Here is a 117301-nt window from a genome sequence, read left to right as displayed (position 1 = left end):
ACATATGACTTAGCTATGAAGTATGACATAACTGTCCAGATGGTTTAGTTTGATGTGCCCATCCACGTTACCAAAAAATTATTACCAAAAAAAAACAAACAAAAAAAAAACAGTCATTCTGTTTTAAGAAAATAGATTTGCATTTTGAGAATGCTATATTGTACTACAGCATAAATAAATAAAAATATTTTTTGTTGCTTTGATAGAAGTGGTAATTATTCAGGTTAAATATAAAATATGGTTATCACATCATATTTTAACAATGGATCATTATTTTGCTGAACTCCATGGGCCCCTATTTTCCCCAGAAAGCTCTCCCCCTTTACCCTCCTTACAGGGGGCCTTGCCTGTAAGAGCTGCTACTCTTATCGTGCATTTAAAGCCATGAAGGAGGAAGCACCTGAAAAGCCAATTAGCCGTTGAAAGATTCCTTTATTCACAGTTCACACAGCTCTGATTATTGCCTTTCCGTCTAACATTTTGGCTTTAGTAGGACACCCATATTGCCCCCTTTCATTTGGTTGTCCATGTGTCACAGTGACTGGCAGCAGGACACACACTGGACTCAGTGCTGACACAGGAGCTGGCAATGAGTTTTAACACGCTGTTCACTTGGAACTATGATCAAAAAGAGGAATTTTAAAGAGTGGGGACATAGAAGTAAATCAGAGTGTCTGAGACAGTGAGACAGGACACAGGCTGAGCAGTGGGTCCTGGGCATGTTGGCAACTCTGCAAACAGGTTTTAGACCTCTTACATGCTCAAGTACACAGAAAAATCATAGACTGTAAAACATATTGGATGAAGTCTGAGTGAGGTCAGCCATTTGGTTACTGAAGGTTTTTTTTGGAGCTAATCCACAACAGCTGTGATACTAAAAATCCTGTCTAAAACTAACTTTGAGTCAACCTAATAACAGACAAAGAGGGAGAGCTGAGAGGGGCCCTGACAAACAGTGACACTGCGCTGGCTCTCAGTCACATTCAGCAATGATCATGCCCTGATTATGCAAAACTTGCATCCTTTTAATAACCTGTACAGACGAGTTATATGCCCATAAAGACATGAGCTGATACAACAACAATCGTTCCTTTAAACAGACTGTAAACATGTTTATTTCTGCTGTAATAAGAATCTGCATTTTACCATGGAGATGTATGAAACTTCTGGTGTTTCTGCTTCTCAAATGGACATTTAAGGAACTGCATTTTTGTTATGCTCTCTATTGGCTCTGTTTTCCAACCACAGAGAATTCTACTTAAAGCCCGAAACACACTGGCGCCAGACTGTCGTGTTGCATTACATGACACGCCTCATTTGCTGTCCCTAATACACACCAACAGCAGCGCATCAACAGTCAAACTTCCCACCACCACTGCATGGCCAGGTGCTTGACACCAGAGTCCAAAGCCTGCTCAGGGCCCCCTCCATACCTCACAAGGTAAAATTTGAATAAACATTGGAGCAGTGGTATCAAACCAGCACCCGAGGCCTTATTCTACCCAACAGATGGCGCTATTATCTTTTTCTGTGCTCTCAAACAGAGCTGCTACTCAGTAGCCAAGATGGACAGCTGCTGCCCAGGAAAAAACTCTGACAGCCACAGCCAGTCATGTCAGGAACAGAGCTGCGTGAAGTGCGACGTGGAATTGTCTCACCGCCGTTGCTTTATTCATAGAATGGTTGGTGCCAGTGGGTTCAGGTTTAAGAAAACTCCAGATTATCCAAGAAACCTTTGCGAAGACTATCAGTTTAAACGTATGTGCCATTTTGTTGTCTAACCTAAAATCCTGATGTAGTTAAATGAATAATTACTTTTATTAAAAACCTGTTAACACTAGCAATTTATTGTATGATACTTCTTTATCTAACTTCAATGTCCTTGATTGTCAAAAAAGAGAAAATTATGCATGTATTCTGAATTTTTTTTAAAAAAACATCCTTTTTTAATACCATGGTTAAGTTTAAAAATGGAGACTAGTGAATATACTACACAAGGGCAAAGCCATATCTTTTTCTCAGGGTGGCTCGACTGTGATGTGGATGTACGCCATGGTGGCATCAAATATAAACACACATCCACACAAACTAATGACCTTTTTCAATCTCCCTTTAAAACACTCATTTAAAGTGTCTAAATATGTTATATTCTAGGGCTGAAGGATTTGATAAAGTATCTAATTCAATCATTTTGACTAATAATGCAAATTTGATTTAAACTGTTGTATTGAAGGATACAATCATTTTCAAGTAGTTCTCATTTCAATTAAAAAAAAAATAAACAAAAACAAGATGAGTAAGATTTTCTTGTAAGTTATTATAAAAGAAAATGACACCTGAATGCTTGCATGAAGTTTTGAGTACAACATGCAGCAACATTTGTATGAAGCAGATATTTTGGCTCTAATTTCCAAAAAAAAAAAAAAAAAAAACACTGCAACTTAAGTGATTTGAAAATTACAAAAGGACAAATTAAGATTTAATCAAAATTTCTCTGCAATTAATTGCTCAGCTGTATTCCTGTGTTTATTTTGACTGACCGGCAAAACTTTAAATAATCAATTCTAAGCATATGCACTTGTCTTATTTCTTGTGAAAATATAAAATTACTCTTATTTCAAGCCATATTCAGCAGGCAAGTCCAGACAAAAATCACAAAGAAAGCTTGAACTGTGTTCTAAAATAGGTTAGGAAAAAATCCTGTGCCGCAAGAAAATGTTATTAGTGAATTCCTGGAAATGAGATTTTAAAATCAAAATAAGTTATCACTGGGCTGTCAAATAATACACTTTTTAAATTGCAATGAATCTCAGAAGGGTTGCACAGTGGCAATGGGGTGGATGCTGCTGCATCACAGGAAAAGTTCAAAGCAGAAAGTTCCTAGTTTGTTTCGAGGTCAGGGCCTTTCTGTGTGGAGTTTACTTGTTCTCCCCGTGCATGCATGGATACTTCAGCTTCTTCCCACAGACTAAACCATGCTAGTTTGTTAAACTGGCTGTAGGTGTGAGTGAGAGAGCTGCTGGTTGTTGGTTTCTACATGTCAGCCCTATGACTGACCCATGACCAGTCCAGGATGTACCCTGCATCTCTCCCAATGACAGATGGGATAGACTGCGGCCCCCATGACCCTGAACAGGATAAGCAGTGTAGAAGATGGATGGCTGAAATCATCTCAGAATGTCTCTAGTTAGTTGAGATTAGGCCCCCATTTTGTCACATTTTGAAATTCCACTATTTTGCATGTTACTACCTGTTTGGATATGGACAAACAGGAAGTGTTGGTGGAGTGGTGGAGTTATTGACATCACTGTGGCTGCAGGAAGATGTTGCAATATCTTAACCAAAGCATGCTGAAAGAAAGGAACAAAAAGCATGCAATCAATGTCATAAAAAGAAATGAATGCATCAAGTATGGACGTTAATAACTGTGATTAATGCTGACAGCCCTAGTCATTGCAACTTTGTTTAAGAAACTCCACAAGTACAGTTTGCTTTGCAGCTATTTTCAGTTATTAAACTTCATGCACGCCTTATTTTTGGTTTTATATCTTGAATTAATTTTGTTTGGACTTATCTGTTGGATGCGGCTTGTACTTTAACTAGTGTAGCTGCTTTTGGCAAGAATTTAATCAAATACTCTTGCCCAGATTTGAGTGTTTGCGGGTGTACCAGCTGAAGTACATGTGACATTGAAAGGCAAAGAAAACCACTAAAAGTCTTTTGAACCACAGCCATAGCAGACAATTTTCACACAAGTCCCAACTCTGAAAAGGTGAAAAGCCAATCATGAAATAAAATGAGACAAAATTCCTAAATTGTAGTCTTTGACCCAAGCCTTCTGTCTAACTATCTATCATGATTAGTCTCAGGCACAGTGATATCAATTTGGATCCTCTTGTTTACAGCAGAAGCTACAATTTTATTTTTTATGCTTTTTTCTTTCCAGTTCTCTTAAAATTTTGATTGGGAGCAAACTAAGGAAAACCCAAAGAGGGTTAGTGTTCAGCACCTGAACCCTTAGGTTAGAGCAAGGGGGATAAAACTAAAAATAAAACAACAAAAAATGAGTAAAAACTCAACAAGGAGATTTGCAGCCGGATGGAAAACTGAAAAAAGTATTTTATTAAAGAGAAAACAAAAACACATCAAACTAACATTAAAAATAAATCAAATCTGGACTAAAACTGAAAGAAAAAATAGTCAAAATGAAATGTTGAAAGAAAATAAATGAAAAACCTTAACTCTGATAACGCTGGTTGCAGTTTTTGCTTGTTGTTCTGCAGACAGCTGTCACAGTATTACACACTCTGCCTCTACCTCTGAAAGAGGATGTAACTAGAAAATCACATGCAACTTTGCATTTAATGTCATCCAAAGAGTCTTTTGTAGCAGCCGGTGACTACCTCCCTTTAAAGATTTATACTCCTACATGAAGAAATCGCACTGTAATTTCACTTTCTCTGATTATCCTTTATTCAAGCAGAGAGCTCCCATTTGAAATTCACTCTCGCACTGTTCTTAAAGCTGACTCCTATTTCTGAGAGAGATCCAAAGCAAAGTAACAATGAAGCCCTATGTTATGGATGACAATTCATGCAGCACTTTCTCAGCTTTAAAGTCTCTGATGGAATGCTTCTTTTGTTTGCAATCGATCGAGAGAGAAAGGCATCCACAGAGTAATTGTAGCCTCATTTGATCTCAAATAAACCATGCTGTCCTCCACAACGGAGAGAGAGCGAGCAGATCAAGCATACGCTGGAAACACCTTCATTACACCAAACACACATTCAAACACACCAACTTTCCTGGTCTTATGACTGCGTGAGCACAAACATTTGCACCCTACTTCCAAATTATATCAGTTCTCCTGGTCTGTCTTTTTCTCCAATCTTCTTCTGTCTTTTCTTTAATCACACACAGCAAACTCACACACATTCATTCATGCACACACATGGAAAAACACACACGCATTCACTTTACGTGTCTATCTTAGATTGAGCCTGGGATTGATTCTAGTCACACTAGAGGGAGGCGAAATGAGCAGTCACTCTGAATAGGCAAAGGCGTCAAATAATACAGATATGAACATTGGAGGAATAATTGAAGAAAGTGTTTTATATGTAAAAGATGGAGCAGGACGGAGGAGTGGAATTGAATCTCAGAGAAAATGAGGAGCGGGTTGTGTCCCAAGGAGACGACTCACAATGCCTCAGCCTTGTTTGAAGAAAATCGAGGATAATTAGAGTGGTCAGTGGCTTCCACAGGGCACAACACCGCTCAGCCTCACCCCTCCTTTATCTGTCCTTTATTCTCTCCATTGGTTAGCCTCTTTTTCCAAGCATCTCATACTCAGTTGTCAGTCTGTGTTCATATACTGTACCCCTCCGTTCCTGTTTTCTCTTCACTCTCTCTCTTTCTTTGTTCTGTCTTTCATCCCATCCATTGCTTTTCTATTTGCTCTCTCTGTGCCTTGTTTTTTTATCTTTCCCTGCCTCCCTCCATCCCTCCCCCAGCAGGCACAGAGCTACATCAGTGGAGTTGATCAGATATTCCAGGCACATATGGACAGCACTGACGGGCATAAATCATGAGTATTTTGAAGTGGCCATGCAGGGTTCTTCAGCCTGCTTGTAGCGGGCGAGAAAAGCTCTGTGGAACTAGTCACCAAATCCCTGTTTTCTACCTACCCAATCTCTTCTCCCACTTTTCTACACAGTCTCAACCTCTGCCTCTACTTGCTTTCCCAATCACTCTCTCATTCTCAGTGCCTTTCATCTTGAGCCAACTCCCGAACTCAATATGTGTTAAAACCAATGCATCTTCCGAACCCTCCTCACTGAGAGGTGACTGCTTTTCAAAGAACTGCCACACCACCACTCCATAGCAAAGTTGTGAGCGTCTCTGTGGACTGATCCTCTCGCCTTATCCCTTTTTTTCACATTACATCCTGGCTAGCTTGTCGGCATGACAACAACATGTCTCTATGGCAACGGAATAGCCAAGAGCTTTTTCCAGGGTGTTTGGACGTGGAGCGTTGCTTCAAGCTTTCCCAGGGTCCCTCGGTGGCAGGACAGCAGATGACAATCAATATTTCTCTCTGGGTTGGAATGGATTAAACTCTGCTCTTCTCTCTCTCACAGACAAGGCTACCCATTAGGGGGGACAAAGGGGAGAGCTTTCTGGGGCCCAACTAAACAGGGTCAAACAGGTCAAAATCGTGGTCCATTGTAAGGTAAAGCTAAGACGTTATGTAATCTTAAACCTGAATGATAACCACTCTTATCAAAGCATGAATTTTGTTAGTATAATATAGCATTTTTAAAAATGTGAATCAGTGTTAATTTCGTCGACTAAAACTATGACTAAAACTATCCGTCCATAGCCTTTTTTTCCATGACAAAAACTGGACTAAAACTAACAAAAATAGATCTGTGATGACTAAAACTGACAAAAACTAAGTTTAGTTTTTATCAAGATGACTAAAACTGGACTAAAATGTAATGTAGTTTTCGTAGGACATTCGAAATCCGTGATATTCCTCCACTGTGGGTAAATCTTTCAAGAAACAATGAAGCTGTATCTATTCTGCCTCTTAGCAGTAGAAAGCAAGGACCCCAGGCTTTATGATTTCGTATCTAATTTAGTCAAGAAAATAAATGCTTGGACTAAAAGTAAAGACTAAGATGTGAGGACATTTAATGGACTAAAACTAGACTAAAATGTTTTGGGTTTTTATCAACTAAAACTAGACTAAAACTAAAAAGGATAGAAGTGACTAAAATGTGAGTAAAACTAAAATGCATTTCTTTCAACTCTAAAACTAAGACAAAAATTAAAAATAGCTGCCAAAATTAACACTGATGTGAACCCCTTGTTCTAAAACTGAATTACCTTTTAATTGGTAATGTTAACAATGTGGATAAGCACACTGAACTAAATAAATAGGACACTAAAGTCAGACTTCATGGCTACAAAGGCAACTTTATTGGAAAAAATTGAGTAAATGTGAAAAGGGACAAAAAATGGACTAAAAGTGGCAAAAAATTCATTACTAGTGGCAAAAAATGTGAACAGGAAGAGTAGAAAGCCGAAAAAAATACATGGGTGGCAAAAATGAAGTGGCAAAAGGGGCACAAGTGGCAAAAAAGAGCAAGAAATGGGTTGATATGGCAAAAAAAAAAAAAAAATTTCAACAACAAGCAAACAAAAGGAAAAGGTGGAAAAATGGGTTAAAAGTGGCAAAAAAGGGCAAGAAAATTGTCTCAGTATTGCAAAGTTCTCAAAAAGCTCCAAAAAGGGGGTACAAGTGGCAAAAAGAAGCGTCAAAAATGAGAAATAAATGGACAAAATAAGGCAGAAAGTGGCAATAATTAATCTGGTACCCAGATGGATGTGAGAGACAAAATCCATCTGGTAAACCTAACATAGACAGCGTTTGGGAAAGGGCAGAGTCTTTGGAAAAAAAAAACTCAGAGGGTGACTGGATGAACGTTCTGTATGTCACATCTTTACAGGCCAATCAGAGCAACAAAATGTGACGTAGCCACTGCCAGGGTGCACCCCTACTAAGGGGTAAACTCCATAGAGAGCTGCATAACGTGAACCATGGCAACTGTAGAGAAGTCAGTACATGACTTTTGTCATTTTTGAAAAGAAAACAAATCACTGCTTTTCTTTGTTCTTCTTTTAACAAAGAAATGTCTTCAAGTTCTGATAGAATTGGCGTTTTAGCAGCATCCACGCTAATTTCTTCCGCCATAATTGCACCTGCCTCTTGTTGCTGCTTGCTTATGTCATGACTCTGCCACTCCCGAAAGCACTGCCCCTCAACGCTGCTTGGTCCTGTCACTTTCTAACCCAAAATGGGTCAGATGGGAGCTTTGCAAGATGGATTCGCCAGTGAGAAACACAGAAACAGGCATATCCATCTGCTTTCAAGGTTAGGCAAAAATTGGTTGAAAGTGGCAAAAAAAAAAAAAAAAAATAATGAATTGGCTTCATATGCATCAAAGCTCTCATAAGTGGCAAAAATTTGCCTGTATCTGGTAACTGAGAAAAAAAATGTGGCTAAAAAAGAAAGCAAAATGGGGAAAGGGGGTTAATAAGTGGCAAAAATGGGTTTTAAGAAGCAAAAATTGTCTTGTAGAAGTGGCAAAAAAATGTCAAAACAGTGGCAAAAAATGAGTGGTGGAAATGGTGAAAACAGGTTAAAAAGTGGCACAATGGATTTAAATTGACAAAAAGAAGTGGCAAGAATGTATCACAGGTGGTGAAAAAGAGCCTGACTTGCTTTTCAGCTACAAAATGAATTAACTGTTAGCCAGGATGCTAGCAACTGGCGGCCCATTGTCTGGGTTTTTGAGGGGCCCAGCCAATTCTATGGGCAGCCCTGATCACAGACAACATCTACTGAATCTGTTTGGTCTCATGCTGCAGTAAATCATATTGAGTATCAGCTTGGAAAAAAAAACAGACATAAACTTCTCAATAAATCCAAACCTTTCATTGCTTTGTTTTCCAATTCCAATCATCTGTGAGTGTCCTCATACCTAAGATTGTTTCTGATTCCTAATATATGGTGTGGAAATACTGCACAGAAATGAAAATCATTACAAAATCAATTGACATGCTCAGTAATCACAGAGGAGATCCCTGAAGCTTCCCGTGAGCATTTGTCTCCCTGTGTGTGGCCACAAACCGACAGGCAGTACAAATAAATCTCCACACTTCGCTCCGTCCTTGCTCTCTCTCTCTCTTTTTCTCCCCCCCTCCCTTCGCCTCTCCCCAGATGACTTGTCCTCTGTCTCCCTCTCTCGCTCCGAGTCCCTGGATATTGATTGGGACCCTACTGGAGGGAGCAGGGATAAGATAAATAAGGAGTCAGTGCCCGTGAATGGCTCTCTCACTCAAGCTTACATGACGGAAAGGATAATCGTCTGCCAAACCTGAGAAAGTGTCAGGGTGTTTCTGCATACAAAACTATCCATACACATACATCTGCTTTTTTCTACAAGCCTCAACAAGGATCCATAGTCCAAGCCCTAAATGTGCCTCTGAACACATCGTTTCATCTGATATTTGATGATTTTAGTTTGAATATGTTTGGGTATAAACAGTGGGACTTGCTGTCCTCATCATTTCAATGAACTGCCCATGGTTGTACGATCAAAGCAGCTGTACAACACCTCATCATCTAAACTGTGGTAAAATGAGCTGCAGCTGCAAACATTACAGGTACTTAACGGAAGCCTGGTGTCACCTCAACTGTGCAGCAGAAACAGCAACATTTAAGCAGGTGCCTGTCTGTTTTCAGTCTGCTCAGGATAATTATCTGAGTAGTGCACAGGCCATCAAGTTCTTCTACATGGACCATAACACACCACTTCACATAAGACTGCAATCAATCAAGTGAGATTTCACTTGAACCCAATAAAGAAGAGAACTGATTGATCGTCACACAGCACCATGTACAGCAAAACGCTGCTATCTCCACACAAATACAGCACACAGGCATGCGTAAAGTCATCTGTAAACACAAGCACACACAGTGGGGTAAATAACTGCCGGTATCTCTTGCAGCGTCGGGAGCAGTGGCGCGAGGCTTCCCCTCAGATTTTGAAAGCCCTATCTGTATCAGGAACAGCAAACCGAAAAAGCAATTTGCTTTGTCACACAGAGACATGCTTGACTACACTGAATAATTGCACTGCAGCTCTGGAAAGAGCTGTTTTCCTTTTATCTAATGAAGGCCTTTAGGGGAGGGAGCCCAGCTGTGTGTGTGCTTGTGTGTGCATAGGTGAGATATGCATTATGAGTGCCACGGGATGAACTGCATGTATGTCTCAACACATATAGGTGTGCAAGTGAAAGATAAGCCATTGAGGCACAAAGAAGATTTTCATTGCTCTGTCCTTATCTGATCCAGTCCTGCTAGTGTCCCTTTGCAGCATCCCTCCATACTGTTCTCCTGCAACATATTGATTCATCAAATCTGCATGTTGCCTCTCTGCTCTGTCCAGTTTCAAGTTTAAGGCAGTCCCCTGATTCAATAATGCAGAAGCAGACTGGTGAATAAAAGCCCTCATGCCTGGCCTCAGACACTAACTCCTGAGAAGAAGTGCTGAGACCACACTTTGCTGCCCGCCGGCCGGCCGGCCTCTGTGGAGCTTGGCAGCGTGCTGAGGAAGCTGGAGGGACAACTTCAGTCTCCAACCCCCACATAACTTACAGTCCAAAAAGCGCAAGAGGCCCTAGTGAGGATTTGGAGTGTGATGTTAAAGACAGACAGTTTAAAGGAGAAAGCGAGCTCCTCCTTCTCATTATTTCTGTGTAAGAGAAACATTCAGAAAAATGAGAGGGCATGTTTGAGAGAGGATATGAGAAAAGTGGGTACAGAGACAGAGACTCTGTAAAAAACAAAGCATCTTCTCTGATGACTGCTTGTGTGTTCACAAAAAGGTTTGTGATTTGCCATAATGACTCGAAAGCATTTGTTCCACTGTGGAACTGTAATTAAGCCATCAGCCACTGTTTGGAGTCCTTAACTTCATAATGAGGCTGAATGTGCGCAGTTCGTGCTCTGTGGATAAGCTGCTGTAATCACTTCTATCTGCTTAATTATGTAAAACCATTCTTTTATCCGACTAGTGTCTCACTCTTTATCTCTTCCACTCTCCCTCTCGGTCTCTGTCGTAGTTTCATCTTTTGAATGTAGCTGGAACCATGAAAGCATTGGGACAGTAATATCTCCCAGCAACCACAGACAGCAATGCTGGGAATTGTCAGTCCAAATGGCTGCTGGAAGATAAAGTATAGCCAGAACTGAGAGTAACAATGGCTGCTATATGAGGGAAGAGGTGTGTTAGCTGTAGCTAGAATTTGAATAAGCACAAAGCTCTCACCTCTCTGAGGGGCTTTTTGTTACATTTCTCCACGCTCTCTTCAGTGTTGGTCAAAAGGACTGTACAGCTGAGATTGATGGACATTGCATGACATGTATTTTTTTTTTCTCTGCTTCTTTCAAGTTCATTTGATATTTCAAGATGACAGCTTCACTTGCATTATTCCCAAGTAACAAAGACTTTGTCATTATGATTACTTCAGTTCAAGTGTGACAGAAGTAAAGAATCTTTGGACATAAAGTACCCACATGTACCTAATAGAGGCACCTGCATATATATATATATATATATATATATATAGATGAACATAAAAGCTCTACTCTTTCAATACTTCAGGCATCAAGTGCATCACATGACACTGCACACACAAACACGTTTTTGATCACACATACACTCACTGTTAATAGTGTGGCAGTAAAGAGTGAAATCTTGTGATGCCCGGGAACTTTACACCAAAGACAGGCTGCAATGGAGGAGAAAAAAAAGCCCTAAATGCATGAAAAACATGAAGCTGCTGCTGTTTCAATGGAGCAGAAAAAACAGAGGAGAAAAATGTCAACAACAAATAGCTGCTGGTTTCTTTTGCTGCAGGCGACATGGACTTTGGTTCCCTCATGTTTCTATCCTCGCGCTTTATGCATCATCTTTTCATCCAATTAAACACAAATGCAGTCTGCAGAGGACAACTCAGGGAGCATCTTTGAGCTGCTTGTTCTGGGTGAAACAGACATAGGAGGAAAACAGAGGGAGGATCACTATTGGAAAGAAGAAGAGGGGGAAAGGGGAGGCAGAGACAAAGCACAGGGACCTTGTGATTGTTTATGTTTGTGCTTGGTGGCTTCACTTAAAAGATAGACCTCTTGGCAGTCCAGCTCTGTGTTCCTGCCAGTCTGCGTCTCCCCTCATTTCTTCATGTTTCTGGGAGTCTGCGGAGGGCAGCGTTCCACCATTGTTTTGTTTTTGATTCAGCGACAGGAGCAGTCTGCCGTGCACTTCTTCCAGATTATGATTGATGATGTTTGCTGAATTATGGCGAGGCACAGACATGGCCCCCTTCTCAGAAACCCCAACTGATCCTGGGTTGTCCTTGCCCTGGTTGCCTTGGTTACAAGCAGGTAGTAAAGCGAGGCAGCCTGAGAGAGGGTGTGAAAAGCCATCTTTGATTCCATCTTCAGGCAGCTATAGAGGATTTCACACCTTTCCATTCACTCAACCACTGAGTATTTCTATGGCAACAGAGCACTCTAGCCTTCTGACCTGGTGGCTGTGGGAGCTTTGTCACTAACTCATCCTGTATTATTCCACATGTCCAAACGAAAACTGGTAATGAAAGGAGATTAGGTGATCTTTTTTGTCTGTTTGGACCGGAAAAGCTTTTGAAAATGGACAGTTAATTGTAGGAACATTATTTGATAAACCCGCCATAATCTAAGATTTACCGTAACACCCCTCTGCAAGATTCTGCCTGAAACCTGGAATTCTGTAACATCTAAATCGACAACGACTTTCCATTAGTGATGCTGACAGACAAACTCAGCAGGTGGGTGAGTGGGAGCCGTGGTAGTCCATTTGCCTTTACAAAGATGTAGTAGCACCTTCAGGGACGACAGAATGGGGTGTTTCATGATGTTTACATGGCACAAGATAATTAGACATTCATCAGGACTAGTAGTGTGAGAGGATGCTGTAGTGATGTTTGCACAAGCTTTCATGTTGACTAAGATTTCTGTGATATGTTTGCAGGAGTGTCTGGGTTAACACTTCTCCATCTGTGTGTTGATTCACATGTTGATGTGGTGGTGAAGAGTGTTTGTATCTGATAGACTGCCTCTTCAAACTCTCAAGACTGAGAGTTTCACTGCTGTGTCCGCTGTGCTATCCTATGCAGATTCCAAATTGTGGATACTTACGGGAAACATACGCTCTTTCGGTTCTATTGCATAATAACTCAGTAGCAGTGGCAGCAGCAGCAGTAACATTATGAAGATCAATAACAACCACAAGCTTTGTTATGGGACAGACTTCAATGTTTGCATGATGGATAGAGCAAGCAACATCACAAAATCCAATTAGACTGTCTGTGTATGTCTGTGTGATGATCTACAGTGTGCTCACTCATTCTGCATCTCTAATATTCAACATAACAATGAACAAATCTCTAAGCACCTCTTACTCCAACTCTCTTCTCTCGTGGTGTGTGAATACATTTTTCTTTAGTTTTTGAATTATTTGAAAAGCAGCTCTTCCTGGAAATTTAAAATCTATAAAATGATACAACATTGGCCCGACAGGAATAGTCCAATCACAATTTCTGGCAAGCAGACTGCCTGTAGGCAATCTGAAAGAACCACTCTCTTTCTCTCCCTCTCACACACACTCACAGAGGAGGACAGAGATGCTGGTGATTGTTAAATACTTTCTTCAGGCCATTTCAGAACGTAGATATGATGCATTGCCTCTCATATTATAGCAACACACTTAAGCCTGACAGACACACTAAAAGAGTTTGAAAACCCTTACTGATACTAAAAATCTTAGACGCTACACATGACGATTTAACCCTTGTAGTGTGTAGTATAGACAAGATGACCAACGTGGCACCCCATATACTAAAGCTGAAGTCGGACTACATGATTTCTTGTCCATTACGGAGGTCACAATGTAAAATCAAACAATCACAGAATACACATGGGTATTCATTCAGTCATTGCAAATGATGTGGTGACGTTATAAGGAAAGGAGGCTGGGCTGAGTAATTGTTCTCAACTGGTGGGTCAGGACCCAAAAGTGGGTCACAGAGACCTTATCAGAGGTTTGCAAATGTGCTCCAGGAAAGAAAAACTGCTCCAAAAACTCCATGAAAACCCTTTTAAAACATTCCTGTTTTGTCCTGTCTCCATGATTTGTCACAGTTTCCCCTGAATTAGTTCTTTGCTATTTTTCAATAAATCCAATTGGTTGAAAAATATCTATGGCACTGCGCCATAGTCTAATATTTATAATACTTGCTGCCATAGTCTAATTTGCCCCACAGCATTACATTTTCATAAAGACGATATCCATCGGCCTGCTTGACTGTGAACCCCGTGAGCCGTGCCTGGTACACAGCGAACAACTCCAGTGTGTGGCATGAACGAATGCACACAGGATTGCAGAAATGAAGCTTTGAAACAATTCAGAATGAACACAGACCTTTCTCTTCACTTAATATAAACATAGCATTTGCATATCAGCGTTGCTTGCATGTATGTTGGCGCTCCCATCCTCCCTCTGTTGCGTGCAACTTGGTACAGCCAGTAAATAAATGTATAATCTGATATGTATTCCGGTTATACTCTAAGGGTCATGCAAGCATATAATTAAGAAGACTGAGCTTCAATCATTCAGACATATGACTACAGGAAATATCACATTAATTCATAATTACTGGACATAAAACATGTTAAAAACTCTTTGCACCTGCAAATCTTGTTCATAGAGGCAGCGAAAAAGGAAAGCAACAGGTAAAAGATTTCCACTTCTAGCTGAGGTAAACTGTCACAGATTTTGGATTACCTAGACAATGGATAATTTATAATACCTTCAGGAGTTAGAATACAGCAGCTGTAAACCTCTCTGTTTCTGTGATTTTATTCATTCCTGGGTTACATTAACAAGGCAGAGGATCAGAGTGTTTAGATTGACAGATTATGGCTCTGTAGAATGTGAACTTAACACAGGGATTAAATTTGTGTATTTGTTACATTGATGTTAGAATAAATTTTTGTTTTATTTGGGCTAACAAATATACAATTACAACTTCAGCATAAATTGTGGAAAAAGTAAACAAGAATACAAGATGATCTCTGCTAATCTCTGGTGGAGAGTAGTTTAAGTTAAAATAAAAGGTGGTCATGTGACCTGCTACAGTTTGGACGTTTTTCTAAATTAAACATTAATAAAGTTTTATTCTAAACATCATATTAAAAATCCACAAAAGACAATGTTAAACAACATAATCCTTCCAATGTCTTTTTAAGGAAGGAAAATCTGTACCATTAAAAACCTTCAGTAAAAAAATGGCAATCGGAATCGGTCAGAAAAATTCTAATCAGCACACCTTTGCTTTGCCTACTACAAGAGCACACAGTTGTTTAAACAGAACAAAGACTTTGCCTCTTAATTTTGCATTTAACTTGAAAATGTCTCATTTTTGTCATGGGGGAGCATGCCCCCAGACCTCTAAGACAGTTTGGGGTCATCCCACCATAGTCTCCTAAAATCGTGTGGCAAACTCTACTTCATTTTACTTTGTTTACATTTGTGACTGCTGTGCGACACTATACGAGTCAAAAAGAAAGATATTTTTTTAGGCCTATGGTTCCCGAAACCCTACAACTGTTGGGTTAGGCTGTAATTGTGCTAAAAATCTCTGACCTCAGCTTAACAGAATTTGTTCACCAACAATCAGACTCTCACAACTTAAAATCTTTCAAAGTCCAATACAACTTTTGAGGAAACAAGCTAAATGAGGCTAGCTGATAGTTACCTGTTACATCAACTGCAGCAGCAATCGTGATCCAACTCCCCTATGCCAGTTTGATTGTGGTATATTTTACAGTACACATTGTACAAACATTTGTGTTGCTGCCACAAATAAAGAAGTTGCTCGTCCATTTCTGACATCCATCTAACTTTATGCTTCATGTTTACTGTTGTTGCTGCAGCTGTGCTTGTTGTGCTTCCTCCTTTGATCAGCTTTTCTGGTCCACATCTCAGCCCTACTTATTCCTGCTTGGCTGTTGCTCACCCCACACAACAGGGTATCTAGAATTATTTCAGGTTTACATACTGATAGAACATTTTAATATGTTTAATATTTATAATCTCAAGTCAGAGTGTCTCTGATCATCTGCCAAGCAGGTCGGAGAGGGAAAGATCTCTCTTAATGCGCCACACACAAAAGCGAAATCTGGCAAGAATCATAATCGGGCCTTTGCTGACTTTAGTTGGAAGGGGGGAATCCAATTTAAAACTGGCATGATTATCATGGAGTGCAAGCCAGGTTTTAAAAACACAGAATAGAAATTCAAGATTAGATAAAAAGCATAAAATACAATCAAACACTCATGATTCAACTCAAAAATAACATCTGAGGGAAACCACATGGAGATTTCAAAGAAGCAAAGAAAATTCTTCATTTGAAGAACTTAAAACAAACAGGTGATGATAATGCCACATATGCCTAACGGTGCATTCTCATGTAAGGTGACAGGGAGGGAAAGATACTGCCTTCCTGGCAGGACACGCAAAGCCCTAAGGGTTTATTTTCTCTTCCTTTTGGCCTCTTTGAAAGACCCTGGGATAAAAACAGAAAAAGTATCCCGCAATCTTTGACAAATGGGTTATGCTTTGTTTGCATTTACCTCAGGAACATCCCCCCAGCTCCCTCGGTGCCCCAGGTCTCTAAATGTGACAGGGTCTAGAGATGGAGGAGAGCCACTGAGAAGGAAGGGGTGTGTTAGTGCAGCAAGTCTCCTCAGCACGACCATTAAACACACTGGCACTCTGACCCCATGAAGTGACTCAACATCACTTTTACTCACCCTGGCAGCCTAGGGCTTCTCTGTTGTTTTCAGCGTCATGCTCTTACTGTATGTATCCAAGCAGAGGCACGATCATGCCTGTACAGTAAGAAAGAAGAGCTGCAGCAAAAACAAGAAGTGATCCCCGTGTTTCTTTCCATCTTCTTTCTCATACACCTCCCCTCCTCCACCGCCTCTCAGCAACTCAATTCACCTCCGTGGGTTTTTTTCCTGCTGAGAAAATGGAGGGGTGTGCACCATGGCACTGAGGGCAGCAGCAGGGGTGGAGAAAGTCAAGCCTTTGCTGAACCTTACAAGGGCAGAGGCTGGAAAACACACGCCATTACACTGTCTGCTACAAAATGCTTTCTGAATCTGTTATGGACTAAGCACAGTTGTAGATGTTAAAAGCCATGAGAAGTTGTTCTGCTGACCTTTAAAAATGGGATGTAAACACATAAGTGAGGTAAAACGATTCAATAAACTCCTTTCTGCAATAAAACAATAATGGATTTAATTTAGGCAGCTCCTGTTGATGAACACAGCTAAGTCTCTAACACACCACTTTTTTAGCTTTATTTTATAGAGATAACCTGCAACCAAACACAGCTACCTGATCAATGATTTGATTGTATATGTTTTTAAAATAAGACATATACAGTCGACGACCACGTTATTAGGTACACCTGTTTAATTGCTTGTTAACACAAATAGCTGATCAGCCGATCACATAGCAGCAACTCAATCATTCAGGCATGTGGACGTGGTTGAGATGACCTGCTGAAGTTTAAACTGAGCATCAGAATGGAGGAGAAAGGGGATTTAAGTGACTTTAAACCAGACAGGCTGGTCTAAGTATTTCAGAAACAACTCCTCTACTGGGATTTTAATACACAACCATCTCTAGGGTTTACAGAGAATGGTCTGAAAAAGGGAAAATATCCAGTGAGCGGCAGTTGTGTGGACAAAAATGTCTTGTTGATGTCAGAGGTCAAAGGAGTATGAGCAGACTGGTTCAAGGTGATAGAAAGGCAACAGTAACTCAAATAACCACTTGTTACAATCAAGTTATGCAGAATCTCTGAGCGCACAACACGTTGAACCTTGAAGCAGACAGACTACAGCAGCAGAAGACCACACAAGGTGCCGCTCATGTCTGCTACGAACAGGAAACTAAGGCTACAAGTCAAACAGGATCACCAAAATTGGACAAAAGAAGACTGGAAAATGTTGCCTGATCTCATGAGTCTCGATTTTAGCTGTAACATTCAGATGGTAAGATCAGAATTTGGGGTTAACAACATGAAAGCATGGATCTATCCTGCCTTGTATCAAACATTCCAGCTCCTGTTGGTGGTGTAATGGTGTGGGGGATATTTTCTTTGCACACTTTAGGCCCCTTAGAACAAACTGAGTATCATTTAAGTACCACAGCCTGCCTAAATAATGAAGATGACCATTTCATTCCCTTTACAACCACAGTGTACCCATCTTCTGATGATTACTTCCATCAGAATAATGCACCATGTCACAAAGCTCATGCCATCTCAAACTGGTTTCTTGAGCATGACAATGAGTTCACTGCACTCCAACGGCCTCCACAATCAGATCTCAATCCAATAGAGCACCTTTGGGATGTGGTGGAATGGGAGATTCTCATTATGGATGTGCAGCCGGCAAATCTGCAGCAACTGTGTGATTCTATCATGACAAAATGGACCAAAATCTCTGAGGAATGTTTCCAAAACCTTGTTGAAACTATGCCACGAAGGATTAAGGCAGCTCTGAAGGCAAAAGGGGGTCCAATCCAGTACTAGCAAAGTGTACCTAATAAAGTGGCCAGTGAGTGTAGACATGAGTTTGACTCAAAGATTTAAATAACAACCCAAAAAAGGTAAGATAAGATGATAAATAAATAACCCCAATTAAACTAAAAAATAAAACTCTGATGTTAAAGACAACCATTACTGAGCTACTATAAAGAATCTAAGAAACCGATTAGAGCTAACTGATCCTTTAATGCTTTAATCACATCTTAACACTGATTCTTTTATTGTTTTACTCTCTTTAATCATTTATTCATCAGCCTGCTTTTTCAGTATTCATCTAAGATATGGCTTTCATATTTTATCTCTCATGTATGATTGGTTGTGTTGTGGTAATTATTGTTGTCTTCTATGCAAAGCTGGTCCAAACCAGTTGCCCCTGGTGGGTTTAATAAAGTTGTTTGAATTAAATTGAATTGAGCTGTCACTATAGAGTGAATTTTGTTTGCTTTGGCTGTGTATACTGCTCTGTGCCTAATCTCTTTGAATTCATTCAGTATAACTGAGTGTGAGGGCTTAATATGCTCTTCCCAGAAACAGTTTTTTCTGTTTTTTATTTGTAGTTTCAGCTTTTTTTGACACTGCTAGGTCATTAAAGGTTCTCACAACCAATGGCATGTTTTGCATTTACCTTTGAAAAGTGTTTTTTTTTTCTTCAAGCTAAGCTTTTACTGAGCTCTGAGGATAAAATGAGAAGCAGAGCATGTATTATTTTCATACTACACTCAGGATCATCAGAAGCTTCAAAAACAGCCTGTCATGTAAACAGATGAGTCACTGGGCAACTCTTTCCAATCACTGTCGCACAGTTCATGTGGACACACAATTAAAGATGAAAGCCTACTGATACTGTGAGCTTTCTCATTCATAACCACACCTGCTTTGAAAAATACTGATTAGAATGCCAAGCCATCATTTAATTATCTCTGTTAGCTAACGACATTCATTATCCTCATTGTAAGCGGGCAAGAACAATCTTTATCATTTCCCTAAACCCCAGAGAATCCCTCTGATTTGGCATCTCTTAATGGGACCTGCGTCAGCGCTGAATTGATGATATTCATGTATGGCTCAGAGTCACTCTTGGTCTTTTATAAAGCACACAGTTATTATTCAGAGGCATTATCAATGCTAAATGTCAGCTCTTTCTGGAGGTATCAGTCATTGTAGTGGAAAGATGTTTCACTGTCTGCAAGCAATTCTGCTATCTATCTATCTATCTATCTATCTATCTATCTATCTATCTATCTATCTATCTGTCTGTCTGTCTGTCTGTCTGTCTATCTATCTATCTATCTATCTATCTATTTTGTCTTCAGTTTTTTGAGAAAAATTTTGTCAGTGCAAGCAGGGCTCTCTCTCTCTCTCTCTCTCTCTCTGGCTCTCTCACACACACAGGCGCGTGCGTTAGCAGACGCACGCGCGCACGGCCAAGCTTGGCTGCGTCAAAGAGTGGTACTTCTTTGACTGGGCTTCTTGCACACAGACGTGCTGCTCCTAGCGTCGGCACCTCGCAAGCACAGCAGTCACCTTCCAACCTCTGCGCCTCTCCTCCGCTCTCCTCGCTCGGTCGCAGATATTTTACAGGAGGAAGAAGGACCCCTGACTGTCCACTTCTTCCGGTTAAAGCAATCTGAGGACTTTCACCCCCACATTGACGGATCGGCACATTTCGCCTTTGCCACCTAAAGAAGAGTCTATGCTCCACAGAAAAGCCGCGACTGGTCGCTTTGCAGAGCCAGAGGGGGCTGCCGTGCGTCCCGGTGATGAGGTTGGTGGCGCACAACCGACGAAGCGTTAAAGGAATCCCGCTGTATCTGAAGAAACCGCCCCAGTAAGGGACAAGAACAGGGGGAGAGCTGCGGGACTGGTGTCGCCTGGGACGCTACCATTTCAACTGGGATGCATCTCTTCAGTGCCATGTTCTTACTTGTGATGTTAGCTGTCATGCCCAGTGAGGTAAGGACTCCGGCACTATCGCTTGTACGCAATGAATAAGCATTGTTTAAAAGTTGTTAAAGCGGTGCAGGGAGCCTGTTCTCAGGAATGGACTATTTCTAAAGACTCAAAGCCGTAATAAGAGCTTTAACACAGTTTGAAAATAGGGAAACTGAAATGTACAGCGGGTGTGAGGAGTTATGCATGTTGCATCATTAAATAGAAAAACTGCCATTGTGCTGTCTTCTTGCAGGATGTAACGTAGCAAACTGAAGAGAAGGGGGCAGAAAAGGGAGAAAGTTCTTGCAAGATAGGACACAAAGAAGAACTGGTTGATGGTAAATTTGCGGCGGTATTCTAAAAATAAACTTGGAGAAATTGGCACAAACATGTTGTTGTAATTCTAGGAAGACTAGAAAGTCCTGTTTTCTGTTGACTGTACAGATATGTGGGGGTTTTGCTGTCTTCTCTCTGACAGAAAGGTCCAGGAGCCTCCAGAGACATCTGATCTCACTGAGAAAAAAAACAAAGCAAGAAATGACAGAAAAGGCACTGACAGATTGTTTACTGCTGTGGCTGTGAATACACACCATGCGTAATGAGCAGTGGATCCAAATCCGCGCCAACAAATGGTTGTAGATCCTTGAAATGTGTGACTCGTGTGTGTGAGAGAGTGTGTGTCGTGCTGTAGTGCATAACACTCGAGGTAAGCCATGTCCCTTTGGTCAAAATGACGAGCTCTGATGTGACAGTTGTAAATTGAAGTGAAGGACGGTAAATTATTTGACCCAGAAAAGCTTCTAGTCAAAGCAGGAGCATTTGAACTTCGAGGGTTGATCTGGTCAGTAGCAGGCAGTGCCGAGAAGGAGCAAGGAAAATATAAAGACAGCTTGGAAAGTATCAAGTCTGCTGGTAAAGACGACAGATTCCGCCTGTTATTTTAGATTTATTCTACAGCCAGTGGTCTGGATGCTACCCAGCGGCTTAGGGCACCTTTACATCTATGCAGAATTCAGCACCATGGACAGCGCCTTCGGTTAAAGCAGCAGTCTGAGTCAATTTAGCACCAGAGACAGCGCCTTACACATGTTGACATGTTGGAGCTCAGTGTCACTGTTTGGGTAAGGCCACCAGACAGACCAAAGGGCCTCACGTGACAATGACAGAACTTTGAATAAAATCTGTAAAATGCCAAAAAAAAAAAAAGGGGGGGGGGGGGGGGGTCAGCATAAAAGTAAAAGCTAAGTTTTACTGCTCCAAATTTGTAATGATGAATGGAAAATGAAGTGTCTGCTATGGCTAATAAAGCTACTATCTTACATATTTCTGTTGAATTATATGAATACAGTTAAGCATCAGTATGATAAAAATGTGCAAAGATGAATGATAATCATTCTATCCAGTAAACATGATTATGCTGTTTCTACAGGCAGGGCAGTGTAGTTGACCTTTAACAGGAGCAGAAGCAGTATGTTTTCATTCAACAGGAGAGGCACTGATGATGAACAGGCGGTGCTACACACCTGTGTGTTGGGGGTCAAAGTATAACATGTACAGCACAGATGGTGTGAGAGAAAAACCAAGAGTTTATATGGAGTGCAAGATGCAGACTTCCCTGGGCTATAATTTAACAGTCAAATTAAACACATCAGCCACTGAAACTGTCATGGAGAAGTGTCATTTTTCTCCTCAGCCTTCTTTGAGTTAATTTGTTAAACCTTCATTAAAAGAAAACTTCTACTGAATTCAACTAAAACTAAGCTGACGTTAAAATCTAAAGCACTTCTGCAGTGAACTGAACATGTCAGTACCACAGATGCAGAAATATTGGTGTTCTCGACTTGAAGATATGAAAAGAAATAGATGTCATTGTTAAACACTTGCAAATGTGACACTGAAAATGCAGCCGATGACTTTTTATCACATCTCAGCCTCGTCTTCACCGGGTTCATGCTGTAATTGCCCTTGGGGGACAATTTGTTATAAGTGTTTACATTAAAAATTTAGATGGCTGAAAGAAAATATGACACCAACCAGCTCTCTAAGACTGCACAGCAAACATAAAGAATTGATGACTTCTCACGCATCTACTGCAACGAGGCTAACATTCACTACGAGTGTGGTTATAATATCACATTTTTCAGACGCCGTCTCAGCTCAGGCCTGAATGAAATATTTAGAGGGCTTTAATGAGACAGATGCACTTGTTCTCACTGCATGTGTTTGTTAAGTACCCATAAAGCCCATGGGTCCCTGGTGTTAGAGATACAAATGGGCACCTGCTTGACCTTGGTGCAGATGTCTTATGTTGTGCTCATCAAGCCAAGCATGGCAGAACACACTGACAGCCACACACATCTGTATGTGCGCTGCACACAAATGCTGCACAAGAGACAGTCTTTACTTTTAACATTCACAAGATTGCCAGAGAGTTTGATTTCAGCAGATCAGAGCCTAAAGATGTTTCAAACCTCTGTCAATTCATTTTTTTAAAGTGGTTTAATTACATAAACATTGTCTAGAATAGAAAACGCTGATCGCACATTAAGTTGTGGCAACTCATCTTCCCTTAAGTAGCAGACATACTTGAGGGATGTGTGGTACCAGTCATTATGTAAAGTGCAAACCTTATTTAATGTATTTTTAAACATAAACATTGTTATAGAAAACAGTGATTTGTGCATAAGTTAGCTTTTTTAGATTATCTAAGATATCATTTGATATTTGGTATTGCACACAAAGACATCACAGACATTTCGAGTGCAAATAAGCTTGATGATATGTGAACCACGCACATGGAAACAAGTAGTATGGGACAATTCTGTGGCGTTATAGCTGGTGCCCTTAGTTTACTATATCTGCTTAATAATTTTGAAACATACAAGTAGCAAGTAGACAACAAGGGTGAATTATGATGTTTTTTGAATTGCAGGAACAGAAATTTTGATGCATGTTTCATAGAAATGGAAGATGTATCATTTTCTGTATAAAGGTGAGGGCTTTAAAGCAGTGGTTCTCAGCTGGTTGGGCATCAGGACCCACCATGACCACCTCAAGAGAAATTGCAACCCAGATTTTTGAAAATGTCTTGCCACTCAAATTTGCTGAATAAACATTTTGGACCCTAAATAACAGAAAAAACAACAATACAGGACAAATCAAACATGTTTAATTGCACATCATTAGTTACAGACACACAAACATACATCTCATTTTGCTCCATTTATCAAAGATAGCATGTAAATTTGATACACTCTAGGATTTTTCTCGTTATCTTAGGTGGAAGAATCAGCTTTGTTGTCTTAAGAAAAGAGACAAGAGGAAAGCTTGAGACAAATACTGAAATTTAATTTCATCACAGGATGACCTGAAAAAACACATGCCTTTACCCAATGTCCACAATGTCCAGGGCTTCGTTTTGTAGAATATCTGCCTCATTTTTTTCCTAGTACACATTCACAACCCACTGAAAAGAGCTTGGTGACCCACTTTTGGCTCCCGACCCACTAGTTGAGATCCACTGCTTTAGAGTGACAAAATAAGTAAAATCTAAACAATGACAAACATGCATAAATATGGAGAAAATCTAAAATCACTGGTTGAAAATATTGCTTTTATAACAAAATGGAACTAAAATAGAATTTGGATGGTGGCAACAATATGAATATACTTCTAATACAAAAGAGAAGATATTTCCCCAATGGTTTAAGGAATGTTTAGCATTTAAAGTACCTGTAAAGTGAAATCCAAACTTTGTGTCTTAACACACGCACTAGATATGTTGGAATAAGGTTGCTGCAAACATGGGAAAACACTATACATGCTGTATTTTTGTTCATTGTGAGGTTAATCTATCATCCACATTGGTCTACGGGTCATTGAAAGTATCATAACAGAGAGATTTGTAGCAGAAAACAGTAAATATAATATATAATATAATATAAATTCAGATCATTCAAATAACATGCCCACACTATCCAAGAGCAGATTTACTGCCTCATTTTCATGGTTTTAAGGTTAATTTGATAAACTTAGAGATGTTTTTCATGACTTAAATTTGGTGGTTCATAACACAGTTGCCTCATACAACCAACCTAAAATAAATATATTTTTAATCACTTTACAGGGACTTTAATCATTCAGATTATCTGTCCTTAACTAAAAATAGTCCATATTGTAAATGTTGAATATTGAGTCAAAGAATGAGAAAAAAGTAAGTAACAGCAACTCAAACAAACAGATGATGGAGCCTAGTAATTCATCAGCCTTCGCTGCCATTCATTCTCCAAGGCTGTCCTGATACAGAGAAAACAAACCGGGGATCACTGGCTCCATAATCAGTTTGAATCACTTCAAATACATTTCAATTTGCAGAGGTGGTGGTTATTTAGAAGTGGTGGCAGGGAAATGATCACCTCTTGTATTCATTTGATTTATCACAGTGTTTTTAAAAGTTCTCTGAAGCAGACCTAGAGCTAAAGTAAGATTGTTTAAGGAGATAAAAGATTTCTTTTCTATCGTTTTCCCAAGGTTGTCAAGAATAACGCCTCTTTCTTGTTCTCGAAAGATTCACTGTCAGGTTTGGAGGCACATTATTTTTGCTTTGGTCCCACAGGTGCAGGAGAACACCAGGGGACTAGAGTTATTGGTTTAAGCTGTCTTGGCCCCTGGATGCCTAACACCATGCCGGCTGTGAGTGATGGGGAGTGGAATGAACACTTGCTTTGGTGTTTTTCTGCTCAAACAGCCCGTGCAGTGGGGGAGAAAACCTAATTGCTTGTCATTCTCATAGAGGAAGACAGAACCCTGTGTAAGCAATTGGCTGGATTTTTCAGTAATTTACTTGATCCATTCTCTCACTAGGGATCAAGATAAACACTCAGCCAGAACAGACTAACATTTAGGACCTTGTTAAGTTGTGTTTCCTTATTCTAGAATAGTGTGATGATTCAACCAGAAATGTACCCAGCTGGGGTCGATTTATAGCTTAAATGCAAAGTACTGTAAAAGTAAGCACTTGTAATTCACACTGCTGTTTAAAACATCATTTGGCACAACATTTAGTTTATTTACATTCAGCCAATTATACAGTAGTTTAGTGCTGTAATATAAATGTCACTGAGTTGAGATGGTTTTATTGATCTGAGTGAAAGTGTACAGAAGGCCGTCTGCTGCTGTACTGAGACGGCTTACACAGCTTTATGTCAGTATTAGTAACAAATCTGACATAGATACTAATAGTAATCACCATACTGAGTCCAAAACAACCAACATAAAGCTATGCAGAGCAGCCAGATAACCCAATGCTAATGTTATCTGCAGTGAGTCTATATGTCAGTTTGTCAAGGACAGACTCAGACTCAATCAGACTCATGCAGGACAAACAGCTTGTCCGGCTTATGTCCGATCAAGACACCTTTAAACAGTCTGCAGACCTGGCACTGACACTTTGGACAAAAAAAATCTCTTTCCTAGTGCCAGCTCAACAAGCAAAGCAGGTTTATCACAATAAAAGCCCTCCCAGACGTGAGTATAATCGCGCCAATTATGGTAAATTTCTGCCATTGTCGCCGTGCCAAAAGCCTGTATCACATCAATCTCAGAGAAAAAGGTTCAAGCTTTTCAAAAACCTTGTAAAAAATAATTCAAAAAGTTATTTTACTCAGCTATTATTTTCTGTGAGCCTACCTGAGAAAAGCTTTCATGAAGGTTGAGAATGAGACCGTGCAGGTGGCTGCCAGTCAGAAAGGAGCAGAGATGTGAGGCTGTGTTTTCAGATTTTCAGAGAGGATGGACAGTAGGAGGTGTAGACTGGACACAGTGTGCTCTGCCAAGCAGCAGGCTAACCTCCACCTAGAGAATTAAACAAATGAAAAGCTGCAGGAGCAGGGGCATAAATCTGCCAGAGAGACACAAAGACACACACTCAACTGGTAAAATCACCTTGCTGCGCTACAACAGGCTGTTCTAGTCTCATATTCGAGGAGTATTACGTTTTCATGTAATTATTCGAGCCCCATTTTCCAATAAACGATGATATGCAAGCTTAGTGTGATTATCATGTGTTTGCTGCTCTGTCACATAGGATAACCCACATCGCTGTGTTTCTGTGTTGCCTATCTGTCACTTACAATCACATCCTGCACTGTGTGGGAGAGTCCACCTCCGCGCACTCCCCATTAATATACAAAGGTGCTGCTTCACAATCAGCCACAGATAATGAGGTTGCATTATGTGTCGCTGCTGCTTGAAGAGATTGAATAGTATGTGCTTGTGTTATGACTGATTAGGCAAGAGCTGGAATCAGTGCAGGATAATGATACCACATTGTGTGACTCAGAAACTTAGCACCGTAAAGAGATTTGTTTCATAAAAGAGACGCTGCTCAAAGAAGGGGGCTGGAGCTCAGAGAGCTGTTGAGCCTTTGTGCTGTCCGCTGTTCACTCTCATCTTAATGTTTGATGTGCTTTCATGTAGCCCACAGCTTCATCATCACAGACTTGTGTTTGGGGGTGTTTGTATGGAAATATAGAATGTACAAAAACAGGTACATAGTGAGGACTAAATTCCCAAATAGACCATAAAACCATTTATTATTTTCTTTATTTTGTAGGAAAGGTTAAAGTTGATTAGTTTTAAGTTAATGCTGAAATGTTTCAGTTTGGAAGTTTGATCAAGTAAACTCTGCAAAATTCCCACCCAAGTGGATTATGTGTCCATGTAAAAGGAGTGGTTATCATGTGCCTTTTTAATGGATGGGGAGGTTTGTGTGCGTGGTTTGGTTTGTGATAAAGCTGTACCTGTTTCTGGGTCAGTTTTCTAAAAGTGGTTCCAAATGACTCACACAGGGGTGATATTAGCGTGTGATGATGGCGGTGAGCCTTTTTCACAGAGCCGTCCAGGGTGAAATGGGTGACTGATTTTACTACTGCAGTGCCTCAGATGAGGCGCGGAGGCAGGCAGCAGTCTGCGTGGTAATTGGTTAACAGATGGAACGCCGGGTAGAAAAAGCGTGTGAGGTCAGCAGCCTAACTGTCAGACTGGTGTCCCTGTCATGGTCTCCTCCCTTAGGAAGAGAGGGACTGTCACCATCCTCTTAACTTTATAGCTGGACTCATTTTTGGATATATGATACAGAAAAGGTGCTAACCTTCCTGATTTCTGATTAAGTAAAACACAAAACTGTGACCTTGATTATAAAGTGTATTATAAAACTAAATAATCGAACCCTGCATGCTATTATGTCATTGTACAAATGTTAAATACAACAAGCACATTTTAAATGTAGGGCTTTGAACATTCAAATGCAGTGGTTACATCAGCCCTGACTCTTGCTTGTATAAGAAAACAAATCCTTTTTTTAATCAATACCTGTTTTGGCACCATGAAAAACAGGAATCACTGGCAAAGAAAACTGAGAAATAACTCTAAAATCATTTTATGATGGCTACACATTATTAAGCATTAGTGTGGCATTACTTAATAATGTATCTTTAAAATGAAGCATTTACTAATCAATACACAACTTTAAACACAATTAAAAATGTTTTATTGATGTTTACGAACAATAAACAATTGAGTAAATACTCAGAAGCATTGTTAAATAGGATTTCTAATCCTTGAACCCTGCTGGATCACCATCGACCCCATGCATTGTTTACAATATCTTAGGAATCACAAGCCAGATCTCTGTTGAGTAAATTGTGATCAGTAGCCTTCCTTTATTGCTGATCTACAGACGACTCCTGGCATTTAGATCCCCTCCAGAACATTTTTAGGCCCAAAGTTCAGTGTTTATTTCGGAGCTTTGATACTACAAATCCACATCACTAAACCATGGTATAGGACTATTGATTACATGGCAGTGTTGCCATCAGTCCTGCATCCCAACACCAGAAGTAAAGACAACAACTTTCTGTTAGCCAATCATGTTACTCAAATGTCTTCCTCTATTGTTTTCATGGCAGTAGCGACCAATCAGGGCCAGCCAAAGATCAACAAAAGACAAGATAGTTATCTGTCAGATGGAAAGGAAAGAAAAAAAATCATCCTCTATGGCCCAAATAATAAAATGAGGAAATCTGTGTTCCTAGATTAGGATTCATGCACATTTTAAACTGGTTTTATAGAGAAAACTGATAGTGATAGTTTCTGTCGTGTTTTTTAGCATGTGGTTATTTACTAAATGAAAAACAAGGAATGAATACAGGGGTGAAAAAGCTGGTTTATTGTGTGATTTGTTCTATGAGGTTCAATTTACGTTCTGTTCTTTTCCTTGGTTTTTCTGGTCATATTATTTTGAGATATTCATTTGACAATGTTGCAGCACACATTATGATAGTCTAGGTTATCCTGAAAAAATAGATGTCTATAACTTGATTGTTCACAAAAGGTTTGAGATTTACAAGCATTTTTTATATCAAAAATAGGTGGACCAAAATTAGCAAAAACTGGCTTGGCATTCCAAGGGTTAACAAATTGTAGTGTAATTGTAAACACAGCTGTAAATGTGTTATCAACGCTTCCTGAAGCATTAGTAAATCATAGTTAAGCAGTTTAGTAAGTGCTAGGGTAAAAGAAATACAAAAGATTAATAAAGCTGTATAGAAGATGAGTTATCTAATGCTTTTAAAAGATTTATTAATGTGAAAATTGTATAGTTATTCTAAGGGGTTACCATCACTTTTTCAGAATTACAGAGGAAATGAAAATAAACGCCTACACATGGACCAAATTGCATAAATATGTTGGGAGCATCCAAAAATTGCTGCTTTTTGTGCAGTTCAGTCAGTATGAAGGAGTTCACTCCACATTTTTCCTCTTCTACACATCAGTGTTATGAAATAGGAGTATACTTTAATTCAGGTGCTATTCAAAAATGTAAATGGTCGAGATAATAGGGATTTGAAATATGTGGTATGAAAAAAAGATATAGGGATGCCCACTATTATCAGCATATCAGATTCTGCCACTGCAGGTGGCTATTATATGAGGAGTCTTTTTCAGCAGAATGCATGAATGTACTATTTGTTCTTTGCAGATGAAGTCACGCAGCAGCAAAGAACACCCCGTGGGGGGCAAAAAGTAATTTATTAAAATTAAACTCTGGTCTTACCTGTGTTTCCTCAGCTGGAGTTTGTCTCAACAAACTCTAGCCGTGCTCGTTGTGACAGGAAATCTTTCTCTCATTTGGCTCACTTCAGCAGAGCTAGTTGTTTGGCTCACAAACAGCTCCTCGTTTGGTACGTTTAGCTTTTTTAAATGTTGATTAAGTAACGACAAAGGATGGAGGAAAGGAGAATGGCACTCAAATGGGAGCTAGCTCCCACAACTAACATAAAAGAGCTGTTTCATAGCACAGGCTGGTTCGTGAACAGCTCATTGTCACTTAGCGACCTACCCCACAAGGTTTAGGTTGATAGTATATCTCTGTGTCAACCGAAAGTATGTTTGTGACAAAACAAGGATTTTTTTAATATGTTAAAAGGGCTCAGCTAGCCTCTTGCCTCAGTACAAGACTCTTCTAGTCTAGATGTCTAGGCTGAAGTACAATTTGTGATATTGCTCACCTTTAAAAAAAAAAATCACTTTTTGTAAAGTGTAGGGATTGTATTTGATGTATCTTGAATTTTTCTGTAGATAATTGCAGTGTAGAGATCCATTCAGGACTAACTTTACTCTGTTTCCGTTCATTCCTAATGGCTGCCCCCCAATTCCTGACCCACAATGGGCATTTGTGATCATGCGATCATAAACAACTTAGTGCTTCATCTTAAAAGGTGAAGTAGTGGAGTTTTAATGGGACTGTGGCTCAGTAGGTAGAGTCAGTTATCTGGATCCCCAGCTCCTGCTGTCACATGTTGATGTGCCTTTGGGCAAGACACTTAACCCCAATGTGCTGCTGCATCAGTGGCTGTGAATGTGTATGAATAGGGTTAGCTTATACTGTTGGTACGCTTCATAGCATCCTTGGACAAAACTACAGATAGTTTAATTCTTTGCACCTGAGAAGAGATTGTTTTTTGTTATTTAATGCATTTGGCCTTTATTTTGTCAGGGAACAGCTTTGCATTTGGAGATTAGATTAGGGGAGTTTTTGAAAGTATGAGCACCAAAAAAAAAAGGGCATGTTTTTATTTCACGTCCTACAGAGCTCATTATTTATCAGCGGGTTGAAACAGTGCTGATTGTAGCTCTCAAAAAGGCAAACGAAGCTTGGGTTTAGTGTTGAAAATGCATTTTTCATATAATGCATGTGTCATCCAAACAAATTACTTCTTAGTTCCATCACTGAAGCTGTATTTATTTAAAAAGAATATACCAATCATTAATTGTAGTACACAACATTATATTTTTATTTAAGATTATATTTTATTATCTCACATCTATTCTTTTCTATTCTATTCTTTTCTATTCTATTCTATTCTATTCTAGGAACAAAAGGTAATCTCAGAAAAGAAGAAACTTGATTTTCTCTACTACAAAAAGCTGTGTATATATTGGTATTGATATTGGCTAAAAAGATTTTAGAAATGGGACATTATTCATCCCCTGGTTGAGGTATCAACATTATCACAAACATTGTCTGTTGAACTGCTCTTGAGAGGGGACTTCTGTTGACTCAACCCTGTGAATTAGATTTTTTTTTTTAAGGTCACCGAATATGTTGGCTTCAAACTCTAATAGTCAAAGTCAAATATGAAAGTCTGGTAACCTTGGTATTTGGTGAGTTTTTAAATGACCACTTATTCATTCAGATCCACAGACGGGCCACTACACGTGCTCGGGGGTAGTGTGGGCTCAAAATGACCTCTGTTACTGTTTTCTGTCTCATTGTAAACCCAGCGGCTGCCTGGCCTAAAATGAATATTAGCCTTCCCACGGTGTGAGCTGGCTGACTCCAGGGCAGCTCATAACCATCATTAGAAAGGTCTCTAAGGTCTTATGGGAGTTAGCACTGAATAAGGATCATTCTCGTTTAAACAGACATGGTTAACCTGGCAGCTAACCAGCAGCCAGCTGTACACACAAGGACTGAATCCTTTTTTCCTGGAGGATAGAAGTAGATTTAAATGTGTCCTTTTAGCACATACTGTCCCTCTTTGACCCTTATTCTCTCTTGCAGCAGATTTCCTATGAACCTATCATTGCACAACTTTTTTGCTCAAATATTCTGTGTGCTCAAACATCTATAGGATGTTATTTGTATTCTTGCTGTCAACAGTGAAAGGAAGGATCAGCTTGACTGGTGGGATGAATATCATCCCTATATCACATTCTCTCCCCCACTTTCTCTCTTTGCCTCAGTGTGAGTGTGCTTGAGGGTGCAGGACTCCCAGAGGTTTATGTCTGTGACTCTAAGCAAGAGTGACATTTCTCTGACAACACCCTGAACAGGCACTGACACGCACGCGCGCACGCAGCCTCTCTTTCACACACACATTGTTTTTGCCTCCCTTTCTGCCTCCCCTTTGCTCTCTAGTTCACAAACATGTCAGCCATGGGATCCACGACAGACAGGGAGCCAGACAAACACTGTGAATCGACACCACGAACACAGCTGTAACGGTTAAGCCTGTCAAGGGTTAAGGTTTGAGCGACAGATGCCAATTAGAGCATGGGCGTGTGTGACCATGCGGTCTGGACACACTGCCACCAGTAATAAGGGTAACAATACATGTAACCTTAGTAACTGCCACCATGGGACTCACCCAATCACTTTTTTTGCATCCATCTGCTCTTTTTTTGCATTGCAGTAGGCACCTTCTGACCAGTTTTCTGCACGACCTTGCTTTCCCCTGCTCGATGAATCTTTTATGAGGCTGGCAATGTGGGTTTCTGTGTAGAAGATTGGAATATAAATATGGCTGTTGCGCCTAGAGCTCCTCTTCCCGCTCTGATACAAAAGCTTTCATAAGACTGAGCAGATTGGGCAAGCTGCTACTTGAACAGTGCTCTTCACATCTCTTTCGCTTTTATCGGAAGACACACATCCCATATCAGAGGGTGTTATGCATTCCCAAGCACACATAAATTCTGCCTCTACCTGCCTCATCACATGGCTGGACACCACACCACTCCCCTGGGAAATCATTTTTCTCTAACAAAGGTTTGCTTTTATGTCAAACTCTAAGTGTAGGATTTTCATGCTTACTCTAAGAGAGTCAGTTAATTACAAACTGTGCTGATTCTTGTTACGGAGCTGAAGCTGTAGCAGCAATTGACATTGAGGGAGACGTGATCAAAAAGCGACAGAGTAAATCTTTGTTGAACTCCTCAGACTGCACTACGCCTCTCTCGTACAATCTCTTTCCCCCTTTATTTCTCCTTCTCTGCTTTGTTTCCTTCTGCTCCCATTTCACATGATACTCGCTAACTTTATTCCAGAGAACCCTCTCCTCACCGCCATGTGTGAGTGTGACAGCATCGCCTCCCATTTTAAAAGCTAACTCAATTGCAGAGCTTTCATTTTGGGGAATGAAGGATGAGAGCTATGCGGCGCAGCAGAGGCGGGTGGCAAGAGGAACCATTTAATCGATGTGTTTTCCGCGTGGCACTGTCACTGCCACTCAGTAGGGCCATTGATGAGGGAGACTCTCTCTCTGACTGCGCCAAGGCTTAAAGGCTCCAGTCAGGGAGGCGTGGGAGCCCAGCAGCCACCAGACACTGCTGCATATCAAGCAGGCTGGCAGAGCTGCTCCCTGCAGCCCCACGGTGAGCAGGGTAGAGAGGTCCTTTGATAGAGACACTACATGTAGCAGAGGAGAGATAACAAGATGCTCAGTGGAAGGAACAGCAGCTTACATTACATTATGTCGCCTGATTCAAAACCCCTGGGACTTTTCCAAGTCTAAAAAACACACAGAGACATCATAAGGTGTAGCACTTGATGTAAATACAACATCTCAAAGTAGGAATGATGACCAAAGGCCGGCATGAATTCATGTGCTGCTAATTGGGAGCTCTATGGATCATATGAAAGAGAAAGCTAAATGAAATATCTGGAGTATTGATGACATTCTTTGAAAGGAATGCGATCAGGCTTTGATGGATTACACAAAATTGGAGGAAAATGATGAAACACGCTGACTTTGGCATTAATTTTTCATAGATCAGAAGGCTCAAATGCAGATAAGTATATTAGTCGAAAAATAGCTTTTCTTAAAGCCAGCCAAGGCCGTCCAGGAGGGCAATGATTTCAATACCCATTATAATCTTTTGGTTATTTACTGATAAGAAGTAAAGCAAAAAATCACAACAGTTCTCTAAGATGTTTTTCACTATTTTTTTCTTTTAAATAGCCCTCAGATCCTTTTTAAAAAGATCCTTTTAACCCTTTAGTGTCTAAGGAATACTCTTAGCACTCGGTATGTAATTGAGCATTTAAATACTATAAAAGCTACTCTGAAGAGTCGAATTCTAAATATCACACAAAGTTTTGTGTCATACGATGTAGAGACTCTCATTTTGTGTTCACCTTAGCCAAGGCCAACAGTCCTTACAGCTACTTAAATATGTGAATGTGGAAGTTTAACAACCACAAATTGTATGTTTAGACATGTTTACAAAACTATAAAAATCAAGGTAGCACTTTATTTTAGTAGGCCCTAATTACCAAGTAATTTATAGTAATAAGTTGTAATAATCCAGTAATTTCTCAGGAATAAAGTAGTTAATACATTTTAATATGCTGCATTTCACAAGTAATAACATGGAAATATAGCAATATTAAGGAAGTATTTACAGAGTTTTTATCTTTTAATGATCAACTAATTCCTCTTAATATTGTAGAGATTTTCAGGTAATTAGGTGGGGTTTTTTTACCCTAACCCTCTAACCTTAACCATAACCTTACCCCCACCCCTACTATAACCCTAAAAATTACTTGAAAATTATTCATGAAGAACTCTTAATTTAGTAGGCCAAAATTAATACATCACCTGGGAATTATCAAGCAACCTATACAGAAAATTATCCTCTTGGAAATTACTTTGTCAAATAACTACTAAGCACTAGAGAACTGCCACGATATTACAAGGTTTAGGGTAAGAGTTAAAGCAGGGGTTCTCAACCTTTTCAGCCCAAAAACCCCCAAAATAGCAGTACCAGGGACCCATGACCCCTGTACATGAAGGTGAATGAGGCACTGTTGAACACAGCTGTGCACATTTAAGAATAGCCATGTGCAGAGTAACATTATAAATATTTTTCAAACATTACTTTGATTTCAGCACGAATCTCATTTAATTACCAAACATCAACTTCAAGAACTTTATATCAAAAAACAAATTTCATTTTACATTTAACTAATTGCATGCATATATTAAAAATATGGGTAAATTTTGAAGTCATTTTAAAATACCCTGGTTTTTGAAAATCATCTGGCTACCCCAGAGGGGTCCAGACTCCCATGTTAGGAACCACTGGGCTAGGAAATCCTGTCTTCCTGTTATGCCCAATGGCACCATAGCTGAAAAGGGTTAGGGTAACATCCCATCGATCAATAAATCAAACTTTGTTTGTAAAGTCATAACTGAAATTATCTCAAGAAACTTACAAAGAGGGCAGGTCTAGACCATATTCTCTGTTGTTGCCTTTTATAATAGACCAGTGTTAACCATTAATGTAATCATAAAGACTATACCTTATTATTATATAATCAAGACCAGTGTTTATTTACCATGAGCACAGCCCTCGCTGTATTCAGCCCTGTTACAGTGGTGACATAAACCTTCCTTTAGGGGGCAGGACTGTCCAGCGGAACAGACTCATGTTGACAGCCTCTGCCATAGAAAAGCAGGAAGAGGAGAGGGACAAGAAAAACAACAAAACACCAAATAAAAGACACATTTTATGGCAGTGTTGGCCATAAAGTTATCTCATATTTTGTAGGATATTGCTATAACATTGTTCATGGCAGCTATCTGTGAAAACTGGCAATTATACAGCTTTGATTGATAGAAAACAAACAAAACAATGCTAATTAGCATAAGCAGTTTGGATGGAAATGAACTAGAGAGAATTTTTACTAATAAATATACCTAGCAGTAGAGCTACTCTTAGATGCAGTTAAACTGTTTTAGGAATGATTATAGAAGTAAGAATGATGTTAAGAGATAAAACAATGATCACTGTAACACTAGCATTAGCAAAAATATCGACAGTGAAGAGAGAAATATGTAAAGGTGATAATAGCAATACAAATTGAACAGTTATTAAATTTATTTTAAGATTTGAGAAAATTATAGTAGTTAAAATAATAGTAATAATAATGTTAATGATATAGTATAATGTGTTTACCACCTTAAAATTACAAAATTGCCACAATATTGTTAGAGTTAAGGTTAGAGGGTTAAGAAATATCTTGCAACCTTCCCATGGTGCCCATCAACACCATAGTTGTATAGGGTTACCTAAGTACCAGAGAATTGCCACAATATCATGAGGAAGTACTTAATTATCAATGTACTATTACTAGGTAGATACTTCCTTAATATTACCATAATTCTGAGTTATTACTTTATAAAAAGCCGACCTTTAAGTTGGTAATTATCCCTTTATTCTTGAGAAATTACCATTTATAGATATTATCACTTATTACTATAATATTCCAAGGTAATTAGAGTCCACTAAAATCAAGTGCTATGAACTTGGACCGGCTCCAGTATTTTTCCATGCTACATCCTTTCATGGAGATAAATAAAAATCAGGTCTGTTCATTTTCTTTGAGCTTGCACTAAATATGTGACCTTATCAGACACCAGCATAGAATACACATATAAAACAGGTCCTCACTATTACACACACACACATGCACAGTACATGGATGCTGTGAACTGAAGATGCTGTAGTGATCAGGGTGGGTGAGCAGTGTCAGAGTACAAAGTGAGAGGATGTGGATGTTGAATTGGTGCCCAGTGGAGTACATGAAAGGGGCATCATGGCTGGAGAGTGAGTAAGAGACAGCGAGAGAGGACAACAGAAAGTGGAGTTGCCGGGAGAACAGAATAAAACTGAAGATTGCATGCAGGAGGGAGAAACAGACAGAGAGAGGATCTCCTGACTGTGCCTGCAGGGTGATTTTCTCTCTCATCCCTACCAAAAGAAGAATAATAATTAGGGGGCCACTGTTCTGTCACCATGATTCTTCCCCTTTACTGGCACTGACACTCCTTGCAGATTGTCTTTAATTAGCCCCACATTGCTTAATCAATATGGCCATGACCATGACAAAAGGAAGGCATGTGCATCCGGACGCTTTGACAAGAGAAGGCAGCAGGAAGAAAGGACAAAGTGATAACAGACAAGATGTGAGAGGAAAACGATACAGAGTGGCGTTTCTATGTGTGGGGAGGGAGTAACGTCATGCTCTGATAAAAACCTCCTCTCATGATGATTAGAGTCTTAACTTGTTTATCTAATAGTGAGTTCTTGAGCTTGTGAATGTGTAGCTTGATGAGAAAAGAAGCAGTGTGAAGCTGTTTCTATCAGTTTATGCTGTGCTATCTAATGTAGTGATCCCGGTTACATTTTTGAGCAGCAGAGCTGAGTGCTTCAGCCACACTAATGGTGATGTGATGAATAGGTATTCAGGAGAGGTCTCTCTCTTTAAGCCCTAATGCCTCAGGCTGCTGGCCCTCTCATACCCAGCTCTCATCTCTTACTCCTCTCAGTGAGAGTAACAGCATGCAGGGAGCTGCAGCAGAGATCTTCAGAGAAGAGCACTTCTCTCTCGTCAGGCACATTTTTCTGCCTGGCATGTTCTGGATCGATATCTGCTGCTGTCATGCTTAAATCTTTGCTGATCTTATCGAATCAGCGCTGAACACAATTTCTACATGTTAACAGTGAGATTCAGATTTCTACCTGTGAATATTAATAGTATCTGCTGTGGGAAACAAGTGTGTGGGTTTAATCCACGGATCCAGTAAAGTGCCTCTAAATGCATAAAGATGGTGTGGAAATTTAAAAAATCAGAGCACTGTAAATGCAAGTGCAGTTCCCCTTATACATTAGCCTTTGCTTATTTAAGATGTTTTGCAGAGGTGAACCCTTGCATGTGTGCTGTTAAAATTCAAATTACTGATTTAATCTGTAGTTACCGATTTAATCTGTCCCTAGAATGTGTTTCCCTCTGAAAATCACCATTAAACAGTATTTATGCCATCCTTTCCCCCATGTTCAGAGGTTGGATCTCATTTTGAATGCATCCCTGTCCATTTTACCCGAGGCAATCAGGGAATAGTCAACAATAATATGTCCCAGGGGGGACAAGGAGTGGAGTTACAGACTGCTATGTCTTAAAAACAGACTAGAAAATATTTATGTTAACGATTAGCAAAGGAAGCGCCTCCTTTAGGGAAAAATCATCTCCCATCTCCTTTATGTGCTGCATGGAATATTAATACAAGGGGTGGCCTTTCTGATATCATATCTCTCAGGCTGCACTCACAAATATCATCATTAAGCTCCATAGACCTGTGTCGTGCTCAGAGTAAGAAGTGCGCTTTCTACCGGTTTCCTGCAGAAAAGGCACACTATTTAGAGAAATCAGACACAGAATCTTTTCTGTTGGTAAAGGTGTTACATATGGTAGAGTTTGGTTTTATTGTGTGGTAACAGGATTGATGTAAAAAGCAAGAAAGGAACTGTAATGAAAATAAACGAAATAGAAAATTGGACTAGTCAGTGACAAAGGCAAAAGAGAAAATGTACACTATTCCAAAAAGAAAATGATATCTTAATTCAATCATTAAAGTTAAAAAATTTAATAATTTCCTGTGTAACCTACCTATTCAATTTTGAATTGAGCTGCAGTCACTACTGGCTATGAGCACATTACAAGAATGTTGTCATAGAAAACAAATGATTATTAGAAACTTAATTCAACCCATCTAGACAGATAAGATGCTCAGGGTCTTCTCCCTTTAAAGGGATACTGGTATTTTTAAACTTGGTTTGTATGACATGAGTGTTGCCCCTTTATACAAGATGCATTTGAGGACGCTAGACCACACAGTGCCCCAGACAGGTATAGCTAGTGTTAAGTAAAAATGGGCAAAAAAGCAATATTAGCTCAATTGTTTACTATATCCAAAATTTTTTAAGCATTTTATTTTTCAACCAAAAAGTCTTTGTGCTTGGCACTATTTTGCAATGGAAGCTTTGGCTTCTGGCTACGTGCCCTTCCACTTAATCGTATCTAAACAGCTTTTTGGGTCTACGGGCTTAGACAGAAAAAACACCCCACCAAATTAAGCACAAAATAGTTATTTCAGCCCAGTTCTCCACCTCAACAGCTTACACAATGTTATCAGAAGGTAAACATCATGCTGACTATAATTATAAGCCATTAGAGGAATAAAGCAACAGCCATAAATTTACCTGGATGACAAATTGTCATTCATCTCTTCTGGTTGGGGTCGTTTTCTGTAATTCATCTTCAGAGAGTTGGAGAAGGTCCATAAAACACCTGCATTCAGTAAGGCGGGGAACTCGGGATGGGGAGTGATGCAGGCGTCTGTGAGCCGCTATCCTCGATCAAAAATGTCCTGAAGAAGTGTTGTGAAGTCCCACTCATGACAGCAGCAGCTCTTTATGTTCATGGGCTCCTCTCACAGTTTTACACACCTACACCACCAGGTAACTTGCTCTCCAGTTTCCTCTGAAGTTTCTTTTCTATCACATCCCACTGAGTCTCCATTTATAGAAGTTGGTCCTCAGTGTACTCCGGCCAATAAAAGTATCCCTTCATAAAATTGCTCTTCTTTTTTTTTTTTTTTTTTTTTAAGATTTTTTGGGGCATTTCTGCCTTTATGTGGATAGGACAGCTGAAGAGAGACAGGAGATGGAGGGGGAGAGACTGGGAGAAGACGTGCACCAAGACCTGTGCAGGTACCAGATGTGCCAGGGCTGGCAAATCTCTCCAGGGACATGCACCTTCCTGTAACATCACAAACATTGTTGACTACGGTAACTTCTTGTTTCCTCTGACAAAGCCCACAGACCCAAACAACTGTTTGGATATGTTGAGCAGATTTGCTACAACGTTATGAAAAAAAATTAAAAATCCTGTGAGTGTCTTACCATTATTTTTGTCTATATGGACAAATTTAATTTTGACAACATGAGAGCAGACAAAGCCTCAAGACACCCTGAGATTTCTGGCACCATAAAGTATAGAAACATTGACCTAGACAACAATCCTTTGTTGTATTTATGTCTTAATAATAACTGATGTTATTGGCTCCCAGTAAAACATACACTTGTACTTTGGTGTCTTTTGATTAGGGACAGAGAGCATTAATTTCTATTAATATTGATACTCTTCACATCATATATAACTGTCTGCTAATTAACTTCAGTTCTGCCAACACAGATTTATAAACTGGATTAACGGTCACAAATTTTACACCTTTAAGACATGTTGATATTGGTCTCCAAAACATGCCTGTGAAGTTGCTGAAAAAAACACTCCAGTACTGGATTTTTGCATGTCTAAAAACCCTCTGTTTTAGCCCTGCTCAGAATGAGCTGTTTCTGTGTCTGTGGCTTTAAATATGAAGAAGCTATCTGACTCTGCCCCTCTCAGGAAATGGAGAGGGGCTCTACTGATCCTCCAACCAACCAGGGCCAACCATATGACATCATGAGGGGAAAATCTGGGAATGGCTTGTTTCAGCAGAGATTTTTTTTGGGGGGGGGGGTTGGACAGGCCAGGGGCACATATTTTTGTTAGAAAAGCCAGAAGAAGTGTATTTTTCATAATATGTCACCTTTTGTATTTTGAACTAAAGGGACTGGTTTGAAAATGAAACCTAGCGTTAATTAATGCAGGCATGGTAGTCATACGCCCATTGGTGAGCAGCTGACAGCCAGTTGATCCTAATTATAGCCTCTGAGCTCCCACAGTTAATCACACCTATTTCTTTCAACACAGCGGTGTATTTAAATATGACGCACATTTCACAAATCCCTGCTTGCACACTACTGCTGCTAGCAAAGCCTAACCTCCTCCACCCCAGCCTCCTCCTTTATAGCTTAATGCTTGTTGCACCCTCACATTTTGTTGTATTCAATACACATTGTCATAAATATATATGCGTATATAGGAGTTTCTGGCCATGCCCTCCAAGAAAAGTTAGTGAAGTTGAAAAGTTAGTGAATAACCCAGTGAGCATTTTCAGAGCAGAGCCTTCTCTGCAAAGTAAATCTATTTTGCAATAAAATGGTTAAACATATGAGGAGACTGATCCTGACTGAAATGACATCACATCGCAAGGCCTGTGAGACTCCAAAGCAGTATGGAAATGTGTGGGTATTTGAAAAATACAGAACCTTTTAATCTCCATCCCTACTTTTGAGCTCTACAACTGCATGCCTTTTGCCCAGTCATATCCCTCAGTAATGCTAACTGCTATGGAAAATAATCTGTTCACTATCAACGTTGTGCAAAGTGTCAGTCACATTCATTGACAGTGTCTTCCTTACACGTATCAAAAATGTGAACTGACTCAGTTTTTGGGATGCAGGGCTACTCAAAGCACATTCAATAAAATTTGACATTCAGGTGGAAAATGGACATGAGCATGTCCTGGCAGTCACTGTACATTTAATAACTGAGTGCCTTATGAACACTTCAATTGTTGCTTTGAGTTCCGGTCCGATGTAACACCTGTGGTGAAGCAGCAGGCTCTATGGCCACTCTTTACCATTAGACCTAACTCTCCTCCTCCCTCCCATCACCACCTTCCCACTCAGAATACTTCTCATCTCACACTTGGCTAACTCCACAGAATATTACCGCTTTATAATATTCAATGTACGGCCCTCTCATTTCTGCTCTGTATACTCATTTTCTCCAGTTTGTTGATATTTTCCTGTCTGATTGTTTGCTTAATCACTGAGCAGATCAGCGGAGCCTCATTTTTGACAATGCAGCTGAGACTCTGCAGATTATACGACTGGAATCTTCAGCAGGATGTTAAAGGAAGGTACAAAGGACACAAGTTAAAACAAGGCTCCTTATTAATACTAATAACACTTGGTGCTCTTTCCAGCAGCAAGACAAAACCCCGTTAATGCTCATAGTGACAAGCTAATTTGCTTTTCTACAAGTTCCGGCTAACCCTTTTTGCCCAGAATTCCATGTGGCTGTAAATGTAATATTGAGTTTGAGGCTGTTTTGGGATTTTCTCCAATGCACACTGAGCCTGTGTTATACTAATAATGTGGCCCTAATTAAATGTTACAGCTTCTCTGAGCACTAATGACCTGGAGACAGAGGATACAAATGGAGGCTGCAGTGTGAGCCCAGACAAAGACGCTGGACACGACACTGCAGGCTGCTTCTTCCCCTTCATTACTAATATGCACATACAGCTGATGGACATTGTTTGCTCTTGACCATGTTGAGAACAGTGTAAGGACATTGTTCCTTTCTTTCTCACAATTGGCTGCTGCAAACTCTCAGTCAACCAGACTGTAATTGGCAGGATCGCCCCAATCCTCTCTGGTCCTGTTAGTTTCGCTGTTGCAGACGTGGCAGAAAACAGACAAGATGTAAATTCATCACCTTAGGGAGTTTCAAATGTATCAACCTCCCTTTTCTCTTTCTTCTCTGCCTCGCTCTCTACCTCTCTTCCATATTACAGCCTTTTCTACAGCCCTTAAGTCTATCTCCTTTGTCATTCTTTGGCTTATTTCCCTCCTGTGTAACCTACCTCAGTGATTAGCCAATCATGGTGATATCTTCACTCTGCGACTGGGTGATATTTGTACACAATGAGTCAGACAGAGGCCAAATGTAGTGCTTGTCTCTTCAGTCGTCTAACAAGGTAAAAGGGGCAAAGCATGCAAGATCAGCTTGGAGCTCTTCTGCAGAAATAGATGAATACATGTTTAATGAAACAAAGCACTCTGCCAGCAGAGTAATAAAACAGTGAAATGGTTCTCAACAGCAGCAGTTCAGATGCAAAAAGGCTCCCATCATCAGCCGCAACGCTCTATATTTGGGTCTAAAACAGACTCGTAAACATTGGCATTCAAAAATAGATGTGTTTATGAGTTTTGCTGTTGTGCAATTTTGAAGAAAAATTAGCTTGCCAACCCTCAGCTGAAGACAACTTACCATCTGGATGAAAAACTCAATCATTCTGGGTGATAGAGACTGGGCCAGAGCCTCAAGTTCACTGAAGGGCGTATTGAATAGGGGGGCATTCTCAATTAGCTGGCTTTCTTTGAGCCCCAGATACCTTTCTGCTGGCCTGAAGACTCACAATTTGCTGTCAGTAATTACTCCATTTACAGGAATAGCTTTCCCTCTACACACAGAGAATGTTTGATTAGCAGGGCGGGAGAAAAGGTCGGTAGTGGCGGTGGCTTTCTGCTGCTGGAACCAGGGAAGGCTGTGCTCTGTGGGTCACTGCTAATCAGGTCATAGAGCCAGGAAATGATCATAGTAATTGTGTGCGTTTGAATTCGCATCTGTATGCATGTGCTAACGCGCAAGTGCCTCTGTGTGTGTGGGCAATTCAAATGGGCACATTCATCACAGGAAGTGCTGCACTGAAATGTATTCAGCTGGTAATGTTGGCATGAGTAGGTGCAGAACAGTGGATGGAGACATGCTGTGCTGCAGAATGCATGGCAGCTGATTGCATCGTCATTCTCCTCTATTGCTTTGATCAAGCCTTTCCTTTGAAAAGATTCACGAAAAATGTGTCGACGTGCATGCGCCTGATTGAGCTATCAGATATTCAACCATATACCATTCATACATACCAAATACCCTACAAATAATAATGTATAAGCCCCCATGGGTTGTTGAGATTGTAATCAAGGGAGCAATCAGGAGCAATCAGTCCTTCTATGAATACAATTTGAATGCATGTTCTGACAAAATATTCATGAGGCCCCTAAAGTAGACTGAACTGCAACTTTTCTGATGCAATGTGTGCTTAGTGGGAAAAAAGTACAGCAATGCAATTTTACCTCTTAAAGTTCAAGTATTGTGAGATGTCAGGGAAACACAACAATGCAAAATAACATAAGTGCAAAATTATTTGTGTCGGTATAATTTATTTGTCTGTTATGTGTTTCTTCAGTGTTGTGATGTGTTGAAAGGGATAAGGTGCAGGTTTAAAATAAGCCTTGTTATTTTTTTTTCCCTTTTAATTTTACATAAACCAAGCTTAAGTTATTATGATAATAAACTATTTCATTTTTGTGTAACAATACACTTAAAAATAAATCTTGTCTTCAGTTCAAATACCATTTCTGCACAGGATAAGGCAAGGCAAGTAAAAGCAGACCTACTCATACAGCCTTTTACAGTCTAATTGAGAGAAGTGTGGGTTATGAGGACTGCTATGAATCCTGGTCTCAGATGTGCAGTCTTGACTTGTGATCTATTATGAATGCATCGCCTTGTCTTCAGTGGGGGTTGATTAGACAGGCTCTATGAGCTATTCCGCAAAGACAAAGGATGGACTCACCACAGGGTATATTGAAGGTGTGTTACAGTCAATACAGCCAGGCAGACACTTACAACATTGATTTTCTTTCTCCCATGTTCCCCCTAGAAGGACAGATTCTTACCTGTTAACAGCCGTTATTGTACTTAAGCAGTATTGGGCTGAGCCTCAGGCAGGAATGCTGTTTAGGTCCTTACTTTTTGTTTCCTACTACAGTGACCGAGATACTGTACAGGACGTGCATGTCACAACTCTACTGAGCCTCTCACACAACACTTTGGCAACCACCATTAGCGGGTATTGTCGACATTTCACAGCTCAGTGGAGAGAAAGTGGAGCTCATGCAAGTGGGCACAAATATGGAGACGTATTGACACACACGCAAACAATACATGCATGCATATGTGAAGACATGCTCTCAAAAAGGGCACAATTTAAGCTTCACATGCATGCACTTAAAACACAAAGACAGACTACATCTCCAAGTAAGGTTATTTGGTTACCTATAGCAGATCATGTGGCTTTCTCTTGTGCTGATGCAAAGTAGGCATACAGGGTTATTGTCCTCAATGTAATATCTTTAAGCAATAAAATTTATCATGCCACAGTGTTTACAATATTGTCAGTTACCTTAATGGTCGACACAGTGCATAATGATTACACTTACACTATTTATACTGGCGAAATGAAATATTTATTGATACCCATTTCCATACCGTGGCAGGGGACTAGTATTGCCTGTGGACCTCTGATCATTTGTGAATTATCCCTTGACATCAGTGTTTGGTGTGGTGCATTCACACAGGATAGGTGAAGTCTGTAATGTACTACCAGAGGTCCATTGGTAAAACTAGTCCAGTGCAAATAGGGCATTAACTACCCAGCATTGGTCTAATTTCTTGATAAATGTTCCTGCAATTAAAAATATTGCAGGATAACACCTGCCCACTAATTAAATCGCACCAAATAAAAAAGGCAACTTTTGGTATCTAAATGTTTCCTGTGTTTTAGTGCAATTTTTAAAAAAAAAGGCACAAGCAACACTGCAGCTTTTTGTAGAGTTCTACCTCTCATACACATTCATCTAAAGAAATAGATGTCGTTTTTACATTTTGGTATCTTTCTATATTATTATTTTTTAATTAATAACTTACAAAAGATAGATTGATAGGGTACAGAACACTTGTTTTAAAAAGTGTTCTGCAAATAGTATTTAGTAGAGTGTCAAAATTAGGGCAGTGAAATTATTCAAATTTTGAATTATGTCAGAGATTTGAAGTTCTACTTTTACTTTTAAACATTTTTTGTTTTATTTTTTACTTTATATTGTCTAAGTCTGGTGTTAATTGCTGCTGGACATGGTAGTCATATGCTCAGCAAATCAGCTGATGGCCAGCTGGTCCTTATTAATTCCTCCCAGCTCCTACAGCCAATCACACCACTTTCTGACACAGCATTGTATTCAAATATGATGCACTTCTTACTAATCTCTGCTTGGATTTATTCTGATGCACCATGCTGCTGCTGGCAAAGCTTAATGTCCTCCACCCCAGCCTCCTCTTTAATAGAATAAAGCCTGTTACCACCTTCATATTCATATTCATGCTACTATGGATTAATTGCTTTTATTTTGTTGTATTTAATACACATTGTCATAAATGTATCTAGCTATGTGGGGAGTTTCTGGCAATGCACTCCCTGAAAAGTCAAAGCATGCTGCTTGACTAACTCAAGGAGCATCTTTTGAGCAGAGCCTTCTCAGCCATGTATAGCCGTATATCCATTTTTGAATAAAATGGTTAAAGGTATGACAAGAGTGTTCCTGAGTGAATGAAGGATTATCAACTTCCTGTCTGATGCAGTCCTGCTTTGGTTTTTAAATACATAAAGGGACTTTGAAGCGATCAAAGATTATGACATGAGTTTTGCCATGAAAAAGGAACTTGTACTGGATTGGGAAAGAAAAAAGGGAACAGTAAAAAGGGGAATGTTGGATAAAAAAATGACTTCTGACTTGTCCACTGAGCTGTCTCTGATTCTTCTAAAGTAAAATGAGACATTAAGAAGCAGTGTTGTACTAATTTCACATCACTGTGGCTGCATAGAGATGTTGCACAGGCTTATCCAAAGTGTACTGAAAGGGACAGACAAAGCAAGAGACTCATCATGATTAAAAAAAAGAATGAATGCATTTATTACTCACTGTTTGAATTGAACATCAAATGTGATTTCCTTACTGTATGCATGATGCATGTGTACTCTATGGTCCTCCTGTGGCCTCGGTTGCAACTATAAAATGTAAAAACCCAGATGAGTTTCCTTTATCAAAGCCCCACAGGAGCAGTTAATAGATTAAACACTTCATGTTGAAGGCACACCACAGTCTGCCTGCCTGAACCCTGGGGTACAGCCTATTTATGTCATTTTAATCGTTGCCATGGCAATAGGGTCATGCTTTGTTTAAGATGATTTTGATGTTGATATATTTAGAAGGCAGTGGGCCTCCATGTCCATCATCTAATTAATGAATTATGACTCAGAGAAATAGCCAGTATTCTTAGAACCAGATGACTGCAGCATCTTTCCAAGCTCAGGCGGGGGCCCGCTTTTGTGTGCGACTCGGCTGCCTCAGTCATAACAGCTCTGCATCATTATGAAGGAGGTCTGTGTAATTAGCTGAGGTGTAATTTGGTCCTGTATTTCAGCTGTGAATCCATAGCTCACTGTGTGGTTTTCACAGTGGAAAAATGGTGAGTGTGTGGTGCTGCCCACTCCCCCCGTATTGTTATCTCACCCGGAGCTTGTCCCTATGACCTCAGGGCTTTGTAACGCTCTGCTGCCATCCATGGATGTATGTGCACGAACGCTGCCATTTCTGCAGTTGGTGGGGATTTTCACCATTTGAACTGATTAAAAATGCCCTTTATAGTGAAAACCCAGAGGCTAGGAGTCGGGTCTACTTGTTTCAGAAATTTATGTTAAGCACAGGCTCTGTTTGCGTGTCAATGTGTGCATGTAGACTTTCAACAGTATTGTGTCTTCAGCTTTTTGGAGCATGTATGAGTGGAAACATGCAACAAGACATTAGTGAATGTGTAAAAGCTCAGAACACAAACAGGAGAAGCAGGCAGGCTTAAGGAACAACACATGTTAAGATGCCATTTCTCTCATTGCTAAAGGGCCAAGGGACAAGAGGGAGTAGGAGTGAGGGAAGTAAAAGGCTAAATAAGATTCATTGGGAAGGAGAACAAAAGAAAGCAACAGAGAATTAAAGATAATGACACAGCAGAGAAGCAGCAAAAAGGCTAGCCAACCATTAGAGTGGAAAATATATGGAAGGGCAGAGAAAATTAATCAAAAAGGATTAAATTAATACAGGTTAAATGGCCAACTTTCTCTCTGGCTAATATTTAATGAAAGCTTGTTCTGCCAACAGACTCTGTGATTAGACAGATGATTGGCAGAGCTGAGAATTCTTTGAGGTATGGCAGATTGTCCTCATCATGCCCGTTTTTCCTCATCCTTTATTTGGTCCATCACTTTACAAAAGATGCCATTTGACCCGGACCCTGTGAAATGAATTTTAAGTTAAAGGAGTCCTGGTGCACTCCACTTTACACAGCTAAAGCAATACATCAGTTATTAACAATGGTCTCAGATGCCTTGAAAAAGAAGGAAAGGTTGAAAACCTCTGAAGGGAAGATGAGGAGAGAGTTTCTGAAGGCAGCTCCTTTGGCTTCTGTTAGCCATTTCAGATTTATATTGATGAGGTTTAAACTTAATATATGAAAATTAAAAAACAATCAGACAGAGATTATAACTGACATAGTTCTTGAATAGTTCAGACAGCACATGTCTGCTGACTGTTGATAGAGGCAAAAGTAAATCTGATTATTACATGTGTTTATTGTGTTTATTTAACGATCACAATGAGATGAGCTGGGTTATTTTGAACTGACTAACAGGAGAGTCTCTGATAAGGGAGGTTAGGAACTTTCAAAATAAAAGCCTGACTGAACCACAAAACATTTGTTTTGGCAATAATTTTATTGACATGATTATTAGTGAAAAGACAGCTCAACTCATGAATGTTTTCTGGATTGTGAGAACATGCTGATATTATTAACTAAAAATACCTTAATACTGCAATAATAATAATAATAATAATAATAATAATAATAATAATAATAATAATAATAATAATAATAATAATAATAATAATAATAGGGGCTGTACGGCGGCGCAGGGGTTAGTGCTGTTGCCTCACAGCAAGAAGGTCCTTGGTTCGCTTCCCAGTGAGGGCCTTTCTGTGCAGAGTTTGCATGTTCTCCACGTGCATGCTTGGGTTCTCTCCGAGTACTCCAGTTTCCTCCCACGACCAAAAACATGCTTGTTAGGTTGATTGGTGACTCTAAATTGGCCGCAGGTGTGAATGTGAGCGTGCCTGGTTGTCTGTCTCTATGTCAGCCCTGCGATTGACTGGTGACCAATCCAGGGTGTACCCTGCCTTTCGCCCAGTGACAGCTGGGATAAGCTCCAGCACCCGTGACCCCAAATGGGATAAGCGGTATAGAAAATTGATGAATAATAATAATTATAATAATAAAAATAACCATCATACATCTTCCATTTTCTTTATAATCATCTACAGCATGTCTCTCTTGCTGTAGCTAGATAAGAGAATCAAAATATGTTAAAATGCATCAAAATGCTAGAAAATATATCTATTCCATTCATTTTTTCAATCTGAGGAAGATCCCCAAAGCCCACCATTAAATAGTCTCACCAAAAACCTTCTGATGCCCATACACAAAAGGACATGGACACAGTTAAAGACTGTTTAAGTTGCACAAAGACATTTTTATGGGCCAACAATCTTTTACTTTTTTCTGTTGAATTTTGTGAGATTGATCACTCAGTGAGCAAATAAGTACATAATCCCAGAGATTTGCCTATTTAGGGGTATTTCCTTTTCTTTATTCAGGCAATTATCATGATGTTTCATCAGATTGTGCATCAATTACTGCAGAATGGCTGCACATTATATAGACACCTTAGCAAATACCTACCATTGTTCTATTTTATGTATTTCCCTAGGTAGCATTACTAGTCCCTATAAATAAGCTAAACCTTTATATCTGAGGTCTAAGAGCCTGACCCAACCTTGTGTTTACTGATGACTCCATACTAATGTTAAACCCTAATGATATGATCCATGTAGTGCATGTGATTAAGTGCAAGTTTAATTAAGCTGATGCCATACAATTTATATTAAAGCCACACTCAAAGCTGCCAACCCTGTAAACAGATAACCATAGATGTGGTATTGAAATAAATCCAGTAGCTGATTTGTTGGGTGCTGCCATCTTGCAGGGGCTGCTGTAACTGTGGAGGCTACTGAGAATCTGCTGCTGTCTGCTGGTTGGACAGGGAGACAGACGGTTGGATTAAAAATATTAACCCTAACCTTTATCAGACAATCTTAACATAGTTTAGTTTTAATTTAGACATTGTTTACAAAAACCTGATTAAATAATAATAATAAAAGTCGTTCAAACTTGACTACCTGTTACATATTCCTCATTAAGTATTGTGAAATGGATTATATTATTTAAGCTAGTTGCCTTAACAGCTCTACTTGGCTTATTATCAAAGACTAGTTTTATTGTGAAATATTTTGATTTAGATATTTATGAAATACATTTATATTTTTCTTTTGTCAAATGCATCACTATAATTATCAAATGCATCTCTTACCCGACCTTGCTTGATATCAGTAGTAGAGGGATGTTATGTAGCTTACAAGATAATTTCTATAATCCCCTGGTAATAGACAACAAGATACCATCTACAGGCCACTCAAGGAGGGCAAAATGACTTATCATAATATTTCTGGTCCTAATCCGGTACTGAGGAATAGTTATGTCCTCAGTGTGATCAGTGAATCTACCTATAGCGTCTGCTCTTTAAGAGAGAGACTTTTCATCAAGTAAAAGCCTGCATTGTGCAAAGGTTTCCACGTTTGATCAGCAGCTAAGAATTTCCAAGATTCTTCCTGGTGTCTTTTAAAATTATTATCATTATCTAAGATAAAGTGATAAAATGTTAAAAATAGAAAATAGTTCATTTCTCAGAAAGGCTTGCATTCAAACCAGGAGCTGTAGGGAGACAACCCTGCAGTCATGGCAGCTTGTTAACTTTTTGATTTTTCTATAGGAAAGTATCAAATAAATCATGTGTAAATATTTTTTTGCATTTATCTAGCTATTGCATAAGGCATAATTAAACAAATTTAGCTGTGAAGCTGTACAAATTGGAGTCACTAAAGAAATAAACTGGAAAATGAACATGCAGTAACAAAGGATTTTTGTTTTACTCCTGAAGTATTGATCACTTTTTTGCACAGTGGCTAAAGTTGAACATGAGACAGTGAGGCTTCTTTATAATCCAAAAAGTTACATCAGCACTATTCTGAATGATTTTCTCCCTTTACTTCTATTCCAATTGTCATGCTGTGGCTTTGTGTGAGAGCAGAGTAAATACAGATACAAGGGTAAAGGATGTCTGTATCCATGTTTAAATCTTTGCTGCCACCCAGTGAATAGGACCATAACTGCATTCCTTTCAGTCAGCCTAATAATAAAAATAGATATGACTTTGCAAATTACAAAGCATCTATGCATTTACAAACATATTCACATATATTGATTGATATTTTATTTGAAAAGATTTTCATTAGCTGCTTCAGCCTAAAAGTTGGCCACAAATGGAGGCCATTTGGATTGATTCCCAGTCTTGGTGTATGTTTGGTGCATGTCTTCCCTCACGCTCTCTCTTCAAATATTTCTTGTCTCGCCTTGGCTGTGCTATCAAATAAAGGCAAAAGCACAAAAAAATAATAATTCAAAGAAAACATGACAATATAAACCAGTTGTATATGACCTTTTTCTCTTACATTTTATCTCCTTTACCTGAAAAGTGTGGCAGTAAATCATGCCTCCTTATGCTACTTCATACATAAAGTGACAACTACAGTGTCGATGGCAACAATAGACCTTATTTATCAATCTTTTTCTAAAAATTTTTAAAAATGTATTCTTTAAACTAGTAAATGCCAGGTGTTTGTTAATTGGAAGTACATTTATCTGATTTTATACAAAAGGTTTTTAAGGAGATCATCTATCATGTTAATTTAGACAGAGGTCTGACTGCTTATCAGATATGATACAATTAGCTTTAAAATAGTTCTAAAGTGGATATGATGTTATTTTTTCAGAGTATAATTTGATTGAAACAAAACCTGATATGTTAAAAATGATGGAACATTATTTAAGCACATCAAATGCCCACGCATGAAGATGAGTGTTAATCATTTTAAAAGAGAGTCTTACAATACAACTCCTACACACGTGCTAAATTTATACTCAGAATTTGACATTTTGCAGCTAAGATCAAACACTGCATGTTTAAATTAATACTTAATCATTTTAGGTCAGAAATGTTTGCATATTATTTGTTTTATAAAAGTGTTTCATCGATAAAAATGCAGTAAAATAAAATCGTAAATTTTATTCTATTTTGGCATTCTGAATCTATCATATCTGAGTGCTGATGAGAACAAAATCAAACATTTTATGAGCACCGAAATGATCATAAGAGTGTTCTGAAACATTCTTGGATTTGTTCTTAGCTAAGAGCAAACACTTTGGTGATTGTCAGAATCTCCTTTAAAAGGAGCATAAGAGGGTTTTTAGAAAAAAAATTGTATTCCAGTTTTACACAACTGCTAAAACACTATTTTCCATTCTCTGAACCAAACGGTCAGTTGCCTAAACTCATTTATCGAACTGCTCCCCCTGTTAAACACTTTAATCTACTTAGACACAATTTGCAAAACTCATTTGCTCTTTTTTTGCCAAACTCTCACCGCAGTCTCACTCTCTAAAACACATTTTGCATTGTAATGCACTAGTGATGCAGAATGCTAACCACAGGTGGTAGAAGCTGTTTGAATACAGCAAGTCAAAACTGAAAAAACTGACCTCTAATGTTGTGGAACCAGTTCAGACCATTTTAGAGAGTGAAAGTTTTTATAGTTTTTTTCGACTGCATAAACACTAAAATCAAAAGTATTACACAATTATCAAATCCTTACACTCAAGGAACAAAACATCAGCTCAGATTTGCACCACTATAAGCACAATATCAGCCTCACACTTTTTGCAGAACAATACACACAGTGATTTGCAAAACACTAAACACACTTGTATACATTAGACACAGAAGTATTTCATGATGTCACTTTATTGCAATTCCAAAGCACTGACTGTCAAATTACCACACCAATGAGTCATTGGTTAAACACAGCCATTAGGTGCACCATCACACGATTGCTTAATTGTAGACACACCAGTCAGGTTTAAGCTCTATAAAAATTCACAGTTCACCTGTCTTCAACCAAAATGGAAGGAGTCAGAAGAAGAAGAGTGAGGGTGAGAGGGGGAATCCACAGAGGAGGAGAAGGAGGAAGAAGAAGACCTGAAGCAAGAAGAGAACATGCTCAAAAAAGAAGAGGACCAAATTCATCAAAAACATCTAAACCCAATCAAAGAGTTTTTCTGGGCATGGCAGTGGAGGGTTTACGTTCTCCAGCCCCCGACTCAGGTACCCCTCATTCAGCCCATGGAGGAGGCCTGTGACCAAATTGAAGCCGCAGCTGTGCGAGGATGGAGTCGACATTCAAGATGGTTCTTCCCACGTTGTCTTGCCAATGAGGATATTGTCTGTGATGTTGATGAAATTCTCTGGCCAGGTCCAGCTAGGTGACGAGATAATGTCTAGTATTTTTTGTTCTGTATTTTCAGTTTTTTTCAGATTTTTTTTCTTTTTACAGTAAATGTCACCTGTGCTGGATACAGTATTTTATGTTTGTCTGATATTTACTGAGCTTACAGTGTTATGCACACTACTGTAGTAGCATGAACATGGGACATGTGTTGTTGTGATTTTCCATGCTGACATGTTGACTGATTTGGGTGTATGGAGAGAAATAAATTATATTTTCATCAGTCGCAGCACTGGTCTTGTGCCCTGTTTGGTGAATTTATTGTATATTTGCACTTCTCTGTGTACTTCACTTGGAGTACTCTAATCACTGAGTAGTAGAAATGCTGAAAGTGTTTTAGATTAGCCACAGCAGTGTGTAACTGGTTCAAACAGAATTAAATCATATTAAACATGTGTGTTTCATATGGTAAGAAAATATGTTTTTTTGTAAATTAGTTTATAGTTTTTACAAAAGTGTTTGATTTTGCAAAGGATCTGAGGTGTTCTGCTACTCATGTGTGTGGCTGTGTGAATCGTGTGTAGTGTTTTGACAAAATGAGCCCTGTTTTCAAAATCGTGTCTAAGCAATCGAAAAAAACTGTAAAGTTGATATCAAAGATTGATGGAAACCATCTGAGATTCATACAACTGATATTTTGGCTGTAAAAATCTGCCTTTATCAGCTGTAAATATTGGCCATACAAACAGATTAGTTAGAGGAGTTTTTGGCTGGACCATCTGACCCACATCAGCTGAAGTCTTTCATTCATTTATTATCATTCCTTACACTTGTCAAATGTGTTATTTTGTTAATCCTCAAACTTTTAATTTTGCTTGACACAAGTTTTAATATCATTTTAATATCAGCTGAAAAAAAAATTGTAAATAACGGCATATCAGATATTGGAAAAAAAATCCAGTGTTGTCCATCCCTAGAAATATCAGATTAAATTTAACAGTGATAGACCAGATGCTTTCTCAGAGAATGAAAATTAGGGGTACTGGATGAAAATCTGATTGATAAACAATATGTAAATTAAAGCTGAGTTGTCAATATTTGTTTTGGGAGACAAATAAAAACAGAAGTAGACAACAAAGATTTGCATACTGTTGTCTGCTCTTTCAATTCCAACAGTGTCCCAACATTTTTGGTACTTAGACCTTCATCTGGTTGTTAGCTAATCAACCTGATGAAAGGCTGAGTAATACAAAGTTTTGAAGCAACACTGTAAATCTTGAGTTGTGCACAGTAAGTGTGGTAGAGAGTTTTGTCTTGATTGTTGACGTCTCTCAGATTCACCTCTCCAGGTATGGAAAGGTTTTCTCCTTTTAAATATCTATTTTGGAAATTTAACTAACATTACCATTTTCCTGGAGCGACCATTGACCACAGTGTTCTCTCTTTTGCTCTGTAGTGTTTGACTTCTGACTGCTGTGTCTGTGAGAACAGTTTGATTCTGAGCACAGTTAAGACTCTGTGATTTTGACCACAGATTTAGAGGTTTTGTAAAAGTAGCTTGAAAGCTGAGCTTATTGTTCAGAGAAAAGGAAGAAGAGTTTGAGAAATGTGTCTTAGCAATCGTGAAAAACTGTAACTTTGGTGAATGTGGCCCATTTGATTGCAATTTCACATGTAACCACAGGGGGGCAGTCTTGTTGCAAAAATGAAGGCAACCTAACAGGCGAGACTGATGTGGGAGACAGCAGGTGAGCTGAGGAGGGCAGACAAATTTTGGAAGGGGCTCAGTAAGCTGTCTGTTCTCATATCACTTCACGGTCCAACCCCACACAGAGGAGCCTGTATTGCTCACCCAGGGTGGAGGGGTGGGGAGGGGGAATCTTTGCAAGACTGACAAAGTGAATAAGTCAGCAGGCCAGGGTGCAAGCAAGAATGGAGATGACCTGGCCATTTTGTCTGCGTGGGTCCTGCTGTCATTACCATGCATGGCTGTTTAGGATATAAAAATGACGCTGCCTGCAGCCTGGTATTTTGCTGTCAGCTCTTGAGATGAGTGGTGACAAGGAGAAAATTGAGATAGCCTTAAATCCACCTGCTGCATTATAGCATCTGGACAAATTGTATTGAGGGTAAAAATGCAGACAGCTATGATTTGAAGACATAATAAAAACACAGCATTGATAGAATCAATCTAAACTTTGGAAAACTTCTGAAAGTTGTCCTGTGATCAGCCTCACTGCCTCAGGCTGAGGTGGTGAGCAGGCATCAAAATATCTGAAACTGACTAAAGTAACTGTGACTGTGATTAAAGACATTTGAATAAAAGCAAAAATGCTTAAAAAAAGAGGGGCATTATACCTCAGTCATGTGGGTGCAGAGCAGATCCAAGTTGTACTGATCAGTTTTACATCTAAACTGTATTAAAAACTCTGATAGGCTACACACAAACACTTACAGCAATGTAATAGCACTTAAAAGTTGCACTTCCTAAAGCTTAAGCAACATTCTCTGCAGAGACTCTGGAGAAGACGTTGTAACGTAATTCAGTGATATAGTTCTGCCTCAGGCTGAGTCGGGTAAGTAAGATACCGTGAAAGTGCAAGCAACAGCCTGATTTCAGACATGTCATCCTGAAACAGAATGACAGACAAGCTGTCAGAGGCAGCCATGGGCAGCAGCACCTGCATCTCTCCCACATTAATACCTCACAGAACCACCTGCCTCGTCTCCATCCGGAGCCCCTTGCCAACCAGAAATCTTATCTAACCATGCTTCATAACAGTCCTTCACTTGGTACAAAGTGATGAGGATGCAAGAGCATCTTTAGAGCCTTAAAAAGCCCTGAGCACTCACATGTCACACAACACAGAGCAGAGATCAGCCCTAAGAAAACAGTCTCTCTCTGATCTCCACGCCTCAGAAATGTGTTCTCGCATATACAACAAGATGTGAGTCATGAAAGGACAGCCAAATGTCAAAGACAGCGAGAGGAAAGGAAAAGAATGGATACATGCATGCAAAACAGGGCTGGCAGGAACAGAGCAGAGGCTGATTGGGGAGGGGATGAGATGTAGAGGCAGCCAATGCGCAGCTCTGCATCTTGAGGAAGAGAGGGGAAGAGAGAGAGGGAGAGAGAGTGAGTGAGAGAGAGAGAAAGAGAGAGGGAGGGGGTGAGGCTGAGGCAGTCACTCTGGGAGGGAAGATTCCAGGGTGATGCTGTTGGATGTGAGCCGTGCTCCTCTTACCGCTCTCTGGCTGTCCCTTTGACTGAGCCAGTGCTGTGAGAGTCTGCTAGCTGTGATCCACCGGCTCTGGGGGATCTGCTGCTGCTCGGACTGAGGCACAATCTGCCTGGCTGAATTCCTGCCTGTCTGTCTGGAGCAGAGAGGGGTCGACTGGAGCTGAGGTCCAGGGCAGGGCAGGGCAGGGCTGGCTGTAGGGCCAATTGCACCGGGGCCCCACAGGAAGCAAACATGAGCGTTCCCATGCTAAAGATTGGGGCGGTGCTCAGCACCATGGCCATGGTGACCAACTGGATGTCTCAGACCCTGCCCTCTCTGGTGGGACTCAATGGGACCACCATCTCCAGAGGGGGCACCTCGGAGAGGATTGTCAGCGTGCGTAAGACTTTCTTTGAATTTTTTGCAAGTGTGTGTGCACTGAATTTGTTCATTCAAGCTGCTGCTGTGAGTGTGAGAAAGTAGAAAAGAGTGAAGTCGTGAGGCAGTGTGTTTTTATGTTCAACAATGAGGGCTTTCTGAGGAAATTGTCACTAGAAAAACATTCTTTAAAGAGATGATGCAGGGTCAGACACGCATGTCTGCACAATATTTCAGCCAAACATGACTGATGCACATGTTCCTGCATGAGTCACATTAAGTATAATGAAGTTGATTTGTGGGTTTCTGAATGATAGTGATGGGTGGTGAGAGGTGGAGGTTGCAGCATGGACAGCCGTGGTAAATCATATGGTTTTTTTGACAGGGTGATGGAAGGTAGAAAGCCAATCTGAGTGATGTTCAGGCTGATCTCATCTGTCACTCACCTCCAGGCTGGGAGAGATGGTGCTCAAATTCAGAGATGATAGGGAAGTCGGGGAGGTTAAGACAATGTAACAGTTAGGTATAAAGTCTGCTCGCTGAATCTGTCTCCAGATCCTCTATGGCTTCATGGAGTAAGGTCACACATACAGAAACAGCAGTGGGGTTTTGAGACAAGTTTTTGTTCCATGTTACCATTTGTTTACACAAATGCTTGAATATTTGATGCAAAGGTAGAAATTTCCCATTTTTATGTCTCTTGTGTGCTAATGAGAACTGAGATAATTAGGAATATACACCTGGTGAATAAATGAGACATTTCTGGTTCATCAGCAGTTAATAATTGCTTTGCCTTTATCCTAAGTGTCTTTTTATGGCACCCTTCCCAACAGGCAAATCCCTTGGTCTGTTAGAATGATCGAATAAAAATTGAACATCCCAAGAGATCTGCAGCCATCTGGAAATGTGTGTGTATTTGTGTATATTTGTGTGTTTAAATATGTACTCAGAGCATTTGCTGGCATTCTTGTCTCAGGGGTGAGGTTCCATCTGTTTGAAGTAAAGTTTTGTGAATTCATAAGGGGTTGTTAAAGCATCAGATGTGTCCTTAATATTACACTGAGTGCAGCTTCGCATTATAACCTTTGTGAAAACGTCAAACATCAAGAGCAAAGCATTCACATCTTATTTTTTTTATCTTTAACAGAATGTACATAATTCATCAGTCGATTTTGAGAACAATTCCAAAGATAAATCATATAATCTCAGTGACAATGTCAGAGGATAAAGCTGATTTGAATTATTTGCAGCAATAAACACTATAATCCCTCTGAACATCCACCTTTCGCTTGGGGATATAATCTGGATAATCCATTTATTTTCTATACCTGCTTATGTTGCTCAGGGTCAAAGTGATAAAATAAAGTGCACTCTTTAAATATCAAAACTCATAACTTGAAGCCGCATCATTTCCATTTCAAAACACTGGCTAAAAACAAAATAAGATTATGCACAGTTATAAAAAGATTTTTTCTTTTGGGCAGCCTTCATTCACAGCTAATTCAGAAAATCGCTCCCATTGTAGAACTTCATCAAAGTTTCATCAAAACTGATGAGCTGGTTTGATGGTACTAGGAATATTACAGTATAACTGCGCTGTGTGATGGGAAACGTCTTCGCTTTGAGACAGGAATAATCTCCCCTCATAAACAACGGCAGCGAATAAAACTTTAATGTAAAACCTCGCCTCAAAGTCCCATCACTATTAATGAGACATTTTCCTGTGATGATCTCAGACACTGTCATGACTCACACAATGTTTAAAGCTCTAATCAAAGACAGGCTAGCTTTGGTCTTGTGACACCGTGGTGCTAGATTGCCACTAGCCATTGCATTGCTGCTCTCCACCCCAGCACCCGCGCATGCTGCGTCCCATATTCTTCCAGCTCAGAGCTGTTTGCAAAGTCTGCTTCACTTGTTTTCTACGTCTGTCTTCTAACCAGCTGATGTAAGAACACAGCTGACTGAGTTTATACAGGCGTAGCACCAAGCACAACACTGCCCGGGTGCTTGTACACATCTGGATAGTGCAAAACCATGTTCCTTAATGAGCACAAGAGATCCTCCAACACTTACATGAATCTGGTGTAGCTAAACACTGGTCAAAGACAGGATAAGAACTACCAGGCTTTACACACGGTCATCTGACTAAAATCAGTAAAACCTGAATTTTACATTACATATGAACTTATAATTAAAGAAAAACAGTTGACAATAATATTAGAGCTAAAGGCGTACATATATTCACCATTCAGCTGCACTAGTGGGAGAGAGTAAAAGTTGGTTTTATCCCCTGTAGTCTTTATTATAGATGGCAGCTCATAAAAGCTCTTCAATAAGAAGCTGAATAGAAAAATGTGGTTGTAGAAGTTCTTGAATACATTCCATTTTAAGTACCTTGTGTAACAGAAGTGAACAGAGGCAGAGTGAAAACTTAAGGGTTCAGTCAATAATCTTCCAGCTGAAGTCTGAAATATCTGTCAGTTAAATACATTTACACGGCTCACAGAGGTAAACAATTTTAGCAGTCATTACAAGAATGAATACAAATAATGTTCTCTTGGTCGCAGTGTTGAATATTCCTCAAGCAGAAAGAGTAACCCTCTTTGCTCTGTCACACTGTCTTTTCATAGCTTAAGTAAGAGCTGATGAGAACAAAAGCCACATCGCAGATACAATATAGAGCAAGCATTCAGACGCACTTCTGAATTTTACAACATGTAAATCACTGGAGTACTCTGAGCCATCCTCCTGTAATCTAGAGAATGACTTGATGTATATGATCCAAAACAAAGCAAAAAACAACCCAAAAAAGTGTCCTGAAAAGGGGTAAAACCTCAAACTAAGGTTTCCCACTTGAAAGTGACATTATTTTAAAAAAGAGAGAGGGGGGAAAAAACTTTTAAAAATTGTATTTTTAAAAAATCTACATGAAGTTCAAATAGGAAGTATTGTCTTTGCTGTTGTTGTTTATTCACTTTGGCATGCATATGTATATTTTTCATTGAGAGTTTCAAAAACTGGGAAAATCGAGTTTCCCTGCTCCTGGAAATGTGCCAGCATGCCTACATTAACCAGGATGCACTGCAAACACAGGCAGAGCAAGTGGGTAGCTTACAGGGCTTAAGCCCCAAATGTTTTCTCTAAAGCTCCAGATCTTTTAGGCTTTTGAAAGCTTTTTTTCTGTTTAGTGTTATGATCAATAAATGCAAAAAGGAATCCTTTATGGAAAACAGATGGACATGGAAATTTTTATTCTTGTATCTGAATAAAACCAATCTTTTTTTATTTAACTTCTAAGACTGTATTCTACAGTATAAAATGTATTTTTAACATTTTATAAGATATTAATATTTTCTGTTTTTCTGTAAGTATATCTAAATCTAGAACCCCACATTTATTTTTTATACTTTTTTTAAAGAATAATGCCAATTGTAAACGTTCACAGAAAATTCATACTTATCCATGTTGTGTTAATTTTTAAATAATGATTATCAGACCATTTCTGTACATTTTTAGGCAGAGGAAGTGATCTTATTGATCTTAAATATAGTGTGCTATGGTTTGAGAATGGCGGGAACACTTTGAGAACCAAATCATTTTAAATAAAAATCTTGGCTGTAAAGGATGCTTAGAAAAAGAGGGAACTGCATCATTTTCACCCAAATGATGTATAGATTTGTTTGGGTGTGAAATCTAAATTTGCATTAAAACTGCTTGAAATCACTGCATTTAACTGCCTGATGAGCAAAAACAGCCCCTGGAACCCCATAAGTCTGGGCTAAGCCCCAGATATTGAGCACTTCTGGCTCCGCCCCCCGACTGCAAATAAGCTGCTGCAGACTCGGACTCTGTTGCAATTGTTTGATTGTGAAGGATCCAGTAAATAAACTTGATTAATAAAATTTAAAAAACAATATATTATGTATCCTCATGGATAACAACTTCTGCCACGATAACTTTGGTAAACTGCAATAGAGCAAAGGAGAGGACTAGAAATCCAGAGTGCCATTCACAAATTCTGTATTAACTGAGTCTGTAGGCATGGGAATGATATATCCAGGTCCTGAGGTTCTTCTTGCTCCATGAATAGCATTGTGTTCACTTCCATCTCAGTAAGAACTAGCTGTATGTAGGAAAACAGTCCACGTGAAGAGCAAAAAAAAGAAAAACAGTCTGTTGTGATGTAATCTCAGCACCAATCACCAGTCATCTCTTTAAGGCTTTAACTGATGCCTTTAGACCGATATCTGCATGAAAGTGAATCTCAAAATATGTTTCTTGATGTTTATTCTCACTACAACCAAATTCTGACTTCTCCACTTGTCAGTCAGACTGTAAACAAAGACAACATTTTCAAAAGACTTCTATAAAGTTCCCTGTGTACACAAGACACCAGGGCCTGAAATTCACATTTTGAACTGGGGTGAAGTTCCACCCTCAATTCTTTGAAAACAAACATACAGCAATGAGTTTCTATTTTTTTAATGAAAAAAAACAGGCTGATGTTTATGTTGATGCCTCTATTTGACCTTTAAAGGCAAATAAAACCTTCAAACAATTTCTGTTCATTTAAATGTTTGTTATCTATGTTCAAAGACCAAAAGGGCCTTAAATAAAACATTTGCAGACACAGGATTGAAAGTGAGTGATATGATTGACTATTACTATTAAGCAACATGTTTTGGATGTTTTCCACTCAATTTGAGATCACTACTTACACACACAGGACACGATGCACCATTTTGTTTATAGACGTAACCAAAACTAACAAAATAAAAGTTTCTGATTATAAATTTTAGCTTTTGATATCATCTGTGAGTTCATGACGCAAAACATATTAAACTATTCAAGGTGTCAGACACCACTGTAACACGTATGCAAAGAGTGCAGAGAGAGCCAAGGGAGATCATGGATGAGTTTATCAACTGCAGAAGGTTATCTTCTGTCTTCAGCTGTAGCCTACCTGCATGGGCCAAGCACCAGTGCACTACGGATCAGACACTATGTAATGCACACGTCACCTCAGCTCACACCTGCCCAAAAGTGTGTGAGGAGAAGGAGAGAAATCAACCTGATGCTTGAATGCGAATGTTTGCGAAATGACAAAATTATTTTAAGCCAATTACAATAATTTTGTGATTTTCCTGCATCGCGAGAGTTAGACTTGGGGGAACTGGGTATTTTGTGTCTAATTCCCACTATCCCGCACTGAAATTCAGGCTTGAGACATCTAATTTACCTCAGCCCTGAGTGGTTGTATTGTAGTGAGAGGATAGTGACTCAGTGTGCTTACATGCAGATGGAAAAAGCTGAATTGTTGCATTAGTTTGACTGAATTGTACTTTTTAAATTCATGCAAATATGTTGGTCCAGGTGAAACAGTATTTATCACCTGAGACTGTGTTGTTGTATACGACAAGTGGAAACAAATTATTCAAAGTTTAAAACTGTTTGAAGCATAAATCGTTAGGGCTGCAACAAACAATGATTTCAATCATCGATGAATTGGATGCTTCCTGGGGGGCGGGGTCCTTTATTTAGAAATTTAACATTGATATTCCAAAGCTGTCAGAAATAATGTTAGAGTTTAAATGTCTTTATTCTAAAAACTAAAACAAAACATTTTTGAGTTCTGTTAAATTAAATAACTTGAGCATTCCACATAATAAATACAAAAAATATAATAAATTATTTTAAAAAATTAAATAATATTTTGTTATTACTTTGCCTCCCTCCTTACAAACAAACATAAACACTTTAAGATCATACTAATGACAACAGCCTGAGGTTATGATTTGAATGACAGACTCTTATAGTGGGATTCTGCTTTTATTACGTTTTGCACTACATCTTAAATTCAAAGAAGACTGAATCTTTTCCATGCTTTTCGTGTGTTATTCACCAAACTGAATGAATATCTAAAAACACAGTTAAGATATTAACGCCACCCCCCAGGTAATCAGTTCATTCATGACTGCCGTGGGAAATACGGCGTCACTGGAGAAGGTGCGCTTGTTATGTGGACCTTGGTAGCTGCAACATTACCTCTTCTTCCAATTATTTTATCCCAGAGAAGCCACATTTCAGGTCAGCCTCTGCCTCTTAAAGTTATTGATATTATGATAACATATAAACATTTATCACTCACGTATTCAACAAGCTGTTGATGCTTATTGTCAAACCAACCCGCACTCACGGACGGACACACACATCCAACAGCCATGTGACTGCAGCTCAAGCCTTTCCTCCTCTCTCCTGTTTGAGTGGACATTTAGAACACAAAGTGAGGCAAATATCATGGATTACATGAACGCCTGACAGTCCAGCGCTGTTGTTTTTATCCAGTCTCGTATCGTAACAGAAACGAAACCAAAGTTCCGCCAAACAAGCTATTTTTAGGTCGCTAGCGTCTCATCTCCGTCATGAGACACAGTTGATGATGAATATATCTACTTACTTTTTCCGCTAATTACCGGATTATAATCAGAGAAGTACTAAACCAAGCTGGAGTAGAGTTTATCAGCCGTCTGCGTGTGACGCAAACAGCCCTGCGTAACGCCAAGTGACGTTGTAATTGCGCGACACAATGAGTGACACAAAAACTTTTTCAGTTATGGATTTAATCGATTTGTTGTTGCAGCCCTATAAATCATAGCCACTTAGTTGTTTTTTCCTCTGAAAGCCCCCTGTTGTGCCGCTATCAGGTTAGCCTGCTGCCACATTGTCTTTTTGTATCCCAGAAGGCATTGTGACTGGGCTGTGACAACCAATGGCAAGCTGTTCTGTCATCACATCATGTGCTTTTCCAAACAGCACATGTGCACAGACTTATAATGACTCATCATAGGGAGAATTAGGCACGGAGAAGCTGTAATTTGTCCCTCTGAGCCACTGCAGACAAGAACTGCTTTAAATAATGACTCAAATTCTTTTAAATTCTTTGGTCCCAAAGAGATGTGAGAACAAGTTTGTGCAAAAGAAAATGTCATTGATTTTTACTGTGTTTAATGCATAAACATCTTTGAGTTTTAATTTCTAGTGAGTTTTTTTCTTGTCTTTTTACCCTCAATTTTCTTTAAATTTGAGAGACATTAGTGCAGCACACGTAGTCTTAAAGGTCAGGTTTCCAGAGAAAAAGGATGTTTAGAGCTTGACTGAGGACCCCAGGGTTGTTTTCAAGTTTTTTAAGACAAATAGTCCAAACGTGGTCGCAAAAAGGGTTAATAAAATTTCTCAAAAAAATAACAACAGACTGTACTAAGATGAACTGCTCTGTGATTTTATATTGTAGTGTTAGAAGGGTGGGGTCATTCCTGAGTGTGGGATGGTGACATCACCAGCCCAAATATTTGCTCCGCCCGAATGAAATCTTGCCAGGAAAGAGGTGAAAAACTTTCCAATGGTCTAAATCAAAAATTCAGTCACATGTAGATCTCAGTGTTTTCATATCTTTACAGCAACCATATTCCAATATATCTCATATGTTAAGACACAAATGTTGGAATTTACTTTACAGGGGCTTTAAGTCAGACTAGCTATAACTGCTGGACATGAGTATGCATGAACACATGCAGAATTGGCTTTGAGATTACGTCTCTGTTCATATAAGCTTGTGGGTATGATGATGGATTGACATGAGATTGTGTTGTGCTATAACGATGATTAAAACTATTATTATATGCCAAACTGTTGTCAAGAGATAAGGTTTGACATCCATTCAAGTGAAGGATAATACATTTACTGTAGATTTTTCTTAACAAACACACTTTGCATGTGTGAGCTACAAATCCTGCACTTATAAATACTGTTGTTTTATACCCATATCACTGTTGATTTAGACCCGTATCACTGTTTTATACCTGTATCACTGTTGTTTTAACCCGTATCACTATTGTTTTATACCCGTATCACTATTGTTTTATACCTGTATCACTGTTGTTTTAACCCGTATCACTATTGTTTTATACCTGTATCACTATTGTCTTATACCCGTATCACTGTTTTTTTAATACCCATATCACTGTTGTTTTAAACCCGTATTACTGTTGTTTTTTTCCCATATCACTGTTATTTTTTACCCGTATCACTATTGTTTTATACCTGTATCACTGTTGTTTTTTTACCTGTATCACTGTTGTTTTTCACCCATATCACTATTGTTTTATTCCCATATCACTGTTGTTTTTTTTACCGTATCACTTTTGTTTTTATATCTGTATCACTATTGTTTTATACCCGTATCACTGTTGTTGTTTTTTTCCCATATCACTGTTTTTTACCCGTATCACTGTTGTTTTATACCTGTATCACTGTTGGTTTTTGTCCCATATCACTGTTATTTTTTTACCTGTATCACTATTGTTTTTTACCCGTATCACTATTGTTTTATACCCGTATCACTATTGTTTTATACCTGTATCACTATTGTCTTATACCCGTATCACTATTGTTTTATACCTGTATCACTATTGTCTTATACCCGTATCACTATTGTTTTTTACCCGTATCACTATTGTTTTATACCCATATCACTGTTGTTTTTTTCCCATATCACTATTGTTTTTTACCCGTATCACTATTGTTTTATACCCGCATCACTATTGTTTTATACCCATATCACTGTTGTTTTTTTACCTGTATCACTGTTGTTTTATATCCGTATCACTATTGTTTTATACCTGTATCACTGTTTTTTTTTCCCATATCACTGTTGTTTTATACCCGTATCACTGTTGTTTTATACCCATATCACTGTTGTTTTATACCCATATCACTGTTGTTTTTTTACCCGTATCACTGTTGTTTTTTACGTGTATCACTGTTTTATACCCGTGGAATGAAGTAATGAGAGTTTGTGTTTGTGCGTGTGTTTTTGTGACTGTGACTCTCCCTTTGATATCTAAAATAGGCAAGCTGTGAGGCAGAAGAGTGAAGAAAATATTCTCACCATCAAAAGGCAGCATGGAACAACAAATGGCAGCACACAAAGAATGAGTGCTAGGGCACTGATTGGGGTCACCCAGCCTCTGTCTGCGGGGGTGTGGGACTGTAAACTTTATCACATACACTGAGAAGTCCAATAAAGCAGATTGTAAAGATCGATTCCTGGCTATGGATTTAAGATTAAACACGGCTGCAGATTTTTATTTGAGTACTTTGTTTTTATGTTTACAGTGCTGCCTACTTTAAAATTTATTTGAGTTCAGACCCTGACAGTTGTCCTCTGCTGCCTGGTCAATGTTAAGCATTGTACCTAGTCTGGATCTCAGTGAGACCCAATCTTGTAATGTAATTTTATAGTGTTTTGATACATTAACTAATTATGTGATAGCCTGTGTACAAAGCAGTATTGATCCCAGCCTCTATTGGGCTAGTAATCAGGCTTTTGACATGGTTCATTTGCTATGATGAGAGTAATTTCCAACCAACTGAACCTAAACTGAATCATTGCTTTGTCCTTCAAAAGCAATTTGATGATCTTCTTTTTCCAGACACCTCTGCAATCCATATTTTCCCCAGATGAAGCACTGACTGTGTTCTCACAGTTTATACAGTGTTTTCTCACACTACCCTGCCACTCTCATCTCCCTCCTCTATTTAACATCAGCCGTGATGAAGCTATTTTCTCCCTTGTAACAGCAGAGACGATGCCAAGTATGTTTCACCGGGGCACCTGGCACCGTGCTAGCAGACTCCTACAACAAAGAGGAACATAGTTGTAGCTGTTTACATGTACGTGCTGAGCATAATTGAGTGTCATTTTCTTTTACTAGCCAGAGAATTTTTTTCTGACCCCCCCCCCCCCACACACACACACACACCTTTTGGAAAACACTCAAAGCATCTTCCTACCCCCATTGTCATTCCAGTGTGTTCGGATCAGACTGGGTGAGCTGCAGATGGAAAGTGAGCAGGAGTCACAGGAGGGGTGGCAGTCACAGGAGTGATGGAGAGTCAGCAGGGAGGGAAAAGAAGGCAGCAGGGAGAGAGGCATGATGAGTTTATGACTCATATTATTGACTGGCAACCATGCTGCACTGATTGTGGTAATCGCTTTTCTTTGGGTGGAGGAGAGACAGGGGACTTCAGCAGGAGTCCTCATTGAGTTTTATTTTGAAGGGCACCAGCTGGCCTGTGTATTGAGGATTAACTGATTGTTCATTTGTACCGAGGTGGTGTGTTGTATTTGCTTATTTGTGTGTAGGCAATTACAGCAATATACAGTAAATTTGAAAAATGAGATCTGATTGTTTGGCAATGCGATAGATAGAGCTGAGCTCCGTGTAGCAGGGACAGATGTTTCTGCTTTGCTGCGGAAAAGCAGTGAGAGGATTTAAAGCCTGGCACAAAACATCAACAGAGAGAGAGAGTGAGTTTGAGAGAGATAAATTGAAACTGTAAAACTTGGATAAACAAAGTTGGCTTTGCAGATGGAAGCTGAAGAAAAGATAGATTATATCTGCCCTACCTCTCACTTTGTTAAACTTACTCTCAGTCTATCTTACCTTGACGTCCCCTTCATTCTCAAATTGTTTCCGACTTACTCTCTACTTAACTTTATCTCAGTTCCTCTGTTCCAGCGCTGTCCGTCCTCTGTAGTGACGCAGTGTCTCAGATGTGGTGGCAAGCTCAGTTCACAGTGTAGCTAGCGGTCAGCTCTCTTCCATGTCTAACGAGGACTTGTGCCGACTTCCGCCCGTTTGCCCCTTCTGCCTGCTGCTTATGAAAGTTATAATAGACTTCCCGTCATGCTCATAAAGTTTGGAGCTGTAGATTTATGATCTCATTTAGCTTTAGCTTTACAGCAGCAAGCCAGCTCCAGGGTCGAAGTAATGAAACGCCAGAGGAAGTTCATCCCGCAACTCTCAATAGTGATACCAAAACCTCCTACGGCTAATTGGACAATCCTTTCAAACTTAGTTAATCACCCAAGGGTGAAGAAGCATTCAGGTAATGGCACATGTTGGTTTGCTGATTTCTATTATGGCTGTCCTGGAAATAACGGCTCATCAAGGACTGTTACTTCAAATGTGATACTATGAATTATCAGTCAGGCCTCAAGCTCAATCAAATCTCTGCACTTTTGTGTTTCTATGTGTCTCGTTTCACATAAAACAATGTTGATTAACAGCAGGCAGTAAAGAGTAAAAGGATTACACTGCTTGGTAATTTGCAATGCATATGCAAAGGGTTAAATTTACTCCTAAATGGCCTAAAAGCAAACAGTCTCTATGTGCTACCAATGTTTGCATGTCTTTTCAAATGAAGATTGTTGCAAAAAAACAAAACAAAAAAGTACAAACAAACAATGAGACTCATTCATTAATATCTTCCTAAGATTTTTTTTCTCAAGAAAGTTTTTAATAGACACCTACATGGAATGCATGACATGTTCTTAAAGTACTGAATTGTTTGCACGTGTTCTTAAAAGGAACCCTGCAGATGAAATAAATTAGTTTGATTGGATATTTATTTGTATCTCTTATACGTACATTGAGCATAAAAACTCACTAGATATCTGCTTTTTGTATAATTTGGCCTTATAAACTCACCAGGAGGCCACCATGTTCTGTTTGCCACAGCGTTTCTTGGCCAGTACAATTCATGCAGTTACCAGATGTTTCAGACTTGAAGCTGCTGCAGATCAAATGACTTGATTCACTGTATAGTGGAACCTTGCTGGGAGCTTTTCAAAATGAAGGCATTCTGTAGATAAAAGGAGTTTCTCCATATAAGTGCTATAGCAGGCTTTTACTTTGAAAAAGCACAAAGTGGAAGTGTACTCGTACCATTGTCCTTCTATCCTATGCCATATTGTACTGATGTGGGAACAAAAAGCTTCACACATAGAAATTTAGAAAACAATACGAAAAAATAAATAAATAAGATGCGTTTTAGCTAATGACCTTCATCAGGGTTGTGAAGGAACAGATTGCAAATATATTCTACCTGTAACCTTGCAAAGCAGATGGATAAGCCCATTTCTGTGTTTCTTACTGGCAAATCCATCTTGCAAAGCTCCTGTCTAAACCATTTGGGCCTGTTTAGAAAGTGACAGGACCAATCAGTGATGAGGAGCAGTGCGTTCAGGCCTTAGACTGTAGAAAGAATTGGGCAAACCCTGTGTGATGTCAGCCGTCTGCTTACAAAAGGCAGACTCAAACAGCTCTTGAAGCCAATTCGCGGCGGCTTCCATATTGAAATGCGGTCTCAACCTAACTTTGGATCAACGCCCGCCTACTAAGCTCGACTTCCTGTCAGCTAGCTAGCATTCTGGTTGACAGAAATGTAGCTTCTGCCTGTCAAGCTATCTGTCAATGAAATGAGAGGTGCCAGTCAGTGTGCAGTGAGGTTTTTCCTAAATATAACCCAAACAATTGTGGTACAAAAATATCCCCCCCCCCTGTACAGTACAGCACATGAAGACATTAGCTAATGAGACACGTTTAGTTTTTTGAACCAGGCTGTAAACCAGTTTATTTCTAGTGTAAAAACTGGCTTTTTAATAGATGGGACTTCCGGTGTTCCTGCAGCCAGCCTCAAGTGGGCACTCGACATATTGCAGTTTATTGCACTTCTGCATTGGCTTAATTTTTCAGGACTGGCGGTTGCCACTTGGGCACGGCAGAGTCATGACATAAGCAAGCAGCAACAAGACGCCGATGCAATTATGGCAGAAGACATTAACGTGGATGCTGCTACAGCACCAGTTTTATCAAAACTTGATGACATTTCTTCATTAAAAGAGGAACAGAGAACAGCATTGAGTTGTTTTCTTTTCAAAAACCACAAAAGTCGTGTACTGACATGTCTAGAGTCGCCATGGTTCATGTTATGCAGTTTTCTATGGAGTTTACTTCTCGATAGGGGCGCATGTCAGTAGCGGCTACGTCACGTGTCTTGTTGCTCTGATTGGCCTGCAAAGATGTGACAGAATGTTCATCCAATCACCCTCCAATTTTTTTTTCAAATGCTCTGCCCTTTCCCAAACACTGTCAATGAGAGATTTACCTGATGGATGTGTGCAACCAGGTTAACCACACATTTGCTAAAACAAGCTTGATTAGGCTCTCTATTTTTCCTCTTTATTTTGTCTGATAACTTCTTGCGGTTCGAGGAAAAAATAGGCAAGGAAAAATGGTTGGGATACACTGCCTCAAAGCACTTTTACACGGTGGCTCACACCCACTTCACACCCTTTCACTCCATTCACACACTGGTGGCAGGGGTTGCTATGAAGAACTGCTCATCAGTAGTAGCTTATCCCATTCAAATAAATCATTTGTACACCACTGACAAAGCATTGGGAGTTGTACCCAAGGACACATTGAAATGTGACTGCAGGAGCTGGGGAACCCACTACCTTTCGTGAGATGTCAGACCCTTCCTACTGAGCCACAGTTGCTCCACAAAACTGCAGTAGAGCGTTTAAAGAACAAATTTTCTTTTAAGAATGGTTGATAAATGAGGCCTTATGAGAGCTAAGAGCCTCACCCAGTTAGAGTGAAAAAAGTGCCGTCTGCTGGGAGTTGTTGGGACTGTGCCGCAGACCTTGTAAAGGATGCAAACTTGTGTGATAAGGAAAATGTATAAAAAGTTCTTTTATTAAATTGTCCTGAGATAAGGTATACTAAGTATGTTGATTTGACAGAACTATTATGCATATAGGGTTAGGATAAGTCTTAGGCTGTCAAAGGCTCCACATTCATCAATGTGTGATAGGCCTAGATCAGTGTTTTTCTACCTTTTTTGCCAGTTTAAGGCACACCTATGATCAAGCCAAAGTCTGAGGCACACTATACCCACATCCATACAGTAACTTTGGCTGTTTCATAGTAGTAGCACTGATGTATGTTGATGTCAGACTTACTACACTGTTTGAAAAATTCTAGTCTAGAGTTTTATCACAACAAGGATGCAAAAGTTGTTCCTTTTTTTACTTTGCTTTCACCATTCAGCGTGTAAGATTTGCTTTAAATGTTGAAACTTGTATTTCATTTTAAGTGTGGGCTCACAATATACTAGGGAAAGTGTCTCCTCTGTTTCTAGCTCATCATCTTAATGATGATACCTCCATGTGACAATACAACTCTGTGCAGATAAAAAGTGCAGATAGCTTTTTTTATCATTAAGATGTAAAACAAAATCAAAAAATACACTGAGCAGGACATCTTTAGGACTTGAATATTATTAGTATCGTATGCCTTGTGAATTACACCCAAGATGGAGCAGATAGCAGGAGAAAATGAAGCCACAGTCCCTTTTCCAGGTTTCCTGGTTAAAAAAAAAGTAATGTGGCAGTTTTGTAAAAAAGAAAAACATCTATTCAAAACGTAACAACAGGGTAATAGCAGAGAGCTTTCACCTGTGCTATCTTGACTTAGCTTGGCTGACTAACCTGATATGTTCAAAAGCAACTGTGACATAACTTGGAGCAATGAGAAAACAGTGGGCTGGAAATGTTTCAGTGTTTGGCAGACAGTCTGCTTTATGGAGAGCTCTGCATATAAACAGTTAAAACACCAGCCTAACTGGTGTGTTGAATGAAAAAACTTGGGTGATCCCCTATCATCTGGTTTGAATCTGATCTCTTCTTTGCAGCACACTGAAGATAGAGGAGGAATGCTAGACTAGCATTTGGTTGCTCCTTTTTAGCTTAGCAATGGCTGCACTTTTGTATCTCATCTCCTCTTTTGACTCTCTCAGCAGGTTTTAGCTCAAGTTGTCATTCAGTAATGTGACTGTGCACTATTTGAACTAAGCTAAAGGAAATAAGAGCCTTTACTCAACTCCCTGTCAGCCTTTCAGAAACCACAACTCTTCCTTTTCTGCCTATCAGTGCATCAGAAGCTCCCACTGCAATCATATTTTTATTGGGGCTGTGGGAGGTTGTGGTTGGAGGACGTGCCAGTAAGGGATGCTGGGACTTCATAGGACCAGACTGTCACAAGTGATGTCATGGGAACAGAGGGAACTCTGAGTTGATGCAAAAGAGGCAAGCTAGAAATCTTAAGAGCAATTTCACTTTAGCATGAAAGCCCAATTGATTTTTCATCTCCCCTGCCCTCTGCGGTTTCCTGTTGTTTTCATTGCTGCTGTCTTCTCCTTTAATGGGCTTTAGCATGGCAGCCATGACTGTGACAGCTTCAAATCTGGCACTTACATATTCTGTTTCATCCTTCACATCTAATGGTAACATTTTTGGAAGAGTCAAGCTCCTCTCTCTTGAAGTCACCATCTGTGTCTGGGAGGGGAGGATTGATTGTCTTGCAGACCTGAGGTGCTCCCAGCTTGCTGGCACCAATCACATGATATTGATAGCCCAGGTTATGTTAGCATTACTACTTCAGTGTTAACATGCTGAGCTTTGACCTGCCTACAGTGTGTAAAAATATTCAAACATTACAATATGCATATTATTCTGTAATATTGGTTACTGAGGAAGCTGTTTTCCTGCTCTAATGAGACATTAGATAGGCTGCATGGTGTGAACACAATGTTAAATGACCCAATGTCAATGACCGACTCTTACTGCAGAAAAGCACCTTAATTGTTTTCACATAAATAAGCCAAGATTCCAGAACATATTGAAGTTTATATCTTGCATCCTGAGAGATTTGGTTATGATAGCTGATATGTGGATGTCCTTGCAATGGATTAGGCACAAAGCATATAGGGACGAAAACATTTGCATTAATGAAATCCTTGTCCGTCCTGCTTTAGTGCCTGTTACTGCTATGGAAATAGGGAAGTTAATGCAGAATGGATAGGTGGGTGGTAATGAAATTGGAACTGATTCAAATAAGCTCTTAATTTCAGCCCAGCATCTATGAAACATTAATGAAGAGGGGAGAAGATCTGTGAGAACTCCCTGGCTTGGAAAGAGCACATGAGGTGCCCAGCATGAGTTTTAACATGTTGTATAATGAAGAATTTGTTGTGATAATGGTGTAAACATGCCTTCAATATTACTGTGCTGACTTACAATATTACCCAAAAATGAAACAAATCATTAAAAGACAGTGTGATGACCAACTGTGGATCGCTCTCAAGCTGATAGCAATTTCAAATATTGATGCTTGCTTGTGCATCCATTGCAGGGATCTTTCTTAACCAAAAGTGAATATCTGGTGCGTGGGCACACAGCCTCCACATGTATGGATATGAGGTAATTTTATTGAAGGCGGGAGGCTGCTCATAGCCACAGAGTGAGTAACTTAAGTGGATTCTGCTGTTTGAGGCAAACTAACCTCCACCTGTTAACACTGCAGGACATCAGCTGTAATGAGAAGTCAGTGTGCCATACTATGGAAGCACAATCTACAATTTTACACATACACAGTATGTAGCAAACAATACACATGCTCTATAGTCCTGCAGTGAGCATAGCTGCAGGGATATCCAATAAAATCCCCTCAGGGGGAGAAAGGCTGTGCAGCTGCAGTTTTAAAATCATATGGAAAATAAACACATTATTAAAACATGTTAGAATGTGTGTACATTACAAGCACACTTACTGCATATGCTGGAGACTGCATGTTCATCAGCACATATTGCATGCTTATGTATATATTTATAAATACAGAGACATGCTTTGAACACATGAGCACTCACACAGACATGCTAGAGTCCTGACAGTGAGTGAGACACAGGAAAGCAGACACAAGAAAAGAATCTCCCCCTCAGGCGATGGTAGAATGAAAAACACAGTCAGATGCAGTTGAAAGGAACTGAAGGAGGTCTTGCTGTGGAGTCTGCCTCCTTTGTCTAGTCTTAGCTTCAACCCTGGCCTTTGTAGACGTCCATCTTCCACCTCCACCTAGCATCTCTCTAATGCTGGGTTTCCTCAAAGAAGAGTAATGATAAGAAACGTGCTGACTGAGAAAGAAGAGCAGGCGTCTGCAAGAGCCGGCTGCACACTGACTCATGAATACGCATCAATATTAAGAATAATGGAATGATAATTTAGCCACGGAGCTGGGTAGGTCCACTGTGAGTCATTCATGTGCACAGTGGCCATTCGGTCATACTGAAGTATTACTAATGCATGTGTGTAATAATCCTTGAATAGAAAATGGGAATGGAATATTACTTCTGACTTAGTTTAATTAAATTTAGATATATTGATATAAAAGGTGCATGAGTCTATTAAAAATACTTTGAATATAATGAAACATAAATATGAAAAGAATCTGACATATAACAGCTGCTGATTACATTGCAGTATATTTAAGTGTCGCTCACGTAGCTATTGTCTGTTTGCAACAGTTCATTTGGAGCAAGTTAGATTTAAAATTCATTCATTCTGAGAGCGTAAGGGAGGAAAGGGGAGGCAGAGAGAGCAGGGGAGGAAAGAGAAAAGGGGGTGGAGTACCAGGGGACTCGAAGGAGTGACAAGATGTGACAGTGAGCACATTGGCTTGCAGGGTGGTTGCTACTTTACACTCCAATCACACAGTCCCCCCTGTCCCCCAAGACATTTTAATCTGATCCCTCAGCCCAAGAAGACAAGAAGCAAAACACTGGGCAGGAGAGTGGAGCTGCTGGATCTTATATCCAGCCTCTTTTCGTCCACTTATGAAGATGGCTCTTTAATTCTATCACTAAAATAGCTGGTCCTTTTCTCATTACATTTTGCTTCAGATGCTGAGCGTGTGTAGATGTCGTGTGAATTGTCCAAGCCAGGCCTTTAAAAAGTGTGTCCATGTGTGTGTTCTTGCAAGCACAGAGCACTACTTTTGATTGGATTAGTCAGAGAGAGACATCCACTCTTTCAACCTGCCCCTCCTCCACTGGTAGCGGGCTGCATTATCGATCCTGAACAGCTCCATTTCCTCTCTGTGTCCAAACTTATTAGATGCCCTGCTTTTACACAGCCTGGCCTGATCCCTCCTTCTTCCTCTTTTCTTTGAAATCCCCATTTTCCTCCCATTTGTCTTTGTCTTTCTTCATCCTACATCAAGATCTAACTCTATCTCTGTCATGCTGCTGTGTTTTTTCAGCTCTTTGTCTGTTTTCCACCAGTGATCTTGTCTGATCTTAATCTGTGCTCATTTCTGCTCATTTTCTCCCTCTGACTCCTCTATCCCCATCTCTTTACTTCTCTGTCTTTACTGATGTGAGTTTCACTGCTGTGAAGCTCTGACTTTGTTTCCTCTCTTAATGTAGCTCTCCAGTTAATACAGAAATTAGACTGAATAGTTTTGAGTAGTTTGTGGGATCAACTGCCGTTAATTGTCTTTGAGGATGAGTAACTTCTGACAAGATTTAAAGAGAAAAAGAGAATACCATAGAAAAACTGCAGCTAACTCATTGTGACAGAATGGGAACCACTACTCATGATATGTAATGCATTAAAGAATACTTCTTCCTCCTCAACACTTTTGATACTGCCAAGTTCTGGACGCATTTATAAATGTAACACTTTTCTGATTGTGTTGATCCATGCTGGCAGATTAAACTTGTCTTCCCTTATACATCCTGTTTGGTAGCAGTTTAGATAAACAACAGAAGCGACCAGTTTCTAAGTTATATATTTCTGTTTTTGCAGGCTCTGTACCCGAGCCCGGAGGAGGGCTGGCAGATCTACAGCTCGGCACAGGACGCAGATGGGAAGTGTATCTGTACTGTGGTTGCTCCAGCCCAGAACATGTGTAACCGCGACCCACGCAGCAGGCAGCTCCGCCAGCTCATGGAGAAGGTGACAGCTGTCAATAACACACTCACTCTGAGACACGACTGAAACCCACGCAGACGCACAAACAAACTGTCACGCTGCACTGCGCTCGTGTCTGGTGCCGTCTGTCACATGAAGGCTGCCGAAGTGAACAGCCTTAATTCTTTTAGCCCACAGTTGATCTGTCATGCAGATGAATATGACACGAGTCTGAATTTTTTCTTACAATTTGAATTCTCCTGAACTAATTACGCTGTGACATACTGACAATCAAGTATATGACAATACCCTAAGTCATTGGTTCCCAACCTGGGAACCAATGTGTGTGTAGGAGGCGCCAAAGATCCTGGGGGGGTGCGAGGCTTTGAAAATTATATTTGCATTATTGACTAAAACCATGATAAAGCAGTTATTAACTATTTTATACAAATGTTGTTTGATAAGTATGTATAGGCCTGTTTTAGGTTTTTATCAGTGAAACATTTAAAATCTATGTTGATTTTTGACAGCAATGTCTTACTTTTTCTTCTCTCTTGGGTCCTGGAGGGCTTGGCTTTTCTTAGGGACATGAAGGGGGGGTTCCAAGGAAAAATGGTTGGGAAACACTGCCCAAAGGGAATCTTACTGTATGCAATCATTTCTGCATCTTTTTTGCATGTCAGACTCTAACAAACAAAGTTACCATAAAACAACCTGTGATGTACAGTTGATGAGTATTATAAACAATCAAGCCTACTTTTGTTTCACTGCTCTGCAATACTCCACCAAGACACTAGTTGGTAGTATGAATTCTATGCAAGTAATTTTGTCAGTTTCTGATCCAGTCGTGACTTATGGATAAAGAAATACACTTCTGTTATGTTCTGATTTTATCAAGTAGATTTGTCAACTGGTTTGTCATCCACAGCCATTTATATCACTCTAGGATACACACGATATGCCTGTAGATGTTCAGGCACTTGCAGTCATCCGATGCTACCCAGCAGGCCAATCACAGTACTTGTAGTTCATGTTGTTTTACCCATAGTTACATTTTTGAGGATGTGCACGTCCAGCTACGTGAGTAGGCTTTCATGAATAGTTAAAACCTTGTTTCCACATATGCATGTGACTGATGTCCATATATCCATAACTATACCAACGATGCCCCCTAGAGTCTATCGCAAGGAACTGCACTTTTTTTTGCCAACGGATAGAATTTGATAAACTACCTGCAGCCATTACTTCATATCAAGGTTGTTAAACTGCCTGCATATCATGTCAAGCTAATTAATAGGAGTCGTCATAGCCTGTTATCTAGTTGGCCAGCTAGAACACTGCCATACAACCTCAGCAAAATCTACAGCAAAAGTTCAATTTTTTGCTTGTGGCATATTCTGGCTGAAATTATTTTGGAGGGGAAAAGTTTGGCAGGCACGTCAGACATCAGAGATTCCCACAGGAACAAATGGACTTTCTACTGGCTTACCTTCATAATTATACGTATGTGGAAACGAGGCATTAGGGCTAGGTGAGCCTGCAACATACAGCACAACTTCAAAGCAGAAGTATACATCAAGCTTCAGGGTGCAACACTGCTGAACAGCATGAGGCTGGGAAGTGTTACCTACAGTGTGTGCACTCTTGGCGCTCTTTGGATGAATGAGTGAGAGCTGTGTGGCTCAGTTTTAAGATCAACTCTGATTTAATCCTTTAAATTGAAACTTCACAGTTATAAAAAAATCTGCACTGTGTTTTGAATGCTAAATGGAGCTTGTATCTCTATATAGAATTTAATCTGGGTGGACGTTTTTATTTTCACTGCTTGGAAATCTGTGCCTGGATAATTATTATCCAGATTTAGTCATTCACTTTTTTTCTACCCAGGATCACATCCATCTTGCTTTTTTTTCACATTTTATCAAAGATAACTGGATTGGATTATGTGATCCAGATACAGACTTTAAAGGATAGCCAAACCCTGATTACCATTGCTGTAAAGGGGGGACATCACAGAACATATTCCACACAATCTAAACAAATTTTAATGCATGTTAGATGCTATTTGGTGGTCACTTAAGCTACACAGGAGTCTGTAAAAAATGTATCCTTTGAAAATTTCTTAGAATATTATTACTACTATCTTAAAAAATGATTAAACAAAACCAAACCATAAAAGCATGATACCCTTTTTATTATTTGAACCAGATTTAAGATTTGGTCCATTACTTAAATCTCTCTGGAATATGTTTTAGAAAATAAGGCTTAAAAATGGTGGTTATGTATCGGTATAAGGGCTCCGTGGTCACTGTTGAAAGCTAGAGCTATTGGAGAAGGATGATTGGATTATTAACAGGAACAACATAAAAAATAACTTAGTGAGGCTTTTCTTATGTTACTATTATACCTTTGTTTATTTAATGTTTTATAGATAATAAATAGGGATGCGTAATATTGGTATCTGCAGACATTACCTTAAAAAGTTCATTATCTGTATGAGCAAATATAATAATTAGGGATGCATGATATTATTGGCATATCAGTATTGTCAGATATTTGCTTAAAACGTTCATTATCAGTCCTAGCAGATATGAATATTTTTGCTGGTACTTACATCTGATATATCAACCAAACATATGCTCAGTACAAATCAATATTGGCCTTATATAGTGGCAAAATATACAAATGTACCATCAGGTATTCAACAATTCCCAGACTGAATACTTCCCACTCCTCTCTCAGCTTGGCTTGACTCAGCCTTTATTTGCACAAGAGACTGTATTTTTTTACAATAAAAATGTGTGTGTAAATATTTTGGGATCAGTATTGTTTAAAATGGGTTTGGGAATACTGGCTTATCAGATATCAGCAAAATCCAGTATTGCGCATCCCTAAAAAATAATCAGAAAACAGCTGATAGAAGAAACTTCAATGAGTCAGTATGGACAGACAATGTGTTGTCTTTTTATCCAGCTTTAGTGCTCACTCTTTATTTCTCCAACTCAACTTTGTTTATGTGCCTAGTGTTGTCATGTATAAGGCAAATAAATTTAGAGTCACACAAAATATGTGTACACACAAAACCTTTATGTATAGGAGAGAAAGGCAAGCATACACTGCTTCAGCAGGCATGCAGTAAATCTATGTTTTATATACACACTGTAAAGTGTTATTGACCTACAGAGCAGTGCAGCATATGCAAATGTGATGCTCTGCTTGTGTCTAGGGTAGGATCAGGGCTGAGTCTACAGACAGGAGAGAACCACCGTTCAGAAGTCACCCACACCTGCTTTTGTCTTACACTTGGTGATTTTTCAGGCAATACACAGGCAACTTTTATTCTGGTCTGCTTGCTCTAAACTACATAGTAAGAAACAGGAATAGTGTTTCAAAGCTTTCATTTGCTTAATGAGCTGTGGCAGCTTGCTCATGGCTGTTTTTTTGTGGACTCTCCAGACAAGCATATAAGTTTATGAGTGTGGATTCACAAAGTGGATGAAAACCTGGGAGCAGAGATACCGAATAGAGCGGCTGAGACAGGAGGGCTGACACTGATGTGTTCTAGTGAGGAGAGGTGGTGGTAAATTGAGATGCTGAAGAGATTCTGAGGTCCTGGCGGATCAATGAGACACCTGAATTCACATATTGCATTCATTCTCATTGAAGTTTGCCTTTTCCCCCGACAGCCTCTGTCTGCAGCTCTTTCAGGCACACAGTCATACAGACAAAATCCGCACTCATACGCTCTTAAAGGTAGAATTCCAACAAAGCAGGAATATCCCGGCAGCTTTACAGAGAAAGCGGTTATGTTCAGCGAGATACAATATCCACAGGAATGTAAATATGTACAGCATGGCTGTGTAAGCGCTGGTACATATTGTGTTAGGATGTGAAAAAAATATGTTTTAACGGTTCATGTGTTTTAATAGTAAGAGGGAAAAAAGCAAAAAGAAAGTAAACTTGCTGGTATTATCCTTCAGCACATTAATAAAATAAGCTGATGTGAAATATATCAAAGCATAAGTGCCCCACACAACTCTCATAGACCTGCAATCCCATTATTACCAATTAGCTTTTACTATGAATGATGATCTTTGCTCCAACTCTTCATTTATTTTTCCAAAAAAGGTCCATGATGAAGACACCTCTGTCTATGAATCAAATAAACAAACTGTTGTTTTAAATACATGGTTGGGAATAAATACAAGATGCTTATACAAGTCTAATAACAGAAAAATAATCTCAATTTTACACAAATAAGAAGCACATAGTTCTGTTAAATGGCATCTTTTTAGATAAAACCAGAGCTGATGACAGCAGACATAAAGGAATAAAAATACATTTAGTAACAGTGACACTTAACATGCAAACTTTTCAATTGTTTTTACTCTGCATTTTCCATTAATCCTGATTTGAAGCTGGGAAAACATCAGAGGTTTTGTTGGTCTATATGCATGGATGTATACAGCCTGGCATTACTGTAAGATTATAAAACCACTGTGGTAAAATATCAACTCACAGTGTATGACTGAAGTTGACTGAAGTTGCGAATAACTTTTGACCCACTACATCTCATCTTACTGTACATCAAAGATCAAGTTGTTCGGCTGAACGCCCTGGGACAGGTTAATTTAAGTACGACCCCTAAAATATGCTGTGTTTGACCATAAAAAGCAAAATGGCCAACTTCCTGTTTGATTTACAATATGGGGTCAAGAGGCTTTTTTGTGCGTCCTGATATGACACATCTGCCCACAAATGTTTGTAAACCTGGATTGAACCTGCTGGGGGGGCTGAATTTTTAAAAACTTGTAGGGGGTGCCATTGAGCCAATCGGCCACGCCCACCAACAAACATCATATCAATCATTTCAGCCTGCTAAGAAGAATTTTTCTGCCAAGTTTTGTTTCTTTAAATGTATCACAAGCCCCTGAAAATACTACTTCTTGTTTCATGGCAAACAAACAATCCCCAGGGCCACGCTTTTTTAAGTAGGTACTGGAATGTGAAATTCAGAAGAAGTGACTTTCTCTTGCCAGAGGGTGGCGCTGCACAATTTTTCCAAAATTTAAAATATCAATGTTTTCTAGCCTGGACTGTTATCAGGCACATGAAATTTGTCAAAGATACAACAATGTATAGCAGAGTTATGGCTGTTCAAAAATTTAGGGTAAGACACAAAAGAAGGCTTATTGTGAAATTCTGATTAAGCTGGTGGACTTCCTGTTGGGATTTGGGCATGATCCAAGAGGCTTTTTTGTTGGTCTGATGATGACCTATATGCATACCAAAATTCATAAGCCTGAGTTGAACGGTGGGCCAGGGCTAATTTTTTTGTGGCAACACATGAAAAACACATCAAAAATCAGTGGTGCAAATGTTCGACTGGCAGAAGGGGGCGCTGTGACAAAGTAATGATATTGATGCATGGATGTATTCAGGACTAATGTGTGGTTATCCTTGTGAAGTTTGGTGATGATAGAAGTAAAGACTCAAATGTTATTAGGCATTATTGGTGTAATTTCACAGCCGAAAATAGACAAAAACGAAGTTTAAGTTTGTGCTCCGATAACGACTCTGCCCTATGGTAAAAACTGACAGTTCACACAACTGTGGGTCCCAAGGTTGTCTAGTTTGAGTAAAAGAATTCTGGAGTCAATCAGATGAAAGCTCTCGGGCGAGTTTGTTCAAATGTGCAAAGTGTCTGTCAGTGAAAAAAGCCAAAAAAACACCAAATCACAGCGTCTGCAGTTCGGTTCCTGTATGTTTTGGGGATGGTCATAGTGTTTTTGTTTTTTTTTTTTGTCTCATCATGATACATATGTGTACCGATTTTCACACACGTAGGTATTACCCAGGGCTCTATCTCACTTTTGGCGCCCTAAGAGGAAACTATGTGATAGACGTAGACTGTTCCACCACCAGATGGCTATTTCTCCAGGGGGACAATTTTTGAGCAAAAAAATCCCCTGAGTTTTCACATATATTAAGGCCCCAAAAAGAGGCTTTGAATTGCAAGAAATTTTGCGCTAAGAAAAACAACAGGGTCCTCACTGAAACTTGGTCTGTGGCTCCGGTCCTAATAAATAGAAGAAGTTTGATAAGTCTGAACTAACTTTCTATTTGGAAAAACATTTTTAAATCGAGGTATATTCAGAAAATCTGACATCATATTAATTACTTTTTAAGACCTTTATGAAAGACCCTCTTTATGTTTTTAAGAACCTATCCCATCTTAGATTTCAAACCCATTTCATCATGGTTTTGTTTATGTTTTGTGCTGATTATAAGAAAAAAAAATGTAGCAATGTAGAAAAGAAAATGCCAGCAGTGTTTCTTATTGTAGAAGAAAATAAAGCTTTCTTAGAGAATTTTGAGAATATTTAAGCAAAAATACCTCAGTCTAGACTGAGGTATTTTTCTTCCGGTATCAGATCTGATACCAGAAGGAAAATGACAATGCAGACTTTAAAAGCCTTACTTTCTTACTAAATTTAATACCTTTTAAGACCTGACTCCCTAAAAGTATGAGTGAAACAGGCTGAAATTTTAAAAGCATCATCAATTTAATTAAACTATTGCTCATCCTCTCAGTGATAATCACCATGACAAACATTGAAATCTGCTTGTCAATAACAAGTTTGCTGTAAACTGCAGGATATTTTGGTGTGAGCTGAGAAATAGTTTAGTGGTGTGTTTTTTCATGTGGGCTTTGACAGTGTTGGATACATAACACGTCTTGTTTATTTAGTGAGTTTGTGTGTCAGACATCGAACTGTGTGCTTATCAGCAACTGTCTCCAGCTTTTGATTTGTACAAAGCACTATATGGTGGTGTGTATTCCCAGTAAGTTAACTGCTGCAGTATATAATGAGCTGTTTTGTTACTCACGCCAAGATTGATGGGACATGCAGCCAACAGCTGATGGAGGTAGGACACGGACATAGTGAAATAAATGGAGGAAAGTTGAGGCAGCAAGGGGAGGGGCTAAAAATGAGAAAGTATCGAACAACATCACTTTGCAAGCGGTCTCTGTGCGAGCATCTGCATGTATGACGGGATCAGCTGTGCTCCGTTTCTTTACTAGCTACCACACAAACGATTTTAAAGTGTCAGGATCAGTGTTAATTTTGGCAGCTATTTTTAATTTCAGCCTCAGTCTTAGTCTTAAGATGAAATGTCTTTTAGTTTTAGTCCCATTTTAGTCATTTAGTCTAGTTTTAGTCCATAAGAAGTCCTCATGTTTTAGTCTTTACTTTTAATCCAAGCATTTTTTTTCTTGCCTAAATCTGGTACCAAGTCATGGTAGTATGCTTTATGCATCTGCCAAACCTGGGGTCCCTGCTCTCTACAGCTGAGAGGCTGAATAGATACAGCTGCATTGTTTTTTTTAACTGATGTACCACCAGTAGAGAAAAATCATGTATTTTGAATGTCCGACGACATTTTAGTCTAGTTTTAGTCATCTTGACAAAAACTAAACTTACTTTTGTCAGTTTTATTCATTCCAGATTTTTGTTAGTCTTAGTGTAGTTTTCATCATGGAAAAGCTGTTGATGAATAGTTTTAGTAGATGAAATTAACACTGGTCAGGATAAATAACAGGGTGCTTTTCACTGAAATATGATCACCTCAGGGCAGCCTGTTTGAAGCCATCTATGAAGAACATGAATCTCGCAAGACATTTTTCATCTTGAAATCTTGTAATGTTTTAGTTTCGTGACATCTCATGGCATAAGATCTCATCACACCCCTACTGGCTAGACACTTATATTCTCCTTAGTGAACAAAATCAACTTTAGGAGCTCATTAAGCAGATAACTTCACTAGGGTAATGCTGTCATACTGTACATACAGTCAATACTGTCACCCTCAAAAATCACACTTATTTTAAAGCTGTTTGTATCTTTTTATACATGTATTTTAACAACTAAAGTATTTACTTTTCATTTTCTCTACCCTTTCCAACATTAGTTTGAGGATATATGCACTTTAAGATGATCATGTTTACTATGAATGTGTGAAAAAAAACAAAGTCGAGGTCAGATAAAGGTAAACCTTTACTCTATTAGTGTTTATGAGAGTGTTTATTTCTGTTACGACTGTAAAACACCGAAGACAAGTATTTGAAATTATAGATAGAAATATATTATGTATATATATTTATAAATGTATTCCTTGGTGTTGAGTACATGTCAGAGCGATAGAGTTCAGCTTTTAGTTAAAGGCTATAATTAGTTTTGCTGCACAGTATTTTCTTTATTGTTGTTTATCCTCTTTACATGCACTCTGCTTGTACCAGTTTTCAGAGCTCGGCACTCATGTCAAATCCAGTCCGCAGCTCAGCCTAATGAGGACACCTGGGGTCAGTGCTGTTTTAGCCGCACACAAGTTAAAAGACTATGTCAGAGTCTGTGTATCTGTGCACACAACAGTACCATGCTCGCTAAGACATCCTCATTTGAACCCAGAGCATGTGGGAAATAATGTAAGCAGACCAGAGCCACAAGGGCTCTCCCTGACAGAGAGAGCCAAGGTTACACTAACAATGTCTGAAATGCCCTCTGTTCAAAGAATGTAGTAGCATTGTGCTAATGTCTCTATTCAGATTTCTGCAAAGTTAGGCAACACGCCATTCAAGGCGGGGCTTACCCTGAAGGACAGTGGTGTGAGAACGCTGTCGACATAGAGTTTGAACACCTCATCTCTCCCTGTTCTCACTGTCTGAGCCGAGATGGGATGAAATGAGATAGGAGGGCAGTGAAACACACAAACACTCAAGAGTGAGTCATTATATTGGACATGAGGCAGACACACCTGTGAGTGATTGGATTCTTGAAGGTGTGAGGCTGACAAGGCCGGGGGACAGTATGAAATGCCTGTTTTTTGTAGATTAGTTATCATGGTTCATAGAATTCAGCAGGCTCCGACTGACATAAAAGCCTGATAGGAGGGGGAACCTGCATCTGTTTGGACTCCAGGCTGCTGGAAAAATTATCCATAACACCTTGCTTCAACTCTTCCATCTGCACTGCTGTCAAGAATGTTTTAATTGGTGTAAAAAATATTGTCTGACCAAAAATTCCCTGGCCACTTCATGAAGCATGTGGGAGAAGAGTTGGGTGTAGAAAACAGTAGGCTTGGACACAAAGTAATTGAGTGGGCTGTCAAAGAGTAGGCAAGCACGGCATTTGGTACAAAACAAATTCAATGCCAAAGAGTGACCTATGAGAGTTCAGACTGTTTTTGTTTGGTTTGGAGGGATTTAAATAAACATCTTTGTGGAGTTTTGGAGGCGCGTGTCTGTGTGGGTGGGTGTGTATTTGTGTGGGCACTTTGACATATGTACACGTGAGGCTCCTATATGCCCCAACAGTCAGGAAAATGTGTCAGTGCTCTAATGATTTTGGTCCAGTTCAGGGCGATGTGCAGGAGATGAGGGGGTGTATGAAACAGTAGGCTGGTTATGCAGCTACAGAGTGGGCTGTCAAAGAGTGAGCAAGCGGAGCACCTCGTAAAAATTAAACATAGTGCAGACCTGAGTCCTCTGAGAACTGAGATTCAATAAACACCTACTTGACAGCTTGTTTGCGCCTCCATGAGATATATGCAGTTTGCATTATTGTTTAAATGTTCCCATAATATTTGTGTACTTTTATTGTAATCCTAATCGCCTACTACCCTTCTGTTTATGGGATATTAATATCATCACTTGACTTCTGTTGACTTTTATCACATAATTCATAATATATTGTGTTTTTGTTTATGTAACATCCTGATAAATTCTGTGCTGTTATTTGAAGCTCATCACCTCTTCTTTGAGGTTCATGTTGCCTTTTGTTTCTATTTTGTTGTTTTGCTTTTGCTTGTTGTTAACACCAGCCTGTTTATGTTTAATATAACACAGTGCTGTGTTGCTGCTTTCGCTACACTTGATTTTGATTTTTTACTTTATCATTATTTTTGAAGGCATTGCCCTGTAGTACATCACATACAGAAGTATGTTACTGCCACACGTATTCTTTCCTTTCCTTGGATGTAAAGTTGGGGCGTAAATATCCATTTTTATTGTGAGATCATTTCATACCAATCCTGTGGAGGATAAAATGTTTTTCTATACCAAAAGTCTACAATGATACAATTTTGAATTAATAGTGATACGGGAGCCTGCAATCAATATCTCACAATATTACTAATAATCAATGTTGCAGATGTTTTTAATAATAAAAATTAAGGGCTCCTGTTATCTTTGAATAACAAGCACAGCATGAACATTTGTGCTAAAACATGTTGAAATCTTTAAGACGGCAAACATTTAAAGTACCAAACATTTGTTTTCTTTTTTCTGTATTCTGATCAATCTAAAGCATCAAAATGTATCTTTCAATAGTTCTGATCAAGCCTGTTCTCCTCTTATCATTAAAAAACATCAACACATGTGGAAATGAACTGCACCTTTTCAATTCTTTATATTTACTTCCATATTAATGAGGTGTATAGTCAGTGTTAGCAATATTTGTCATATGAACCCAAAAATGTCCGGCTGCCACTTTTATGTTGTTGAATGGAAGCCGGAACTGTGTGTTTTCTCATTTCTGTGACTAAATGGATGATAGTCTGCCTTAAATCTTCATCAGAGAACTGAACACTGTGCAGGCGGCATCTGTGTGTCTCTTGTATATTTGGGCTCCAGCTGACACATCCGCTGTCACCTGTAGAGGCTACGCCTGAAAAAATGCTTCAGCGGATGCTTAATTGCACAAGGAAAAAAAACTTAGTGCTGCTGATAAATGATTTCAAGATTTTGAAAAAGTCAAAATTATAAGTTTAAAGGCTGAAAATCTGAAAAAAAAAAAGTCAAACTTATTTGTTCAAAAGGTCAAAATATGGAAGAAAAGTCGAAATCATTAATCTAAAAGGTCAAAATATGAGTTTAAATTTAAAAATGTAATCTTAAAAGTGAAAATATGAAATTAAAAGTCAAAGTTAGAGATGAAAAGGTGAAAATGTCAGATGAAATTCAAAATCATGAGTTTAAAAGGTTAAAAATATGACTTTAAATTTGAAAGTGTGAATCTAAAAGGTGAAAATATGAGTGGAGTCAAAATCTTAGATTGAAAAGGTCAGAATATGAAATAAAAGATCAGAATCATAGGTTTGAGTTATAATTGTGAGGTGTAACACACTCCTGACTTTTTAATCTAATTATTTTTATTCTTTACTTTTTAAAATTTTTTGACTTAACAAGGATATTTTAAATCATCAAGATTAAGCATAAATTTTTATGCTGGAGGAAATCTGCAGACCTCATACCATTGGGCCGGCTATAATAGAAATATCAAATGATCTTTTGGGCTGTGAATAACTGTAACAACGTGCCAGATATGGCCCCTGGGCCTGAGTTTGACACCCCTGTTCTACACAGTTGACTTAAAGAAAAAAAAACAAAAAAACAAAAAGGGTGTATATGTATATCACACAATATCCATCATTCGGAGGATGATCTCAGTCAAAACTACATGATTGAAAAAAACGCTTCCATTTCATTACTTTGAAAAAAAAATAAAGAGAAAACTCAGTTTTACACACACTGAAATTAAAAACATAAAGTGCATCAAGTTTGTCACTTAAACTACTGACATTAAAGTAATGTTTCAAGTAATTATTTTTTTTCCTTGACTAACATCCTAACCTGCAGTGCAACTCACACTGTAATTAAAAACATGAGGATTGAAGTGCCTTGAGTTATTGACTCCACAGAAATAAATAAAAACAATGAACATATTCCTCTTATTGTCACTCTCTGAACTGAAGAGATTGTGTGGAAAAACCCTTTGCATACATATTGCATAAGTGCTCTATGTCACTGAGCACTGAGATGAAAAGTGTGAGGAAAATAAAATGCACAGAGTATTCTTGTAAACAAAATTAAAACAACCGAAATAGTACGCTGAGTGTAGTGTACATAAACTGGATTGGCCTACTAAATGTCCTTGACTTCTTTTGTTTTTAAAGAATCTGATCAGCATGTCCTGGAGTGTGCACTCCTCTGTGTGGTGACAATGTCCCCTGCTTTAGAGAAAACTCTCAGCAGAGACACTCCTCCCCGCATTAAACAAATACCTCTTTGCAAGGTGTGACAGGAGGAGATACTCACACTTGTACTCCGTCCACCAGGTCAATGGATTGGCACATTTTGTAATTGGCATCAGAGCTGTCACCTTGAATCTCCCATTTGATTTGGCTCAACAGGTTTCGGCTGCCTCTGTGCTGATATCTCAACGTGGTGCCTTCTAAGATGAGACCACAAGTTGGTTGTGTTCCCGCTATAGTATATGACATCAGTGAGACAAAGCTTACAAACAGCGCTTCCTTTCTCTAACTGTTTGTACTCCCTCTTTAAACCCTGAAGCCAAAGTGCTTCCAAATGTCAGCTTTGGATTGTACAGGTGTTATTTTGTCAGTCATAATCGCTTCTGTTGACCTCTGCCACTCTAACTGCCTCTACTACAGGAAATGCCGTGGCTCTGCTACCGCAGTGGAGGTGTGGAAGTTGTTATTTAATTAACAACCTGACATAAAATATGAGTGATTTTTTTTTTACAAAAAAAATCGACATAAGGAGTTTAAAAAATCCACAGTATATTGGGGGTCAAAGTGTCTCGATATATTATTGTATTTATATTTTTTCCCACCCCTAGTTTTTGTTAATATATGGTCTGTTGATGGCAGAGATGTGTCAATTATTCATGGTAAAGTTTTACTGCACTGTGACACTGTGACAATTACAGGAGACTGACACTGTCAGGTTTTATTTAATCATAAGTTAAATATTGTTTAAAATGGTGGATTACATTTATGGAGCTGTCTGGAGAGTTAAATAGTAAATTTCAACTTGAAATTTACACCACTTACTCTCCCTTTTTCTTTTTCTCCTCCCCCCTGTGTGTCAAGAGTTAGGGTTAGGTCGGCAGTTGTGTGGTCTCCAGTGATCTGACAGTCTGGCTCAGTTGTCTAGTGTGTGCATTCAGAGGATTAAAGATGAAAAATCTTTTGAAACGGCCCTCATATCTGTGATCTCCCACGGTTTTAAAATCATTTCAGATTTAAAAATCGTGTAGTGTGTGGCCGGCCTTAGTTTGAGTCCTGCCATCAGCATGTTTCGCACTAGCATTAAGCAAGCAGCTAGGTAATTAACTGAACGTCACCCACTGGTGCCGCTGATATTAGCTTGACACACAGTTAAGAGGTAAAACGTGTTCTTTCCTCTCCAAGTTTGGTGTCTGTAATGACAGCAACACATTCAGTGCCCTTGCTTTGCACAGTGCCTCTGTCAGCCTGTCTGAGGCTTATATGCTGCACTGGATCAACTTATGGCGGCCTTACATCAGAGGACTTTGCTAAAACTCTTAAAAGACTCTAAAAAGACTGGCATGAGAGAGCCTCTCACACCTAAACACCATTTGTTGGCAAGTCGTTGAGTTTTTAGTCTGAGACTAAGATTTTGCAAAGACTGGAAGGAAAGACTGCCTTAAAACAGCTAAAATTTAGGTCTTATGACCACCTTAGACCTAACGACTGAGACAACGGGAGTGAGCTGCGACTTTAGCAAGGCTCCTGCGATTTAGCTCCGACTTTGGAATTTTTTCTGCAACTTTGAAATCATGGGAAAGTCGTTAGGTGTGAGGTAGCCTTTAGTTTGTCCATAGCCCAGCACTGCAGTGATTCAATCTATAAGCAACGGGTTAAAGGTGTGTTTTAACAGATGACTGGCTTGTTTTGAGTTCATGATGAGTTCATGAAAGAAGCAGGCTGTGGTGTTCAACAAGGTCAGAGAAGCAGCTGTAATTTCTGAAGCGGCATAAACTCGTTAGTACCACTGCTAATGCTAAGCACAATTAATCAAGTTCTATCAAGTTCTTCACAATTAAAGTCCATAGCTGTTATTTTTCTTAAGTGCTTTCATTGTGAATGCTCATGCCTGGAAATATGGCAGTCAACAGCAGTTTGATACACCTCAGCAGGAGAGAAATTAAACTTAAAATTACAGGTTCAGTTATGAAAAAGAGAAGAGTTTATAAAATCATTTTTCTGTGATTGTATGCACAAACATGAGTTCAGTATGCCATTGCAGGTTTGTTTTAGATGGAAAAAGCAGGCTGTGACACCTAAATATGCATTTAAATGTGTGATCTTTTTAATTTTGGAAAATCACAATATATTACCATACTGTAAAGGCAAGAAAAATGCCATGTATATATTTGAGTCTAGATCAGGCCTATTCAATTAGTGGCCCGGGGCCCACATGCGTCCGAGAACCAACCCCCGAGTGGCCCAGCCTGCGGTCATGTCAGAGATGCAGAGGCCAACCTGTTTCACAAGTTTTCATAAATTCCCACAGTATTTCAGATCATGAATGTAACACTCTGCGTAGCCTAGAAACAGTCTACCTACACTGCACTGTATTGTTCTGAAGCGTGGCTCGCAATGCTGACAGACGTAGTCCCAAGATACAGAGTATAAAATGTGTCCTTTTCAACTGTAGCTGCGACTGTGAAAATTTAGTTTTTATGCACTTTTAGATATGCCTGGGTAAGATGTGACCAAAACAATTATTTACAGAATTTCATTTTATTTTTTTCATTCTATTTATTTTTTTTTTTTTATTCAAGTGAAAAAAACATTTCTACTACCTCAGGTTATGTTGAAATCCAGCTCTGTTGTAGTGTTTTTATGCACTTTTTGATGTGTCTTTGTCATGTTGCCAAATTTAAAAAGGAGACTTTGAAAAAAAAGGTGCATATTTTTCCATCAAATTGATCTGTATCGGTTCAAAATTTGACATTACCAGCTACTTCTTTGGTGCCGAACATGACTGGCCCGGTAACATTTCTTGATTTCAAAATTTAGCCCCATGGAATTTGTAATTGAATAATCCTGGTCTATATCATTCAGGCCTGCCATGCATTAATGAAAGTTTCGAGCCAGCATGTCATTCTCTGCTCTTTTGTTTCTTCAGTGAACAGGTCACAGCATTAATATAATAATATGAGTCTATTGCTTAGTCTCCCACTTCTGCTTCCCTCTTTTTATGTCATGTCTTGCCTAATGAACACAAATTGAAAGTTCCTAACTGAAGCTTTAATCCTCCTTTGCAGGCAAAGCTAAGCTGTCAAAATACTTTAAGATGATCATAAAAATGATATTCACCGAGAACTATCTATGTGTGTCTGTGTGTGTGTTTCTGTATGTATGTGCAACAGGTTCAGAACATCAGCCAGTCTATGGAGGTGCTAGACCTGCGGACATACAGAGATCTACAGTATGTGAGGAACACAGAGAGCCTAATGAAAGCGGTGGATGGAAAGCTGAAGGTGGCCTCGGATAATCCCCGAAGTCTCAATCCAAAGGGCTTTCAGGTAATTGGCTGTCTGTCACCTCTTGAACAGTGGTGAGTGTTTTTATTATTGTCAAGTGAGCGCAGACGCCATTAGATGTGGCCCTGCTCTGTGTGTGCAAACAAACTTGGCCAGAGTGCATCGCAATCTCTTTTGCTCTTCACAGACTATAAAATTTTGTTTGACTCATGATGGACTGCTTCAGCCGCGATGCACAAACACAATTCTAAAACTATCTTAGTCCTGCACAGACAATTTGTGCCAACTCACATGCTCCTGGATAATTAAAGTCGTGGACCTACAAGAGGAGTTTTTTTTCTCTCCCTCTTTACACATCATTTCCTCTCTCTCTTCACTTAAAGATATACTTAACATTCTGGTGACTGCTCTTAGATAACAGCCACATATATTCACATTTATCTCTTCCTTATCTTTCTACAAGCTGAGGCTCAGCTGCCATTATCAGCGGGCCTTTTTGTCTTCCTGTCAGTGAGCTGTCTGGCCCAGGCTTTTTCCACATTCCTCACACTCTTCAGATATTAGATGGGCCATAAAATAGTTTGATTAAAAAGACGCCTTGATAAATGCTAAGTGTGCCTAACTGCTTGGACACTGCATCAGCTCTGGAACCGGAGTGTTTTTCCCTCAGTGTATTTTATGAAAGCAGCTCAAAATGTAGCAATAAAGATGTTTATGAAAATTAGCCAAGCCTCAGATGACTTAAATCTGCAGAATAGTAAGCATTTTATTCACTTTTCTTAGTGCAAATTGCCAACCGAATATAGAGAAAAACATAAGTATTTCAGAAAAGCAGGATTGACCAGAGCAGGTTGGCTGATGAATGCTCGCAGCTCAAAGTTGCCAATGGCTAAGCGTGGGAGATTAACGAGACCGAATTTTCGCAGCTTGAAAAGGGGAAAATGAGATTTATGATGTGGCGCCACAGGGCTGAGAGCAGCTCCATCACCAGATTTACGATAAACCTTAACAAGAAGGAAACAGCCCCTCCTGTGGCGGCTACACTTTATTGATACACCTTTTTCTCTTTTCTACCTTCCAAGAAGGCAGCCTGGCTCTCCTGCTGCTCCCTGCACTCCAATTTAAGGACACATTGTTCTTTTCCACTTGTAAACAAAAAATCTATCACACACCAAGTTTAAACCCAGCAATACTAGGCTCCTCACTGTGGTTCAAATAAAAAAGCTCAAACAACCTCAGACAGCTTGGAAAGTCAATGAATATGTACATTATTTTTAATTTGTTCGAACGCAAATCTGTTTACTCGGTAGAGGTTTGCAAATAGAAATAAATCGTCTTTGCAGATCATACAAACACAATTAAAAGTGGGCAGCAGCCAGATCAATATAGTAAAAAAAAAAGATTGCATCTGGGAAAATGCATAACCATTGATTGCATTTTTATATTGTTAGATGAGAGTGAACAGTGTAATTATTCACAATAAAGCTAAAGAGCAGTCCAATGCTGTTTCAGTGCAGATAACAAAGGTGTAACATCAGTGCTATACTGTAGTACTAGGACTGTCATGACAAATTTGTGACCTAACATGTCAAATAAATGAACAGCACCAGGCTGCACTATGAGACCATGATTGAGAGGTTATCTACACACCAGAAGCAACAACTGCAGATTGAATAGCTTGCAGCTTTGCACACAATCACTGACTAGTATCTGTTTGATATTCTCCAGGGTTTAATCCCCTCCAACCTTCTTTGCTATTCCACATCTTCCTCTGCAATTTAGGAGTTAAAAGACAAGGTGACTCAGCTGCTCCCCTTGCTGCCAGTGCTAGAACAATACAAGGCAGATGCCAAGATGATCCTTCGTCTTCGGGAGGAGGTGAGGAATCTGTCCTTGGTGCTGATGGCCATCCAAGAGGAAATGGGAGCCTATGACTACGAGGAGCTACGCCAAAGAGTCCTACTTCTGGAAACCAGACTCCACTCCTGCATGCAGAAACTAGGTATAACATCTATGTTAATGAGTGGACTGGCATCATTAAATGTTGATTTTGAAATACATTTACCATTATCAGTGTAAAACAAGAGGAAAGTAAGACAGTGGCAGTGCAGAAAATAAATTATCAACTCTGTTGCATATTGTCAACATTTCCTCAGAGCTTAGCTCATATTTTTTGCTTAATTAAAAAATGGAAAGCTTTGAGTGATAATTGTGCACAATTCCATTATATAAGCAGATGAAATAATGGAAAACCCCTGCAGTTATTATTATCATTGTTTTATCCTTTAGCTCATTAGTGTTTATTATTGTGTTCCAGTGGCTCTAAGCTTTCACATAATACAAAGAACTTCACGCAGAGACAAAATTAATAAAATTTTGTTGATCAATTATAGATATTTGTAGCTGAGTTACAATGATTAAGTATTTTTAAAACCTGGACAAATACAGACAAACATCCTGGATCCAACTGGAAACCTAGTCCAGTGGTTATATATATGAGAAAAAAAATCACAACAAACATTCAAGGATTGTTCAGGAAAAAATCCTTCTGTTCTACCAGTTAATCATTTGGGCTAGCTGACTAGTCCAAAGTTAAGGAAAACACTCAAAAAGTCAAATAAACACAAACTGCTTCACAGCTAAACATGGGATAATGGTGTCTGCTGGTAAACACTGTCAAAATGCTTTGCCCATTGTGCCCTGCATTTCTGCAGGGGTAAGTGGTTATTGTGCATGCCAACTGAACCCAGCACAGCCTACACATTTTTATCTTAAATCCACACCCAGCCAAACTGCTCTCAGCTACAACATTGGTCCAGTGTGCTGGTTTGCATCCAGGTAGTGGAGCGTTATTGCAGGATCCATCGACTGGAGCTACAGCCCTGGCTTGTGGAGCACAGCTCATAAAACTCCATTAGACTAGAACTGCAAGCCTGGTTTATTAAAAATATAAGTAATTAGCTTAACGGATTATAATTTCTGGTTCCAAAAAGCAGGATTAATTCAATTATTTGGTTCTCGTTGAAGCGTTGCAAATGAAAAATGATAAGACTCATGAGTGGAGTAATGGCTTCATAAATGGTGTCCTGCCTTGAACACCATACCTGTTAAATTTTTTGCTTATGGTACATGAATAGAGTCTAACTGTGGACTGGTGAATACCTAAAGTAAAGCTGAGATGACTTTGTAACCCCTTCCAGCAGTTCAGCAATTCTTGATTCAAGGTCTTCTGAGATTTCTTTTTTGTGAGGCATGGTTCACATCAGCAGATGCTTCTTGTGAAGAACTCACTTTAAAAAATTGAGTGTTTTAATAAGTCATAGTAACTATACACCTGGTGCAAAGCTCATTTAAGTGAATGGACTTCAGGTGTGCTAATTCCTGACTCCATGAAGCACCTTTTTGAGTCTTTAGCCAACAAGTTCACTTACGTTTTCCAGCAGCACTGTGAATGTTTAATGGTTGTGTTCAATAAAGACATTCGATATTATAATTATTTGTGTAGTATTAGGTTAAGCTTATTGTGTCTGTCTATACATGTGACTTTGACACAGATCTGATCACATTTGATGACCAATTAATGCAGAAAAGTAGATATTTCAAAGGGTTCACATGCTTTTGTTGATTTAGATATGGACATCTCATTATAAAACACTCAAGTAAATTTTGCCTACCTCACTGGTTGATAATTGTACTACAAGCAATGCAGGCCTTATTTTTTTATTTTTATATTAAAATAGATTGTTAATCTTAACTCGTAAGGTGAACTGTGTCTGGAAAAAGTTTAACGAGATGTTAAATGTGATTAATGTGTGATTAAATATGTCTTATTTTATATAATCTAAAACTAATATAAACTAAAACTTATGAGCAAAAACAGAACACTTCAGTTTGATAGAAATCTCAAAGCCAAGCCTAGTGGACGGACTATCAGATAAGCTGCTCATCTAGAGTTAAAAATAACATTTTTCTATGTCACTATGGATTTTTCTTGTCCAGTACTCTGTGCAACAGACATAAAACCACCTTAAATCCATGTGTACATTTTCATGTTGTCTAAATGTCCTTTCTCCTTTGATCTACAGGCTGTGGGAAGCTGACTGGTGTCAGTAATCCAATCACAGTGCGTGCATCAGGGTCGAGATTTGGTTCCTGGATGACGGATACCATGATCCCTAGCTCAGACAACAGAGTAAGTCCCCTTCCTTTGGAAACTGAAACTGGATAGGATAAAATAGAGCTTAAATTACTGACAAAAATGTCCAAATTTATGTGTGAAATAGAAAAAAATGCCCCTGACAGCAGTAGTGATGTCAGTGACTGATTTACTGTTTTCCTTGAGTATGACTTCTCATGGACTCTGAAGAAGGAAAAAAAAGAGAAGTAGGGATGCAAAGCTGAGTCTCTGATGGATAGCATTCCCTTTCCCTGTCCTCTTTTGTCACTACAACCTTCTCTGATTGATCACTTCATCATCAGAGGAGAAATGAATGAGTTGTTTGGACTAAAGTTTTCTAAATCACTTGGGTAATTACTGTGTTTGTGTTGAGATGTTTTGAACCCAGATGACATAGTAATGGCTCTAGCTGATTAGAAATGGTCCGTGGTTTTATATGGGTAAAAACACGGAGCGAAGAAGAAGAAAAAAGCGGAGCAAATACAATGAGAAGGAACTGTGCCGCTTGGTTGGTTAAAGAAGCGGAAAAGATGGATAAGAGGAAGACGAGTTTATTATCCATCCACAGGGGAGAATGAAAACTGATGAACCTAAAAAGGAAAGAAGACCTTGGCCTTTTTCATCCCCACACTGTATCATAGCATGCTTAATAGATATTGCTACAAGAAAAGGTCAATTAATGTGATCGAATGCTCTGATCTCCGTCTTTAATCACTATACCAGCAAGTTCCTTATATCAATCAACGATTTCATAAACATAAAGATACATCAGCAATTTCACATCAACACCAGCAACGATGATGATAATCAAATTTAGAAAATGTAATTGTCACCGAGGAGCCAAACAGAAAAAAACTCAGCTGAGAGGATTTAGCCTGGCTCTGCTCCTGTTCCTTGCTTCGCTCTAGGGAGTCATTTAGTCGGCATAGGGGAAACAATGCCTAATGCTCCATAATCTCCCCTTCTCCATAATTCAGCTGCTGTACATCGCCCCCAAACTCCTCCCATACCCTTTCTCTACCCCCACTGGGCTTGTTATTAAGAGAAATGCCTGGTCTACATAAGAATGAGCCAGGCAAGAGAGAAGGAGGTAAAAAAAAAAAAAAAAACAAGCCGAGGTGAAACAGAGGAATGAGAGCCATATCTTAGCAAAGCTCTGCTTGATATGTTAAGGACAAAATAAATATCAAAGCCAACTGCAGTTTAATTGAATCAATTAACAGCTGAACTGTGCCTCAACGGGCACTGAGGGAATGAGATGGAGGATTCAGCCAGAGAGGGGCAATGTCAGTGGAGAGATCCGCTGAGAGTGCTTGAGGAAAAAGATAGAGCTGCTAAATGGATTGATTTTCTGTAAATGCGGACTGGAAAGGGCAGAGAGCACTGGCAGTGGCTGACTGCAAGGACCAGGCAACGTCTTCATTCCCACACACGGGGGAGATCAATAGTTCTGCACACAGTGAAGTATGCGTAAACACAGGAAGGCATACACTCACACTCAACATGTCAGGATTCACCACGTATACACAATATCCTAACTTAGCCCAAGGCACTGCTACAGGCTATAATAAAACATTGCTTTAAGTGCTATTGCAGAGGTGTGTGGCAGGTATAACACAGCAGAGTTCTCCAACAATTTCTAACCCGTCTTATTTTATCTTTAATCTAAATGTCCTATTCCTTTAATTAGCACCATCCTCCCAAGTGAATTCATTTTCTTCTCTTCGCAGGTTTGGTCCATGGATGGTTACTTAAAGGGACGCCGTGTCCTGGAATACCGCACAATGAATGATTTTATGAAGGGCCAGAACTTTGTGCAGCACTTGCTGCCTCACCCTTGGGCAGGCACTGGTCATGTGGTCTACAACGGCTCACTGTACTACAACAAGTACCAGAGCAACATCATTATCAAGTACCACTTCCGATCTCGCAGTGTGCTGGTGCAGCGCAGCCTGAGCGGGGCCGGTTATAACAACACCTTTCCCTACTCCTGGGGTGGCTACTCTGACATCGACCTCATGGCAGATGAGAATGGCCTGTGGGCCGTTTACACCACCATCCCCAATGCTGGGAATATCGTCATCAGCCGTCTGGAGCCTCAGAGTCTGGAAGTGTTGCAGACTTGGGACACAGGCTTTCCAAAGCGGAGTGCTGGAGAATCCTTCATGATCTGTGGCACACTTTATGTCACCAACTCCCACCTTGCTGGTGCCAAAATCTACTTTGCCTATTACACCAACACTTCAAGTTATGAGTACACAGACATCCCCTTTCACAATCAGTACTCTCACATCTCTATGATGGACTACAACCCCAGAGAAAGGGTCCTGTACACATGGAACAACGGACACCAGGTGCTCTATAATGTCACATTGTTCCAGGTTATTAAGACTTCTGGTGACTGAGAGCTTTAGAAGGACTCTCTCAATAACGCTGTGATCATTGTGTTGGGAGGGGTAAAGAAGATGGCTGGAGGTGGGTATGGATTGTGGGAGGTGTGGGTTGGGGGCTTTGGTTTATGGGCAAAGGCTTGGATTTTTTAAAGAAATTTCAATCTTCATAGAGTGCTATTATTCACATTCTCAAAAAACACTCCGACAGCAACGTCGGTAAAGAAACAAGGACTGAAGGCTTCTCCTGTTTTCTTTCTGTGATGAGTAAGCATGGTTCTTTTTATTTGTGATGAAAAATAAATATCAATCTTTACCATTTATGACTTTGGATTTTATTATCCCACATATTTTATGCAGCACTTTCCTGCATTTTGTAGGGGTGAACAAAAAGGGAGAAACCCTGCAGTTGTAAAAAGAAAGCCTTGACATTTTTCTGGGTGTACTCTCAAGGTCACAGCTTTCTGTGGAGGAATGAAACAAAAAGCGTAACATTTCTTTTGAGTGTTTTACAAGACTTTACTCTACGCTCAATGAAATCCAGCAAAAAGAAGAAAAAAGAGATTTGTACTGCATATTTCTCACACAAAATAAAAAGTACCTATAAATATGAGAATATGCTTAAAAGTAAAATAAAAAAAGGTAAAAAAAAAAAAGTCCTTCATATATCATGAGGGTATTAGTAATCATGCCAATTACGTTGTGTTTTTATGCAAATACAATTCCAATTAAACATTCGATTTTTAGTTTTTCAATTTAAGTTTTCATTTATGCTGCTCCTCCTGTCAGTTTACATCACTGACATTAATCTCAGACAGGTTTGGTCATCAGTTTGCCAGGTAAGCCTGACTGAAGGGAAACTACTTAAGGAGGTTGTTCATTATTAAGAAAGTCACAGGTTTAATGCAATATGAGGGAAAAGAAACATCTTTCTGCAGCTCAAAAGCATCAAATAGTGCTGTATCAGGTATTTGAAGCTGCTGGTGCCCCTGGAGCCCCAAGAACCTCTCCATGCAGGATCCTCCAGAGGCTTGCTGATGTGCATAAAGCTTTCTCCTGGCCACCCTTAACCGTGGCTGCAAGACTAATTTTCAAACATTTTTATTCATTGATGAATGCCATACTACACTGGATGGTCCGGATGGACGGAGTTTGGATGGTTGCTGGATGGGCATCATGTCCCAGCAAAGCCGCAACATCAGCAAAAAGGTGGTGGAGTGATGTTTTGGGCTGGAATCATAGAAAGTGAGTTGGTAGGCCTCTTTGGTATATGGTACAAAAAGAAGAACTGTTCCTTTCAGAGTAAAATCATTTTCATGTAAGACAACGCACCATCGCAAGCTGCAAAAAAACCCACTGAGGCCTTGGCTGCTATGGGCATAAAGGGAGAAAAAAGTTACGTTGTCACCACCATCATCCCAAGACCTCAGCCCTGTTGAGAACCTATGGAGTATCCTTAAAGTTTAGCTCAAAACAGCAGCTAGGCTTTAATGACATCCTAAAAGGAAATACAGACAGAAACTATACATGGACTTACAAGTTTAGTGGATATGGAAGAGGACCAGAGCCACAGGTGATGGGAAAAAATAATGCTGGGCACTTGGAGATTAAAGTTGAAATGACAAGATTAAAGTCAAAATTTTGTTAATAAAGTTGAAACACAATTTCAAGATTAAATTTAAAAAGTTGAGGAAAAGTCAAAATGATGAGAAAAAAAGTCAAAACGTACAATTACAAACAGCTGGTCTTAAACAGTGTTTAGCAGTATTGTATGATACAGGAAGACAATGTCACCTGCAAAACGCAAATGGCACTACAATGCATTTTTGTATGAAATTTAGAAATAAAAATACGTTTTCATTGTTAATGTAATGCAGAAGCTACATACTTCTCTTCAGAAATGTCAGTAAATCTGTTTACATTGATGTTGTTTATCCCACGGCAGCAAAAATTGACGTCACAGGGTAAACAAAGAATTATCAGAGGTCCACAGGTAATCCTGTGTCAATAGCATTCAAGACAATAACAAACAGTGAATCTTGTCAGTCTCTTCATGCATGTACTTTAGAATTTATGGGGTTATGTGATTGGCAGGGTTTGTTTGTTTGTTAGCAACATAACTCAAAATGTCAAGGATGGATTTTGATCAAATTTTCAGGAAATGTCAGAAATGGCATAAGGAAGAACTGATTAGATTTTGGGAGTGATCTGGATCACCGTCTGGATCCAGGAATTTTTTAAAGGATTCTTTACTATTGGGAGATAGGGCAAATGGTGGAGGTCTGCGCTCTCCGAGTGCTTTTCTAGTTTATAAAGCAGATAGCATTGCAATGCATTCGCATGGGATAGGCGAAGTCAGTGGAAACAGATTTACAGATATTACTGAAGAGAAGCACAAAGATGCTGCATGACAGAAGCAATGAAAACAGGATTTTTTCTACATGCCAGAAAATTGCAGTGTTGTGCCCTATGTCATCATGTATCATACACATACTGTTAACTAGAGTTTCCAATCAACAACAGGTGCCAAAGTGTTGTTTTTTTTTTTGTTTTTGTTTTTTACATTTTATCAGGTGCAGCAAACTGTCTGTGATCAATAAATGAGCGATTAATCTCCCTTCACTCTTCCATTACATATCAAGGTCAAATCTGTCACCTGTGCATATTTGCAGGTGAAAGAGAGGAAGAGAGACAGCACTGCTGTGTCTCTCCTTTTTGAGTATTTAAGACTATAACGGAGAATCTTGACTTTCTCTATGAATGCCTTGTATTGATAAACATGTGGAGCTGTACTTTAGAATTTGATTTAACAATACAGAAACTCTTTCTCTTTTAGCTCAAAAACAGTGTCTAAGATCTGTTGTTTATAGTAGTAAGTTTAAACTTTTTTCTCTAAATTGTATTTCACCTTTATTCTGGACATTTTGATTTTGTTCTTGTTATTTCAACTTTAATCTTGAAGTGCCCCGCATATTTTTTTCCTTCAACTGTGGCCCTGATGCTCTTGCATAAATGTATGAGAGTCGTTAAGGCGATATCAGAAAAGGGCTTCTATGTTAATATGTAACTTGATCTATAAAAATGTTGAAATAGCTTTGATTTTACGTCCTGATGCAATAAAATGACAACAGATTTCTGTTTTCAATCATTTAGAAACAACTGAGTGCATAGAAACTCTGTTTTGCATAATCATTTGGAACACTGCATTTTAAGTTATTTTGCAAAACAATACCATTGTCTTCATTGGTAACTTTGTTAAATATATCCAGATTAGAATATAATTGTTGATGAATTTAAAAAAACATTGAATGCCAATTATATGGACTATTTAGGAAGAAAATGAACAAAAACAGTAAATGCATAATAATTTGGAACACAGTGTATAAATGAATCAAGTTAAAGTATGTGAATACATGCATTTCAATTCTTAGGGTTGCATTAAACTATATCTTTGAAAACACTACAGCCATTTCTTTTCATCCCAAAAAGCCAGGGGGATTCTGTCCTGCGCAATAAAACCTCATCCTTCCATATGCTGAAAGAGTTCAATTTAACTGCATCAGCCATGGCTACATTTTATTTAACAAGGTGACTTGAAAGTGAAAGAAAAACCTTTAATAAAAGCAGGTGGTGGTGTAAAGGGCCGGGGAAGCACAAACAGAGAGGGCGGAGAGAAAATGTAGAAAGGAATTTTAGCAATATTTGTGTTTGAGTAGAGAAATGAGGCTTCACAGTTAGTGTTGCTTGACAAGCTCCAATCTGCTTTCATCTTGTTAGTTGCACAAAGCTCCACTCAGGTGCTCTCTGCAGAGAAATGTTCAAACACAAGCCATACAGCGGGATACCGCTCCATAAAGTCTCAATTTGCAAACCTTTTATTGCCATCTTCTTCATTATTTATGACTGAAAATCATTCTCAAGCTACAGTGGTATTTTATTTGCTGTATAGATGGCACTTCTTTAGATTGCAGCCTGCTGTGCTGCCACTTTATTCTTTTTCATTCACAATGCCAAGTGATTCTACCTCCATTCTTAAAAGACTGTGGTGGAACAGAAGCCACAGAACAGAACAAGAGGATCTACTTTTCTTTCCCTGCGTAACCATGGTGATCCTTTTTTATCCTGGATGACCTTTCTGTCAATAAAGAGTGGTGCTGAAGAGAACCCTGATGAGTTCCTACATGGTACTGCGTGACATTTAAAGTACAATACTGTGCACAACAATATAGGGCATCTAACGATGTTGAGTGAGACAGTGCAGCAAAAACTGTGCTGCAGAGGAGAAACAAAGATATTAAAAGCTATAGCACACATGTTGATGTAATTAAGTTCCTAAGAAACCCATGTACCTTTAGCCATGGGCTTTGAAAGATTCAAATCACTAAAATAAATCAATAAAAAACTGTCTTGAGTTATAAGAGAAAAGACAAGTTGTTCATGGTGTCCTAAAATCATATTCACCACATTATCCTCCTGCTCTGCCTCTATGTAAAATAAAAATACTAAATTCATTGAAATCCCCACTAAGCTGCTAAATGAAAGACAACAAGAAAGCTTTTGCTGAATGTGCACGCAATTTAAAAAAAAAAAAGCCAAAGCTTAGTTATTGTGAAATAGGAGTGTTTTGCCTCTCATCTTTTAATAAAGCCTGGAGCTAACAGTTTCCCCCAACACAAAGTTATTAAATGCATGAGGGATTAAAACCAAACCTTCCCTTTACAGCCACTGTACACTGAGAATGCATGAATTAATGGCTGCACACAAGTAAGAGCAATTTCTATGATCAAATAATGTGAGTAATAAACACAGCAGACAGGAAATGTATTCACCTGAGGATGCAAATGCGAAGAACAATCTATACATTCATGAACATATTCTGCTTATTTTTGGCAAAAACAAAATGGTTTTCACATGGAAAAAAGGAAATAAAGATCCTTTTGAATAAAGGATGTTATACTGCAAAAACTGACATCTAGGCAAGTGTATTCCTGCATAAATCTTTAAGATTAAGAAAATAATAATAATCATAATAATAATGATAATAAGGCCTGCATTTCTTGTTATAAGCAAGTAAAGCAAGAATTTTGAAGATAGACGTTACTTATTTTAAGACTCCACAGGTTAATTGTGCTTGCCACATTGGCAGACATTTTTTCCTACTACAAGGAATGTCTGTCTTATTTTTTACACTTTGTATCTTGAAATAAGGTTTTTATCTGGACTTGTCAGGTGAATGTGTCTGATAATAACTATAATAAGACATTTTGACTAGAAAGAACACAAATGCACTTGCTTAGTCTTGAGTATTGTTGTGCAAAAACCCTTGTTTCTAAAATGATAACAAATGTCAGTCAAATGTCTTGTTGTCTTTCTTGCAAAGATATGTTACTAAGAAAAGAATGCAAAAATATTACCAACCACTACAAGACAAAAACAAGAGCTGTGTTAGGCTTTTTTCATTAAAAAAAAAAAAAATCAATGACTGTTGCTGCCAGCACTGTAGCCACTGCCTCCAGCTCTGAAGAGGCAAACATTATCTTCTTAAGTGCCATTGAATATGCTGTTATGCCAACTAATGCTCAGAGCCAAGGGCTAGTAATGTCAGGATGATAACAATAAAGATCGGAGGCATGACGAACAGCATCAATCATGTGTGACCCCATGTTAGAACTGTATCAACATATCTGTGTCAGGGGGGATCTACAGTTAATGCCATCTCATCAGTGCACAACCCTTCATGTGTCTTCTTTGCTTAAGATCATCTCCAGAAGGAAAAATGTGAATTGAGTATGGTGAATCACTTAGCTAGTTCACACTGTGTCTAAATCTCTACAGACTTTGATTCTCACATATTGGAGCTTTATCTGCAAAACTGTCCAGAACAACAGATTTCAGCCTTGTTTTTGTATCTGAGCTCCTGCTGGGTCTCAGTCAGCAGTTTTTCAGCATGGATATCTGACTTTATCTAATTGAAGCTGTTTCCCGTGGAAGGCTTCTTATGGCTGTATGCACCAAACCCTCCAAAATGTTAATTCTCAACTATCTAAAATATCTGACAATATTTGGATAAATGAGGACCATATTTAGATACTGGTTTTTAACAATTTGGTATAAATCAGTTATACTGGCCCTGTCAGCAGAGGGAATGAATAGAGGCTGTGGTGTAAAACTCATTATAATGCAAGACTTAAAGCTCAAAAATAATTATCAGTATAGGATCAACAACAATTAGATAAACAACAATTAGTTATTGCTTTTGTGTCATCTTGCACCTGATTTATGTTCAGAGCCACTGAGACAAAACTAAAGAAAGTGAGGAATACAATCTGGACTTATGCTGCTTAAAGTTTGACATGATGATATGCTGATCTTGCAAAATAACAGCAACAAATTGCAATAACTCACATCCATAATTGAAATGGATGAGCAAGGAGATCGATCACATCTGTCTGGAGTTTTGGCAGCAATTGAGTAACTGATTTATGCTGCAAAAATGTAAAACATAAAGGGTTTGAAAAGGGCAGGTCAATGTATATATATATATGTATATATATATATATACATATATATATTTTTTTTTTACAAAAAAACATAACCCTTAAAGGGATACTTCAACATTTTGGCAAATTTGTCCATTGCCATAATTCCTATAGTCTTAGTAACAGGTTCGTTACCTTCAGTTGTCAGTGCAAGCTATTTTTAGATCGGCCGCTGCCAAGTTCAGACCTGCTGTGCCAACTCAATGTAAGCAGACAGTATTTTCAGTATTTCATAGCGTGGTGAATGTACAGGTCACAACTTGTCCACAAGAGCGTTTTGGAGTTGTTGGATTGTGTATTTGATGAGTCTGATGAGGGAAAGCCAGAATACCATCTGCTTACATTGAGTTTGCACAGCAGGTCCGAACTCGGCAGGAAACGAACCTATTACTAAGACTATAGGAATTATGGCAATGGGAGAATTTGCCAAAATGTTGAAGTATCCCTTTAAGACTGATCTATACTTCTTCATCAAATCTATGCAGCAGCATATATTGATCCGCTCAGCCTTGAACCCTTTGCATACATCGATGCATGCAGATGTGCAGCTCCAAAAAAGGTAACTACACCTCAAAACAACAGGCACTGTGATAGGTCCACTGGGTAGCACCCACTGTAGCTGCAGGTCTCTGAGTAATGTCTACAGGCTTCTTGTGTGTTAACCTTCCAAAGCAGATGACTAGGTCAGATTCCATGTCTGTCATCAGGCAAATCCATCTTGCAAAGCTCCACTCTGAAACAACTGTGCCAGGTCTGAAAAAGGTCTGTGCCCGTTCCTATCAGCGTGACTTGAGGAAAATGACAGGTAAGCATAGGCCAGGTTTAGTTGAACTGGGAGAGGATAGCGATGGCTGCCACCAGAGTAGCATTTAGTTCAGATGTAGATAAAGTACAGTGATAGTTTATTCAGAACCTGACCACATTACTTTACTTACTCACTAAAAGCTTTTCATGACAGAAAGATGTTTTTGCTCTTGTGGCACCTTGCTTCAGTATGAGCTTGTCATCATTACTGGTGGGGTTTAGTTGTACTGGAAGCCAGAGTAGCAATTTGGATGTAGCTGTAGTACAGCTATAGTTTAATCAGAACTGCCCATAATGAATGTGACAGATTAAACATTTGTGCAATCACCTTCCAAGTTTTTTTCTGAAAAGTCCTGCCCTTTCCAAATGTTTTCTATGGGAGTTTTCCCAGATGAATGGGAAATATATGGCTATATAAAACAGTGTATCTGACCTGTCAGGTTACTTGTGTGTACTCTAGAGCATCGGTTCCCAACCTTTTCTCCTTAAGGGCCCCCTACTCATATCTAAGCGAAGCTAAGCCCCCCCATGACACACTTGGAAAATGTGAACATCAATTTTAATTGTTGTCATTGACAAAATGACCACATAATATGCCAAAATACACTTGTTCTTGACAAAAGATCCATAAAGAAAATATCAATTATTATGACAGTGTATTAGCACAACTTTAGAAAAAAAAATTAAAAAGGATCTGTTAATTTTCAAGGAAAAAAAACCCTCAAAATTGTGCACATTAAAAAGTTGTTAATTCAATTTAAAAAAATAAATAAATAAATATATATATATTTGTGTGTGTGTGTGTGTGTGTATACACATACATTTTGGACCCTAAAAGTTATATATGTACGTGAACCAAATCTTTGAATTTTTGATATTATAAACTAAAAAGTTGAAAATCCAATCACTCTACTCAGTTAGGTTTCTTGCATCATTTTACTTCACAATGTTGTAAATTCATTGATTCTAAAAAATGAAAATTTTTGAGTTTCTAATTTCATTCGAAAATTTAAATTTTTCTTGTATTTTTTTTTTAACTCTGACATTCTGAGTTCAACAAACAAACAAAAAAAGGTAGAAAAAATAATTATCTTGAAATTTTTAATTTTTTTGCCCCCTAAAAATTTTGATTTTGAATGTTTGCACATAAATTAAGGGATTCTCTTCATTCTTTATTTTTTAGGTTGGCACTAGCTCATCATGTTTCCCATCATTATTTTTGAAATACACAGGATTTACATCTGATTTTGACAACATCAGAGCAGGCAGTGTCCCATGCCCCCCCAGGGGTCCCCAGACCCCACATTGGGAACCCCTGCTCTAGAGAGAGAAAAAAGGCTGAAGACAGGGATACAACTAGTCAAATCTACTGGCTGGGATCTGAAAATACCAGTGTTGCATGTCCTCATCCACATCTCTCTCAATGGAAGACTAAGTGCCAACCCTTTCCCCATTCTCTGCCTCAGCTGATTCAGTTACTCTTCTTTCTATCTTCTCCTATGTCTCCTCTCTGTTATTCATTGCAATAACTGCAGCATAATCAAACGCTGCACAATAATTATCAACTCAATATCCACAAAACATGAATGGTTTCAATTGCCATTGTTTCCTGCACACATACAAGCAGGGACGGTAGTTGCTAGACCAGGATTTGGCATAGAAATTGCACTGTTGAGTTAGAGCTTTGTATTGCACAACCTCGCTGCACAGTGCACACCAGTGCTTAAGTATGTTGTGCTTACAGTGGCACAGAGCACTGCAGTGAAGCTACAGTGTAGATTTGATGCAGAAGTATAAACCAGGCTTTAGTAGTGATGAAATACCAAATTACACATTGTAGCATCTAAACTATTTAATTCCTAGCCTGGGGTCCTGGTTGGCTGTAGAACTGCAAAAAAATAGTTAATGAACTTGAGCTTGTATAGTGCTGTTTTAGCGGTCTGACTACTCAGAGCACTTTTTACACCACAGGCCAGACTTAGCCATTCACACCTATTTACTCCAAATTCACACTGATTTATAGAGAGTGGCCAGCAGTATTAGCTGTTTCTTTTCAATTCAATTCAGCTCAATTCAAAAAAATGTTTTTTTTTCATACTACAACTTTTCATACCCATTAACACACCATTGATGCAGCAGAGGGAGCAAATTAGGGTTAAGTTTCGTACCAAAGGGCACATCAACATGTGACTGTAGGAACTGGTGATCGAACACGTTCCAATAGTTGAGAAAAGGCCAACTACACCTACTGAGTCACCGCCACCAAGTGTGAGAAGCTCTGTTTTGTCAGGATTTAACCAATGAAAACTGTTTAAATTGTGTTCATTTTTAAAGCAATGTATCACTTTTGGTGTGAGTCCTTGGGTCCTCAGCTTTTCTTAGATGCTAGGGGATTGGCTGCAGTGAAATTGTATTAATAGTGAAAAACAAACAATACTGTAATACAGATGACTCTTAAAGTGAAATTAAAAAGTCTGACCATGTGCGTCTAAGTTCTGGTTGCCATGACATTACTAAACAGCTTTACTCAGTTCCCTGCAGTTACAGGGAAAAGTAAGAGGTGATAAATAACTGTCCTTGGCAAACTGTGAAACAGCATGGTGTAATACGTCACATAGCTCTATATTAGAAAGAATAAAGTAGCAGTTAAAAGTAAAAGTTCAGCCCTACACTGTTTGTCAAACAGAAGAAGCTGCAACTAGTTTACCTGAAAGACTCCGAGTGATTTCTTTAAGGCTCAGCTGTGACTCTACCAAAACTTTTCCTTACAGAAAAAGTTTTCAGTCCCAAAAGAAAACAAAAGGACCAACTTCAGAATTAAAGTTAGCCTGAATATTAAGCATTCAATACAGAATTTTTATTTGGAGACTGTATTAACCTGCAAAAATCTCTCAGCCTGGGCAGCCGACATTAATGCAGAGATCTAAAAGGAACAATAGACCACAGAGTGGGATACAAGGCATGATTTACTCAAAGTGGCTATAAGCATGCATCCTCACATGCACTTATACTGATGGAGTGCAGATATGGCAGCAATGGAAGTGGTTTGATAGAGTGCACAGGGGTGAGCCTCACAGGCAGGAGCAGAGATAAAGATAGGGACTGCAGGATTGGGAAGCAAACCCAGTTCTTTCTTTAATCATGCAGCCTTCCTCTGGAGCAAGGTTTGTTTTAATGCAAAATAAGCCTTTTATTTGTCTGTGCGTGCATTTGAGTGTGTGCAACTGGTCTTTAGATGCACACTTTGATTATGCTCTGTGCAGTGTACTTTCGCTTTTTGTCCCTTCAGTACACACGAATAGCAAATTGTCCCACTCTTGTTTCATGTGTCTGCAGACGCAAAGTTTCCTGGGTGGTACCCTTCTTCATCAACTTCCTCATTAATTGTAACCTCAACCCCACTTGGAATAACAACTCCTCTCTTCCACATCCACAATAAAAAAAAAACTTTGTCTCAGCTCCTGCTCCGCTAGATGAAACAGAAGCAGTCTGAACAGAGCTTTGAACGTTTGCCACTTCATGATTAAACATAACTTGCACTCAGTTTCCTTGTTTCCTTTTGCATTTTCTATTCATCTTTGAACTCAGAAAGGATAGTACTGGAGAGTGGAGATGGAGTAGCAGGGAAGGGAGAGGGGAGGTAATTTTAAGTCCTCGGAGAATCTCACTCATTAATTTTCACTTTAATTGTGTTTTAGAGCTTTCATTGATTCAGCATGCACATCCCTAATCTCATTTGGTACTGTTTAGTGAAGGACAGTAAAAGTAGAATCATTTTGGGCTGCAACCATGGGTGATTCAGTTTTACAACCCTGATGTCCTGGCATGGCACACATCTCTGAAGCCGTAAAGATTTATCACAAAAGCAGCAAACTGCAGGCTGTATCCATCCCCTTTTTCTGTGATTACAGAAAGATGTTGCATTAAAACACAAACATCAGAATAAACAGCCACAAGCAGATATGTGCAGTAAAAGTCCAACAAATGGTGTAAGTCGATAAAGAAAAAAATGAAAAGAAACTGAGAAAAAGATGTACAACTATTCCCAGCACCAGTGTTTTGGGTGGCTGTGATTGCTCAAAGAAAGGATGGCAGTTCAATCCCAGTTGCCATAGTCCACATGTTGATGTGTCCTTGGGCAAAACACTGAACCACAAATTGCTCCCAGGTGGCAGAGCCAGCACTTTGAGTAAATTTACATGAATTGGATTTGTTAGCACTTCACATAGCTTCCTCTGCCATCACTTTATGACTATGTGTGTGAATGGGAGAGTCTGACATGTAAATGTAAAAGCACTTAAAAAAACTGGATAAGTACAGTGCATTTTCCATTTGTTTCCCTGGAGACTTTAACCCTTTATTGACATAAAATGAGGATGAATGAGGAGGGCTTTGTGTTAGAAGGAAGATCCTAGATTGACCACAATACGGTGAAGTATCAATGAGAAAGGTTAGAGTTGTGAAATTTTTTCTTCAACCCAAAAATCTAGTATGTTAAAACCAAGTTGGTAAGGAAATTTTAAATACACAAAATTGCCACAATGTTGAAAAAATCAGATGTTATCTTGCAGACTAATCATGCACAACAAATCTTTGTAGAGGGAACTATATCAAAAAGATAAAAAGCATGACAGATTATTCAGATTCAAAACAAAAAGTTCATGCTAAAAATGTGAGTATCAGTCAGACCATTTTAGGTGGTGTAAAGTGAATTACAAAAACCAATGTCAGGCCCCATTGTTTTTAGTCAGTCTACTGTAGGAGGTTTAAACTCAGTATGATGAGAAACTGAAACTAGTTCAGATGCCTCCTCACAGCGAGCACGGGTGTTAAAACAAACCCTGCATGATCAGAAAAATTGTATCCCTCCTATATACAGTGCTTTACAAATTTATTAGACCACCACCCAAAGTAAGGTTTATGCCACAGCTGCCCTAAATTAAAAGCACTGATAATTACCAAAATCATTTTTTATGTTTCTGCAATGGTTAATACACCAGTATGAAGAAGCTCTTTAACTGAAATGATATTTTTTATGCTAAAATATAATTATTATTGTTATCCATGAATTTTCAAATGACTGATTTACAAAAAACCTGAAAAAATAGTAAAGCACATTAATATTTCTTGATTATTATGTCAAATTATAGGTATTTACTTGCATTCCTGAAGAGAAAAATAAGTTTTAGTGGTTGAATGTTATGCTTGATTAATTTCTGACCTCTCAGAGAAGCCCAGTGAGCCGGCTCAAATTTGGGTATAAAAAGGGGAATTCAGTTTGAAATCCCTCATTCCTGTTCAAAATGGTAAAACATGGAGAGCTCACTGAAAATGAAAGAATCCGCATTAAAGCACTTCATGATGCTGGATGGTCTCTGAGACAAATATGACAGGTGGTCTAATAAATTTGTTAAGCACTGTATATTGAACAAAAACTCATCATATCTGCATTTTGAGTACATTTGAACTGATAAACTCATTAGGAGGCCGCCATGTTTTGGTCTGTTAGTGTGACGTCACTTGGCCACAGCCCTCCTCAGCTATGCCATAACCAGCTATTTAAGACTGGCAGCCTACCTGAGGGCTTCATCTTACATTTATTTATTTTTTATTGGATCCCCATTAACCACCACCTAAGAGTAGCAACTACTCTTCCTGGGGTCTACATTTTGATTCGCAGTTATCATAGATGGAGGATTTTGACATTTGAGGTCTTGTCTGTTGTTTTCATGCACCATGAGCTGTTACCAATCAAAATAGACAGGAAAATTATAAATAGAGAGCCATATTTATCTTGTAGTGAATATGCACATCCACACTGGTAGAAAATGTTTGAAATCCATTTCTTGATAAACCTGACGTAAGCCACTAGCTAAAATGGGTCTGTTAAAATAATCTGTTCCACAAACTTCTACTATTCAAGTTTTCTGTTTCTACACGCTACAATATTATACAATGATCTATCCAATTAGGTGAATTTGATCATGCCAGGTTCCTTTTAAGACTCAAGGTTACTATAAAGTCAATTTAAATGACTAAGACTGCTGCCTACATGTCTGTATCAGGTAAAGTGACTTTGAGCCAAAAGTGCTTTTGTTTACATTTGCATAAAATTTTTACCAGTAAATGAAAAGCTCTCTGGCTCTCTGCAGCTGTGCCAGAAAAATCGAATAAAAGAAAACTTATTTTTAACATGAAAACAATACTTTTTCTAATGCTATATTGAGAGATTTTTGTACATTTAATCTGTAAAACATCCAGTTTTTTTCATTCACTTACAACTTTATTTAAAAAAATATATATTTTATCAACTTTAATGTGCCTCCTGTCGTGTGTCTACGGCGCAACACATATTGGCGCTATCCTGGCTTGGAAACAAAGATCAGGACACGGTCATGTCACCTGAAGCCAGAGTTTTGTATACACCACGCAAATTAAGTTTTTAATATCTGCAATCTGGTTTAGCACAGCAGGGGGGATGGAGGAAATGTGGAGATGATCAACTTTGAAAAATTTCTACTAAGAGGACTTAAGTAGTGTCAGTAGAAAATAGTGCTGAAAACATTAACAGCAGCATGACAAAATAAGACAAGGACATATTTAGCAGCATCAGTCAGGGGAAGAAAGAGCAAAAGGAGGCCAAGAGATCAATGGTGGGCTGTTTGAGCCAAATAAACAAGTAAGCTCACCTTTTATTGATATTCTCCACTCTGCTGCTGTGAAGTCTTCATTATCATTAAGAAGACAGATGGATTTGATGATGATTTAAATATTTTGGAGAGTAATGAATATAAAGTACTGTGTACAAGTGGGTATTTTGTTTTGCAAAAGATGAGACAGTTGATGTTTGTTGTGTTAATAATGTGCTGGTGCTGGCTGTCATCTGTCACTTACAGTGAAGGATGGAGAAAGGCTGTAAACAGCTTATTCTACTCTCTTGTGGATATTCTGAGTGATTATGGTGATGGCTCGGTATGTTCTTCAGATTGTATTGTTGATGCAGTCTGTGACCCAGTGATCGTGGATGCTGGTGTTTATTGAACGAGCCAAAACGCAAGGCGGTCTAGAAGCACCAAACTTTCTGCACTGACTCCTGTCAAATCAGTTCCAGTATCTGTGCAAATGGACCCAACAACACAACCTCAATAACCTACGGCTAGAAATAGAAAAAAACCCTGTAAACCGGCCTCTATTACTGACCTTCCCTTTCTACCACAATCAATGAAGAAACTGGACTTCTACAAGAACATCACCATTTCTACAACTCTGACAGCCTGGTGGAAAACACTTAAAATCACCAAAGCACCACTAACAGCATGTACTGTAGATATACTCTGATATCACCCAAAGCAAAATGTTTAAAATGGGACTAATTCAGACACCTGTCCACAATGCACCTTGGGTAGCACAGACGACTATTTTCATGTCACTTGGGCCTGTCCACCTGTTCACTCACTCTGGTTAGCAGTCACAGAAAAACTGCCCACTATTTTGGGCTGCAGATTCCCAGCATCCCCATCTCTGCCTGCTGGGAGACTTATCACAGACCACCATCACACCCAAATACAGAAACCCACTACTCATCTCTCTAACTATCATCAAGAAAATAATCTGTCAGAACTGGAAATCTAAACCAACCTACTTACAGAATACATCTCAATATAAAAAATGACAGCACACAAAAACAACAGTACATCAGCCTTTAATGAAACTTGGAACACATTTATTATCCATTTACCATCCCTCTAAAGTTCAAACTCACTAAAACTGAGCCACGTATATTTCCATAATCCAACCTGAACCACCTTAACTCTGTAGCTTCTTTGTCCATCCACTTCCTTTGCTCTTATTTTCCTCTTTTTTATTTTCTTTTTTTACCCCCCCCCCCACACACACACAGACACACACCTTTACCCACCATTTTCTTCTCTCTTAAAATCCTCTTTATAAACTTCCAGTGATAGTAAGATTAACTGTTTTATAGCCATCCATATGTTATTACAATTTGTTTTTACAATTATTATTATAATTGTTATCATCATTATTTAATATTTCTCAATAAGGCAGTTCAACCACTGACATTCTCTTAGAGTATGCCCATGTGTGTTTGTGAGGGTCTGTAGATGTATGTAGGATGTGTGGATGTATGTTCATAATACAGATCTGTTTGGATATTCTTTTTCTTCCTCCTTTTTTTTCTTTTCAAAAACATTTAAGACTAAAGTTTTGTTATTAATTTATAATCATCACTTATGTGTTTACACTTACTTCAGTTATCTCCCACCCTTTTTCAATATATATGACATCCTTGCTTTTATTATTACAATGATAACAATAATCATCATTATTACTATTGTTTATATTATTATTGTTATTATAAATGTAATATATTATTAATGTATATCACAAAATACCACCCAAGTATATAAGAGATAAGATCAGCATAGAAAAAAGACACAATGCTTGTCCAAAGGGATCAACCATTTCACACATACCAAGTTTCTCAGTTTTAGTCTATAACTTTAACTGAGGAACCTTTTGCTGAAAGCAGTGCTTTCCATTGGTGGGCGCCAGAGGCACTGCAGGTGGACTGTGGAAGGTCATCATCAGAAATAAAAATAAGTAATAAAATAAATAATGTTTTAAATGATTAGAATATATATATTATTATTTTAAGTCTCCAAAGTAACAAAATATAGCCAGATGTCATCCTTGTCATTTTATCTGACGTATAAATCTAATGTCACAGTTTAAGTGGTGTTGGATTAACTGATGCCACTCCATTAAACATTCACGATGCCTCTTGCTTCAGGATTAAAGAGGCATTCAGGAAGAATGTATGAGTGGGAAGAGTTTGCCGGGCCACAAAGTAAATTTACAGAAATGAATATTAAAAAGACAATTTATTTGACTTTGTAGATGCCTGATTAAAACAAACTAAATGGCAGCGGATCATTAATTTGTCTTTGTAATCCTGCAAGCACTTTCTGGGAATGTTAATGTATCTGAAAGCAAAGCATTTGCATCAAAATCCCATGTTAATGAAACAAAAACATGATAATAAAGGGTAAAATTTTAAGTCTCATGTTAGGGTTGTACAAGGGTTTTGGTGGGTCCCACAAGATTAACAGGTCTCAAACTTGGCCACAGCAAACTGAAATTTCTTAGTTTTAGTCTTATAATAATGAGGCTTGCTTAAATATCATTGTTTTGCCCCAACTACACCTAAAAGTTGGTAGCAATAAGGCAAATGCTGCTGTGAATGATCTGATAACCTCTTTGTAAAGTGTTTTGAGATAACTTTGGATGGAGAACTAATTTGGGTCCATTTATCAACCGATGTCTGCCAAAACAAGAATTTGGTGTAAGATGACCTTTCAAGGTTGAGGTAAAATATCAGCAATTTGGGGATTTATCTAAATGGAAGACCCCCACCTGCAACATGACCCGAACATGATGTGAAATGTTAGTTTCAAGCACTAACACTGCATCACAGTAAGCAACACAAGTCTTTACCTGTAAACAACATGTACTGTACATTTTTTCATGGCATAAGAAGATGATGGTCACGCAGTATCAGCTAATTCAGAAGTTCAGAAATAGGCAGTGGCATCATGAATGAAAAAATGTTATCCCAGCTTTTCTGACTCTCAGGTCGAGCACTGCTGACAGAAGTAAGAAACTCCTGTCACGTCACACAGTGGTTAAAAGGCACTACACTGTAATTCAAATGATAACTTCCTTTAAACGGTTGCATTTCATTCCAGTCACATTCTTTTCAGCATTTCCTCCTCGTAAGGCTCCCCTTTCTTGCAAAGTACATGCATTCATTTGCAGAGAAAGCAAGTGAGATTTAAAGTGGCACCAATCACATTTCCTCCATCTCTACCACTTAAGAAATATTTCTTTGTCCTTACTCTTTAGTGCATTCCAGCCAGGACTGCTCTCTTGAGAGTTAATTACGCCACTTACACGGTCACATTTAAAGAAATGCTTCTTTCCTGGATGCGTCCTGCCTCTGTATGCAAGCGCAAACAACAAAGCTTATCCTCAACAACAACCTAAAACAACATCCAAACAGCAGCAGACAACTGACTGAAGAACAGAAGAACATGAGGAGCAGCTGTTTGTCTTTGTAAAGATTAGGTTTTCTGTAATGGATAAGTTGCACTGCATGACATTCTCTATAAATGTGATGTCTGACAACAAGCATCTCGTCATCCTCCTCGAGGCATATATTTCAAGGAAATAAATTATGGGAACAAAATTTTATGAGACATGAGGCACATCACTCCGATGTAATAACACAGTATTGATGATAAGAACAATAAGGCTCATACATCTTAGAGCAGAAAAAGGACTCTAGAGAATCAGCTCTGCTTTTGGTGCCGTTGTGTTAATGAAAGTGATATTTTAAAAGTTCAAACTATTTGATCTAAATCATTATTCATCTAAATTTAGTTGTACTGCATCTTCTACTTTGCAGCTTCTGTTAAAAAACAAAGCTTTATCGAGCTGAACAGACTTTAAAGGGTTACTCTGCAACTTTTCTCTTTAGAAATATCCTTCAGCTGCCCTCTTCTTCCCTCCTCCATCCTCTTTTCTCTTTCACCTGCAAGTGTCTTTGATGGAGAGCAGCATAAAAGTGCTCTAAATCTGAAAACAAGATTCTGTGATCATTTAAAGGGATGATATGTATCTCAAAGTTGATAGCTGTTTGTCTTTGTAAGCCAAAGGAATTATTTTCTTTAGTTTGGAAGGTCTGTTTGTTTTCTCTCAGTTGCGCTCTTGAGGCAAAACTCCCTTATTTAGCCCCATCCATAAGTGAGCGGGGTTGACCCTCTTCCTTAATGTGGCCTAACAGTTGGAGAGGGAGAGGTTCATGTGGGGAAAAAGTATTCATGAAAATATTTGGGCCTCTGGGTGCATACACAAGCTGGAGTTAGTGCTGTCTGTGCTCAAGTTTATTAAATTAGAACAGCACACATAAATCAACATATCTGCAATACATGGCAATGTAAAAATGTCACAATAAGCACAATAGCTAAATTCAATCTAAGGCAGGTGATTTTAAAACCTAGAGGGACATGGATGCAGCTGAGGACCATTTATTTTAGTTTAATAAATTGATTTATGACCCAAATTCAAGTATCTCTGAGCACACACATAATATTTAACAGGGGATTGACTGGCTGGCTGGACACCGATGTCGCCACCAAGTTGCCAGAGGCAAGTCTGCTACGTCATTCAATACAGTAGTAAAGTATTGTCCAAGTTTTTTTTATTAAAAAGCCCAAACAATCATATATATATATATATATATAGACCATCACCCAAAGCAAGGTTTATGCTACAGCTGCCCTAAATTAACAGCATTGCTAAAAATTCGTAAAACCAAAATTATTTTTTATGTTTCTGCAATGGTTAATACACCAATATGTAGAAGCTCTATAATCCAAATGATATTTTTAATGCTGAAATATAATTATTATTGTTATCCATGAATTTTCAAATTGACTGATTTACACAAAAACTGAAAGAATAGTAAAGCACAATATTTCTTGATTAATATGTGAAATTATAGTTATTTACTTACATTCCTAAAGAGAAAAATGAGTTTTAGTGGTTGAATGTTATGCTTGATTAATTTCTGACCTCTCAGATAAGCCCCGTGAGCCGGCTCAAATTTGGGTATAAAAAGGGGAATTCAGTTTGAAATTCCTCATTCCTGTTCAAAATGGTAAAACGTGGAGAGCTCACTGAAAATGAAAGAGTCTGCATTAAAGCACTTCATGATGCTAGATGGTCTCTGAGACAGGTGGTCTAATAAATTTGTTAAGCACTGTATATTTGTAAATTAGGCTGTTAGTATAAAGGTGTTAACACTTGTGATTAATCTGGAAAGCTTAATGTGTTAAAAAAAAAAAAAAAAAAAAAAGCAATTTAATTATAAGACTAAGTTTGACCACGACTTCCTCCCATAGTCCTCCTGCGCTGATGTTTACATCCCTGGGGTGAAAAGGTTAAAGGTGGGCCAAACGCAGCCAGCAGTGATGAGTGAGGAGACAGTCCCAGGTCTGCTTCACGGCATATTTCGATTTAAAAAGCTGCCTAATGGAAGTCTGGATGAAACAAAAGTTGTGTACATACTGTGGTGATGAACTGTCTTTACACCAAAGCACAACGAGTCTGAGGTACCACCTCCGGGCAAAACACTTAAATGTTAGCAAAGACACTAAAAACAACATGGGATCAAGCCATGATAGCTAATGTTGCTAATGTTAGCAAAGACACTAACAACAACATGGGATCAAGCCATGATAGCTGATGTTGCTAATGTTAGCATTTAATGATAGTCAATTGGGCCTTAGAGGGCTCCTGGAAGAAGACTGTCTGTGTTTTGTCTATACTGTGGAAAACTTTGTCAACAGAGTGAAATTCAAAAATTCATTAAAAAATGAAAATCTTTGTCAAATATTCCCATCTTAGCATAATAGCTGCCAAACGAGAGCAAAAAGTACAATTCAAAGGGGCGCAGAGACCTAGTGGTCTAAGGCGCTACCCGTGTGTGCGTGGCCTGGGTTTGAATCTGGCCTGTGGCCCTTTACCGTATGTCTCTCCCTACTTTCTCCCATTTCTGACTCTGTCCACTGTCATCCTCTATGTAATAAAGGCACGAAAAGCCCTGTAGCGCCACATTACGTAATAACGCCGCATTATGTAATAACCCTAACCATAGGACTTAGTGTGGGCTCCAAGGTATGCCCTACCCAACTACCCTGCCCTAACTCTAACTGCTTAGTGACTTATGCCTAAACCTAACCCCCTTTCAGGGCTCTAGACTAAACACCTAACCTTAACCCTAGGACTTAAGGTGGGTTCCAGGATATACCCTACTACCTTGCCCTAACCCTAACCGCTTAGTGGCTTACAAAATGTGGCGTTATTACATAATGAATTGAAAATTTATTACATTATTACATAATGTGGTGCTACAAACCCAAAAATAAATCTTAAAAAAAAAAAAAAAATACAATTTAAACTCCTTAAGAGAGTTATTTGAGGGCCTGAGGGTAAATATCACATGTTTGTATTTATTCAAAAACATACGGACACTTGAAAAGTATTTAGTGGTTTCCAGTACTTACCCTGCAACTAAGGTTTGTAGCTGGGGAAAAAGAAATGACTGGTAAATGTTTAGGCTAACCAGCCACTGATAGTTGGTCCAAACTGCAAGTATTAGACCCCGGCAAAATTATCCATAAAAGT

The 117301-nt window shown here is 38.9% G+C and overlaps 1 protein-coding gene across 4 annotated transcripts; it reads left to right on the top strand.

Moving 5' to 3' along the window:
- Positions 1 to 19834: 19834 nt before the first annotated feature.
- olfm2a (olfactomedin 2a) lies at positions 19835 to 96759 on the top strand. 4 transcript variants are annotated; one of them, XM_041777829.1, is made up of 6 exons: positions 19835 to 20250; positions 74641 to 74790; positions 90009 to 90164; positions 91905 to 92124; positions 94208 to 94314; positions 96030 to 96759. In XM_041777829.1, the coding sequence occupies exons 1-6, from the start codon at positions 20194 to 20196 to the stop codon at positions 96702 to 96704; spliced, it is 1365 nt and encodes a 454-aa protein (XP_041633763.1). In that variant the 5' UTR covers positions 19835 to 20193; the 3' UTR covers positions 96705 to 96759. The 4 variants fall into 4 exon arrangements, with proteins under 4 accessions (XP_041633763.1, XP_041633764.1, XP_041633762.1 ...); XM_041777828.1 differs by lacking the exon at positions 19835 to 20250 and adding an exon at positions 55713 to 56105; XM_041777831.1 differs by lacking the exon at positions 19835 to 20250 and adding an exon at positions 62133 to 62177.
- The last annotated feature ends 20542 nt before the right edge of the window (positions 96760 to 117301 follow it).

This window comes from Cheilinus undulatus, linkage group 21 (assembly GCF_018320785.1).
Source record: "Cheilinus undulatus linkage group 21, ASM1832078v1, whole genome shotgun sequence".
NCBI classification, from domain to species: domain Eukaryota; kingdom Metazoa; phylum Chordata; class Actinopteri; order Labriformes; family Labridae; genus Cheilinus; species Cheilinus undulatus.
Note: the sequence above shows the minus strand (reverse complement) of the source record. Positions and strands in the feature narration are given on the sequence as shown.

Excerpts from the sequence above, each read along its gene's own strand:
- olfm2a (XM_041777828.1), top strand. The coding sequence starts at position 55,962 with ATGAGCGTTCCCATGCTAAAGATTGGGGCGGTGCTCAGCACCATGGCC. Across the intron at positions 56,106-74,640 it reads CCTCGGAGAGGATTGTCAGC|GCTCTGTACCCGAGCCCGGA; the intron begins GTGCGTAAGACT and ends CTGTTTTTGCAG. Across the intron at positions 94,315-96,029 it reads TCCCTAGCTCAGACAACAGA|GTTTGGTCCATGGATGGTTA; the intron begins GTAAGTCCCCTT and ends TTCTCTTCGCAG.